General features: G+C 37.4%; 1 protein-coding gene across 1 annotated transcript; it reads left to right on the top strand.

Annotated features, from left to right (window-relative positions):
* The first annotated feature begins 6,287 nt into the window (after positions 1-6,287).
* On the top strand, positions 6,288-119,545 carry C4H6orf118 (chromosome 4 C6orf118 homolog). The gene is made up of 9 exons (XM_053709163.1): positions 6,288-7,034; positions 11,646-11,768; positions 18,095-18,154; positions 43,545-43,669; positions 62,045-62,106; positions 79,338-79,534; positions 82,335-82,388; positions 92,883-92,944; positions 119,345-119,545. Exons 1-9 carry the CDS (start codon positions 6,351-6,353, stop codon positions 119,385-119,387), a joined length of 1,410 nt encoding a protein of 469 aa, XP_053565138.1. The 5' UTR covers positions 6,288-6,350; the 3' UTR covers positions 119,388-119,545.
* Positions 119,546-144,179: the final 24,634 nt, after the last annotated feature.

Consider the following 144,179-nt stretch of genomic DNA (forward strand, 5'->3'; position numbering starts at 1 on the left):
ATTTAAAATTCACAAAGAAGCCGGATAGATCTTCAACTTTCTTACTCCACTGTAATCTTGATTTGTTATTTTATTATTTAAAATCTTACTGCTAAAATATAAATTTATACTCCTATTACCAATTTTCCTTTGTTCTCTTTGCATGAAATAGCAAAAATGTAATCTTAGGAGCCGGCCCATCTTTGGTTCAGCACCTGGGTAGCACTTGCTGATTGGTGGCTATATTTAGACGCTTCTAATTTTACATTCCTGCCTTTAAAATAAAGATACCAAGAGAACAAAGAAAAATGTATAATAGGAATATATTAGAAAGTTGTTTAAAATTGCTGCTCTATCTGAATCATGAACGTTTGATTTTGATTAGACTATCCCTTTAATGGAGCTTTGCATATTTATACTTGGTGCAACTATCTTGGAGTTTAAGGGGCCTATTTATCAACCCGTCAACTGTGCTGCATTCGCCGGCACCAATACGCTCGCCTGACATCGCCTAACATCGCTGCCGCGGACTTGAATACGTTCTCCATATTTAACAAAAAAGCTGTCAAAAATCCACGCACCAAGTACGGGGCGATGAGCAGCGGACTGTTGTTAACTAACAGTCATCGATCTCGCTGCTATTGGGCTTTTTCCCAGCTTTATTTGTACCCTGTCACTAAACACAGCCACTATACTAAACTGTTTAACCCCTATCCCATCTCTCCCGGACCCCGCCGCAACTAAATAAACGTATTAACCCCTAAACCGCCACTCCCGGAGTCCACCGCCACTCTAATATAGTTATTAATCCCTATCCCGCCGCTCCCGGAGCCCACCGCAACTAAATAAAATTATTAACCCCTAAACCACCAGCCCCCCACATCGCCATAAACTAAATTAAACTATTAACCCCTAAACCTAACAACATGCTAACTTTATATTAAATATTAACTCATCCCTATCTTATAATAAATGTAAACTTACCTTTAAAATTAAATTAAACTATATTAAACTATTAATTCACCTACCCTAACTATTATAATAAAATTACATTAAACTATATTAAATTACTAATTAATCTACCCTAACTATTATACTCAAATTACATTAAACTATATTAAACTATTAATTAATTTACCTTAACTGTTATACTAAAATTACATTAAACTACATTAAACTAATAATTAATCTATACTAACTTTTATGCTAAAATTACAATAAGCTACAAATTAAATTAACTATATTTAAATTAACTAAAATATTACTAAATTACAAAAAATAACAAACACTAAGTTACACAAAAAAATAAACACTAAGTTACAAAAAATAAAAAAGAAATCATCAATGATTTAAATGAATTACACCTACTTTAAGGTACCTAAGAAAATAAAAAATCCCCCCCCCAAAATACAATAAACTACAAATAGCCCTTAAATGGGCCTTTTGCGGCGCATTGCCCCAAAGAAATCAGCTCTTTTACCTGTAAATAAAAAATACAAACAACCCCCATACAGTAAAACCCACCACCCACACAACCAACCCCCCAAATCAAAAACTAACTAAAAAAACCTAAGCTCCCCATTGCCCTCAAAAGGACATTTGGATGGGCATTGCCCTTAAAAGAGCATTTAGCTCTATTGCAGCCCAAACCCTAATCTAAAACTAAAACCCACCCAATACACCCTTAAAAAATCCTAACACTAACCCTTGAAGATTGCCTTACAGTTTAGAAGATCCGACATCCATCCTCCAAGAAGCCGGCAGAAGTCTTCATCCAAGCGGCCAAAGTCCTCATCGAAGCCCGCAGAAGTCTTCACCCAGACGGCATCTTCAATCTTCATCCATCCAGCGCGGAGCGGCTCCATCTTCAAGACATGCGGTGCAGAGCATCCTCTTCTTACGACGTCTTCTTGCCGAATGAATGTTCCTTTAAATGAAGTCATCCAAGATGGCATCCATTAGATTCCGATTGGCTGATAGAATTCTATCAACCAATTGGAATTAAGGTTGAAAAAATCCTATTGGCTGTTGCAATCAGCCAATAGGATTGAGCTTTCATCCTATTGACTGATCCAATCAGCCAATAGAATGCAAGCTCAATCCTATTGGCTGATTGGATCAGCCAATAGTAAGAAAGCTCAATCCTATTGGCTGATTGCAACAGCCAATAGGATTTTTTTCAACCTTAATTCCGATTGGCTGATAGAATTATATCAGCCAATCGGAATCTAAGGGATGCCATCTTGGATGACGTCATTTAAAGGAACCTTCATTCGGGAAGAAGATGTCGTAAGAAGAGGATGCTCTGCTTCAGATGTCTTGAAGATGGAGCCGCTCATCTTAGGTTAGGTGGCGGCGGAGTCGGGCAGTAGATTAGGGGTTAATAAGTGTAATGTAGGTGGTGGCGTCGTCGGGCAGCAGATTAGTGGTTAATAACATAATGTAGGTGGAGGCGGTGAAGGGGGCGGCAGATTAGGGGTTAATAAGTATAATGTAGGTGGCGGCATTGTCGGGGCGGCAGATTAGGGGTTAATAAGTGTAATGTTGGTGTTGGCAGTGTCGGGCAGCAGATTAGGGGTTAATAAGTGTAATGTAGGTGGCGGCGGTGTTGGGGCGGCAGATTAGGGGCTAATAACATTATGTAGGTGGCGGCGGTGTAGGGGGCGGCAGATTAGGGGTGTGTAGACTCAGGACTTATGTTAGGGTGTTAAGTGTAAACATAACTTTTATTCTCCCATAGGAATCAATGGGATATCGGGCAGCAGCGAACATGAGCTTTCGCTGTTTTCAGACTCCCATTGATTCCTATGGCATCCGCCGCCTCGCTGGGCCGGAATAGGGGTGAGCGTACCTGGTAGATATTTGTTAACTAGCAAAAGTAGTCAGATAGTGCCGAATTTGCATTAGGAACATCCAGGGCCACCACTAGAAATTTTGGGGCCCCTGACTTAACCATTGATCAGGCCCCCCCCCCCCCTCCTTTGACATGTGCAATTTTTGACCAAGTGACTAAAACTTATATGCACTTTATTCTTAAGTGTCTATTTAAACTTGGAAATGTTGTAAGGGTAGTAAAATACACTGAAACACACACACACACACACACACACACACACTCACACATAAGGATTCACATAAAGACACTCTAGCAAACACGCAAAGAAACTCAGACACAGACACCCAAACAGACACTTAGCACTTGTTTACATTGACCTGACAAGTAATGAGGTAAACTACAGTTTTGTAAAAAAAAAAAAGGAGATTTAGAAAACAAAATATGGAGTTCTGATTATCTTTTTGTAAAGGAAGATGCCAACTAAATGATGACAACGGCATGCAGTGGCTGAAAGGAAAGGCCCTGAACTGCCTAAACAATCATTTAAAGGTTAAATGGTAGATTGAGACTAATGAGACAGAAGTCTCAAAGTCTGTAGAAAGATGTGAATAATCAGTAGTAAGGTCAAAATGTCCTAAAAAGGAACAGACAATGGACACACACACACAAACTCAAACTTGCACATACACCCAAGGAAACACCAACAGAGACAGCCTCAGAAAACACACACAGACATACACACACACACACACACAGACACCCACAGAAAACACAGACATACATACACACACACACACCCTCACAGAGACATCCACAGAAAACACAGACATACACATACACCCTCACAGAGGCATCCAGAGAAAATACACAAAGACAAACACACGCCCACCCTCACAGAGACACCCATAGAAAAAGCTCAAAGACATATGCACACACCCTCACAGACATCCACAGAAAATGCACAAAGACATACACACCCACCCTCACAGAGATACCAACAGAAAACAAATACATACACACTCATAGAGACACAAACCATAGACAGAAACACAGACACCCACAGAAACACTCACAGGAGGAAACATTTATGCACCTTGCATCCCCTAAATCAACAGTGTGTGACATGCATGATAAAAAAAATGCAGAAATTAAGAGATCACTTTTTAAAGAATCATATTTGTAAATGTGCAAACAAAAATAATTATGTGAATTCAAAATTGTACATTAATGATCTGGGTAGATGGCTAGATGAAGAAAAGTACTTTTAAAAGGTTGACATATTTTTGTTTGATATTTTTCCCAACCAAGAGCACCACTTCAAATTTAGTGTACAAATCTTCCCATATATCAGCTGTACTTGTGGATTTTTAAAATGCTGTACTCTATATGGTCTTGGTGGAACCATAAGCTGTGGTACTCATACTATTAGATCTGGTTAAATGCAGGATTTAAGCTTGTTGGTATGCATTTTAAAATTAAGTCAGCTGTAGAGTAAACTGAACAGTTTTAAGTTAACCTGTCTCATTTCCAACACTGAACAATCTTAGTTTGAGAGTATAACATGTTATGCAGATGTAAAAATCTTAGATAAAATGCCTCCTTGTATCTGGAAAGTCCTTGCATAAAAAGGCTGTAAACTGGAATGTAATATATATAATTTGTGTATTGAGGAGGAAACATTTCTGCATGGTTTTAAATATAGAATTTCTACAACATTGTCAAATAATCATAAATACACTGCTGCTAAAAATATGTGTTTTTATGGACCCCTGGCCCCACCATACAACTACTACCACACTGAAGTTACAATCTTAAATTGCACAAAGAAATAAAAAACATTTGCTAAGTAATTCCTATCTCCTCTGCAAATGAAAGTGGTCAGCCGTCTGACTCAGGCACACACTGTACAAACAAAGTGCCAAGTCTGTCTCACACTGTGCATAGTGGTTTAGTGCACACTCAGAAATCCTCTCAAATGCTAATACTTTACTCCTTGTAATAACATTTCCCATGCTCAATTAGCACTCTGCTGTAGTACCCACTGGTAGCTGCCAAAATTTAAAAAAAAATTTTTTTTTTTTTTTTTTTTTTAGTTCTTGCCTCATTGGGCCCCTGACAGGAGTCACCCCTGTCACCCCCTGATGGCGGCCCTGGGAACATCTGTAGTGACGTAAGCATCAATCTGTGTCGGACTGAGACCGGCGGATCGTATGTTACTTCACAAAATTCTACTTTTGCCGGTCTGTAGGGTTTGATAACTAAGGGGAATCAGGCTCGCCACAATTACGCTGCGGAATTCCAGCATATTTGTGGTTGACAGCTTGATAAATAGGCCCCTAAGTATTATCACTCCTTGAGGCAGTGTGAATGCACAGATCAGTGATTTTTTTTTGTCTTCTTGACAAGCAATATCATGCACTTCAGTATAGTGTGCACAATACAGAGCAGGAACTGTATTTTTTTTGCAGTGACTGCATTGCCCAATATTGGGCTAGATTACAAGTGGAGCGCTAATTTATCACATGCTCATAAATGGGCACATTCGCCAATTTATGGGCGCGCAATAAATAACCAGCCATTACATTAGTGCTCAGAAAGTTAACCAGAGGTCAGTACTCTGGTTAACTTTTAAAATAACCCACAATTGCCCCCCAAATAAAAAATATTTGTTATTTTTAAAAAAAAGTAGCATTTTTTTAAATTAAAAAAACTGCAAAATACAGTTATGAAGGTTTAAAGTTGGAGGGTGCAGGGTATTACAAAAATAATTCACTGAAAAGTGCCTTAACATTGCGGTCTATTTTTTCTTTTGAGATTCAGATAGAGAATACAATTTTAAGCAACTTTCCAATCTACTTCTATTATTTAATTTGCTTCCTTCTCATGGTTGCTCATGAGCAGCAGAGGACCTAGGTTCTAGCTGCTGATTGGTGGCTGCATATATATATCGATTGTGATTGGCTCACCCATGAGTTAGAAATCATTAGTGCATTGCTGCTCCTTCAACAAATGATGCCAAGAGAATGAAACAAATTAGATAATAGAAGTAAATTAGAAAGTTGTTTAAAATTGTATTCTCTATCTAAATCATAAAAGAAAAAAAATTGGGTTTCATGTCACTTTAACACATAAATATACAATCTGCTGCCCATTGCTGCGCTACTTACCCCCTTCGCTGAGCTAGTTCTCATGTCATGTCTCAAAATGTGTAACAGTTTCTTGGAAAAGGAATACACAAGTAATATATTTAAAAAGAATTGATGTGTAAGATTTGATCTTTGGGTGCCATGTGATTACTAAACAAATTATAATGCATGTGAAGTACAGTTGCATGCCAGAAATTCTATTGTACAAACAACAAGTAGCCACAAAAAAATGATTGCAATAAAATGTTTGTCAACACAGTCGTACTATGACTGATCTTAAATACAATTTGTTATTGTGTTTTTCTTTTTCAGGTCTGTTAATAGAAGACTAATTGCAACAATATCTCTAGACATTTTAAGGGGAAAAGGAAAAAAAATAGTTTTTTGTTATGTTTAAAAGAAAACAGCAAGAGGAAATAATAAACCTTAAGAAACTTTTAGATGGAATTGAAACAGCAAATAAAAATGAGGCTAAAGACTATACGTCTGGTCATTTGAACTATAAAAATCTGTTTAAACCACAACAAGTGAGTGAAAGGACGTTCTGGAAAAGTGTAACGAAACAAAACTCTTTGGCGCCTAATCATCATCAAGAACATATATTCCAAAGTATAACTGATAGAAAAGTCATGAAGATGAAAGATGCCTTAGCTGACTTTACCCTCAAGACACATCTGACACTTACTACACCTGCCAAATCGTCTATCCACTTTTCTCCACTTTTAAAAAGTCCTATGACACCAATAAATACACCATGTGCCGTCTCTCTTCATGAAATCCGATCACACGAGACTTTCATGGAAAAACAAGAACTTGAAAAATGTATGGAGTCACTAGCGAGTGAAGAGATAGACCTATCCCAGTTAAAACTTTTGAAGGTTAAACGTGAGAAAAATCAAACTTACCAAAGTGATGAATATCACTTTGTCCCATCTTATTTGACTGGCCTAACAAAAAAGGATCAGTTTGTAATATTTTCACAATTTTCTAAAGAGTACCTCAAGAAAGAAGATCTAGAGAAAGATTTCTTAAAGAAATCATCTATTGGGCATTATGAACGCCAATTAACTAAGGTATGAATATGTTAAAGCTGTACTTTTATGCAATTAATCATTATTCTGGGTTGAAAAAATGTTAAAGGGAAAGTCTAGTCAAAAGTAAAATGTTATCATTCAGATAGAGCATGCAATTTTAAAGGGACAGTAAACCTTAAAAATAATGTTATATAATTCTGCACATAGTGCAGAATTATATAACATTATTTAGGTGCTATAGCCATAAAACCCTTTTTTACCCTTTAAAATGTAAAAATGACAGCGCTTTTACAGACCCGCTCTCTGCTGAGCGGGTCTGTAATATTTAGTCAGCGCATCGGGCCAGCTGTATAGTCACAGCCCGGCCCGATCGCGCCATAAGACTAAGTGCAGCTCGCTCCTGTCACAGGAGCGAGCTTCACTTAGTGCTATGGCGCGGTCGGGCCGGGCTGTGACTATACAGCTGGCCCGATGCGCTGACTAAATATTACAGACCCGCTCAGCAGAGAGCAGAGAGCGGGTCTGTAAAAGCGCTGTCATTTTTACATTTTAAAAGGTAAAAAAGAGTTTTATGGCTATAGCACCTAAATAATGTTATATAATTCTGCACTATGTGCAGAATTATATAACATTATTTTTAAGGTTTACTGTCCCTTTAAGCAACTTTCTAATATACTCCTACTATCAATTTTTTTCGTTTACTTGGTATCTTTAGTTGAAAAAGCAAGAATGTAAGCTGAGGAGCTGACCCATTTTAGGTTTAGCACCTGGGTAACGCTTGCTGATTGGTGACTAAATGTAATCCACCAATCATCAAGATTGTGCTGGCTCCTAAGCTTACATTCTTGCTTTTTCAAATAAGATACCAAAAAAACCACGAAAATTTTATAGTATGAGTAAATTAGAAAGCTGCTTAAAATTTTAACACAACACAAATTGGCAGATTAGGGGTTAATAAGTGTAGGTAGGTGGCGGCAACGTTGGGGGGGCAGATTAGGGGTTAATAAATATAATGTAGGTGTCGGCGATGTTAGGGACAGCAGATTAGGGGTTCATAGCTATAATGTAGGTGGCGGCGGTGTCCGTAGCGGCAGATTAGGGTTTAATAATATAATGCAGGTGTCGGCGATGTCGGGGGCAACGGATTAGGGGTTAATAAGTGTAAGGTTAGGGGTGTTTAGACTGAGGGTTTATGTTAGGGTGTTAGGTGTAGACTTAGAAAGTGTTTCCCCATAGGAAACAATGGGGCTGCGTTAGGAGCTGAACGCTGCTTTTTTGCAGGTGTTAGGTTTTTTTTCAGCCAGCTCCGGCCCATTGTATCCTATGGGGATATCTTGCACGAGCACGTTTTTCCAGCTTACCGCTACCGTAAGCAACGCTGGTATTGAGGGTTGAAGTGGAGCTAAATTTGGCTCAACGCTCACTTTTCTGAGGCTAATGCAGCCATTCAGAAAACTCGTAATACCAGCGTTGGCTTAAGGGTGCGCTGGAAAAAAAAGGACCGTTAGCCCCGCAGGTTTTTACCGACAAAACTCTAAATCTAGGCGAATATATTTGAAGTATATTCCCATTGATATTTTTAGTACACCTTGGTGATTAGGAACAGGATATTGTTCAACCATGACTTCCTGTTTCACATGAGGTATAAATATGAGGTAACACACATGCCAAATTCCCTTAGCCATTAATCACAATGGGTAAGACCAAGGAATATAGCTGTGATGTGCTGCAAATGGTTGTTGAGTTTCACAAAATGGGAAGTGGCTATAAGAAAATAGCAAAAGCATTGAAAATTTCCACCGTCAGGGCAATAATTAAGAAGTTCCAGTCAACTGGAAATGTAATGAATCAACCTGGAAGAGGACGTGTGTCTATATTGTCTCAACGCACTGTAAAGAGGATGGTTGAGTGGCCAAAATATCTCCAAGGATGACAGCTGGATAATTGCAGAAGTCTCTACTCTCATCCGAAAGCAAACTCAAGCATCTTCAGTTTGCCAGGCACTACTGGATCTTCAAATGGGATCAGGTTTTATGGTGAGATAAAACAAAAAAAAATGCTTTTTGGCAATAAACACCAGAGGTGGGTTTGGCGCACACAAAGAGGTAACTTTTGCCCACAGTTAAATATGATGGTGGCTCCTTAATATTTTGGGGCTGTTTTTCTTTTAGGAGACCTGAACATTTTGTTAGGATACATGTGTTTGTAATTGTTTGATATCTATGAGAGGAGATTATTTGTGTGTATTTTTTGAACAAAGGATCAAAAAAGGTTAAACAATAAAGACAATTTTTCACAGCATTTTTTGCTCATATTTACCAAGGGTGCCAATATTAGTGGATGGCACTGTATCTTTCTCAGTGTAAATTTAGGAACAGTATCTATTTATCTGTCTACCCCAGTGTGAATTTGGGAAGTGTATCCAAGTTAATTGCTTGGAATAAGGGCAAAGTCTCCAGACTTTTTCATTTAAATTCATGCATCACGGATTGCCTGTCAATTGTTTATTGATTAGTAAAGATAAAGTGTCAGATTACTGCGCTAGAAGTAAGCTTTTTGCTTGCATCGGGTAGTGCTCGCATTACAAGTTGAAATGAAACTGTTTTTGCTCGTGCGTTAACCTGACAAGCGTAAAATGCCAAACTTAGAATAACCTACTCCTCCATAGAAGTCAATGGAGAAAAGTACTAGTACCTAATAACTAATACCCTACTTGCACTCAAACCCGGTCACATATTCTCAAGTGCGCTAACCTGACAAGAAAATATTAAAAAATGTCACATTCCAATCTTCTCCACATAGCAGAATATGTTATGTTTATTCATAAATACATATTTCTACATATATCTGATGATATTTTGGTACAATATATATATAAATGTAGCCACCAATCAGTATGTGCTACCCAGGTGCTGAACAAAAAAAATGGACTGGCTCCTAAGCTTACATTCCTGCTTTTTCAAATAAAGATACCAAGAGAACAAAGAAAAATTGATAACATCAATAAATTAGAACGTTGCTTAAAATTGCATGCTCTATCTGAATCATGAAAGAAAAAATGTTCATTTCATATCTCTTTTAGTTTATACTTGTGTGGGTATGTACAACTATTTTTTCTTGCATGCATTTTTTGTTTCTAAGATCAAATTCTTATTTTTACCAACTTTTAGCTTCACTAGGCTATTTTTTTGGGTTTCTTACATATAACATTAGAAGGACAACTCAGCCTTCCCCAAGTATGCCATAAATTCAGAACATCTGGATTTCCTGCATTCAGACTGGGTAAACATTGGTAAAGCTATAAGTAACAGGAGGTTCATGACATGGACAGTAATTCATTTCCTATAATTATGTTGTCATTTCTATTTTCTTTATAATGTACAAACTCTTAATTGTATTTATGAATAAACATTCTGATGATCATATTTTATTTATGAAAATGTAACAGTTTAAAATTGTGATTTGATCACTATTTTATCATTTTAATAAAGTTAGGAAGTGATCATGTGATCGATCACAATCTTTTATAAAAAAAACATTTAAGTATATGGTGATTTTTATAGATAAATAACTTGAAACATTTTTTTTTCTAAAGGATTGTGATCGACCCCTATGTTTGTTAAAATACGCACAGGAGAGACTGACAAGTTTAAATCAAGGTACATCAAAATAACCATAATGTCTATAACAAGTAAAAAAAGAGTTTTAAAGATATAAAAGGTCATGAACTGAATATTTTTTTACTTTTGAGCAAATTGGTGTGAAAAATGTAGTAAATTGGAATATCTCTGTTTAGAGTTTTCAACTCATAGGGGCCGATTTATTAAGCCCCGTATTGGCCCCAATGCAACTGTTTCCGCACAAGCCTTCAGGCTCGCCGGAAACTGGAATAAAGAAGCAGCAGTCTTAAGACCACTACTCCTTAACTCATCTGCCACCTCTGAGGTGGCGGACAGCAATCTGTCCGATCACATACGATCGGGTTGATTGACACCCCGTGCTAGCGGCCGATTGGCCGCGAATGTGCAGGGGTGACATTGCACAAGCATTTCTAGTGAAATGCTTGTGCAATGATATAGGCTGTCGGCATTTATCGATGTGCGGTGGACATGATCCGCTACAGTAGATCATGTTTATTCGCACATTGATCATTCGGCCCCAAAGTATATGATCATTTTAGCAGAGTGATTTTAAAACCATTAAAATTCTGTTTTTCATTATGGTTTAAAAAAGCTTTGACTATGAAAATAATTTATTAGGCTGAAAGCTCCTTCAAAGAAATATTTTATTTTACTGACATACAACACTTCCTTAGTCCAGATCTCCCAACCATCTTGGAGATCCGCCCACTTCCAGCTCCTGCAGCCAGGGCCATTTCCCAGTTTTTAGGGACTGTTCTGGCTCTGCCTGCTACATATACCAATCATGCCCCACAACATGACTATGACCCCACCCCTCCAATGGTGGCGCTGTCCACAAGCCCCATGACCTCCCTGTCCTAGAAAGACTCTCAAGAAATGTGGGAAGGTAAGCAAGTCTACCTTGTGACAATATTTTTTTTGTTTGTTTTTTAAGGAAGATAAATAATATGCATCATGAATATTTTATCTTGATTATAATAGTTTAATTTAAAATATTTGTTCCCTGCAGGAGCTTCTAAAAATTGGCCATGTCACTCCTCCACATGTTAACCGATTACAGATTTTCTGTGAAGCATTTGAAGATATTTGCAACAACTCTACTATTTTTGGAAATATATTACAGCATATTAAGGTATTTTTTCACTTTAATCAATTACTGAATAAGCAGTTGCAGTAGTTATATTATGTGGCCTCTTAAATAGTCAGAAAACAAATATTGTGCATATACTTTTTCAAACTACACGTAATATACCTCTTTTTGTAGACCAAGCATTTTTAGAACAAAAAAAAAATTACGTTCAGAAATATCTTAATATGGGAAAGTCCCACCATATGAAATAAAAAAAACTAAACCCTAAATTTTTGTGTAATTTTTAATGATGTACATGGTAAATAGCTGCACAGGTGTCATGATTTTATATATATATATATATATATATATATATATATATATATATATATATATATATATATATATATATAGGTAACAAGAACTTGCACTCACTGGTCTTTCCTTCAAAATCACACATTTATTGTAACATTTAGATATGTGCAGCGTCTGAAAATTCGGTTTGGTTCGGATCGATTCGAATTCGGAAGAAATCGAATGAATTAGTTTCGGATTCATTCGGATTCTTTCGGATTCGTGGGAAATTCGGTTCAATTCGGTTCGAATCGATTCGGAATTTCGGTCAGTGTTAAGTGGGATGTGCTGTGTATTACACTAGTATACTGTACAATACTAGTGTAATACACGGCCAATCCGAATCTACCGAATAAATTCGAATCGATTCGGATTTATTCGGTAGATTCGGCACTACCGCAATTCGGAAATTTGAATCGATCCGAATCTCCGAATTCGACAAATTTGTTCGAATTTCGATTCGGACCGAATCCAACCGCACATGTCTAGTAACGTTTCGGAGACAGAGTATCCCCTTTTTCTTCCTCCAAAACGTTAAATACAATAACAATAAATGTGTGTTTTTGAAGGAAAGACCAGTGAGTGCAAGTTCTTGTTACCTTTAGTCATTGTTCACTAGCACCCTGGCATTTTGACCTGGAAGTGAGAGTGCTCTTCTATGGGATTATATATATATATATATATATATATATATATATATATATATATATATATATATATATATATTGAATAGAGCAAGGAGTGTAATGAGAGCGCTGTAAACTTTGATAACAACTGGTTGAATTTAAAAATAAAAGTGGTATAACCGTTAATAGGTACTAGTAAGACTTGTTTACAATGGTTTTAAACACCTGCTGCCTCACCTATGCTTTAGCTGGTGAAATACCCAATTTCACCAGTTGAAGCTGAAAAAATTGTATAAAGAAAGAGAGTATGGAGAAACGCTTGAGCTAGAAAACAACAATCAAAATAGAATGGATATATATGAATAAATCAATAAATAAATGAATTAATGGAACCCTAACACAAGAATAAAATTGATTAGCAATTGCTGACCTAAATGGAACTTCTAAAAGTATTTAAATACCATGTGGATTAATCTAAACTTGTGTGTAAAACACTTGGTTCTATAAAGCCTAAACAAGTATACAGGACACTGGATGTATAAAATGAACTGGAAAACTCTAATAAACAGTCCAATACAGTTCCTATCAGTTTAAAGTGAATAATAGTCTATAAATACAATGTCCAAATATTTCAGTGGTCTTGGAAAACAGAAGTACTGCCTACTTACATGATTTAACCTCAATCAATATGAGGTAAGTGTGAGCCTGTTGAGATATTCCTGAGGTGGTTGTTATGGTTTCAAAATTCTGTATAAAGGGTCCCCCTGTCCGTCTTAGCAGGTGGAAGCTTTCTTCACATATATAGAGGGTCAACTCATTTATCTTGACAGGTAGAAACTTTTCCCTCTCATGTGATTGGTATCAACATAGAATAGAAAAAGACACAATAATAGTGTAATCTCGTTTGGACTCTTTCTGTTAGTCCCAATTTATATGTCCCAACACTGTAATACCAATGGTGTTTTAACCTATTCTAGTGATTTAAAATTGAAAAAATATATATAGAGAAAATATATAGAAAAAATGCCTACTTACAGGACATCACCTCAATCCTTATGAGGTAAGTATAAGGCACCACAGGGTAGCTGCGTATGAGTATTGTAATCCCTGATATCCGCAGCCAGAATCTAATGGATTTACAAGTCCACTCTTTACTTCCTTGCTCCCTGGAGTCTGGTGTGGGTTTTTAGAAAATTCAATACCCTCAACAATATGAGGTATGATAACAACAAATTTCTTCAATAAGAGATTGAGGGTACAGATCAAAGTCTGTTTCTCTTGTGGAGAACGTTTGGAAAAGACTTTTAAATATTTTTAATGGCCTCGCCGTACTGACAAGACGTCTTAGAATATTTCACCTGAGCAGCGAGGTTTTGAATATTTTTGTATGTATTTATACATACAGGTACAAATCCCCCAATCTTATCTGCCTGTGTCTTTAGTTTGTTGTTTGTGTTCTAAAATGCAAATAATAGTCTATATTTATTAAAACAACAAATATTACCTTTCTGATTACCTTTTTTTATTACAGTACTCCACTATCTTTCTAAGGCTTCTATGCATACAAAAGTATTATAAATTGTATAAAATTACCTTTAGGTTACATTAATAAGCTGTATTATGACATGTAAATATTGCCTAAATGACATAACATATTGTTGTTTACACTTGGTACCATCCCCTCTCCAAGCTGTCCCATTTTACAGATGTAAATATTACAAAATCCAAACCATTCCGAAATCCAAACCTTTTCATGTCCCAAGCAGTTTGGACCTGTGTGTGTGTATATATATATATACATATATATATATATATATATATATATATATAAAATAAAAGTCCATAGAGTGCACTCACCGTGAAACAAACAATCACCTAGATTTAGAGTTCTGCGTTAGCCGTCAAAAGCAGCGTTAAGGGGTCCTAACGCTGCTTTTTACCGCCCGCTGGTATTTAGAGTCAGGAAGGAAAGGGTCTAACGCTCACTTCCCTACCGCGATTCCAGGCTACCGCAGATCCCCTTACGCCAATTGCGTATCCTATCTTTTCAATGGGATCTGCCTAACGCCAGTATTTGGAGTCTTGGGAGAAGTGAGCGGTAGACCCTCTACTGACAAGACTCATACCGACAAAAAAGTCAGTAGTTAAGAGCTTTATGGGCTAACGCGTGAATATAAAGCTCTTAACTACTGTGCTCTAAAGTATACTAACACCCATAAACTACCTATGTACCCGTAAACCGAGCCCCCCCCCCCACATCGCCGCCACTCTAATAATTTTTTTAACCCCTAATCTGCCGACCGGACACCGCCGCCACCTACATTATTCCTATGAACCCCTAATCTTCTGCCCCTAACATCGCCGACCCCTATATTATATTTATTAACCCCTAATCTGCCCCCCCCAATGTCGCCGCTGCTACCTAACTACACTTATTAACCCCTAATCTGCCGACCGGACCTCGCTGCCACTATAATAAATGTATTAACCCCTAAACCGCCGCACTCCCGCCTCACAAATACTATAATAAATAGTATTAACCCCTAATCTGCCCTCCCTAACATCGCCGCCAACTACCTACAATTATTAACCCCTAATCTCCCGCCGCACCGTCGCCGCTGCTATCATAAATTTATTAACCCCTAAACCTAAGTCTAACCCTAACACCCCCCTAACATAAATATAATTTAAATTAAACGAAAAAATATTTCTAAAATTAACTAAATAAATCCTATTTAAAACTAAATACTTACCTATCAAATAAACCCTAATATAGCTACACTATAGCTAATAATTACATTGTAGCTATTTTAGGATTTATATTTATTTTACAGGCAACTTTGTATTTATTTTAACTAGGTACAATAGCTATTAAATAGTTAATAACTATTTAATAGCTACCTAGTTAAAATAAGTACAAAATTACCTGTAAAATAAATCCTAACCTAAGTTACAAATACACCTAACACTACACTATCATTAAATTAATTAAATAAATGACATACAATAAAATAAACTATACTATAATACAAAAAACAAACCAACACTAAATTACAAAAAATAAAAACAGAATTACAAGCAGTTTAAACTAATTACACCTAATCTAAGCCCCCTAATAAAATAAAAAAGCCCCCCAAAATTAAAAATTCCCTATCCTATTCTAAAATACAAAAGTAATCAGCTCTTTTACCAGCCCTTAAAAGGGCTTTTATGCGGGGCATTGCCCCAAAGTAATCAGCTCTTTTACCTGAAAATAAAAATACAATACCCCCCCAACATTACAACCCACCCCCCACATACCCCTACTCTAACCAACCCAAACCCCCCTTAAATACACCTATTGCTAACCCCATGAAAATCTCCATACCTTGAGTCGTCTTCACTCAGCCGAGCCGAATTCTTCATCCAAGGTGCGCAGAGGAGGTCCTTCATCCGGTAAAAGTCTTCATCCAAGCGGGGCAAGAAGAGGTCATCCAGGCGGCGTCTTCAATCTTCATCCATCCGGAGCGGAGCCGAGCCATCTTCAAAGGAGCCGACGCGGGGCCATCCTCTTCTACCGATGAACTAACGACGAATGAAGGTTCCTTTAAGGGACGTCATCCAAGATGGCGTCCCTTCAATTCCGATTGGCTGATAGAATTCTATCAGCCAATCGGAATTAAGGTAGAAAAAATCTGATTGGCTGATGCAATCAGCCAATCAGAGTGAAGTTCAATCCGATTGGCTGATCCAATCAGCCAATCAGATTGAAGTTCAATCCGATTGGCTGATCCAATCAGCCAATAGTATTGAGCTCGCATTCTATTGGCTCTTCCGATCAGCCAATAGAATGCGAGTTCAATATGATTGGCTGATTGGATCAGCCAATCGGATTGAAATTCAATCTGATTGGCTGGCGGGAGATTAGGGGTTAATAATTGTAGGTAGGTGGCGGCGATGTTAGGGAGGGCAGATTAGGGGTTAATAAAATGTATTATAGTGTTTGCGAGGCGGGAGGGCGGCGGTCTAGGGGTTAATACATTTATTATAGTGGCGGCGAGGTCCGGTCGGCAGATTAGGGGTTAATAAGTGTAGGTAAGGTAGCGGCGACATTGGGGGGGGGCAGATTAGGGGTTAATAAATATAATATAGGGGTCGGCGGTGTTAGGGGCAGCAGATTAGGTGTTCATAGGGATAATGTAGGTTGCGACGGTGTACGGAGCGGCAGATTAGGGGTTAATAGTATAATGCAGGTGTCAGCGATAGCGGGGGCGGCAGATTAGGGGTTAATAAGTGTAAGATTAGGGGTGTTTAGACTCGGGGTACATGTTAGGGTGTTAGGTGCAGACTTAGAGAGTGTTTCCCCATAGGAAACAATGGGGCTGCGTTAGGAGCTGAACGCTGCTTTTTTGCAGGTGTTAGGTTTTTTTCAGCCCAAACTGCCCCATTGTTTCCTATGGGGATATCGTGCACGAGCACGTTTTCCCATCTTACCGCTACCGTAAGCAACGCTGGTATTGAGGGTTGAAGTGGAGCTAAGTTAGGCTCAACGCAGCCCCTCAGACAACTCTAAATACCAGCGTTGTTGGAAGGGTGCGTTGGGAAAAAAAGCTGCGTTAGCTACGCGGGTTTTTACCGACAAAACTCTAAATTTAGCGGAATGTTAATTTGAGAGTTAACGTTTTCACAGTAGTCTGAGGACGGGGGTTACTCTCCAAAAACGTTAACTCTAAAATAAACATTGTTTGTTTCACGGCGAGTGCACTCTATGGACTTTTATTCTACATATTTCTGAGTAGCACCCCGACTTTACACCTTATGCTTTTCAACAGTGAGTGCTGGTATTTCCTACTTGATTATATATATATATAAGGACAAGAAAGATAGTAAAAAATGAATGTATATGTAAAAATATATTTAAAAAAATGTGGTTATTGCCAGGTGATCATTATTACTCTTCCGATCACTTGGTAGCTATGAGCACACAAAACCCCTTATTTAATTTGTAAGATATATATATATATATATATATATACTTTTTTTTAATGAGCGGTACAAAAATAAAGACCTTTTAAAAATTGCCGGAAGCCAATGACAAGAGACATATATGTGCAGTCACTAATCAGCAGCTAGCTCCCAGTAGTGCATTGTTACTTCTGAGCCTACCTTGGTATGCTTTTCAAAAAATGATACAAGAATAAACAAGCAAATTAGATAATGTAATAAACTGGCAAGTTGTTTACAATTACATGTTATAGCTGAATCTTGAAAGTTTAATATTGACTTTACTGTTCCTTTAAATGTGTAAACTAATTTTATTACCATTCTTAATAGAAATATAAACAATACATAAAAAAAGTTATTATAGCTGGTATATCTGTTATGTTTACTACTTGATTAATATGTCTATCTTCACTATTCTCTGCTTAGAGTGCCTATGAGTCATACATTGAACACTTATTGGATGCTCGACCTTCAACACAATATGAGGTAACTATATACATTTACATGTAGATTTTTTTAAGTGCCTTTGTGTATGTTATTCTTTCCTGCTTTAGTACAGATGTTATCTACCCTAGCTTTAGACACAACAGTTTTGTAGATGGTGATTTTTTTAAAATCTGTAGAAATAATAGACGGCTAGATTACAAGTTTTGCGGTATGAGTGAAAAAGCAGCGTTAAGGCTCTTTTTCATTACCACTGGTATTACTAGTCTTGCAGGTTTAGGGGCACTGCACACTTTTTTGGCCGTACTGCAACGTAACTACCGCAACTTTAAAAAAGTCCTTTTTCAATAGGACTTCCTTTGCGCCGGTATTACAAGTTTGCCTGGGAGGCCAAAAAGTGAGCGGTACAACCCATAACCACAAGATTCGTACCGCCACCTGAAAGTCAGTAGTTATGAGTTTTATGCTACAACGCCGTAACATAAAACTCATAACTAAAGTTCTAAAAAGTACACGAACACCCATAAACTACCTATTAACCCCTACACCGAGGCCCTCCCACATCGCAAACACTAAAATAAAATTATTAATCCCTAATCTACTGCTCCGGACATCACCACCACTAGAATAAACATATTAACCCCTAAACCGCCGCACTCCGCATCGTAAACACTAGTTAAATATGATTAACCCCTAATCTGCTGTACCTAACATCGCTGCAACCTACATTAATGTTATTAACACCTAATCTGCTGCCCCCAAAATCGCCGCCACTATACTAAAGTTGTTAACCCCTAAACCTAACCCTAAGTCTAACCCTAACACCCCTAACTTTAATATAATTAAAATCAATCTAAATAAAAATTAATATCATTAAATGATTCCTATTTAAAACTAAATAGGAATCATTTAATGATATTAATTTTAACTAAGACCTAAGCTAGCTACAATATAACTAATAGTTACATTGTATCTATCTTAGGTTTTATTTTTATTTCACAGACATTTATTTAACTAGGTAGAATAGTTACTAAATAGTTATTAACTATTAAGGGCTATTGGTAGTTTAGTTTAGGCTAGGGTTTTTTTTATTTTGGGGGGGCTTTTTTATTTTGATAGGGCTATTAGATTAGGTGTAATTAGTTTAAATATTTGATAATTTCTTTTTTATTTGGGGAATTTAGTGTTTGTTTTTTTGTAATTTAGTTAATTGTATTTAATTAATGTAATTTATTTAATTGTAGTGTAAGGTTAGGTGTTAGTGTAAGACAGGTTAGGTTTTATTTCACAGGTAAATTTGTATTTATTTTAACTAGATAGCTAGTTAATAGTTAATGACTATTTATTAACTAGTCTACCTAGTTAAAATAAATACAAACTTACCTGTGAAATAAAAATAAAACCTAAGATAGACTATTAGTTATATTGTAGCTAGCTTAGGTTTTATTTTATAGGTAAGTATTTAGTTTTAAATAGGAATTATTTAGTTAATGATACTAATTTTTAATTAGATTTATTTAAATTATTTTAAAGTTAGTGGGTGTTAGGGTTAGACTTAGGGTTAGGTTTAGGGGTTTATAACTTTAGTATAGTGGCAGCAACATTGGGGATGGCAGATTAGGGGTTAATAAGTGTAATGTAGGTGTCGGCGATGTCAGGGCGGCAGATTAGGGGTTAATACGTGTAATGTAGGTGGCGGCGACATTGGGAGCGGCAGATTAGGGATTAATAAGTGTAGGTAGGTGGGGGCGACATTGGGGGCGGCAGATTAGGGATTAATAAGTGTAGGTAGGTGGGGGCAACATTGGGGGCGGCAGATTAGGGGTTAATAAGTGTAGGTAGGTGGCGGCGATGTTAGGGGTGGCAGATTAGGGGTTAATAAGTGTAATGTAGGTGTCGCGATGTCGGGGGCAGCAGATTAGGGGTGTTTAGACTCAGGGTTTTTGTTAGGGTGTTAGGTGTAAACATACATTTTCTTTCACCAAGGGAATCAATGGGGCTGCGTTACGGAGCTTTACGCTCCTTTATTGCAGGTGTTAGGTATTTTTTCAGCCGGCTCTCCCCATTGATGTCTATGCGGAAATAGTGCACGAGCACGTAAAACCAGCTCAAAGCAGAGCTGGTTTTGGAGTGCGGTATGGAGCTCAATTTTGCTCAACGCTATAGCAGCGCTATAGGGAGGTGAGCAGTGGAAATAACTTACAAGTTAGCACCGAGCAGCTTTTACCGCAAAATTCGTAATCTAGCCGATAGATAGTCTGTTACAACATCTTTTGATAGACCTTACGAGTTCTCCATATTAAAAAAATATATCAGTATAAATACATTTTATTTTACTGTCAAATGCAAAAAAACGACTGACTTGTTTAATGGCTCCATCCATTAAAATAATGATGGTGTTATGTATGTCATGATATGTAATGTATTTGATTTTTATTGCATTGAAGGAACAGAAAAGAGCATTTGAGATGTTGATCACAATTGTTTAGAAAAATGTGTCTATTAATTGTTAACAGAAAACCACCATTAATGTCTATGGGATTTTTTGTGGCTAAATCATCATGTGATACGTTTTCTAAAAGATTGTGATCGTTCCCTCTGTTAGAAGTATTTTCAACTGGGTTATTTGTTCAAATGTTTTTCATAAGTTAAAGGGCCACTAAACCCAAAATCTTTCTTTCATGATTCAGATAGAGAATAGAAAATTAAACAACATTAAAATTTACTTCCATTATTTATTTTGCTTCATTTTTTAAAAATGCTTAGTTGAAGAAAAAGCAATGCCCATGGTGAGCCAATTACACAAGGCTTCTATGTGCAGCAACCAATCAGCAGCTAGTGAGCATATCTAGATATGCTTTTCATCAAAGAATATCAAGAGAATAAAACAAATTAGATAATATAAGTAAATTAGAAAGATGTTTAAAATTGCATTGTCTTTCTAAATCATAAAAGAAAAAATGAGGGTGGCATGTCCCTTTAAGGTAGGCAGGTTGAGTGCACAAGGAAGTGGTCACAAAAACCTTTTCAAATTCAATTGTAGAGGTAATATGGGGTTGGTCACAATCCTTTAGAAAAAACTTATATAATGATTTTTCTACAGTAATTTACCATTAAAGCCTATGAGGACTTTTTTTTCTTCTTCATGTTTTTATAGGTTTTAGTATAATAACAGCATACATAGCATCTCATGTTATTCAGTGTTCTACAAAAGCCCTACAAGTATAGGAAGTGATAACCATACTCTTCATTTTGGTGACACATACATAGATCTTAATACTTCTATTTGCAAGTACATAGACTATCACATTATCAGAATGAAACCAATACAAAATATTTCACATATTGTACAATAGTCAGGTTATCGTTTTCCATTTTAATCTCCCTACATTAGATGAGTGAATGGAGGCTAATAAATTATCTGATATGAAGGGGATTAGGGATGCCTAGAGAATTATATAGTTGACAAGTATTCTTCCGATATAAACATTATGGAACAATAATCATCCATTTTGTTTCCTACCTGTTACCCCTGATATCTACATTTATTTTTGTGGATAAATCATTTGATACGTTTTTCTACAGGATTGACCCCTAGGTGTGTAATTCGGGCATTCACTGTTTAGAATCAGAAATAACAGTAGAAATGACATGCATATGTTGTCACGTTCATGACACCTCACCAGATGCATTGGTTGTTGCAGGAAATGATTAGAGATGTGCAGGGAAGAAAACTTTATTTCTGAAGAAATTTTCATTCCTAATATTCGAGGAAATTTGTTTCCCTGAATATTCATTCTTTGAAAAGAAGGGAGAAAAAGAGAGGCGCTTGTGTGTACCAGTAGGAGCAGATTCAAAGAACTATATTCGCCCACACAGGGTACTCACATTTAGGTGAAGCACTCAGACAGTGCTATTAGACGCAGACTGGGTGATCAACAGCAACCCAGCTTGCTGTGCTTTTCAGCAGATGTACAGGAACGCCTTTGGTTCTATTCATATTCTATATTCATTCTTTGCATTATTCGGTTTTCATTTAGTTTAACAAAACGAAAATCAAATTTGCGTCAAACATTTATATTTGTTTTTGTTAAAACAAATGTAAATGTTTCAAAGCTACAGGTGAAAAGTTCAACTGTAGCTACATATTTACCCTTAACGCTCTGAAGAGCGCACTAACCCGATCCCTGAGCTAGCAGGAGGCTTAGCGTGCTCTCCAGAGCATGTTAAGGTAAGTATTAAGTCTTTTAAAATAATTTAAAGGAAACTAATAAATACTGACACATTTCCTCAGTTTTTTTCGTGTTTCAGTTCTGCTGGTGCATTCATACGGGTTTTTTGGTATACAAAACGAATGCACATTTCTAGAAATTATACACATTCATTCAAAGACCACATTGAATTCTTTTAGGCTCACAACTTTGTGACTAATCACGTTATAAAAGTTCTCAGCTTGATGATGAACTCAGTTACAACCAATAGGACAAACAGAGACAAGACAGTGCCAAACACAGAAGTGTCCAAATGGCTTCTTCACAGCACCCTGCAACAACAACTATATATAACGGTAACATAAAAGTTAACAAATTTCTATGCTACATAATGTTTCCTTAAAAACAAAAATTGATGAGAAATTACAAACTTTCATGTGGTTTCTACACACAAACACACACATATTTACATACACTAAAGCCTTCACATGCCTTCAGTCCATCACAGGTTTTTGCCATTTGAATTAGTTAAAGCAAAAAACGAAAAGAGAGTCACTGTCAGCTCAGAATGAACATGAACTGAAAAAACTTCCTTGATACTTCAACAGGCCAGTGTCATTTAGGGTTCAGTTTCTATTAGCTTTCACAAAAAGGTTTTCATCCATGAAAGCCATTTCTTAGGGATCAGCTTAAATAATCAGCGTTCTTCATTTTTTTTGAGGAGAGGAAAGAAAGATGCTGAGTCCCAAAGTATATCCATAGGTTTATTGGATACAGGCCTGCTCATGTATCAAGGTGTTTCCTTTGGCTGATGCGTACATGCGCTTCATCAGAGACCTTCTTCATTTTTTCATAAAAGTTTAATCTTTATCCATATTGCATTTGCATAGTTTCCATGTGTAGTAATGAATTTTCTTTTTGAGTATAATATGCATCCATTTCTTTTCAAATGAGCACGATAAAACATATGGCTTCAGCTGCATGGATTCATAGCAAAATAAATCTGTACTCACATAACAGATTTATTTTGTTTTTAATTTAGCTCATAGGAGTGGGGGCTTCCTTTAAAAAAACAGTACACATTTCTGTTATCGTTATTTGACTACAGTCACCGAGTTATAAAGAGTAAATTGCAACGCAATGAGGATCATAATTAAGCCATGTTTTGTTTAATATTAGTATGCCGTTTGTAGATAAAAATGTATTTATAACTCAAAAATACAAGACCGTTTTGTAGATCTAACGTAATAATGTATTAAAGGGACATAAAAGTGCAAACTAAAATGCATTTTATTATTGAGCTATTTCTTGCATCTAAGTATGTGTTAACCTCTAAAATGGAGTTAAACACATGGGCGTTGATGGTAATCCTGTAGAAAAATGTATTTGCAACAGAAAAACACCATTAAGTCCATGGGGATTTTTGTAGATAAATCATTAGATACCTTTTTCTAAAGGACTGTAATCAACTCCATTGTTAAAATCAACTGCTGAGCAACAATGCACTACTGGGAGCTAGCTGAACACATTGGGTGAGACAATGACAAGAAGCATAAGTGTGTTTAGCCACCAATCACCAGTTAGTTCCCAGTAGTTAATTGTTGCTTAGGAGCCTATCTAGATAAGGTTTTAAACAAAGGATACCAAAATAATTAAATACATTTGTCAACAGAAGTTATCTTCTTGTTTATCCATGAAACTATAAAGGGACATAAGGTGGTGAGAGTCTGTGAGCCATTACTACTGGAATTCAACTCCTGGCCACTAGGAGGAGGCAATTATACCCAACGTTCCAAAAGCTTTTAAACTTTCTCACTTCTCTGGTATCCTAGTGTTAACTTTGCCCCCACAGGAGGAAGGCGACGTATACCTATTTGAGACCCACTTTTCCCCTCACAGAGCCAGGGATAGAGGAGAGGGAAGTAAGGATTACTAGGTAGTGACAGAAAAACACCCTATGGGTGTTAGTCACAAGCCTGCCACAGGAGTCAGAGGGATTTGTCCCTAAGCCCCCTCCTGTTGGTAGAAGCTGCTACAGGTGTTGAAGGGACTGTCAGGTTCTTATTGTACTCCTTGGTAATATCCTCTGTTGTTGCTTGCACAGCACTGGATGGGCTCTCTACTGGAAGCAGTCTTTTCTACAGCTGCGTAAGCTCTGTAGAGTGGGCACATATCAGATAAGTACCTTAGGCACTCACAAAGCCCCCAGGCTATTAGTAGGTACATACACATGTATATCATAGCCAGTGGACACTTAAACAGTTACAGACAACACCATTTTATTATTTTAGTATCACCTACTATACATTTATATTATTTGTGTATTTAGGATATGTGTGCTTACAATGTGAGTGTGGTTCTTGTATGCCCTTCTGTGTTTGTATAACTTTTCTTGGCACAAGAGTTTTTATTAAAGAGAGAGTCAATACCAGAGTTGTTGTTGTTTAAAAATATAGATAATCCCTTTATTACCCATTCCCTAGTTTTGCATAACCAACACAGTTATAATAATACACTTTTTACCTCTGTAATTACCTTGTATCTAAGCTTCTGCAAACTGCCCCCTTATTTCAGTTATTTTATCAGACTTGCATTTTAGCCAATCAGTGCTGAATCCTAGGTAACTTTATGTGCATGAGCACAATGTTATCTATATGACACACATGAACTAACGTCCCCTCTAGTGGTGAAAAACTGTCAAAATGTATGCACATAAGAGGTGGCCTTCAAAGTCTAAGAAATTAGCATATGAACCTCCTAGGGTTAGCTTTCAACTAAGAATACCAAGAACAAAGCATAATTGGTGATGAAAGTAAATTGGAAAGTTTTTTAAAATTGCATGCTGTATTTGAATCCTGAAAGTTTATTTTGGACTTGACTGTCCCTTTAAAGGGGAATAAAATCCATTTTTTTACATTCATTATTTATAAAGAGCATGCAATTTTAATCAACTTTCTAATTTACTTCTATTATCTAATTAGCTTCATTCTCTTGATATTTTTTTGCGGGAAAGCATACCTAGATATGCTCAGTAGCTGCTGATTGGTAGATGCACATAGATGCCTCTTATTATTGGCTCACCCATGTGCATTGCTATTTCTTCAACAAAGGATATCTAAAAAATGAAGCAAATTAGATAATAAAGTAAATTGGAATGTTATTTTAAATGTTATTCTTTTCCTAAATCATGAAAGAAAATGTTTGGGTTTAGTGTCCCTTTAAGGGACTTAACTTTAGCCTTACATTTGTATTTTGGTGCAGCCTCATAGCACTTACGGTTCCTACTTCATGAAAGGGACGCTACAGGGTCATGCTTCTGTTTTATCAGATCAATTTCGAATAGTTTTCTAGCCGTCCTCGTTTTTTGGGATTTTTATATCCCCTCATTGCCGTAACATCTGCTTTATGCAGAAGCACGTCAGCGCCATGCTTCTCCATTTATAATATCTTTTAGCGTGGTTCAGTTTCCTATCAGTTCTAAATTTTGCAGTTGAGCTACTGAGCGTGCCCTTGTTTAATTTTTCATGCTCCAATTTCCTTTAGGGCACCCAAGGTTAGCATGGCAGGTTGGTAATGCTAGTGTTAATCCCTTTCTCTGATGCTCTATTTCTGTTCTTATCTAGCAGCCTTTTTCTATATAAGGTGGTTTGGAGGGGATATTTATATAATTTATTTATAACATCTATTCCCTATGTTTTATGGGACATGAACATTTTATTTCACAGAGGGAATCTCTATATTGTTTTTAAAGTATAAACAAATTACTTTTCCTCTCCTTTTACTCATGCACTATCCGTTAATGTTTTATAAGATATTGCAATATTTTTGGTGTGTATCAGTCTGTGTATGTCTAGAGAGCGAACTAGCTTTGTTCCCCGTTTATCTCATACTAATTCTTGGAAGAAAGAGATCTGCTTATTATTTATATGTTTTTCAACATGTGTTTATCAATCTTGTTCATGTGTATCTACAGGTCAACTTTGCAATGTTTACTTAGATAGCATTATGCTTACTCAGACTAATGTTATCTTTCCAAGAATGTATATTTACCTAATTATGTATCTCACAATTATTTCTACTTTAGGGTCCTTGTTCTCTCCCTCTTGTGAACTTCTCAAGGATCGAAGTAAAATTTTGCTCAAGGTTTCAAAGTCCTTTTATAAGTTTACCCTGTACTGAAGTTGTGGCGGCTAAGCCTCACCCAAGTACAGTAATACCTAAATTCTGAATCACTATATTTAGTAGACATGTCTAATTCTATGGTCTCTCACTCACCAAAGTAGACCATGCTTTATTTGTCCTCCAAATTGTTCTAAATTATGAGGATCCTGATCAAGATATGTAAGACATATACCTGTAGCTTAGGATCTACAATTCTGCAGATACAGAATCAATACCCATGTCAGATCGGAGATGTGGCAGTCGATGTCTTTAAGAAGAGCCCTAGAGGGTATCTTAATAGCCCTATTATTGTCAATTTGCTGTTTTTCTACTTCTGGTAATCCTCTAGACGCTGTTTATATTCCTGACACAATTTTGGAATTTATTTCCAAGGAATAAGCCATGCATGGACTTAAGTTATGCTTTGATTAATATTTTCCAAAGTGGAGGTGAAAATTACCACTTTATTCTTTTGATTTACCATTCCCTTTAAGGATAGTTCTTTTTTCAGGGACCCTATTGATAAGAAATATGTATTCTTTCCATAAAAAGGCCTTGTTTTCTACAAATGGGTTTCCAGTTTACAACAGTTTTGACCTCTCTGGGGTAATCGCTGTCTTTTCACTTTGATGTGAAAATCTGTCTAATTCCGCTTTTGAAGATTTTCAAAACCCTTTAAATCTGCTAAATTCAGCATGTCATTTTAGTCATTATTCATATTAATGCCAAGATATGACTTTAGCAGTCTACCCAGATAAGCTCTATAGCTCACTTCATGCTTCCTTAATATTCTTATACTCAAGGAACATCACTAGTACCTACATTTTATCCTTCTAGAAAAATGTTTTTTGTTTGTGGTTTTTCCATGGAACTTACTATAGCTTCCAGATTTTTGTATAGGCTCTGGGAACTACTTAGGCTGTTGGCACTTTTTAAAAAAAAAAAAATATTTTTAATAGATAGTATTATTATTAGTGACTGTAACTGTACTTTTAAATATAATTTTGATGCATTTTATGCAACTTTTTAGTCAAGAGTAACAGTTAAAATTCGCTGGAGAGAGAGATTTTTTTTGCAACCTTGGTTTGCTATTTCCTTAGTGCAGGGATTACAATCTGTTTTCTTAGTTCTCCTTTTGGACTCCTCTGTAAAACAGTCTCTGTTCTAATTGTTTATCTCCACTCCAGTTTTCTAGAGGCGTTTTTTATTTGTCCTTTGTGGACAAAAATTTCTGCCAGCCTCTTGAGTTGGGGTGCATTCTGGAAATTAAGGTGAGCGCAAGGAGTTGGTTTCCTCAGGATGTGAGGTTTCTGTTAAAGATCTTCATGTTTTGTGCAATCTTCTTACTTCTTAGACTTACCTTTTTATCCTCAAATGAGATACTTGTCTCTGTTTCAAGTCAATGTCAGCGTGACAGCAACAAATTTTGATCTTCAGAAGGGATATTCTAGTTTCTTTACCAATAAGGGAAGTTACTTGAATTTTACTTGAACTAAGTTCTGTGCTCTTTCTGCATCTCAGTTTCTTAAGGCTCCTTACAGCTATTTGGTATTTCATCTAGCTTACCTTTTTTTTTCTTCATTTGCTGTACCACTCATAGTATCATAGTTAAAATCAAATACTTTCGCTAATCAGTATTTCTGATTACTCCAGCTAGATCATGCAAATCTGTTGATGTAGACCTATATTGGATATTCCTATTCCGTCTTACTATATTTTGTTTTTTACAGTTGAGTCAATACCTTAGGGCCAGATTATGAGTTGAGCACAAAATATTGCTTACGCTAAAGTGATATTTGCGCTCAACTGAATAATACCAGCTCCTGCTAATGTGTGCTGGTATTACAAGTTAGGTGCAATGCAAGAGTGCACTTCCATAGGCTCCAATGGGAGCCTTGTTCTGATACTGTCATACACGGCACAGAACCTAAGCGCAGCAATTTTAAATATATACTTATTTCAATATATGAAATAACTCAGTTAAAGAACTACGTTCTTCACTGTAAATAGCTGCGCACACAAAAAAATATATATTTTAAAATTTATAATAAATAAATTAATAAAAAATCAATTTGATAAGATAATTAACTTATCTGTGATAAAATACATTTCATAGAGTATTTTCCTCTTGTTAAAATTGATGATCCACAAGAAGTACTGGCTGCTTGACAAAGAAGCCCTGAGGTTTAAATCCAAGTCCAACAGTAGTGATTATCTAAAAAAATCAAGCGCACAAAAGCACCTCTCATAGTGCAATACATTTTTATACAATCTAGATAGAAGTTCACAAAAACAAATATCCCATACAGGTGGGTACTCACAAAAGAGCCCTCAATCAAATGAGGTAAGATGCAGGCACAGGTATATAAATTAAAGATGTAACCCCTTTCGCTTGATGCAGTCAAAAGTTCTTTCTCATCAGGAGTACAAAACGTATCTCTATAAATGCTGTATCCAACGAACAGTAACAGCTTCAATTGCCAGTATAGCTCGAGTGACTGAATACAGAAACAAACAAGTGTTTGCAAAAAACGCCAGATGCCGAGCATCGACGTTGTGTGATGTAAGGTGGGTGTGGGCTAACGCGTTTCACTGGGAATCCGCTTCATCAGAGGCTTTTGACAGCCCACCTTACTACTGACATTAACATACAGGCAAGAGCACGCCCACTTATACATCACAATATGTTTAAACCAATCCTATTCGCCAGTTTACATGGCTTACCCGGGAATGATGTAATTTTAAAGGATACCTTACTGACAAGTATCCTATAGTGTTTAAATACTCATAATAATCTATTCTTGCTTCACACAATTATTGTAACATTTAAGCTGTAAATACATGGTAACAGTATGCAGCTTTTGCCATAATCCATAAAAGATGAAATATAAAAAAACTTCATATATATATTTATATAACAATTTCCAAAAAATGGGACATAATACACATTGAATCCTTTTCTTATATAAAACTATATAAATAAATAAATCTACCCAATGGATCATACAATAAATAAACTGTTTAAAACCCTAAACATGATCCTAGAAAACCAGGGGATGAGGAACATAAAAATATAAATAACAAAAATAGGGGATGAGCTCTTCATTTTCTGATATTTGTATGTAGCTATTTTAAAACCAAATCAACAATTCTGGAGTCAAAGAGATGATGAATCTCAGTATATAAGGTAACCAAAATAAAAGATAAGTCCCTAAAATTATAATTTTTGTTTATGAATTAATAATTAAATTAATTTCAATATGTTTAAAAAGTAAACCCCACAATTTTATTTGCATGTATATTTTTTATTGTATTTTCCAGAGGTTGAGTTTGTATATTAATTGTAACGTGTTAATTAATTCGACTAAGCACTGAAAACGGAATTAATCGGATAAAATTGTATTTATTTTATATTTAAACCTAATCCATAAGATATCCATTCGAATCTCATGGAACATAAAAATTGGAAAAATAAAAACTATAAAAATTAATTGAAATAAAATCTTCTCTACTCTCAAAATATAGATAAAGGGTTGATATAAAATATGATATAAGACCACATTTCTGTTTTTCCTATATAGTAAATGACTACACTAAGAAAGCCGGGATAGCCACTTCCTTGTTCATTCCCAGGGGTTCTAGAGTTTGTAGACGGTGGATTCAGAAGGTTTCCCTCTGTCTCAATAGGAGTAACCTATTTCCTCGTCTTTCATCAAGAACTACCTGTTCTATTGCTTTGAATCTAAGACCAGAATTGTCATTGTTGTGGAAATCACTAAAATGGCCAATTACACCATGTGTCACATTTCCCTTTTCGATATTCTTTAGATGTTCCATTGTTCAGATGTTTTTGTGAACTTCTATCTAGATTGTATTAAAATTTATTGCACTATGAGAGGTGCTTTTGTGCGCTTGATTTTTTAGATAATCACTTATATGAATATATACATACATATTTATGTGTTAATATGTGTATTTGGGCTGGGCTCTCTCTCCCACCCTCACTGTGAGGTTGACATCTGCTGCACCTCTTATTTACATAGGCCTAGATTTAGAGTTTTGTCGGTAACGACCCGCGTAGCTAACGCTGGCTTTTTTCTGGCCGCACCTTTTAAATACCTCTGGTATTGAGAGTTCACAGAATGGCTGCGTTAGGCTCCAAAAAGGGAGCGTACAGGCATATTTAACGCCACTGCAACTCTCGATACCAGAGTTGCTTACGGACGCGGCCAGCTTCAAAAACGTGCTCGTGCACGATTCCCCCATAGAAAACAATGGGGCTGTTTGAGCTGAAAAAAAACCTAACACCTGCAAAAAAGCCGCGTTCAGCTCCTAACGCAGCCCCATTGTTTCCTATGGGGAAACACTTCCTACGTCTGCACCTAACACTCTAACATGTACCCCAAATCTAAACATCCCTAACCTTACACTTATTAACCCCTATTCTGCCGCCCCCGCTATCGCTGACCCCTGCATATTATTATTAACCCCTAATCTGCCGCTCCGTAAACCGCCGCTACTTACATTATCCCTATGTACCCCTAATCTGCTGCCCCTAACACTGCCGACCCCTATATTATATTTATTAACCCCTAATCTGCCCCCCACAACGTCGCCTCCACCTAACTACACTTATTAACCCCTAATCTGCCGAGCGGACCGCACCGCTATTATAATAAAGTTATTAACCCCTAATCCGCCTCACTAACCCTATAATAAATAGTATTAACCCCTAATCTGCCCTCCCTAACATCGCCGACACCTAACTTCAAACATTAACCCCTAATCTGCCGACTGGAGCTCACCGCTATTCTAATAAATGTATTAACCCCTAAAGCTAAGTCTAACCCTAACACTAATACCACCCTAAATTAAATATAATTTACATCTAACGAAATTAATTAACTCTTATTAAATAAATTATTCCTATTTAAATCTAAATACTTACCTGTAAAATAAACCCTAATATAGCTACAACATAAATTATAATTATATTATAGCTATTTTAGGATTAATATTTATTTTACAGGCAACTTTGTATTTATTTTAACCAGGTACAATAGCTATTAAATAGTTAAGAACTATTTAATAGCTAAAATAGTTAAAATAATTACAAAATTACCTGTAAAATAAATCCTAACCTAAGTTACAATTAAACCTAACACTACACTATCAATAAATTAATTAAATAAACTACCTACAATTATCTACAATTAAACCTAACACTACACTATCAAGAAATTATTTAAATACAATATCTACAATTATCTACAATTAAACCTAACACTACACTATCAAGAAATTATTTAAATACAATATCTACAAATAAATACAATGAAATAAACTAACTAAAGTACAAAAAATAAAAAAGAACTAAGTTACAAAAAATAAAAAAATATTTACAAACATTAGAAAAATATTACAACAATTTTAAACTAATTACACCTACTCTAAGCCCCCTAATAAAATAACAAAGCCCCCCAAAATAAAAAAATGCCCTACCCTAGTCTAAATTAAAAAAAGTTCAAAGCTCTTTTACCTTACCAGCCCTGAACAGGGCCCTTTGCGGGGCATGCCCCAAGAAATTCAGCTCTTTTGCCTGTAAAAAAAAACATACAATACTCCCCCCAACATTACAACCCACCACCCACATACCCCTAATCTAACCCAAACCCCCCTTAAATAAACCTAACACTAAGCCCCTGAAGATCTTCCTACCTTATCTTCACCATACCAGGTTCACCGATCAGTCCTCGGAAGTGTTGATCCAAGCCCAAGCGGGGGGCTGAAGAGTGACGTCCATCCTCGGGCTGAAGTCTGGATCCAAGCAGCGGCTGAAGAAATCCATCATCGGGCTGAAGTCGGAAGTCCATCATCGGGATGAAGTCTTCTATCAAGCCGCATCTTTAATCTTCTTTCTTCTGGAACGGAGCGGAATCATCTTCTTCCAAGCCGACGCGGAACATCCTCTTCAAACGACGACTAGACGACGAATGACGGTTCCTTTAAATGACGTCATCCAAGATGGTGTCCCTCGAATTCCGATTGGCTGATAGGATTCTATCAGCCAATCGGAATTAAGGTAGGAATATTCTGATTGGCTGATGGAATCAGCCAATCAGAATCAAGTTCAATCCGATTGGCTGATCCAATCAGCCAATCAGATTGAGCTCGCATTCTATTGGCTGTTCCGATCAGCCAATAGAATGCGAGCTCAATCTGATTGGCTGATTGGATCAGCCAATCGGATTGAACTTGATTCTGATTGGCTGATTCCATCAGCCAATCAGAATATTCCTACCTTAATTCCGATTGGCTGATAGAATCCTATCAGCCAATCGGAATTCGAGGGACGCCATCTTGGATGATGTCATTTAAAGGAACCGTCATTCGTCGTCTAGTCGTCGGTTGAAGAGGATGTTCCGCGTCGGCTTGGAAGAAGATGGTTCCGCTCCGCTCCAGAAGAAAGAAGATTGAAGATGCGGCTTGATAGAAGACTTCATCCCGATGATGGACTTCCGACTTCAGCCTGATGATGGATTTCTTCAGCCGCTGCTTGGATCCAGACTTCAGCCCGAGGATGGACGTCACTCTTCAGCCCCCCGCTTGGGCTTGGATCAACACTTCCAAGGACCGATCGGTGAACCTGGTATGGTGAAGATAAGGTAGGAAGATCTTCAGGGGCTTAGTGTTAGGTTTATTTAAGGGGGGTTTGGGTTAGATTAGGGGTATGTGGGTGGTGGGTTGTAATGTTGGGGGGGGGTATTGTATGTTTTTTTTTTACAGGCAAAAGAGCTGAATTTCTTGGGGCATGCCCTGCAAAGGGCCCTGTTCAGGGCTGGTAAGGTAAAAGAGCTTTGAACTTATTTAATTTAGAATAGGGTAGGGCATTTTTTATTTTGGGGGGCTTTGTTATTTTATTAGGGGGCTTAGAGTAGGTGTAATTAGTTTAAAATTGTTGTAATATTTTTCTAATGTTTGTAAATATTTTTTTATTTTTTGTACTTTAGTTAGTTTATTTCATTGTAGTTATTTGTCGATATTTTATTTAAATAATTTATTGATAGTGTAGTGTTAGGTTTAATTGTAGATAATTGTAGGTATTGTATTTAATTAATTTATTGATAGTGTAGTGTTAGGTTTAATTGTAGATAATTGTAGGTAGTTTATTTAATTAATTTATTGATAGTGTAGTGTTAGGTTTAATTGTAACTTAGGTTAGGATTTATTTTACAGGTAATTTTGTAATTATTTTAACTATTTTAGCTATTAAATAGTTCTTAACTATTTAATAGCTATTGTACCTGGTTAAAATAAATAGAAAGTTACCTGTAAAATAAATATTAATCCTAAAATAGCTATAATATAATTATAATTTATGTTGTAGCTATATTAGGGTTTATTTTACAGGTAAGTATTTAGCTTTAAATAGGAATAATTTATTTAATAAGAGTTAATTTATTTTGTTAGAATAAAATTATATTTAATTTAGGGGGGTGTTAGGGTTAGGGTTAAAATTAGCTCTAGGGGTTAAAAAATTTATTAGAGTAGCGGTGAGCTCCGATCGGCAGATTAGGGGTTAATACTTGAAGTTAGGTGTCGGCAATGTTAGGGAGGGCAGATTAGGGGTTAATACTATTTATTATAGGGTTATTGAGGCGGGAGTGAGGCGGATTAGGGGTTAATAACTTTATTATAGTAGCAGTGAGATCCGCTCGGCAGATTAGGGGTTAATAAGTGTAGGCAGGTGGAGGCGACGTTGAGGGGGGCAGGTTAGGGGTTAATAAATATAATATAGGGGTCGGCGATGTTAGGGGCAGCAGATTAGGGGTACATAAGGATAACGTAAGTAGCGGCGCTTTGCGGTCGGCAGATTAGGGGTTAATTATTGTAGGTAGCTGTGGCGACGTTGTGGGGGGCAGGTTAGGGGTTAATAAATATAATATAGGGGTCGGCGGTGTTAGGGGCAGCAGATTAGGGGTACATAAGTATAACGTAGGTGGCGGTCGGCAGATTAGGGGTTAAAAAAATGTAATCGAGTGGCGGCGATGTGGGGGGACCTCGGTTTAGGGGTACATAGGTAGTTTATGGGTGTTAGTGTACTTTAGAGCACAGTAGTTAAGAGCTTTATGAACCGGCGTTAGCCCAGAAAGCTCTTAACTACTGAATTTTTTCTTCGGCTGGAGTTTTGTCGTTAGAATTCTAACGCTCACTTCAGACACGACTCTAAATACCGGAGTTAGAAAGATCCCATTGAAAAGATAGGATACGCAATTGACGTAAGAGGATCTGCGGTATGGAAAAGTCGCGGCTGAAAAGTGAGCGTTAGACCCTTTCCTGACTGACTCCAAATACCGGCGGTAGCCTAAAACCAGCGTTAGGAGCCTCTAACGCTGGTTTTCACGGCTACCGCCAAACTCTAAATCTAGGCCATAGCTTTTTAACACAACAGTATTGAAGTTTTCATTATAGTCAGTGGTTTCAACAGGTGAAAACAGCTATTCAAAATGACAAAATAAAGGTGACGACGGAGCTATGCATAAGCATTTTCATTCACTCCAGTGGATAAAGTGGATCATTGGGAACACATTCCATTTTACAGTGCAGTGAATACCATTTTAAAGGGACATGAAACCCAAAAAATGTATTTCATGATTCAGATAGAGAATACAATTTTAAACAACTTTCCAATTTACTTCTATTATTTAATTTGCTTGCTGCTCTTGTTATCCTTTGCTGAAAGGTTTATCTTGGCAAGCTCAGGAGCAGCAAAGAATCTAGGTTCTAGCTGCTGATTGGTCACTGCATATATATACTGATTGTCATTGGCTCACCCATATCTTCAGTTAGAAACCAGTAGTGCATTGCTGCTCCTTCAACAAATGATACCAAGAGAATTAAACAAATTAGATAATAGAAGTAAATTAGAAAGTTGTTTAAAATTGTATTCTCTATCTGAATCATGCAAGAAAAAAAAAAAAGGGTTTTATGTCCCTTTAATGTTATAGTTTAATTAATTTTAAGGGGGAAGTTTTAATGGTTTTTATATTTAATAAATGGGTTTAACAAACTAGGAAAACAGTTAGAAAATGAGGAATATTAGGGCATTTGAACTGAGTGGAAGCTGAAAAGATTTAGAAGTATCACATTGTAGTAAGTACAATAGAAGGGGGTAAGTTTCAAGAAACAGTATAGCTATTACAAGTATGTGTAATGTACATAGTTATATACTGAACATTACATACGCTTTCACATTTATATTTGCAGACTATTTTTAAATATTTGAATTAGACATGCAGGGATGGAGAACACATTTAAAAATACATACCATTGCATGTGTTAGTTTGACAGTTTTTCAACAAAGCAATAATTCACATGCTTGGAGAGTAGTAGAGTGTACAGCTAAATAGATCTGACTGCATTTTTGTAAAAAATGCTTTCAAATGTTGTGTAGCAGTCCTCTGCTGTCATCTTGTGGTAGTAAAGTATATTGCATTCCCATCAACAAAAAAAGGCATGCCATATTTGCTCAATGCTTTTGTGAAGAACTGGTATGAAAGTATAAAAAATTACTATTACAAGAAAATCCTTTTAAATAAACAGGATAATTGAAAAAGTGTTATTTGCAATTTGAATTGGGTGCATTGGATCATCCAAATGATACAATGCATGGTAAAATGTCACAAAATGTAGAAAGCATCTGGGTACATAATGGTATATTTTAAATTTAAATAAGATTGAGCACACATTTCAAAAGATAATTACTTAAGTAAATGGTTATTGCTTGAACACTAACCCGACTCGCTCAAAGTAGGGAACTAACATACTCTCTCATTGACATCAATAGAGAGAAAAATGGGAAAAAACACCCATACTTGTGCGCTAACTCGAATCGCCATAAGACCCCTACTCTAATAACCCCTAAACAACCACATAGCTCATCGCTGATTCTCCACTACACTATTAACAAAGGAACCTACATTATTAACCCCTAAACTGCCACTCCACACATTCCAAAGTAACCTACACTATTAACCCCTAAACTGTCACATGACACCCCCCACCACAAAATAACCCACTAACTTCTAAACTCCCTAACCTAACACCCCCTAAGTTACCCTAGAATAGATTAATCTTACCTTTAAAAAAAAAACAACCTTTACAAAAATAAAATCTTTCCTTTACAAAAAAAACAACCTACATTACTTTAAAAAAAAAATAACATTACAAAAAAATAAAAAACCTAGCATTGCAAAAAAAAAAAAGAAACCTAACATTTAAAACAATTTAAAATCTAAAATGATAAAAAAGGTAGTTTTTTTTTTTTTTAAAAGTAAGGTTAGTCTATTTTGGAGTAACTAAGAGGGTGTTAGGTCAGGGGTTTAGATTTTAGTGGGTTATTTTGCAGTGGGGTGTGTGGCGGTTTAGTGGTTAATGGTTGCTTTGCGATTTGGGGCGGTTTAGGGGTTAATAATATAGAAGGTTACTTTGTGATGTGGGGGTGGCGGTTTAGGGGTTAATGGCGTAGAAGTTACTTTGTGGTAGGGTGTGTGGTGGTTTAGAAAATATAGGGAGCATAAATTACTGTGAATTCAAACAAATGAATTTGTGGTAATTTTAATAGCGTGCCACTTGTAATATGGATTTGAGGGTTAAAAGCACTGTGATCTTGCGATCGTGTTTACGCTTCTCACGCTAATGATAGAGCTCCACTCGTAATCTAGCCCTTAGTATTTTAAGAGAGGGAGATGTCTTACATCATCAGCATTAGCTGATATTCTCTGATGCTTATTATCACAATAAAATTAATACCCGTTGGATATTTTTTTTTATTGCTCAATTTTTGGATTTTAACCATAACATGATCCACTAAGAATTTAAACAAACAAAAGGTTGTTCCAGCCACCAAAACTTTTAAAAAAGACCTTTATTATTTCACATAGGGTCCCCAGAAAAAATTACTACAGATTTTTGGAGTATCAGTGGGACGCGGCAGGTCCTGGGTTCCGTGCCCCACAAGCCAAAGGTATAAATGCGCTGTTTTCCAAACTACCTGTGAAGATTGCCACTAAGAATTTAACCATGTATAATCCACTAATAATTCAGCAAGAGATTTTTACCTTTCATACTAATTATATGAACCTAATGCCTACTCCACCTCCTATCTCAGTTACAGTCAAATAGTAAATAATTTACTAAATTCATACTGACTCTAAAATGGCCTAATGAATGTTATTTTGGCATTTGCATCAGATATGCACCTCTGCATCTTGCTTGGACAACAGTTCGAGTGGCCCAACTTTCCCTGTAAAAGTGTGTAAATTAATACATATCTGTAAATTTACATAAAGGGGATAGAAATATTACCTCTATCTTCTGAACAACGCAGATTACCCTATTTTGGGCTAGATTACAAGTGGCATGCAATCGATTGCGCTCAGGTTTTCACAACCGTTTGCGCACCGGTTAAATTGCACTCATGTTACAAGTTGAGCGCAATCGCGATTTATGCTAGAATTTCAGAGCTGTGGTTTAGTGTTTTGTGAAATTAAAAAGTGTCACAAAACACATAAAAAATATATTACAAAATACACAAAAGGGGGGGTAGTTATCAAGCCGTCTACTTTTCTGGCTTCGCCGGCCCAATACGCCCACCTAAGCTCGCCTACCTTTGCCGCCGCGGACCTGAAAAAATACGCCTAAGTTATCAAATAAAGCTGTCAAAAAGCCGCGGGGCGATGAGCAGCGGACTGTGACAGTTATCACTCATCCGATCTCGCTGCTCTTCGGCTTTTTCCCAGCTTTATTGCTAGCCTGTCACTAAGCACTCACACTAAACTACACTGTTCTATCCCTATACCGGCGCCCCCGGAGCCCCCCACAACTAAATAAAGTTACTAACCCCTAAACCGCCGCTCCTAGACCCTGCCACAACTCTTATAAATGTATTAACCCCTAAACCGCCGCTCCCGGACACCGCTGCCACCTACAGTATACCTAGTAACCCCTATCCTGCCCCCCCTACACCGTCGCCCTCTATTATAAAGTTATTAACCCCTATCCTGCTGATCCCGCACCTCTCCGCAACTAAATAAATAGTTTAACCCCTAAACCGCCGCTCCCTGAACCCGCCGCAACCTATATTAAACCTATTAACCCCTATCCTGCCCCCCCTACACCGTCGTCACTTATAATAAATTTATTAACCCCTAATCTGCCTCCCCTACACCGTCGCCCCCTATAATAAATTTATTAACCCCTATCCTGCCCCCCACTACGCCGCCGCCACTGTAATAAAATTATTAACCCCTAAACCTAAGTCTAACCCTAACGCACCCCTAACTTAAATATTAATTAAATAAATCTAAATAAATTAACTCTTATTAACTAAATGAATCCTATTTAAAACTAAATACTTACCTTTAAAATAAACCCTAATATAGCTACAATATAAATAATAATTATATTCTAGCTATTTTAGGATTTATTTTTATTTTACAGGTACCTTTCAATTTATTTTAACTAGGTACAATAGCTATTAAATAGTTATTAACTATTTAATAGCTTACCTAGCTAAAAGAAACTGAAATTTACCTGTAAAATAAATCCTAACCTAAGTTACAATGACACCTAACACTACACTATACTTTAATAAATTATTCCTATTTAAAAATAAATACTTACCTGTAAAAAAAACCCTAAGATAGCTACAATATAATTAATAATTATATTGTAGCTATCTTAGGATTTATATTTATTTTACAGGTAACTTTGTATTTATTTTAGCTAGTTAGAATAGTTATTAAATAGTTATTAACTATTTAATAACTACCTAGCTAAAAGAAATACAAAATTACCTGTAAAATAAATCCTAACCTAAGTTACAATTAAACCTAATACTACACTATCATTAAATTAATTAAATAAACTACCTACAAATAACTACAATTAAATACAATTACATAAACTAACTAAAGTACAAAAAATAAAAAAAGCTAAGTTACAAAAAATAAAAAAATAAGTTACAAACATGTTAAAAATATTACAACAATTTTAAGCTACTTACACCTAATCTAAGCCCCTTAATAAAATAACAAACCCCCCCAAAATAAAAAAATGCCCTACCCTATTCTAAATTAAATAAAGTTCAAAGCTCTTTTACCTTACCAGCCCTTAAAAGGGCCATTTGTGGGGGCATGCCCCAAAGAAAACAGCTCTTTTGCCTGTAAAAGAAAAATACAACCCCCCCAACATTAAAACCCACCACCCACATACCCCTAATCTAACCCAAACCCCCCTTACAAAAACCTAACACTAATCCCCTGAAGATCATCCTACCTTGTCTTCACTCAGCCGAGCAGCGATGGAACCGAAGTGGACATCCGGAGCGGAAGAAGTTAATCCTCCAAGCGGCGCTGAAGAAATCTTCCATCCGATGAAGTCATCATCCAGGCGGCGCTGAAGAAAAGTCTTCGATCCGGCCGATGTCATCTTCAAAGAGGCGATGAAGAGGTCTTCTATCCGGGCGATGTCATCTTCCAAGCCGGGTCTTGAATCTTCCTCCCGCCGACGCGGAACCTCCTTCTTCACCGACGGACTACGACGAATGAAGGCTCCTTTAAGGGACATCATCCAAGATGGCGTCCCCTCAATTCCGATTGGCTGATAGGATTCTATCAGCCAATCGGAATTAAGGTAGGAATATTCTGATTGGCTGATGGAGTCAGCCAATCAGAATCAAGTTCAATCCGATTGGCTGATCCGATCAGCCAATCAGATTGAGCTCGCATTCTATTGGCTGATCGGAACAGCCAATAGAATGCGAACTCAATCTGATTGGCTGATTCCATCAGCCAATCAGATTTTTCCTACCTTAATTCCGATTGGCTGATAGAATCCTATCAGCCAATCGGAATTGAGGGGACGCCATCTTGGATGACGTCCCTTAAAGGAGCCTTCATTCGTCGTAGTCTGTCGGTGAAGAAGGAGGTTCCGCGTCGGCGGGAGGAAGATTCAAGACCCGGCTTGGAAGATGACATCGCCCGGATAGAAGACCTCTTCAGCGCCTCTTTGAAGATGACATCGGCCGGATCGAAGACTTTTCTTCAGCGCCGCCTGGATGATGACTTCATCGGATGGAAGATTTCTTCAGCGCCGCTTGGAGGATTAACTTCTTCCGCTCCGGATGTCCACTTCGGTTCCATCGCTGCTCGGCTGAGTGAAGACAAGGTAAGATGATCTTCAGGGGATTAGTGTTAGGTTTTTGTAAGGGGTGTTTGGGTTAGATTAGGGGTATGTGGGTGGTGGGTTTTAATGTTGGGGGGGGGTTGTATTTTTCTTTTACAGGCAAAAGAGCTGTTTTCTTTGGGGCATGCCCCCACAAATGGCCCTTTTAAGGGCTGGTAAGGTAAAAGAGCTTTGAACTTTATTTAATTTAGAATAGGGTAGGGCATTTTTTTATTTTGGGGGGGTTTGTTATTTTATTAGGGGGCTTAGATTAGGTGTAAGTAGCTTAAAATTGTTGTAATATTTTTAACATGTTTGTAACTTATTTTTTTATTTTTAGTAACTTAGCTCTTTTTATTTTTTGTACTTTAGTTAGTTTATGTAATTGTATTTAATTGTAGTTATTTGTAGGTAGTTTATTTAATTAATTTAATGATAGTGTAGTATTAGGTTTAATTGTAACTTAGGTTAGGATTTATTTTACAGGTAATTTTGTATTTCTTTTAGCTAGGTAGTTATTAAATAGTTAATAACTATTTAATAACTATTCTAACTAGCTAAAATAAATACAAAGTTACCTGTAAAATAAATATAAATCCTAAGATAGCTACAATATAATTATTAATTATATTGTAGCTATCTTAGGGTTTATTTTACAGGTAAGTATTTATTTTTAAATAGGAATAATTTATTAAAGTATAGTGTAGTGTTAGGTGTAATTGTAACTTAGGTTAGGATTTATTTTACAGGTAAATTTCAGTTTCTTTTAGCTAGGTAAGCTATTAAATAGTTAATAACTATTTAATAGCTATTGTACCTAGTTAAAATAAATTGAAAGGTACCTGTAAAATAAAAATAAATCCTAAGATAGCTAGAATATAATTATTATTTATATTGTAGCTATATTAGGGTTTATTTTAAAGGTAAGTATTTAGTTTTAAATAGGATTCATTTAGTTAATAAGAGTTAATTTATTTAGATTTATTTAATTAATATTTAAGTTAGGGGGGCGTTAGGGTTAGACTTAGTTTTAGGGGTTAATAATTTTATTACAGTGGCGGCGGCGTAGTGGGGGGCAGGATAGGGGTTAATAAATTTATTATAGGTGGCGACGGTGTAGGGGGGGCAGAATAGGGGTTATTAAATTTATTATAGGTGGCGATGGTGTAGGGGGGGCAGGATAGGGGTTAATACATTTAATATAGGTTGCGGCGGGTTCAGGGAGCGGCGGTTTAGGGGTTAATACATTTATTATAGTTGCGGTGGGCTCCGGGAGCGGCGGTTTAGGGGTTAATATGTAGAGTAGCTTGCGGTGGGCTCTGGGAGCGGCGGTTTAGGGGGTAATAACTTTATTTAGTTGCGGCGGTGTAGGGGGGACAGATTAGTGGTGTTTAGACTCGGGGTACATGTTAGGGTGTTAGGTGTAGACAGCTCCCATAGGAATCAATGGGATGTCTGTCAGCAGCGAACTTGTACTTTTGATATGGTCAGACTCCCATTGATTCCTATGGGATCCGCCGCCTCCAGGGGTGGCGGTTTGAAAACCAGGTACGCTGGGCCGTAAAAGTGCCGAGCGTACCTGCTAGTTTTTTGATAACTAGCAAAAGTAGTGAGAATGTGCCGCACTTGTGTGCGGAACATCTGGAGTGACGTAAGAAGCGATCTGTGTCGGACTGAGTCCGGCTGATCGAAGCTTACGCCACAAAATTCTACTTTTGCCGGTCTTGAGCCTTTGATAACTAAGGCGTATCAGCCTCGCCACAAATACGCTGCGGAATTCCAGCGTATTTGAGGTTGACGGCTTGATAACTAGGCCCCAAGGGCTCAAAGATATGAGATCTCAGGTGTTAGAAAAAAAAGGCAGGCAAAAAACGATAACATTGAGATACACACATATACATGTCTGCATATGTTTATGTATGTATTTGTGTATGTATGTATTTACAGACATATATACACATATAAACACATAAATACATATGTACACATATATAGACATACATATAAGTGCATTGGAGCCCTTTGCTGTTAGATGAAAGCATGTTAAAGCATATTTATGCAATATTTATGTTTTCATGTCGGGCTTGTGCATATTAGTATATGCGATCGGGTACGCGAATATGAAAATATGCTATCATGTTTAAAAGCGTGTCAGACTTTTTTTACACTTTTTTTTCTCCATTGACTTCTAGGGGGGAATAGGTTATTGTTTGCACGACTAATTGCACTAGAAGTAAGTTGTTTGCACTCGTTGGGTTAGTGCGAGAGTCATAACTTTTAACTTTTAACTCATAATACCAGCGCAATCCGACGAGTGCCAAAAGTTTAATTCTAGCGCAATTAGCGCTCTAGTGGTAGCGCAAAAAACCTGCTCCACTTGTAATATGGCCCTTCGTGGTCAGTTGTTCAGCTATCAAACATAACACAGATATATAGATGGGGCAACATTCAGTAATGGATTTACTAATTTGACACATGCCATTAAAGTATGTTTAGATTATGTTATTTATGTGAAAACAAAATAATACAGGGGAACTATTAAGTGCATGTTTGGGTTAGTAGATTATTTGACAAGCAATTTATTGTAGCCCTCTGTGGAGGCCAAAGGGTTAACATAACGTATATCATTTTCATGCCACTCTTTTTATAGTAAATCAATAGTTGTCCGCATATCATATGACAGGAAAATTTCCACTTAGTGATACATCATTTTAGATGGACAGGATATAAGAAAAAAAATATTTCTTTTTTATGAGTACAGATTTTTACTTATTGCCTACATATTAAAATACATTTATAGATCTAAACATTTTTTTTATTCTGGTTTTGGACAGGTGTTTAGATCTGGATCAGGGGGCATTAGCAAAAGAGCTGTTAAAAAAGAAGATGTAGAAGCAGCTGTGATGACTGTACGTTTGCTTATACAGGAAGCAAAAGGAGCTCTAAATGAAAATGAACAGTGAGTATTATAATACTACAATAACTATATTTGATTAGTGTATACACAATATATATATATATTATTATTATTATTATACTTTATTTATAAAGCGCCAACATATTCCGCAGCGCTGTCCATGGGTACAATTCATTTAAATAAAACAATCTTATAAAACTTGTAAGAGACGAGCCAAAATTTTACAAACACATACAGGAGGAATTAAGGGCCCTATTTCTATGGGAATTTACAATCTACACACGTATTTTTTTATTTATTTTTTTCACTTCAACAAAAGTATCTTTTTGCTTCAACAAAAGGGTTTCATCCATGGAAACAATTGCCAAGGGATCGGCTTAAAAAATCAATGCTTTTCATTTTTTTCTCCCAGAAAAGTTCTTTTTCAATCTTTTTCCAGATTGTTAACAGATTCTTGAGCATAATGACTGAAAATGGATCAATAAGAATACACGTCTCCTAAACACATAGATCAAATGTGTATTTTTCCTTAAAGGGACATAAAACAAGTTGGAATAGAGACAAAATATAATAATATGTACATTAATTACTTCACCTGCAAATTTATACTGCAGTGCCTCACAATTAACCCTTTCTTTTAGTTTCTGAATTGTAAAGCTCTAACTCCCCCCACATAATTCCTTTTATGGCTGTATCTATTTCTTCTACGATACGACGAGTCCACTGATTTCATCTTTACTTGTGGGATATTATCCTCCTGCTAACAGGAAGCGGCAAAGAGCACCACAGCAGAGCTGTATATATAGCTCCTCCCTTCCCCTCCACCACCAGTCATTCTCTTTGCCTGTGTTATACTAGGAAGACATGGTGTTAGTTTTAGTTTCTTCAATCAAGAAGTTTTTTATTTTAAATGGTACCGGTGAGTACTATTTTCCTCAGGGGGATATGAAAGAAGATTTGTGCCCTGAGGTTGATGATCTTGGCAGTTGTAACTAAGATCCATGCTGGTTCCCACAAGACTTCTGAAGGTAACCATGAGACATCTTCAGGGTGGAGACCGGTTTCATGCTACAAGCAGCATTGAGGTATGTGCAGCCTTTTTATTCTGAGGAGACTTGGTATATCAGAACTGGCTGGCAGTCATTTCCCTGTATGGGAATGGGGTAAGCAGTAATCCTAATTTACAAGAGGGGTATTACTGGAGTCCCTAGCTTTTATTTATCATGGTTGACTTTATATGGGCATTGTGACATGGGAGAGACAAGAAAAACAATATTTTACGTTTTTATTTTTGGCATTAACATCCATTTGTTTGATGGTGTATTTGAGGGGTTATTTTGTGTTGCATCACTTAGGTGTAAAAACCGCTTTTCCATGCAGTTATGTTTGGTCCTACTCCGGCATTGACCTTAAGGGGCGGGGCTTATTTTCGCGCGCTCAGATGCGCACTTCATCCAGGCTAGGCAGCAGCAAGCAGTAACTCCGGTGGCTCCTGGCTGTGCAAGCTGTTCTGGAGTGTTGGAAAGTTGTTTCGAAGTACCCTGGGGGCAGGTAGGCGCCACAGAAGAGCTGTGGCAAGGTGCAGAGGGTATTTTTGACTGTAAATGACAAATTGTTGTTTTAAAGTACTTTAAGAGCCTTATTTCTGCCCTTACTTCTGGGTGCAGTAATTTTTGGATGAATCAACGATTTTAGGGTTAAATTGAGAGTAATTTAACGTTATTTGTGCATTTTGGAAAAATTGTTCACTTTTTCTTTTCTTAAAGGCGCAGTACACGTTTTTTCAAAAGTTTATTTTAAGCCATAAATAAGTGTTTAAACGACTTTTGTGGTTATTACTAGTCTGTTCAACATGTCTGACATTGAGGAATCTGAATCTCATTGTTCTATGTGTTTAGAAGCTATTGTGCAATCCCCTCTAACATTGTGTAACTCTTGTACTGAAAGAGCCTTACATTGTAAAGACCATATATTAGGTCAAGAAAGTGTGCCTAAGGATGATTCTCAGTCTGAAGAGAATCAGGATATGCCATCCAATTCTCCCCAAGTGTCACAAGCTTTAACGCCCACACAAGCGACGCCAAGTACTCCTAGTGCGTCTAACTCTTTTACTCTGCAGGAGATGGCTGCAGTTATATCAACTACCCTTACAGAGGTATTATCTAAATTACCAGTGTTGCAGGGTAAACACAGTAGGTCAGGTATTAATGTAAATACTGAATCCTCTGATGCTTTATTAGCTATTTCCGATGTACCCTCACAGTGTTCTGAGTTGGGGGTCAGGGAATTACTGCCTGAGGGTGAAATTTCAGATTCAGGGAATGTTTTACCTCAGACAGAGTCGGACGCTATGTCCTTTAAATTTAAGCTTGAACACCTCCGTCTGTTGCTTAGGGAGGTTTTAGCAACTCTGGATGATTGTGACCCTATTGTAATTCCTCCAGAGAAATTGTGTAAAATGGATAAATATCTAGAAGTACCTACTTACACTGATGTTTTTCCGGTTCCTAAGAGAATTTCGGAAATTATAAGAAAGGAATGGGATAGACCAGGTATACCGTTTTCTACCCCTCCTAATTTTAAGAAAATGTTTCCTATATCAGACACCATTCGGGACTCATGGCAAACGGTCCCTAAGGTAGAGGGAGCTATATCTACCCTAGCTAAGCGTACAACTATACCCATTGAGGACAGTTGTGCTTAAGACCCTATGGATAAGAAATTAGAGGGTTTACTAAAGAAATTATTTATTAATCAAGGGTTTCTTTTACAACCTACGGCTTGCATTGTTCCAGTAACTACTGCAGCAGCCTTTTGGTTTGAGGCTCTCGAAGAGTCTCTTAAGGTTGAGACACCATTAGATGACATCTTAGATAAAATTAAGGCTCTCAAGCTAGCTAATTCTTTTATTACTAATGCCGCTTTTCAAATTGCTAAATTAGCGGCAAAGAATGCAGGATTTGCTATTCTAGCACGTAGAGCATTGTGGCTCAAATCTTGGTCTGCTGATGTCTCATCAAAAACTAAGCTTTTAGCTAGTCCTTTTAAAGGTAAGACCCTTTCTGACATAACAGGAGGTAAAGGCCATGCCCTACCTCAGGATAAGTCTGTTAAAACGAAGCAGGAAGGGAATTTTGCCCAATCTAAGTCAGTCTGGAGACCCAACCAGAACTGGAATAAAGGTAAACAATCCAAAAAGCCTGCTGCTGCTCCTAAGACAGCATGAAGGGGTGGCCCCCGTTCCGGGACCGGATCTAGTAGGGGGCAGACTCTCTTTCTTTGCCCAGGCTTGGGCAAGAGATGTTCAGGACCCCTGGGCACTAGAAATAGTGACCCACGGTTATCAATTGGAATTCAAGGATTTTCTCCCAAGAGGGAGATTTCATCTTTCAAAATTATCTGCAAACCAGATAAAAAGAGAGGCGTTCTTATGCTGTGTAAAAGACCTTTTTACCATGGGAGTAATTTGTCCAGTTCCAAAATTGGAACAGGGACAGGGGTTTTACTCAAACCTATTTGTGGTTCCCAAAAAAGAGGGAACAGGCAGACCCATCTTAGACCTCAAGTGTCTAAACAGATTTCTAAGAGTTCCATCATTCATGATGGAGACAATACAAACAATTTTACCAATGTATATGACTACCGTGGACTTGAAGGATGCTTACCTTCATATTCCTATCCACAAGGATCATCATCAGTTTCTAAGGTTTGCCTTCTTGGACAAACATTATCAGTTCGTGGCTCTTCCCTTCGGGTTAGCCACAGCACCCAGAATCTTCACAAAGGTTCTAGGGTCTCTTTTGGTTGTTCTAAGACCGTGAGGTATAGCAGTGGTGCCGTATATGGACGATATTCTGATCCAGGTGTCAACATATCATCTGACAAAATCTCACACGGACACAGTGCTGTCTTTTCTGAGAACTCACGGCTGGAAGGTGAACATAGAGAAAAGTTCACTTGTTCCACAGACAAGGGTTCCTTTCTTGGGAACTCTGATAGACTCGGTAGCCATGAAAATATTTCTGACGGAGGTCAGAAAATCAAAGATTCTAAATTCTTGCCGAGCACTTCAGTCCATTCCTCAGCCATCAGTGGCTCAGTGTATGGAGGTAATCGGATTAATGGTAGCAGCAATGGACATCATTCCGTTTGCTTGCTTTCATCTCAGACCACTGCAGCTGTGCATGCTCGGACAGTGGAATGGGGATTATGCGGATTTATCTCCTCAGATAAATCTAGATCAAGAAACCAGAGACTCACATCTTTGGTGGTTGTCGCTGGATCATCTGTCCCAGGGGACTTGCTTCCGCAGACCCTCGTGGGTGATAGTACTTTGATACAGGCTAGAAAGCCTGTCACTAGAAAAATCTATCATAAGATATGGCGTAAATATCTTTATTGGTGTGAATCCAAGGGCTACTCATGGAGTAAATTTAGGATTCTTAGGATTCTGTATTTTCTCTAAGAAGGATTGGAGAAAGGCTTATCAGCATAGTTCCTTAAAGGGAGAAATCTCTGCATTGTCAATTTTGTTTCACAAATGTTTGGCAGATGTGCCAGATGTTCAGTCTTTTTGTCAGGCTCTAACCAGAATTAAGCCTGTATTTAGACCAGTTACGCCTCCCTGGAGTTTGAATTTAGTTCTTAGAGTTCTTCAAGGGCTTCCGTTTGAACCTTTACATTCCATAGATATAAAATTATTATCTTGGAAAGTTCTGTTTTTGGTTGCTATTTCTTCTGCTCGAAGAGTTTCTGAGCTTTCAGCATTGCAGTGTGATTCGCCTTATCTCATATTTCATTCTGATAAGGTGATTTTATGTACCAAACCTGGTTTTCTTCCTAAGGTTGTTTCGAATAAGAATATTAATCAGGAAATTATTGTTCCTTCATTGTGTCCTAATCCTTCTTCCAAGAAGGAGCATCTGTTACATAACTTGGACGTGGTGCGTGCCTTGAAGTTTTACTTACAGGCAACTAAGGATTTCCGTCAATCATCTTCATTGTTCATTGTTTATTCTGGAAAGCATAGGGGTCAGAAAGCTATGGCTACCTCTCTTTCTTTTTGGCTGAGAAGTATCATCCGCCTGGCGTATGAGACTGCTGGACAGCAGCCTTCTGAAAGAATTACGTCTCATTCTACTAGGGCTGTGGCTTCCACATGGGCTTTTAAAAACGATGCATCTGTTGAACAGATTTGTAAGGCTTGCGACTTGGTCGTCCCTTCATATTTTTTCCAATTTTTACAAATTTGATACTTTTGTTTCTTCTGAGGCTGTTTTGGGGAGGAAAGTTCTTCAAGCAGCGGTGCCTTCCGTTTAGGTCTCTGTCTTGTCCCTCCCTTTCATCCGTGTCCTGTTGCTTTGGTATTGTATCCCACAAGTAAGGATGAAATAGGTGGACTCGTCGTATCTTGTAGAAGAAAAGGAAATTTATGCTTACCTGATAAATTGATTTATTCTACGATACGACAAGTCCACGGCCCTCCCTGTCAATTTTAGACAGATAATGTTTTTTATTTTTTATAACTTCAGTCACCTCTGCACCTTTTAGCTTTTCCTTTCTCTTCCTATAACCTTCAGTCGAATGACTGGTGGTGGAGGGGCTATATACACAGCTCTGCTGCGGTGCTCTTTGCCACTTCCTGTTAGCAGAAGGATAATATCCCACAAGTAAGGATGAAATCCGTGGACTCGTCGTATCGTAGAAGAAATCAATTTATCAGGTAAGCATAAATTTCTTTATCTATTGTTCTTTTGGTAGAATGCAAAAGTGAACAGGGATTATCTGCTGGAGCATGCCTAGAAGCAGTGAACTCAGTAGAAATACAATGCCTGTGTCTAAACACTGATACGAGGGGTGGAGTTGGCTGCTCCAGGCAGATAAGCTATGTAATTTATTTTGCTTATTTTTAAAAATTATTTTAAAATACTTGCCTGCAATTTTTAAACAATTTTTTTAATGCAAACTATTTTTAATTTATTAGCCCTTTTAACATATGCACAGATCTCAACCTGTTTTATGTCCCTTTACTTTAACCCATGTCTGCCATAGCAACAAGTTTGCAATTTATCAAAGTCCTATACAAGCTTTAAATCCCCTGAATCCTCAGTAATTTATTTTGCTGGCTTGATGAAGTGAGGTGAAAGTTTTAAGTGCTGATCTAGTTGTTGTTGAGAGGGGTTCTCGAATTGAGCTGAGTTCCATTACCTACTCACAGTGCATTGTCAGACAGAGGGGTAGACAAGGAGATTTCAGTCAGACAGTGAAGGATCTTTTCTCAGTATTAAATATCACAGGCCTTCCAGGTGAAATGTGGATTCATTCACAAATCTCCTGGGGCGCGATTACATATATGGCGCAGGCTTCAGTGCAAGCGCTGCAACCCGCGCACCCGTAATTTCACCATGCACATTGGGCTATTACATATACAGCGCCGGCAGTTCATAAAGTGCAGTAAGTCGGATAAACTAGCGATGTCCAGAAATGATCTTAAATACAAATTTCTGGAGTCGCCAGTGACTTACGGCACTTTAGAAACAGCCGGTGCCTAAGAAAAGTAAAGAAAATAAAAGTCTAACACGCCTCCCAAAAATAAGCCTGACACATAAAAAACACCCACAACGCAATAAGCCTAATTAAACTATGAACCCCTATATCTGTCATCAAACCCACACCGCAAGTAATAACTAACGGCCAGATTACGAGTTTTGCTCGGTAATAACTTGCAAGTTATTTCCACTGCTCACCTTTAATATCGTTGCTATTACAGGTTTTCCAAAAACCTGCATTTGCGGGCAATATGGCAGCGTTGAGCTCCATACCGCACACAAATACCAGCGCTGCTTTGAGCTGGTTTTACGTACTCGTGCACGATTTCCCCATAGACATCAATGGGGAGAGCGGGCTAAAAAAAAAGCCTAACACCTGCAATAGCGGAGCGTAAAGCTCCGTAACGCAGCCCTATTGATACCTATGGGGAAAGAAAATGTAGGTTTAAACCTGACACCCTAACATAAACCCTGAGTCTTAACACCCCTAATTTGCTGCCCCTGACAGCGCCGACACCTACATTACACTTATTAACCCCTAATCTGCCCCCCCCCCCCAATGTCGCTGCCACCTACCTACACTTATTAACCCCTAATCTGCTGCCCCCGCCACTATACTAAAGCTATTAACCCCTAAACCTCTGGTCTCCCACATCAATAACAATAAATAAATATATTAACCCCTAAACCTAACCCTAAGTCTAACCCTAACACCCCTAACTTTAATATAATTAAAATAAATCTAAATACAAATTACTATTATTACTTAAATAATTCCTATTTAAGACTAAATACTTACCTGTAAAATAAACCCTAAGCTAGCTACAATATAACTAATAGTTACATTGTAGCTATCTTAGGTTTTATTTTTATTTCACAGCTAAGTTTGTATTTATGTTAACTAGGTAGACTAGTTAGTAAATAGTTATTAACTATTTACTAGCTCCCTAGTTAAAATAAATATAAAGTTACCTGTAAAATAAAACCTAACCTGTCTTACACTAAAACCTAACATTACACTAAAATTAAATAAATTAAATTAACAAAATACAGTTATCTAAATTACAAAAAATAATAAACACTAAATTACAAAAAATAAAAAAGAAATTATCAAATATTTAAACTAATTACACCTAATCTAATAGCCCTATCAAAATAAAAACGCCCCCCCCCCGGAATAAAAAACCCCCTAGCCTACACTAAACTGCCAATGGCCCTTAAAAAGGCCTTTTGCGGGGCATTGCCCCAAAGAAATCAGCTCTTTTACCTGTAAAAAAAATAATACAAACAACCCCCCAACAGTAAAACCCACCACCCACACAACCAACCCCCCCCAAAAAAAACCTACCTAAAAAATGTAAGCTCCCCATTGCCCTGAAGAGGGCATTTGGATAGGCATTGCCCTTAAAAGGGCATTTAGCTCTTTTACGTTGCCCAAAGTCCCTAATCTAAAAATAAAACCTACCCAATAAACCCTTAAAAAGAAACTAAAACTAACCCCTGAAGATCAACTTCCATCCTCATCCAGCCGGGAGAAGTCTTCATCCAAGCGGCAAGAAGTCGTCCTCCAGGCGGGTAGAAGTCTTCATCCAGACGGCATCTTCTATCTTTATCCTTCCGGCTCCATATTCAAGACATCCGGCACGGAGCATCCTCTTCTTTCGATGGCTCTTAAAGAATGAAGTTTCCTTTAAATGACGTCATCCAAGATGGCGTCCCTTGAATTCCGATTGGCTGATAAATGCAATCAGCCAATAGGATTGAGCTTGAATCCTATTGGCTGATCCAATCAGCCAATAGGATTGAGCTCACATTCTATTGGCTGTTTGGAACAGCTAATAGAATGTCAGTAGCTCTCATCCTATTGGCTGATTTGAACAGCCAATAGGATTTGAATAGCTTTCATCCTATTGGCTGATTTGAATTTGAAAAATCAAATCAGCCAATAGGAATTCAAGGGACGCCATTTCTAATCCCGTCCCTTGAATTCTCTATCCAGTATGCGGCAAAGATTGTACAAAGAGGATCCTCCACGCTCCATGGCTCTGCAGTCTTCAGTTCCAGAGTCGCCGGTCTTCAGCTATGCAGTATTCAGCTCCGCTCCGCAAATGATGTTCCAGGAAGAAAAAAGAAGAGGTTGTGGCTGTTCCAGGCAGACTTCACTGCCTAGAACAGGACCTTCTCCGCCGGACTTCAGGAACGGTAAGTAGCAACCTGGGGCTTAGACTTAGGGTTTTTTAAGGGGTTTTTGTTTTTTTTAATTTTATTTAGATAGGGTGGGCAGTAAAAGAGCTGAATGCCCTTTTAAGGGCAATGCCCAACAAATGCCCTTTTCAGGGCAATGGGTAGTTTAGGGTTTTTAGTGTTACGTTATTTTATTTGGGGGGTTTGGTGGGTGGGGGGTTTTACTGTTGGGGGGTCTGTGTATTTTCTTGTAAAAGAGCTGATTATCTTGGGGCAATGCCCTGCAAAAAGCCCTTTTAAGGGCTACTGGTAGTTTATAAGAGTAGGGGGGGTTTGGGGGCGCTTTTTTATTTTCATAGGTATAAGGTATAATTTTTGTACAATTTGGTAATTTTCGTTTTTTATTTTCTGTAATCTTAGATTTTTTATATTTTCTGTAATTGTAGCTTAAAGGGATAGTCTACTCCAGAATTTTTATTTGACTGTCCCTTTAATTTATACTTAGTTTATTTGTATTTTTAAAGTAGTGTTAGTTTTTTTTTTATTTTAATAGTAACTTTAGTATTTTGTAAATTAGGAAATTTGGGTTCATTTAGGGGGTGTTAGGTTAGGGGGGGATAGGTTTATTGCGTTGTGGGCTTTGGCGGTTTAGGGGTTAATAGTTTTAATAGGTTTATTGCGTTGTGGGCTTTGGCGGTTTAGGGGTTAATACTTTAATAGGTTTATTGTGTTGTGGGCTTTGGTGGTATAGGGGTTAATACTTTAATAGGTTTATTGCGTTGTGGGTTAATGGCGGATTAGGGGTTAATAGTTTTAATAGGTAGTTTGCGATGTTGGGGTTGGTGGATTTAGGGGTTAATAATTTAGTAACTTGCGGTGTGGGTTTGATGGCGGATATAGGGGTTAATACACTTTATTAGTTATTGTGGTGGGGCATTGCGGTTGACAGGTGGATAGACATTGCGCATGCTTTAGGTATAAGTTTAATTTTGCAATGCTCCCATACTCAGGGCAAGGCCTGCTACGGCTGTGTAACGTAACGTAAGTCCTTGCGCTGAATATTGGATACCGATTTGCGACAGTGGGAGTAAAAATTGCGTGCGACGGGTGAAATATACGTGCCGCATTTATATGTGGCGCTGTATATAGGATACCAAACCCGCGCAAAATCCGGCGTTGCCGGATTTTGCGGGCGACACTGCATATGTAATGGGGCCCCTGATCTACAGTTTGCTGATCCTTAAAGGGACATGAAAAAAGACAACATTTTTCTTTCATTATTCAGATAGAGCATACCATTTTATAAAACGTTCTAGTTTACTTCTATTGTCAGATTAGCTTCATTCTCATGTTGTTCTTTATTGAAGAGATATCTAGATAGGGTAGCGTGCACATGTCTAAAGCACTACATGACAGGAAATAGTGCTGCCATCTAGTGCTCTTTCTAATGTATAACATCCTTGCATACCTGCTACCAAATAGTACTGAAGAGACGTGCATGCTTCTGAGCGTTACTTCCTGCTTTCTAACAAAGAATAACAAGAAAATAAAGAAAATTTATAATAGATCTAAAGTAGAAAGTTGTTTAAAATTGTATGTTCTGTCTGATTCATGAATGAAAATTGTTGTTTTATGTCCTTTTAACCTCCTCAGGTTAAATGTGTTTTTATCCTCCAATCCCTTCGGTTGTTAAATGCTGTTAATAGCGATAGATTATTTGCGTCATGCTTGCAATACTGGGATGGGCTCATCTATTTGACTTTAAAGGGACACTAAACAGATTTTTTTACTTTCATGATTCAGATAGAGCATGCAATTTTAAACAACTTTCTAATTTACTCTTATTATCATTTTTTCTTCGTTCTCTTGGTATCTTTATTTGAAAAAGCAGGAATGTAAGCTTACGAGACGGCCCATCTTTGGTTCAGCACCTGCGTAGGGCTTGTTGATTGGTGGCTCGATGTAACCACCAATTAGCAAGCACTTAAGGACCAGCGACGTACCCTGTATGTCACTGGCCTTTTTTTGGGACTTGATTGTTTTATAGCGCGGTCTTGCCACCAGCGTTGAGACTGCTCTATTCCACAAAGCCTGCTGGAGGGAGGGTATTAATAGCGTGTTCTTGCTAGACTTGTGCTATTATGTCCTGAAAAAACCCTTAACGACCAGTGACATACAGGGTACATTGTGGTCATTAAGGGGTTAAACCTTCATTTTTGCTTTCCAAATAGAGATACCAAGAGAACGAAGAAAAAATGATAATAGGAGTAAATTAGAAAGTTGCTTAAAATGGCATGCTCTATCTGAAACATAAAAAAAAAAAAAATTTGGTTTTAGTATCCCTTTAAGAATGCCTGGGATAAGCATAAGGCTATCCTACGAACTAGATATGTTGGCACATTTAGGACATTTTGGGAAGACTTGTTGAGCCTATGGTTTTTATCTGCCGTCAAAATCTATGTTTCTATTTTTCTGTTACTGGAAGTAAGTTTCCACAGCTGAGGTAATGGCAGTGAACGAAGGTGCTGAGGGGCAAGTAATTTGTATTTTATAAGCAAAATTTGAGAGATGAGCAATGGCACCATTTGTCAAAAGCCAGTAGGCGAAACATGTTAAGGGAGGAATGACAGGATTGTTGGGTGTTCTGTAGTTTTAATTTTGCACTAGTCTAAGTGGTATTTCTTATGTATTAATCAACTATGGGGAAAATGGTATTTCCTTAGGAGATCTGTGGTTCGGGCTTATCCGATACTAGCTAATTTAAGGTACTTATGTAGCACATACCTGTAATTTCAGCACAGATTATTACTGCCCTAGGGCAAGCTTTGTGCTACTCATATTTCCTTTACTAACCTTTTGTGGTGGTTGCCCACCGTACAAATTACAAGCATATGATAAGATATTTAACAACTAACAATAAGTATTTTTAGTGGCAACACTTGACAAACCTGGGGTAAACTGTACTGTATAGTGCTTAGATACACAGCAGTGCACTGAGTACAATCCATATAAACAAGTTTCATTTACATATATACAGGTTAAACGTTGAGCTTAATTTACAGTGGCTTCTGTATTCCTTAACTTGTGGAACACTGCACAATCTAAGTGTGACCTTAGGGCATATAGACATTCCTTATTTATTTGCATGTTTAATACTAAGGGTATACAATTCATAGTGGGGGGTGAGAGGCCTCTCTATACGAGTCTTGCTGTTCGGGAGTTTCTGAAACTAGCTGATTTAGGTTACTGCTGTAATAAATAAATCACATATCCTGCACATACCTGCCTGGTGGCGAGCTTTAGTGTTAAGCCCACGGGCACTAAGTATTACACTCCTTTGTAGGTTTCTAAAAATCTTATTACAAAAGTATACGATAAGTAACTTTTTAATTAATCAATAGCAACCGATACAAAGTTAGTTGCGAGTCATTGGTTACACTGTAACTTAACGTTTGAATACACAGTAAGTCCTGGGGTTTCATTTATACACATACGTTCCATTTCAGATATTGGGCTTTACATATGACGGCGGAGATATTCCTCTAATCTGTGGAGCAATGAATATTCTAACTGTGACCCACGGGCACACTAACAAGTAATTTGTATAAGCCTCCTCGCTAAGTATTACACTCCTTTGGAGGTTGCGGAAAATCATATAATAAAAGTATACGATATGTAACTTTATAATTAATCAATAGCAACCGATACAAAGCTAGTTGCGAGTCATTGGTTACACTGTAACTTAACGTTTGAATACACGGTAATTCCTATGGCTTTATTTATATACACATGCTCCATTCTAGATATTAAGCTGTACAAATGACGGTGGAGATATTCCTCTAATCTGTGGAGCAACTAATATTTTAATTGTGACCCACGGGCACACTAACAAGTAATTTGTATATATAAGTGCAAACTACACATAACTTACAAGGTATTAATACCTAGCCATACTACTACTGTTGCAGTACTCTATCATAGAGTATATATGGGTACAATTTATTTTAGTATCCACATAACACTCAGTGAGGTATACAATTTATGAGTACACACTTTGACTGATTAGTGTCCCCTAACATGTTGGCCTCAATTTTGCAGGGATGTTAGCCCACATCAGATTATAAACATACCTTTACCATTAAGGTTTGCAACAAATCCTCTTTAGGTTGGAGTTACTATCCATGATATCAATTCAGGATAAAAATTTGTAACTATCCACTATTTTCACGACATTAGTTTGAAAACCACTTTTACTTGCTGCAACTGTTTTTATTGTGTGTAACCCTTTTTAAATAAAACTAATAAAGTTTATATATAGCCCACCCACTGTCATAGGAACATGTACACATGATTCGCATAGTCCAGGGACATAGTTATACACCTTATATTAGCAGTTTTTAGCCCATTTGGACATTTTTTAATTTTCTGTTTAATTAAGGTTACTGTCTATTTAAATTTAACGTGGTTGGCTTTCTCGGATTTAATGCTCACCGATTGCTCAGGCACACTAAGGGTTAACCTCTCTAGCTTGCTTTTTAGAATGCCTTCCTGTTATTATCCTTTCCTATGTGCTGCAGTAATCATCTCAATGTGTAGGGAGAAGCTCACAGGATCGGTAAAGGTGGTGAAATACTCTGATTATATCAGAGCTTTGTTTCAATTTAAATGTATATAACCCTTTGTTTTCATTATTTGTTATGTAACCTATTTTGGTTCTTAATTGACAGCACTTTATTATTTTGTCCCTGTTTTCCCTATCAGGGAGTAATCAGTTTTACATTGTGCCATTTATGCCAAGTGAGCACAGATTGTCATATTGTTACATACAGTGACATGGTCTGTGTCACTGTCTGTAACAATCTCCTTCAGTGCCAGTAGGATGTGTGGGAGGGAAGGAGAGCGTATTGCTCTCCGCATTTAGCAAGGTCTTGCAGACCTTTCTCTTCTGGTGCATTATGCATGGAAGTTGTGGGTCTCATGGTGGCTACCTCAGATGAAGCTCATTTTGCAAGACTTTACCTTCATTCCCTCCAAATAGCAGATGCTGCATCAGTAGAATGGAGACCACAAGGATCAGTCTCAGAGGACCCTTTTAGATGACAGGACAAGGCAGTCTCTAACCTGGTGGCAGAATTATCATTCTTTGATTCAGGGGGGCTCTTTTCTTTGGCCAATGTGGGTAATGATTTGCACAGATGCCAGACTGTTAGGTTGGGGTGCATTCTGTGAGTCTCGGACAGCACAGGAAGTGTGGTCTCCTCAGGAGGAGAGGTTACCCATAAACATTCTGGAACTCCCTGCAGTCTTCAGTGCTTTCCAGAGTTGGTCATTAGTGGTAAAATGACGTTCTAACAAATTGTTTTAAAGTTTATTTTTACAGGTACAAATCCTCAAATCTGGAATTCCAAATTCCAAAATGATTCTGAAATCCAAACTTTTTAATTAATAATTAAAAATTTTTTTTTTATCAAAACATACTATATTTTCCTACCAGTAAGTCACTATCTTCTCTGCCTGTTTCTTTTTTTGCGTTCTAAAATACAAATACTAGTCTATATTAATTTAAAAACAACAACTATTACCTTTCTGATTATAGTACTGTACTATCTTTTTGAGGGTACTATGAATACAAAAGTAGTAAACATGATAGAAAGCTACCTTTAGGGTACATGTATAAGCTATATTATGACATGTAAATATTGTCTAAATGACATAAGTGGTTATTTACACTTAATGGCACCCGTCTCCAAGCTGTCTAATTTTACAGATACAAATATTCTAAATTTCAAACTATTCCGAAATCCTTACCATTACCGCTCCCAAGCACTTTGGATAAAGATGTTTTCTATGTGTATTACCTTTAAACAATGCCTTAGACTAGGTTAAATAAATCAATTTTTCCGGGCTGTATATGCTAATTAGGCTTATTCTTAATCTTGCTTGGTTAGTCTAGTTTGTGGGCCTATCTATCAAGCTCCTAATGGAGCTTGACAGCCCGTGTTTCTGGCGAGTCTTCAGACTCGCCAGAAACACAAGTTATGGAGCAGCGGTCACAAAGACCGCTGCTCCTAACCCTGTCCGCCTGCTCTGAGCAGGCGGACAGGAATCGCCGGAATTCAACCCGATCGAGTACGATCTGGTTGATTAGCACCCCCTGCTGGCGGCCCAATGGCCGCGAGTCTGCAGGGGGCGGCATTGCACCAGCATCTCTTGTGAGCTGCTGGTGCAATGCTGAATACGGAGAGCGTATTGCTCTACGCATTTAGCGATGTCTTGCGGACCTGATCCGCACTGTCGGATCAGGTCCGCAAGACATTTGATAAATAGGCCCCTCTGCTTTGTCTGGTCAGACAGGGCTAATACCCAAAACTTTGCATTTGGAATATTCTAGAACTGAATGGGAAATACAAAAGCAGCATAACTTCCAAAACTGATAGAAGCACAAGATAATCATGAAATGTAAATTCAATACACAAAGTTATTTTGATCATGTAATGAAAATGAATTCAATATAAAAATGTCATCTGTTCATACTCACCATGCATGAACAAGCAACATAAAAATCCACTTTGAAGATTTATAGCCCATACCTGATGCACATTTTTTCATTAAATAATGCAGGAATGCATTACCTATTAAGCTCAATATCCATGTTAAATTTTAGGAAGATAGGCAGAATAGTTTATGCTATAGCTTTGGCTAAAATTCTCATATGGTTACATTTAGCAAACCAATCAGCAAGTGCTATCCAGTTTCTGAACCAAAAATGGGCCGGCTTTTAAGATTACATTCCTGTTTTTCAAATAAAAATACCAAGAGAACGAAGAAAAAAATGACACTAGAAGTACATTAGAAAGTCGCATAAAATTGCATACTATGGCCTCTAGTTATCAAGCCGTCAACCGCAAATACGCTGGAATTCCGCAGCGTATTTGTGGCGAGGCTGATTCGCCTTAGTTATCAAAGGCTAGAGACCGGCAAAAGTAGAATATAGTGACGTAAGCTACGATCCGCCGGTCTCAGTCCGACACAGATCGATTCTTACGTCACTCCAGATGTTCCGAATGCAAGTTCGGCACAATCTGACTACTTTTGCTAGTTATCAAATAACTAGCAGGTACGCTCGGCACTATTCCGGCCCAGCGTACCTGGTTTTCAATCAGAATCAATGGGAGTCTGACAGCAGCGAAAGCTCATGTTCGCTGCTGCCCGATATCCCATTGATTTCTATGGGAGATGTCTGCACCTAACACCCTAAAATGTACCCCGAGTCTAAACACACCTAATCTGCCCCCCCTGCACTGCCGCCACCTAAATAAAGTTATTACCCCCTAAACCGCCGCTCCTGGACCCCGCCGCAACTATAATAAATATATTAATCCCTAAACCGCTGCTCCCGGACCCCGCCGCCACCTACATTATACCTATTAACCCCTAATCTGCCGCCCCCTATACCGCCGCCACCTATATTAAAGTTATTAACCCCTATCCTGCGGATCCCGGACCCCGCCGCAACTAAATTAAATGTTTAACCCCAAAACCGCCACTCCCGGACCCCGCCACCACCTATATTAAACTTATTAACCCCTAAACCTAAGTCTAACACTAACACCCCCCTAACTTAAAGATTATTTAAATAAATCTAAATACATATTACAATTATTAACTAAATTATTCCTATTTAAAACTAAATACTTACCTTTAAAATAAACCCTAAAATAGCTACAATATAACTAATAATTATATTGTAGCTATTTTAGGATTTATTTTTATTTTACAGGTAACTTTGTATTTATTTTAATTAGATATAATAGCTATTAAATAGTTAATAACTATTTAATAGCTACCTAGTTAAAATAACTACAAAATTACCTGTAAAATAAATCCTAACCTAAGTTACAAATACACCTAACACTACACTATCATTCAATTAATGAAAAAAAATTAACTACAATTACCTAAAATTAAATACAATTAAATAAACTAAACTATAGTACAAAAACAAACAATAAATTACAGAAAATAAAAACAAATTACAATAACTTTAAACTAATTACACCTAATCTAACCCCCTAATAAAATAAAAAAGCCCCCCAAAATAATAAAATGCCCTACCCTATACTAAATTACAAAGTAATCAGCTCTTTTACCAGCCCTTAAAAGGACCTCACATTCTATTGGCTGATCCAATCCGATTGGCTGATAGCATCAACCAATCAGATTTTTCCTACTTTAATTCCTATTGGCTGATAAAATCCTATCAGCCAATCGGAATTCGAGGGACGCCATCTTGGATGATGTCATTTAAAGGACCAGGCATTCGGTGTTAGGACGTCGTTGGAAGAAGATGGATCTGCATCGGCTGGATGGAAGATGGCTCCGCTCCGGATGATTGAAGATAGAAGGCGCCGCTTGGATGAAGACTTTGGCCAGATGGAGGACCTCTTCTGCCCCGCTTGGATGAAGAATTCAGCCCGGCTGGGTGAACACGGCTCAAGGTAGGGGGATCTTCAGGGGGTTAGTGCTAGGTTTTTTTAAGGGGGGTTTGGGTGGGTTTTAGAGTAGGGGTGTGTGGGTGGTGGGTTGTAATGTTGGGGGGGTTGTATTTTTTTTACAGGTAAAAGAGCTGATTACTTTGGGGCAATGCCCCGCAAAAATCCCTTTTAAGGGCTGGTAAAAGAGCTGTTTACTTTGTAATTTAGTATAGGGTAGGGCATTTTATTATTTTGGGGGGGCTTTTTTATTTTATTAGGGGGCTTAGATTAGGTGTAATTAGTTTAAGGTTCTTGTAAAAAAAAAATTATTTTCTGTAATTTAGTGTTTGTTTTTGTACTATAATTTAGTTTATTTAATTGTATTTAATTTTAGGTAATAGTAGTTAATTTTTTAAATTAATTTAATGATAGTGTAGTGTTAGGTGTATTTGTAACTTAGGTTAGGATTTATTTTACAGGTAATTTTGTAGTTATTTTAACTAGGTAGCTATTAAATAGTTATGAACTATTTAATAGCTATTGTACCTATTTAAAATAAATACAACGTTGCCTGTAAAATAAAAATAAATCCTAAAATAGCTACAATATAATTATTAGTTATATTATAGCTATTTTAGGGTTTAGTTTACAGGTAAGTATTTAGTTTTAAATAGGAATAATTTAGTTAATAATTGTAATATGTATTTAGATTTATTTAAATAATCTTTAAGTTAGGGGGGTGTTAGTGTTAGACTTAGGTTTAGGGGTTAATAAGTTTAATATAGGTGGCGGCGGGGTCCGGGAGCAGCGGTTTAGGGGTTAAACATTTAATTTAGTTGCGGCGGAGTCCGGGAGTGGCGGTTTAGGGGTTAAACATTTAATTTTGTTGCGGCAGGGTCCGGGAGCGCTGGTTTAGGGGTTAAACATTTAATTTAGTTGCGGCGGGGTCTGGGATGACCACCCATGACATGTGTCCTTACCTGTGTGCCCTTCGGGTTTCACACTCACTGATATGAACTTAGGGAGTTTTCATTAATTTTTGGTGATTCTCATACATGAGCACCGATCAGCTAAGTTGTGGGCGGGGCATCCGTTCAGCACATCAAAAATATGTTATTATTTTTCTGTTTACAATTACTTTAATATTAAATAGTAATTATATATTATTCACACATTAACACATTTATTTTATACTCTCTCATTTTTTATAGATTAAGGAATCAACTGAAAGAAGCGTTAAAAATATATTCCACTAAGGACACTGTAGAAAAAGGTATGATCATGTTTACAATCTGTGATTCACAATCAGGTTATTTTGGTTTATTTAAGACATGAGATCATCACATTGATTTTATGTGGTAGTTTATTATAATTTCTTGTGATACTATTCTATATATTGAATATGGAATCCATAATGGACTTTAGTGCCATTAGGATGGTATGGAACGTCCTACCATATATGGCATCCTATGCCTGCTGAGAAACTTGTCTGTACCATACCAGTGACAGCCTTCTCAGATCAACTGTGCCTGCTGTACCTAATAGAAATTAGTGTTACTCTAACCTTTTACTACTCTAACCAAACACCAGTGTTTAATGGACTTTGTTTCTATTAAAAGGCTTTAATGATTTGCAATAAGGTCTCTTCAATGATCTTCAGTTTTCACCATCTACTGCTCTTTTATTTTTCAATCAGTAAAGATTTCAGAAATACTTTAATTTGTTCTTTGTATCTGTTTCTTCATTTTGAGTTCCACACACACCCTTAACCCTCACAATAAGTATGAATATTTTATGAATGCTACCCAATTTGATGCATTTGTTTTTCAATAGCCAAATTCCCCCTACCAAATTCCTTTTTCGAAGGAGCCAATCTGAACTTGTTTACTGGAGTATACAAGATTTGCCACTGTCAATTTGTTAGGAAAATCACCATCATCATCTTATCGTCTCTGCTAAAACCATTTAGGGACAGATATTTAACAGGCTTAGGCTTGTGAAGTCTGTAGTGTGTACCTCTAATTCTCAGAACTGAAGAAACACAATTTTAAATTACAGGAAAGGGAGGCAAACTAATTAAAGTATATATAAAGTTTGTGTTAATTTTTTATTTTTTTCTATTCTATGTATAATTAAACATGTTATATTACAGTTTCATTATAGGACTAAAAAGAATTAGGCAGCTAAGGGGTTACTATAGCACTCACTCTCACTCATATCGGTCAAAAGAATATAATAAAATACATACTTTATTATTTATGTTTAAAATCTGGGATACTAATCCCTAAGAACCTTTAATTTACCCACAACCATGTATTAAACTAAAATTAAAATATGGCCGCCAAACACTCTTCTGTTTCCTGGCCGAGAACTGGATACATCGGCTTCAGGTGGCTGGAGTGAGTGGTCGACCTATAGTCAAAAGTGCGGAACAAACGCGTTTCGGCTCTAATATCGCCTTTCTCAATGTTACACTTTCTTTAGAAAAATGAGTAAGCAGAGGCTTCGGAGTGCAGGACTTAAATATTCATAGAACAATTGCTCTCTACCAATCCGGTACACTTCCGGGACCTCCGCCTCCGCAACAACCAATCAGCTTGTTTTTCGGCACACGCCTATCGAAAGTAGTGTTGTGATTGGAGGAATATCGAGTGGTATTGAGCTTATCCATGAAATGCCTGCACTTTGAATTGAATAGTATAATGTAAGCTATTAGAAACATAAAGGATTCTACACTGATGTGATAACATATATTTATGCTCAAATACTGTAAACGTAGTAAGTACAAATATCGTATGGAAAATATTTTTAGAAGACTTACACACGCTATAGTAAATATACAATTAGATTATTATGGAGCGCAAAATAACTATAAGGTGCTTTTTATGGTACTATAAGGTGCTGGTTTAGTGGTATATAGTTTTGTCCTCATTATGTTTGTGTACGTAATAATGATTCCAAATCCAAACTTGTACATATTTTCAATTTACAGAACAGGACTTTCCACCACTTTTTGCCATTAAATACAACATCAGGGAATAATTATCTACCTATCTACCTAAGGCAGTGATCAATCTCCCTGATGTCAAATCACGGGTACACGGTGGGCTATTTATGTTAATTCAGTTCATGGATTATGTTTCAATGCTCACAAATTATTTAGATATACACCCAATAATTGTTAAATTCATTCATACCATTGGGTATAACCGAGTTCAGATTGAAAATCCATTTGGTTTCCATTTTTAACAATCTTTGCTCGGTGTCCCCACCTCTTATCCCAGGTTTAAGTTTTTCAAGCCCCCAACATTTCATTGCATTGGTGTTCCCCTTATGAGACATTAGGAAATGTTTGGCTACACTAGTGATTTGTTTCTTCTTTTCTATATCTTTCTGGGCTGTCCTGATATTGCTAAGATGTTCAGTCATACGTGTGCCCAGGCATCGTGTGGTCATGCCAACGTAGAGTAAATCACAGCTGCAGGATATGCAATAAATCACATTAGTGCTTTGACAATTAATATGTTCTTTTATTGCCCATTTTTTACCAAACCTATCCATTGTATATTCTTTTTTAACCATATGTTGGCACACTTTGCAGTGTCCACATGCGACTGAGCCTTTGTGTATAGGATCCCTTTTAGCATTCCTATCGTAATGACTAGTTACTAACTTGTCATTAAGGTTGCTAGCTCTCCTATAAGTCACCAGTGGTCTATCTGTTAACAATGGTTTCAATAATGTATCCTGGGTCAGAACATGCCAGTGTGTTTTCAGAATGTTGGTGATCTTATCACTCTGGGGTGAGTATGTCGTTATGAACCTGATAGGGTTATTACTTTCTCTTGATCTTGGAGTGAGTAACTCCTTTCTATCTTTCAGCAATGCATTATTATATGCCTTAGCTAGTATCTTTCTTGAATAGCCTCGTTCTAGTAATCTTTGTCTCAGATCCCTAGCTGATTCTTTATACTTCTCAATAGTGCTGCAGTTTCGTCTTAGGCGAATATATTCCCCCATTGGTAACCCTTTAATAGTATTGGGGTGGTGGTAGCTGCTTGCATGTAGGATATTGTTGGTAGATGTAAGTTTCCTATATGCATTTGTTGCAATGGAGTTATCGACCTTCTCAATATAGAGGTCTAAAAATTCAACCTTAGACTTTTCTACAGTAGATGTGAGATGTAATCCAAAGGGATTATTGTTGAGACTGCTGATGAATTCAGACAAAAGGTGTTCAGGTCCATCCCATACAAAGAATATATCATCTATATACCTGGACCAGTGGGATACATGTTGGGTAAGATGTTTAAGATCCTCGTGGAAAACCACGGTTTCCTCCCACCAGCCCAGGTATATATTCGCGTATGTAGGGGCACACGACGTGCCCATGGCCGTACCACATACTTGCAAGAAGAACTTGTCGTCAAAAACAAAAAAGTTATGTGTCAAAACAAATTCCAACAAATTGAGCAGAAACTCTTTCACCTCTTGACTTATATTGGTGTTTTTGGATAAGTAATAAGAAATCGCTCTACATCCCCACTGGGTCTTAATGCTTGTGTAGAGCGATTCTACATCACAAGTAACCAATAACGACGAATTCATATCAAGCTTCAGATCATTCACTTTATTTAATAGGTGCATGGTGTCCCTGGTATAAGATGGAAGAGATTCCACAATATATCTCAGCCTTGCATCTATATATTTACTTGCCTTCTCGGTCAAAGATCCAATCCCAGAGACTATAGGTCTCCCGGGTGGTTTTGACATGTTTTTATGGACCTTAGGCAATAAATAAAGTGTGGCTATTTTGGGTGATTTTACTTCAAGAAAGTTATACTCCTTTTGGTCAATTATGCCATTAGTGAAAGCTGATTTAATTAGTTTGTTGTAACTGTTCAAAAACATATCCATAGGGTTACACAATAGTGGTTTGTAATTTGTTGGATTGTTTAATTGGCGAAATGCCTCTTCACGATACATATTGTCTGGCCAGATAACTATGTTCCCACCCTTATCACTACATTTAATCTGAATATTCTTCATTTCAGATAATTGTTTCAACGCTACATTCTCTTCCTTACTCAGATTATGGTTAGATGTTCCAATATGACCTTGGATATCGAGGACATCCTGGCACACTAAGTTTAGGAAAGTTAATGCATTGAATGATGTGTTGTTAGGGGGAACAAATTTCGATTTTACTTTTAAAATCTGGCGCCAACTATTGTTATCTTCAGTTTCAACATTACTAATAGATTCCTCTAGTAGAGAAATTAGATCACTGATGGCCGCCTGATCAGAGGCATTTAGCTGGTCCTGATCAGGATTGCTGAAATATTTTTTCAAAAGGATTTTACGAATGAATAAATGTATATCTTTAATCGCCTCAAACTTATTGAATTGTGGTGTGGGTATGAATGATAGGCCTTTTTTCAGGACAGATATTTGGTCAAGTGTCAGAATTATATTGGAGAGATTAATAATGTTTAACTCAGTGGTGTTTACTTCTTGTGATGTAGGGATTTCTGTGTGAATCTCACTTGTCGCCTGGTTCTGGGTTTTGCTTTTGCGCCCCCTTCTGGTTCTCCGCCTAAAGGGATGTTAGCGTTATTGACTTTATGAGGCTGAATTCTATTTTTATTTTTAAGTATAGTTTTTGGTATAGACTCCCCATCAGATGCATCCGCATCAGTACTGTCTCCTTCTCTGTCTGAGGTGTCTATATCTGAATTAGCACTCATATTTTTTCCCCATGCGTATATGGTATCAGAGGAATAATCTTTAAGGTCTCTGTCGATTTTACGTTCTTTTTTCTCAGATATGAAACGTGCAAACTTCTCGACTTCTCCCTTAATCTTTTTGTATGATTTCTGAAATTCCTCATTAATTTCATATTGTTTAAGTTCATCACAGATTATAGCAATATCTGCATTAATATCTGTAAGCTTGTCTAGTTCATACTCAGTTAAATATCCCATTAATTTTATTGAGCACTCAGTTAGTGCACTTTCCCACTTTAATTTGAATTCAGGTTTAAAATCTTTGAAGGAAGGAAACAATTTCAAGCGCAAACCTCTGGGAATGACATTATTTTCTTTATAGAAATTGTACATGCCAATATTCCATTGCTTTTTAATTTGTTTCCTTCTTATCTTTTTTAGTTGTTTCAGAGATTCAAACCATTCCAAAGTATTATTAATTTCCACAGTATTTTTGTTTTTTAATTCTGCTGTTAGACTAGTTATATCATTAGTCCACTGGAGCATTTCTGCTCCTAAATCAAAAACGGCCATTATATAAACAAACCAGGTTATATAGAGTGTGTGCTCAAGTTTAAAGGAAAAATGCGAGTACAATTCTCACATTAAATGTAACAGTATTAGAACAAAAAAAGAAAAACTGGCACTACACCATAGACTAGGTGAGACTGGAATATAGAATAAATTCCGGTGCTACCCCTTGTAATATAACTATAGGACTAAAAAGAATTAGGCAGCTAAGGGGTTACTATAGCACTCACTCTCACTCATATCGGTCAAAAGAATATAATAAAATACATACTTTATTATTTATGTTTAAAATCTGGGATACAAATCCCTAAGAACCTTTAATTTACCCACAACCATGTATTAAACTAAAATTAAAATATGGCCGCCAAACACTCTTCTGTTTCCTGGCCGAGAACTGGATACATCGGCTTCAGGTGGCTGGAGTGAGTGGTCGACCTATAGTCAAAAGTGCGGAACAAACGCGTTTCGGCTCTAATATCGCCTTTCTCAATGTTACACTTTCTTTAGAAAAATGAGTAAGCAGAGGCTTCGGAGTGCAGGACTTAAATATTCATAGAACAATTGCTCTCTACCAATCCGGTACACTTCCGGGACCTCCGCCTCCGCAACAACCAATCAGCTTGTTTTTCGGCACACGCCTATCGAAAGTAGTGTTGTGATTGGAGGAATATCGAGTGGTATTGAGCTTATCCATGAAATGCCTGCACTTTGAATTGAATAGTATAATGTAAGCTATTAGAAACATAAAGGATTCTACACTGATGTGATAACATATATTTATGCTCAAATAAACATAAATAATAAAGTATGTATTTTATTATATTCTTTTGACCGATATGAGTGAGAGTGAGTGCTATAGTAACCCCTTAGCTGCCTAATTCTTTTTAGTCCTATAGTTATATTACAAGGGGTAGCACCGGAATTTATTCTATATTCCAGTCTCACCTAGTCTATGGTGTAGTGCCAGTTTTTCTTTTTTTGTTCTAATAATATTACAGTTTCAAACAGCTAGATTTGAAGTTTTGTCGGTAACGACCCGAAAAACTAATGCCGGCTTTTTTCTGGCCGTACCATAAAAATAACTCTGGTATTGAGAGTCCACATAAAGGCTGCGTTAGGCTCCAAAAAAGGAGCGTAGAGCATTTTTAACGCAGCTTCAACTCTCGATACCAGAGTTGCTTACGGACGCGGCCAGCCTCAAAAACGTGCTCGTGCACGATTCCCCCATAGGAAACAATGGGGCTGTTTGAGCTGAAAAAAAACCAAACACCTGCAAAAAAGCCGCGTTCAGCTCCTAACGCAGCCCCATTGTTTGCTAGGCGGTAACCCTTCCTACGTCTGCACTTAACACTCTAACATGTACCCCGAGTCTAAACACCCCTAACCTTACACTTATTAACCCCTAATCTGCCGCCCCCGCTATCGCTGACCCCTGCATATTATTATTAACCCCTAATCTGCCGCTCCGTAAACCGCCGCTACTTACATTATCCTTATGTACCCCTAATCTGCTGCCCTAACATCGCCGACCCCTATATTATATTTATTAACCCCTAATCTGCCCCCCACAACGTCGCCTCCACCTGCCTACACTTATTAACCCCTAATCTGCCGACCGGACCTGAGCGCTACTATAATAAAGTTATTAACCCCTAATCCGCCTCACTAACCCTATCATAAATAGTATTAACCCCTAATCTGCCCTCCCTAACATCGCCGACACCTAACTTCAAACATTAACCCCTAATCTGCTGACTGGAGCTCACCGCTATTCTAATAAATGTATTAACCCCTAAAGCTAAGTCTAACCCTAACACTAACACCCCCCTAAGTTAAATATAATTTAAATCTAACGAAATTAATTAACTCTTATTAAATAAATTATTCCTATTTAAAGCTAAATACTTACCTGTAAAATAAATCCTAATATAGCTACAATATAAATTATAATTATTGCTACAAATAAATACAATTAAATAAACTAGCTAAAGTACAAAAAAATAAAAAAAAACTAAGTTACAAAAAATAAAAAAATATTTACAAACATAAGAAAAATATTACAACAATTTTAAACTAATTACACCTACTCTAAGCCCCCTAATAAAATAACAAAGCCCCCCAAAATAAAAAAATGCCCTACCCTATTCTAAATTACTAAAGTTCAAAGCTCTTTTACCTTACCAGCCCTGAACAGGGCCCTTTGCGGGGCATGCCCCAAGAAATACAGCTCTTTTGCCTGTAAAAAAAAACATACAATACCCAAGCCCCCCAACATTACAACCCACCACCCACATACCCCTAATCTAACCCAAACCCCCCTTAAATAAACCTAACACTAAGCCCCTGAAGATCATCCTACCTTGTCTTCACCTCACCGGGTATCACACCGATCCGTCCAGAAGAGCTCCTCCGATGTCCTGATCCAAGCCCAAGCGGGGGGCTGAAGAGGTCCATGATCCAGCTGAAGTCTTCATCCAAGCGGGGCAGAAGAGGTCTTCCATCCGATTGAAGTCTTCATCCAAGCGGCATCCATCCGGAGCGAAGCGGCAGCATCCTGAAGACCTCCACCGCGGAACATCCATCCTGGCCGACGACTGAACGACGAATGACGGTTCCTTTAAATGACGTCATCCAAGATGGCGTCCCTCGAATTCCGATTGGCTGATAGGATTCTATCAGCCAATCGGAATTAAGGTAGGAATATTCTGATTGGCTGATGGAATCAGCCAATCAGAATCAAGTTCAATCCGATTGGCTGATCCAATTAGCCAATCAGTTTGAGCTTGCATTCTATTGGCTGATCGGAACAGCCAATAGAATGCGAGCTCAATCTGATTGGCTGATCCCTTTATCCCTTTATTACCTATTCCCTAGTTTTACATAAACAACACTGTTATATTAATACACGTTTTACCTCTGTGACTACCTTGTATCTAAGCCTCTGCAAACTGCCCCCTTTTTTCAGTTCTTTTGACAGACTTTCATTTTAGCCAATCAGTGCTGACTCCTAGGTAACGCCACATGCGAGAGCACAGAGTTATCTATATGACACACATGAACTAATTCTCTCTAGTGGTGAAAAACTGTCAAAACGCTTTCAACTAAGAATACCAAGAGAACAAAGTGATAAAAGTAAATGGGAAAGTTGTTTAATATTAAATGCCCTATCTGAATCATGAACTTTTATTTTGGACTAGACTGTCCCTTTAAGGTGATTTTCGGGAAATGGTAAAACACGTGTTTCTTTATTTTTAAAGGAGAATCTAAATACCAATTTTTACGTCTGTAACATCTTCAGTTTTTGATATATAGGTATCCTCATAAATCCCCCCCCCCCCCCTTTTGCCCCCCTTAAGTGGATTTTTGGGAAATGGTAAAACATCTGTTTCTTTATTTTTAAAGGAGAATGTAAATACCCATTTTCACATCTGTAACATTTTTGTTTTTTGAGTATAGGTATCCTCAGAAAAAAAATCACCACCCCTTTTTCACCCCCTTAGGGACGTCGTCATTTCCAAAAAAATCCTTCTTTAATGGGTGCCTACGTTATAAAAACAACGTAACTTCTAAATTTCACGTTCCTAGGTTAAATGGTTTGAGCTGGGCATTGATGAGTCGGATAAGACTTCTTCTTTTATATATGTAGATTGTTAGTATTACCATCTCTCTACGTTTTGTAATTTTTTTTTAACTACAAAACAATTTACAAAAATGATAAAGGGTTAAAAGGCGCTTCCCTTTCAATTGTCATCTGACCGAGATCACCATGTGGTGTATAAGAAAGGTGGGCTTGTAAGCTTACATGCCATAGGGGTACAACATGTTAATTTTACTTATATTCTATATGCTTTTGGTAAAAAAAAAAACAAGACCTAAACTAACAGGGTAGTAATATTTACAATAGTATAATAATACATTTTTTTTAAAGACAGATCTAATTTTGCAGATAATGATAATTACTCTTATACACTATTCTATATTACTCTATTCAGTAATATTAAAGGGATATTATATACTTTCTTGAAATACAAATTAGTGCATCATAAAATGAAACAGTTTTACAATGCACATTTTCCTTTTAAACAATAGTACTACATAGAGGGTAACATTTATAAAAGACCCAAAGGAACAGTACACTATACATTCACAATATCTATTGCTTATTCACAATTGGTTATTCATAAATTGCCTGTTCACAAAAGATTTATTATCATTATATAGTTCTTGCATCTCCATAAAGTTCACAACTCACATTTAATTTTTTTTACAGGTTTTATTGCCTATTTATTCATTTGAAACAAGCTGCTCAGAAATGTGTTAATTCCCACATTTCTGAAATTGAAAAAAGATGATAATCATAATTTCCAGACACCGAGCAGGCAAACACCCTACGCCCTAGAGGCTAATCAGAAAGACCTTCTGAAAGACTTTCCTAAGGAAATACTATATTATTTTACCGCAGTTATCAGTATTACAGAAATTTAAATTATTTCAACTCAGCAGAGATTGCAGATTACATTTTAAAACGTAACACAAATAAGATCTGTGTTTATGTGCCATCTGATATTACATTTTAAGACACAGAAGACTTTTTCTCAGCAAACTTAAAGGGGCACAGTACAATGATTTCTATTCATTTAAAGTGTTGGAATACAATACAATTAAACTGAAGCTTTGGGGTCAATTTATTATATGTCGAGCGGACATGATTCGCTGTAACGTATCATGTCCGCCTGGCATCGCTAAATGCCAACAGCAAACGCTGTTGGCATTTAACATTGCACAAGCAATTCTTGTGAAATGCTTGTACAATGCTGTTCCCTGCACATTTGCAGCCAATCAGCCACTAGCAGGGGGTGTGAATCATCACTATCGTATCGGAATGATTGTAGTCCCCCACCTAAAAGATGGCGGACAAAATTAAGGAGCAGCGGTCTTACAACTCTGCTTCTTAACTTATATTTCTGGCGAGCTGGAAACTACGAGCGTAGAAAGAAGCATCCGCTGCTTATTAAATCTACCCCTTTATCTTTATCCTTGCTAATAGAATAGCTGTTTTTTACTTTTTGAGACCACCACCCATAATGAGAAAAGTAAGCTATGCAACTCAAGATGAGTTCCAATTTTTTGCAAAGCAACAGTAACAGATCATATTGGGGCTAGTCACAATATGAATCAAGCCTGCTCTTTAGTGAGGAAGAGAGGAGGCACCAGGCCCCACTTTTTGAGGAACCCCACACTCTTAGTGTTAAAACTATTTGTAGGGCACAATACAGTATTTACTCTGCTCCAACTTGCACCAATATTATTAGATTCGCCCCTTAGTTATATATAGGCACAAATCATAGGCCTCTTAGGTTCTGATTGCCTACTTTTTGGTGCCCAACAGCCGGCAAGAACCGTTTCTTTATTAGACGCTCCCGCTTTTACATAGGCCAATCACATTTCATTGGTGTCTAAGCTCTAATTTTGCCCTCTATTCTCTTGCCTCTTCTTATCGACTGAAGGAACAAGCTTCTACTTCTCTGTGTGGCTGCTGATGTGATTGGTCAGTTGTCTCTGGAGGCTTTTGTGGATTTCAGCTATGGCCACTGTGCGTAAACATCTAAAGTGAACAGTTATTTTTTTTTTTTTTACATTTTATACTGCATGCTTAGTTTTGCTTTGCTTTTCTGTAGCTCTCAGAGGAAGGGGTTGAGTTGCAAGAACAGTATGAACAAGTTGGCTTTATATTGCTCCATATTATAACCATCCATTAATTACATGTAACATAGTGCCACAGTATCTTTGTCTCTTAACCTTATACTTAAAATAGTAACCAAAGCAAGATTTGCAAGATTAATAGTAAATTGTTTTAGAAAATGTAACAAATTTGCTTTGTCCAGGATCCTGCAAATGCTATGAGTAGCCCTGATATGGTTATGTTGTTTTTTTAAAAACTTACATCAACTTTTATGTGAGATTGGTAATTTTTTAAAATAAATAAATCCTTAAATCGAGTTTTCTCCTGTTAAGTGTAGTCAGTCCACGGGTCATCCATTACTTATGGGATTATATCTCCTCCCTAACAGGAAGTGCAAGAGGATCACCCAAGCAGAGCTGCTATATAGCTCCTCCCCTCTACGTCATACCCAGTCATTCTCTTGCACCTAACTAATAGATAGGACGTGTGAGAGGACTGTGGTGTGTTAAACTTAGTTTTTTATTTCTTCAATCAAAAGTTTGTTATTTTAAACGGCACCGGAGTGTGTTGTTTCTTCTCAGGCAGCATTAGAAGAAGAATCTACCTGAGTTTGTCTATGATCTTAGCGGTCGTAACTAAGATCCACTTGCTGTTCTCGGCCATTCTGAGGAGTGAGGTAACTTCAGAACAGGGGATAGCATGCAGGGCCCACCTGCAAGGAGGTATGTGCAGTATATTATTTTCTAAGGAATGGAATTGACTGAGAAAATACTGCTAATACCGATGTAATGTAAGTGCAGCCTTAAATGCAGTAGTAGCGACTGGTATCAGGCTGATATGTATGTATGTATACTCTGAGGTATTTCTGGGGAATGGAATTTCACTAAGAAAATACTGTCTATATTAAAGTAATATTTGAGCCTGCACTGCAGTGAAAGTGACTAGCAGCAGGCTTATTAATAACACTTCATAATTTTCATTTTTAAAAAACGTTTACTGGCATGTTAATCGTTTTTTCTGAGGTACTTGGTGATAAAACTTTATGGGGTCGTTTGTTTCTGAATAAAAACAGTTTACTGAGCTTCCCCACTTTTGTAATATGAGTGGGAGGGGCCTATTTTAGCGCTTTATTGCGCAGTAAAAATTTAGTCACAGTCTTCCTGTTTCTTCCTCCATGATCCAGGACGTCTCTACAGAGCCCAGGGGTCTCCAAAACTAGTTTTGAGGGAGGTAATCAGTCACAGCAGATCTGTGACAGTGTGTTTGACTGTGATAAAAAACGTTTATTATTTCAACTGTTATCCGTTTTGGGTATTAAGGGGTTAATCATCCTTTTGCTTGTGGGTGCAATTCTCTGCTAACTTTATACATTTTCTGTTAAAATTTGGTTGTTTTAACATATTTGGTTCATCGTTAATTCAACTGTGTCACATTTTTATGTTTCTTAAAGGCGCAGTAGCGTTGTTTATATAGCTTGTAAATTTATTTAAACGTTTTTTTCCAAGCTTGCTAGTGTTATTGCTAGTCTGTTTAAACATGTCTGACACAGATGAAGCTGTTTGTTCAATATGTTTAAAGGCCAATGTGGAGCCCAATAGAAATTTGTGCACTCAATGTATAGATGTTACTTTGAATAAAAGTCAAACTTTATATGTGAAAAATATATCACCAGACAACGAGGGGGAAGTTATGCCGACTAACTCTCCTCACGTGTCAGTACCTTCGCCTCCCGCTCAGGAGGTGCGTGATATTGTGGCGCCAAGTACATCAGGGCGGCCCATACAAATCACTTTACAAGACATGGCTAATGTTATGACTGAAGTACTATCTAAACTGCCAGAATTTAGAGGTAAACGAGATCACTCTGGAATAAGAACAGAGTGCGCTGATAATAATAGAGCCATGTCTGATACTGTGTCACAATTTGCAGAACATGAGGACGGAGAGCTTCATTCTGTGGGTGACGGATCTGATCCAAGTAAACTGGATTCAGACATTTCAAATTTTAAATTTAAGCTTGAGAACCTCTGTGTATTACTAGGGGAGGTTTTAGCGGCTCTGAATGATTGTAACACGGTTGCAATTCCAGAGAAAGTATGTAGGCTGGATAAATATTTTGCGGTACCGGCGTGTACTGACGTTTTTCCTATACCTAAAAGGCTTACAGAAATTGTTAACAAGGAGTGGGATAGACCCGGTGTGCCTTTTTCACCCCCTCCTATATTTAGAAAAATGTTTCCAATAGACGCCACCACACGGGACTTATGGCAGACGGTTCCAAAGGTGGAGGGAGCAGTTTCTACTCTGGCTAAGCGCACCACTATCCCGGTGGAGGATAGCTGTGCTTTTTCAGATCCAATGGATAAAAAGTTAGAGGGTTACCTTAAGAAAATGTTTGTTCAACAAGGTTTTATATTACAACCCCTTGCATGCATTGCGCCTGTCACTGCTGCGGCGGCATTCTGGTTTGAGTCTCTGGAAGAGACCCTTGACACAGCTCCATTGGATGAGATTATAAACAAGCTTAAATCCCTTAAACTAGCTAATTCATTTATTTCTGATGCCGTAGTACACTTAACCAAACTTACGGCTAAGAACTCCGGATTCGCCATTCAAGCGCGTAGAGCGCTGTGGCTTAAATCCTGGTCAGCTGATGTGACTTCTAAATCTAAATTGCTTAATATTCCTTTCAAAGGGCAGACATTATTCGGGCCCGGTTTGAAAGAAATTATCGCTGACATTACTGGAGGTAAGGGCCATGCCCTGCCTCAAGACAGGGCCAAACCAAGGGCTAAACAGTTTAATTTTCGTGCCTTTCGTAACTTCAAGGCAGGAGCAGCATCAACTTCCTCCGCGCCAAGACAGGAAGGAACTGTTGCTCGCTACAGACAGGGCTGGAAACCTAACCAGTCCTGGAACAAGGGCAAGCAGGCCAGAAAACCTGCTGCTGCCCCTAAGACAGCATGAAGTGAGGGCCCCCGATCCGGAAACGGATCTAGTGGGGGGCAGACTTTCTCTCTTCGCCCAGGCTTGGGCAAGAGATGTCCAGGATCCCTGGGCGTTGGAGATCATATCTCAGGGATATCTTCTGGACTTCAAAGCTTCTCCTCCACAAGGGAGATTTCATCTTTCAAGGTTATCAGCAAACCAGATAAAGAAAGAGGCGTTTCTACGCTGTGTACAAGACCTCTTACTAATGGGCGTGATCCACCCAGTTCCGCGGTCGGAACACGGACAAGGGTTCTATTCAAATCTGTTTGTGGTTCCCAAAAAAGAGGGAACATTCAGACCAATCTTGGACTTAAAGATCCTAAACAAATTCCTAAGAGTTCCATCGTTCAAAATGGAAACTATTCGAACCATCTTACCCATGATCCAAGAGGGTCAGTACATGACCACAGTGGATCTAAAGGATGCCTACCTTCACATACCGATTCACAAGGATCATTACTGGTATCTAAGATTTGCCTTCCTAAACAGGCATTACCAGTTTGTAGCTCTTCCCTTCGGGTTAGCTACGGCTCCAAGAATCTTTACAAAGGTTCTGGGCTCTCTTCTGGCGGTACTAAGACCGCGAGGCATAGCGGTAGCTCCGTACCTAGACGACATTCTGATACAAGCGTCAAGTTTCCAAACTGCCAAGTCTCATACAGAGTTAGTTCTGGCATTTCTAAGGTCGCATGGGTGGAAGGTGAACGTAGAAAAGAGTTCTCTATTGCCACTCACAAGAGTTCCCTTCTTAGGGACTCTTATAGATTCTGTAGAAATGAAAATTTACCTGACGGAGGACAGGTTATCAAAACTTCTAAATGTTTGCCGTGTCCTTCATTCCATTCAACACCCGTCAGTGGCTCAGTGCATGGAGGTAATCGGCTTAATGGTAGCGGCAATGGACATAGTACCTTTTGCGCGCCTGCATCTCAGACCGCTGCAATTGTGCATGCTAAGTCAGTGGAATGGGGATTACTCAGATTTGTCCCCTCTGCTAAATCTGGATCAAGAGACCAGAGATTCTCTTCTATGGTGGCTTTCTCGGCCACATCTGTCCAAGGGGATGCCCTTCCGCAGGCCAGATTGGACGATTGTAACAACAGACGCCAGCCTTCTAGGTTGGGGCGCAGTCTGGAATTCCCTGAAGGCTCAGGGATCATGGACTCAGGAGGAGAGACTCCTTCCAATAAACATTCTGGAATTAAGAGCAATTTTCAATGCTCTTCTGGCTTGGCCTCAGTTAGCAACTCTGAGGTTCATCAGGTTTCAGTCGGACAACATCACGACTGTGGCTTACATCAACCATCAAGGAGGAACAAGGAGTTCCCTAGCGATGATGGAGGTCTCAAAGATAATTCGCTGGGCAGAGTCTCACTCTTGCCACCTGTCAGCGATCCACATCCCAGGCGTGGAGAACTGGGAGGCGGATTTTCTAAGTTGCCAGACCTTTCATCCGGGGGAGTGGGAACTTCATCCGGAGGTGTTTGCCCAACTGCTTCATCATTGGGGCAAACCAGATCTGGATCTCATGGCGTCTCGCCAGAACGCCAAGCTTCCTTGTTACGGATACAGGTCCAGGGACCCGGGAGCGGTACTGATAGATGCTCTGACAGCACCTTGGGTCTTCAACATGGCTTATGTGTTTCCACCCTTCCAGATGCTTCCTCGATTGATTGCCAGGATCAAACAGGAGAGAGCATTGATGATTCTAATAGCGCCTGCGTGGCCACGCAGGACCTGGTATGCAGATCTAGTGGACATGTCGTCCTGTCCACCATGGTCTCTGCCTCTGAGACAGGACCTTCTGATTCAGGGTCCTTTCAAACATCCAAATCTAATTTCTCTGAGGCTGACTGCATGGAGATTGAACGCTTGATTCTATCAAAGCGGGGATTCTCGGAGTCAGTGATTGATAGGAAACCTGTTACCAGGAAAATTTACCATAAAATATGGTGTAAATACTTATATTGGTGCGAATCCAAGAGTTACTCATGGAGTAAGGTTAGGATTCCTAGGATATTGTCTTTTCTACAAGAAGGTTTAGAAAAGGGTTTATCTGCTAGTTCGTTAAAGGGACAGATTTCAGCTCTATCTATCCTTTTACACAAACGTCTGGCAGAAGTTCCAGACGTTCAGGCTTTTTGTCAGGCTTTGGCTAGGATTAAGCCTGTGTTTAAGACTGTTGCTCCGCCGTGGAGCTTAAACTTAGTTCTTAACGTTCTGCAAGGTGTTCCGTTTGAACCCCTTCATTCCATTGATATCAAACTGTTATCTTGGAAAGTTCTGTTTTTAATGGCTATTTCCTCGGCTGGAAGAGTCTCTGAGTTATCGGCCTTACATTGTGATTCTCCTTATCTGATATTTCATTCAGACAAGGTAGTTCTGCGTACTAAACCTGGGTTCTTACCTAAGGTAGTCACTAACAAGAATATCAATCAAGAGATTGTTGTTCCATCATTGTGCCCTAACCCTTCTTCAAAGAAGGAACGACTTCTGCACAATCTGGACGTCGTCCGTGCCCTGAAATTTTATTTGCAGGCAACTAAAGATTTTCGTCAAACTTCTTCCCTGTTTGTCGTTTATTCTGGACAGAGGAGAGGTCAAAAAGCTTCGGCTACCTCTCTCTCTTTTTGGCTTCGTAGCATAATACGTTTAGCCTATGAGACTGCTGGACAGCAGCCTCCTGAAAGGATTACGGCTCATTCTACTAGAGCTGTGGCTTCCACTTGGGCCTTTAAGAATGAGGCCTCTGTTGAACAGATTTGCAAGGCTGCAACTTGGTCTTCACTTCACACTTTTTCAAAATTTTACAAATTTGACACTTTTGCTTCTTCGGAGGCTGTTTTTGGGAGAAAGGTTCTACAGGCAGTGGTTCCTTCCGTGTAAAGATCCTGCCTGTCCCTCCCGTCATCCGTGTACTTTTAGCTTTGGTATTGGTATCCCATAAGTAATGGATGACCCGTGGACTGACTACACTTAACAGGAGAAAATATAATTTATGCTTACCTGATAAATTCATTTCTCCTGTAGTGTAGTCAGTCCACGGCCCGCCCTGTTTTTTACGGCAGGTCTAAATTTTAAATTAAACTCCAGTCACCACTGCACCCTATAGTTTTCTCCTTTCTCGTTTGGTTTCGGTCGAATGACTGGGTATGACGTAGAGGGGAGGAGCTATATAGCAGCTCTGCTTGGGTGATCCTCTTGCACTTCCTGTTAGGGAGGAGATATAATCCCATAAGTAATGGATGACCCGTGGACTGACTACACTACAGGAGAAATGAATTTATCAGGTAAGCATAAATTATATTTTTATCCATCTACACAAAACTATTTTATTCTGTAAATGTTGTCATGGTTTGTGAATCAGTTTGGTTAAATAATGACAATTAGAATACTATTAGTTTCTTTTGTGTAACCAGGGTGGAGAATTGTATAACTTTTAGGGTTATAAGGGCATTATTGAAGTGGATTCATTTGCTAGATATGTTACCAAATTCTCAATATATATATTAACAAAAACACATTTATTTGTAGATCTGCCAGTAGAATTAGAAGTGGAAGACTCATGTGAAAAGTGTAACTCTCCAAGCTTGGTAGATTTATTTGAATTAAAAAGATGTGAAGTTCTGGAATTATGTACCACAGTACAGAATATGGAACAAGGAATTAAGAAGAATATGACACATGCTGTTAATACTAATGCAAGGGAGCAACATATAAAAGAAATACAGGTGTGTTGTCATATATTTAACCGAAACCTAAATAAAATGCTTGTGATTTACACTAAAGAAGACACAATATTGATCTATCTATCTGTCATCTATCAATCTATCTATCTGCTAAGTAACAAGTTGCCATCATGTTTTAGTGCCCCTCATTTAAAAGAGGTGAATCTGCCCTTTTAAATGAGGGTTCACTTGTCCATCTATCACAAACGGGTGAGGATAGGGGCTCTGTTATGAGCCCCCCAGGTTAAATATTACTTTAAGTTATTTTGCAACTTATTGCTTTTTTCTTTAATCACGTGCATTTTGCATGGACAATGGACTTCTCATTTGAAAAGATAGACTCTGCCCTTTCAAAGGGTCACATCTCCATGTAAAATCAGATCATTGCCCTTAAAATGACAATAACCTATAGCAGCACTTAAGAGTGCTGTTTCCCATCAGGTGAGTAAGGCTCTAACAAAACCCTTATCCCTCTGCCTGTACTAGAGTTACAAATTTGAAAGGTCAGACTACCCTCTTTCAAAGGGTCACTTCTTCATCTAGCACAAAGTGGGGGTGGAGGTTAGAACCCCTCCTTGTCAGAGTAACATCATTTTCAAGTGTCAAATCATGGTAATGGTGATCACCTGCCCTTAGTACACACCCGTATAATGTTTGAAAAGAGAAGGGGACACTTTTATAGCACATATCCCTCCCATAAACACAAAGGAGTAAAAGGCCCCTAGTTTTGCAATGGATAAACCCCTCTATCCAATATGAGGCCTCATACTCTTGTCATTAGTAGGTGATTTTGATGTGTATGTTTTTACTGTATGAGTGCCCCCTATCCCCTACAGACAACATACAACACACCTACACACAATACCCCTCACATGAACGAGGGGATTAACCATTTTAAATTCAAGGGTTTAATGCCCCTTTAGGTAGCAAGTAAATTGTCATAGGAATAACAATCACCTGTATATTAGGTGCCTTTTATTGTGATCTTGGTCTAAAAGGGACCCTAGAACCTCAAACTACAACATTAAATAAGTGACCCCTCTTTTAAGTGAGGGGGTCACATGCCCAGATGGTTATCAGCTGTACATTATGGCAACAATGATCATCTGACAGAACCTTATGTATACATAACAATATAAGGAGGGTAGAGGGTAGACCCTGTCATGCAAACTTTAACTACAGACTACTAGCTGCTATCTAGCTGCACCAAAGTAAAGACTGTGTCATTTCACATTGGCCATTTTTTATAGTATAGCAAACAGCAAGTGGCAGACTTGAGATAAGAAGTGTGTTTACATCCAGTCTGTGCTGGAGTCACTGAACAATAACTAACCCAGACAGTGCTCCCGCTTGAGCGATAACATCACTAGACAGAGACATTTTGTGTGCAAAAAAAAATATATCACGACGCATTAACTTTTTCTCCCATAGACTTTAATGGAGCCCAAAAACTGCAAAAAACCTAACCCCGATACTCGTGCGCTAACCCAACTGCATATATTCAAGAGCGTTAATCCTGACATTAAATATTAATATATCACATTCCAATGTTCTTCACATGGCAGAATATGTTATATTTATTCTAAAATACATATTTATTGGGGGCCAATTGCTCCCAAAATAAAGTGTGTAGTGGCTTTTTAAAAATAAAAAAATGTAGCATCCTTTTTAAAAAAATAAATGAATAACTGCACTTGGCAGTATTTTGGGGCTAAAGTTTGCGGCTGTGGGCTGAATAGTTCCTTTACATTGCAGTCTATGGGAACTGTGTGTTCCCTGTAAAGGTATATGTAAATGCTTATATACATATATATTTATGTGTTAATATATGACAGGGGGTTTAGTTAAGCACATCTAACAAGGTATAGTACTACAGTGTTGGAATCCTATTTTGGTATATTAGAATTGTGTGTTTCAGCCCAATAAGGCTCATTTTATAGTGTTAGGACAGCTTGTAAGTGGTGACTGGCTGAGCAGAATATGGCCATATTGTGTGACTAAGATCCCAACTTTATTAAAAAAATGTATGAATATTAAGCAGGCAATTTTTTGAAGCATTTAAACATTTTAAAAATATGTAAAAAAAAAAAATGTGTTTGGATGTGCACCAATACCTGTTTTTGTCTTATGTGTTAATAGATGTACAGTATATACACATATTAACACATAAATATATGTATATAAGCATACATAAACATTTATATTTGCTGCCCATCGCTGCGCGTCTGACGGCAGAGAACGAGGCTTACATTGGAGCCTATGGAAGCGCGCTCTTGTGAGCACAATGCTTCTGTGCAATGCAAACCCAAGGTCGCATTCGCATTGCACTTCACTTGTAATACCAGTACACATTTGCGTGCCCTGGTATTACTAAGTTGAGCGCAAATATGGCTTTTGCGGAAGCGATAATTTGTGCTCAATTTGTAATCTGGCCCTATATTATTCTGAATACTGAAATTATTTTCTGAAAATGCTTGATGTGCTGAAAAAGATGAGGTATAATTTCTGTGGGTACCTTACATACTTTTTTTTTTTTAATTTATGTGTAAATGTAATGGGCAAATAACTAAAAACAACTCTAACACCGAGGTGTAAAAATGGTTCAGCTGGTAAAGGATGATGATAGCACATTGAGTGAATGCTATGCAGGTATCCATGCTGTGATAAAGCCAATTCAGAATGCATATTTTGCAGTTACACTTCTTTAATAATGTGCCTATAAAACTAACAATTCAACTATGTTAATTAAATTGATGTTAGTGATATAAGTTTACAGTTCTAAATGTTTATTTATTAATTACAGGCAGAAGCTGTGAAACTTCAATCATCAAATAAGTTTCTCATGAGTGCCAGTAAGGTATGAAGGTTCTTTTACCATTATTTATTATATGAAATTTGAATAGGGGTTCCATGGCAAATAGTCCAAGAAACAAAGACGTCACAAACTTTGCTCAGGCTACCTTTGATCATGCATTATTGCTCCGTGTGTGGTTGGTGTGGACTGGATTGTATAACGAACCTCAAGATACTGTTTCATTGGTCCGCCTTCTTGTTTTTATATGTTACAGTCTCACTCAAAATGACTTTTACAAAACACCATAAAGTCTATGGAGATTTTTGCAGATAAATCATTTGATAAGTTTTTCTTATGGGTTGGGATTGACCCCTCAGTAAGGAAAATATTGTTAATCATTTTAGCAGTATAACATTTCTTCCCCTCTCACTAGAGAGGCTTGGCACTGCCTGACATATACTCAACAACAACAATAAGCTGTGCACGGATCTAGACCTTATAATTCAGATTATATTCAATTCAAATAATCTATTCATACACTCTAATATACTGTAATGCTCATAACACTTCGTATTCCTAGGGGAACACTTGTAACAAAATTAAAATTCACTGAATGTTAATTGTATCTGAGGTATTTAAGTTCTCAGAACTTGAAATATAAAATATAATTTATATAGTTATATAATTCACCACTTTATTAACTCACATTCATGTCTCTGGGAGTAATGGTAGAAACTCTATGTTAAATTCAAAATTCTTCTTTCTCTTTGATTCTCTCCCTTGGTGACGAATCTTTTGTGCTGCTCCTTATTTCACTGACCACAAAGGGGCGCTCAGGTTTCAAAAACACTAGAACGATAAGAACACAGAGCGCATCCCAGATTCAAGGTAAAATCATTTGCAACTTTATTAGTGCCCACAATCTAATTCACTTACAAGAATTTAAAACATTAAAAGCCTTATACACGATCATGGTATACTTCACAGTTCTTACTCCACAGGAATCTGCAGGTAGCGACCTCTGCTGCTCCCGAATGTCTCAGTTTACCAATAGTCCAATAGTTTAAACTTTAAAAACAGATTTTTCAATAGTCACTTGTAAAAATACAAATAAAACAAACTCTTGTAGTGTGCAGAGTCTTTGTAGTCAAAGGTAGACTAGATGAAAATATTACTATTTCCCATAGAAGAATGTTATATTCATAAACTAAAGTAAAATATTTTTACATATACCTGTATCTATACTTACTGTATATACATGATTATATATAGGTATAGATATATACAGATATATATATATAGGAATATTTATTTATAAATACATAGAACATATTCAGCTATGTGCAGAACATTGGAATGTGAAATATTTACAGTAAATACACAGTATAACACTTTATTAAATATGAATATTGCATAAATATGCTTTAACATGTTTTCAGCTACTTAACTGCAAGGGCTCCAATACACTTATATATGTCTACATATGTGGAAATATGTATTTATATATGTCTTAAATACATTTACACATATAAATACATATGTACCCACATATAAACTTATATTAAAACATAAATATCCATATTTAGATATGTATATGTATGTATCTTTATGTTAAAGCCCTTTGTCTGCATTTTTTTTTACTAACACATGAGACCTCATATGTGTGATCCCTTATAACTTTTTTGTGCAGTTATTTTTTTTTAATATTTTTTATTAGATGATGATATTATTAATGGGACTGTACTTTGTAAATTATTTTAATGCGTTTTGTGACACTTTTTTGTTTCATGTTAACCATAGCTCTGAGGACGCGGTATCTCGACGAGCGTTAAATTCAATTGTGATCAAGCAATTTACATTCAAATGCGCAAACCCTGGCAATAAACCTATTTTAGCTCACACATAACTGTTAGCGCCTCACTCTGGCTTAGTATTGTTGAGAGGGACAAGAAGCACTCTGGTTAGAAGAGGGGAGCACTTTATTTTGAAATGTGGGTTCCATATCCCCCTAGAATGCAGGAGGTCACTGTTAGTGAAAAGAGTTGCGTCTAGAGACCTTTTCTATGTAACTATTTTGATTGGAACAGCAAGCAAAATAGTGCTAATTTGAAAGAGGGGAAACACATGAACCACTAGATAAAATAACCTATTTGTTTACCTTCTTTAAAGTCAACATTTTAAAACAGCAAGTGTGTGCTGTTCTGGGTTTTAAAATAACATGGGACACATCATCATAGCATTGAAATTGGGCAAGTGACCCCCCCTTTTAAAATAGTATCCTCTTTAAAGGCACAGTTAAGTCAAAATTAAATTTCAGGATTCAGATAGAGCATGTAATTATAAACAGCTTTCCAATTTACTTCTACTTTCCTTCATTTCTGCGCTACTGTGAGCTAGTTGCTAATTGGTGACTACATATATATACCTCTAGTAATTAGCCAACCCAATATGTTCAGCTAGCTCCTTCAACAAAAGATTCAGATAGAATGAAGCAAAGTAGATAATGGAAGAAAATGGTTTAACATTGTATGCTCTATCTGTATCATAACATACAATTTGGGGATTTAAGTCGCTTTAAGTTTTTGTTTCATATGTGAGATTTCATGTATTGGGTACTTAATGCAACTATACAGTATATGTTAATGGAAGAAATGACTGCTAATAATATTCTCTGAATGATAGACAACACAAACTTGATGAATTTACAACAAGGGTCCCTCTGCAACTTCATGAGTGTCTGTGAATCTTGCCCAATTATTTAGTGATTTATTTATAAAGGTTTGACCAATCAGAACCTCTTTTATGCAAAGAAAAATTAAAATGATTAATTGTTAATGAGACAAAGAAGTTAGTAGTGATTTCAGGTATATGTATGAAAGCTTTAAAAAAACAAACACATTACTGAAAAATGGGTATAATTTTCAAAAGTAAAGGGGCCAATTTATAATGTGTCGGGCGGACATCAATAATGTGTCAGGATATCTGTGAGTGTTCATTTATATATGAAGCTGTTGTATCAGTTGTATTACTGTAAGTTACAGTTCTCTCTATCAAATGGTCTGAGCTGGGTAACATCCCCCCCTTCTTGTTGACAAGGACGCATTGCAAACCTTTGTCCCAATTCATCAAAGAAATTGCCTTCAAAGTAATTTTATCACATGGCACCCTCAGGTCTGAACGCCCATATATAGAGTTTCCTGCCTACAAAGATCCAAATAGATAATGACCCCATGCAAGGACAACAGTCGCTCAGTCTCTAGTGACCTTTTGAAGCTAGCTGAATCTCAGAGGATGGAGAAATTAACACTTGTATGGTATACAAGGGAGGATTCATTTGAAGGCCTAATACACATTATGCTGGCTAGCAGAAACATATGTTAAAGTACACTTACAAACACATGTTTATATTGTAACTTTGAAATTCATTTTTTAAGTACAAATCGCCTGCAATCTGCAGAAATATTTAATATGCCAGGGTTTTACAAAAGAGTTCCAACATATGAGATTGCATTTGGTAATATATTATATTGGATAAGTATCTGTGGTGAATTTGGAATGTTTTGACATTTCAAAATAAATAAGTTTTTCGTTGTTTTCCAGGAATCTAATAAGCCTTACAGGGAAGAACCTGGTGTAAAAATGAGATTCCTAAATAAGTACAGATACTATAAATTAGCATATAAATGTATCATAAATTTGAGCCCTTATTTTAAACGTTGTTCAGACATATGCTAGTACAGAATGCTATAGTAGATACTGATATATGAATGCCTATATAATGTGTGCCCTGAATCATATCATATAGTGTATACACTAAATATTTAAATAATATTCACAGATATGCAATATTTATATTGATATGGGATAATAATCAAATGTAAATATAGCTATATGAAATTACATCAGTCTGCCACTCACAAGGTATATATGTGATATTAAGATGGCAATTGTAAACTGAAAAAAATAGTTGGATCCATGCTGAAATTATTGTAATCCTTTTAAATCCTTTCATAGGAAATGCGATTTTTAAATGCAAGCTTCTTCAAATAACTCATATTTAGTCTTGAAATACTCAAATTAAATAATATTAAATGGTCCCATACATATTGGACATATTTGTTTGCTGATGTAGGAATTAGTGAGTATATTAAATATATGTTTTAAAATATATAAGAATATTTTTGTAGTGGTGTTTGCAAACATAGCTGCACTCCAGTTTACTTGTTGCCCTCCGGTTTTTAAAGTGAATGTAAATTTTGATGCTTAAGTGCCCGGTTTTTAAAAATTCGATTAAAAACAGGGGCACTTTAATTCATCAAAATTTACATTTCACTCCTGTTGTGAAAAAAAACTTAATCTTGACAGCAGCTCCAGCTTCCTCCACCCGTCGCAAAGCCTCTTCCTGGGTCTAAAATGAGGAATCCGGCTTCCTCCAATCACGGCATTGAATCAGACACTGATTCCCCCGGGGGGGAAGCCATGATTGGAGGATGACCTATCCATCATTTCTGACATCAGAAATGGCTTGCGACGACTGGAGGAAGCTGGAGATGCTGTTAAGTTTAAAAGGTAAGTTTTTTTCACAACACAAGTGAAATGTAAATTTTGATGAATTAAAGTGCCCCTGTTTTTAATCAAATATTTTAAAAAAAGGGCACTTTAGCATCAAAACTTACATTCCCTTTAATATGGGAATTACAGCCAGAGAAATTCAATTTGAGGAAATTGAATGGCAGTATCAGAGCCAATGAGGGACAAGCTCTGAAAAGAGCATATCCAAGCTTATTGAGTGATTAAGAAATGGGGAGGAGTTTGGTCTCTGACAAAAACTCATTGCACAAAGAGAATGGGCCTTTTTGCTGGAAATTTTCTTGGTGACTGTTGCAATCCTGCTTGCTGCCATTTTGCTTACAGAGAGACACGAGTGTGCGAACACAGTTTTCTGTAAGACAAACCTGTTGGGACACTCTTTGTGGATAAGAGATTATCAGGATTAATTCTCTTCCAATTTTGCATAATTCCCCTAAAAATTATGACAATAGACATATTTGGATATTGAACCCTCACCTAGAGCTGGCTGGTAAAGTACACGCGATTGTTAAGTATATTTAATATTTAAATCAAAGGTATTCTATAGCTATAATTAAATTGAAGCTGTGATTTAAAAGGGTATTTTGTACTTTAAATTTATGTCCCATTGGCCTGTGTAGCTTAGAAATAATTATATTGATGCTGTTATTTTATTGCTAGGAAAAATAATTTGTATTTTGGTATTTATAAGTCAGTCTTACTTATTGTGAAATCTCTTAGAAATTGGATATACATTGGTTATTGTGTTAATAATATACAATTTCTCTGATTGTTATAAGTTCAGCATTATAACTTGTAGGCTTATGTAGTGGCAGTAAATTAGAATTGTTTGCTAATTATAGACTGTTCTTGTATTCTCATTTGTGGTAATTTAATAAGCGATTCATTGTGAGTAAGGTTAATTTTTAGAGATATATTTTATGATCTGTTTTGTATAGAAAATTGTAACAGAATAAGCATGTATAATTGATTCATAATCTAGTTTTTACATAAATATAATTCAAGGGGTCTATAAAGATAACTGATCAGAACAAAGGATTGAATATTTTTTTAAAATATAATATTGTTGTCAAATGTATAGATATCTCAGTAGCAATATTTTGGAGTACACTACAGATTTAATATCTTAAGGAAGTGTTTTGACCAAGTTCTGCTATATCAATTGTAGATATTGCTGACAATAGTTTTATACTGCTATTAATTATTAATATTCATAATTACAAGACATATCAACATAATTGGAGGTTACTTGCTGAGATAATAATAAATAATATTGTAACCTAGTATATACAACAAATGCATTATGTACGCTGTCCGCATTTATCATTGCACAAGTATCTTAACTTATGTTTCAGGGGAACCTGCAACTACGGGGATAGATTGCAGTATCCGCTGCATGATAAATCTACCCATTATAGTTAATGTTGACTCCCATTACAGTCAACAGAATTTCCATACAATTTATCACAAGGGTTTTTGTGGTGTTTTCAAACTTAAAGCAATTCAAGTCAATTTGAAAACCCCACAATTACCTATTTATAACACAGTTTTAGAAATGTATATTTGGCACAGTAATATTCCATATAGCTTGCATAGGGTCAATATGACACCTGTCTTCCAGTCAAAAAGAAAACAAACTCACTAGAGCCTTTCACAGGTTTTTTTTTCTTAATTCAAATTATTTGTATTGGAACTGGTGAAAAACATTTTTTGCAGTTAAAAAAATATATATTTCTTGGCTGATTGTCACCTGATGCAACACTATTCTTAATAACATTATTAAACGTTATGTTTTACTTTTTAATAAAGAAAGAAAAAAAAAAACATTTACAATTAATTTTTGTTTCTTTTTACATATGGTTGCAATTTTTTTAAACTGTAAAACATTTACATCTTTTACATAATAGAACAAATATCAAAATGCCTATTTACAAAATGCAGTGAAGTGTTTCTAAAAATGATATAAAATTTATGACTATGAATTTATATGATTAATTAAGTTAAAAAATGCATTCAGAAAGATTATGTTGCAATTATCAATTATGTGATACCACTGATATAAAAGATGGTGCTTCTTATGATTTGGATTTGCTTAGAAATCAAAGCAAAAAAATACCTTAGCAGCTGTATGATATTTTCCATAAGGATTTTAATTTGACACTGTAGAATCTGTTATTATCTATTTAAAGGGACATTGTATTCAAACATGTTCTATTATGCATGAGAAAGAGAAGCATTTACACTACAAAATATTTTTTGCCTGAAAAATATTTAAGTGAAACCTGTTTATTTTAAAATGAAGCTGTTTCAGCTGTTTCTGTGCAAGTCTTTAGGCTCGCCGGAAACAAGATCATTAACTCATCCGCCACAGCAATCAGCCCGATCACATATGATCGGGTTGATTGACACCCTCTTGCTAGCGGCCGATTGGCCGCTAATCTGCAGAGGGTGGCATTGCACAAGCAGTTCACCAGAACTGCTTATGCAATGATAAATGCTGACAGCTTATGCTGTCAGCATTTATCGATGTGCGGCGGACGTGATCCACTACAGCCGATCATGTCCGCTCGCACTTTCATAAATCGTCCCCTTTGTCTATTTAATTGTACTTATATCAATAGTCTTTTAGATTCTGAACTAGTTTGCGCAGAGCTCAATTCACTAGTAATTTCCTACACATTTTTTGGCAATAGAAAAACATATAGTGCTAAAAATAAACCAATTTCAACTTAGTGGTGAAAATATACTGTAAAAACCTAATCACTGAAGGGGGCGCTCAAGATGCAGTATAATCAATAATCTAGAACAAAAGTATATATGATGGGGAAATGTTAAGCTATCATAGATGAGTATATACACAATAACGGCAGAAAACAGTAAATTCTTAGATACTGTAGTGAAAATACACTTGCAATTGTGAAAAATTAGAAAGTCCTTTATACGTTCTTCAAAGGATAACGATTGCTGTAGCGGCTGCCTCTCCTCACTGGATAGTCCAGGTGGTACTATATAAGATAAAACAGAATGGAGGGGCGCCTCATGTGTGGTATCATCTATTAATTAACAATGAGTCACAGAACTATTGCCAAATGGGTACTCACAAATTTGGAGAGCACACTTATGTGCTGGTAGGGGCGGGCTTCAGAATTAGAAAGGTGTGACAGCTCACCCACTTGAAGGCGCTCTTGGCGTAAGATGGTGGTGCTATAAGGGAGACAAGAAATACGGGCACCACATGTGCAGACTATTAATGGTACAACCACAACAGATTCCTTAATGTGGAGGGTACTCACATATTCCCAGAGCACACCAATGTGTTTGTAGAAGCAGGCTGCAGATTGGTAGAGGTGTGGCAGATCACCCAAACTCTAGGTATCTTGATATTTGTATGATAATGTGTTCCCTCAGGTGCTGGGCTGGTCTCTCATAGGTGAACAATGGCAGATGGTGGGTAGAAATGAATCCACTCAAAGGATAAAAGATATATCCAAATTTATTTAAAAAAGCATAAAAGTTTAAAAACAACAGCACAATGATTGCTGATGAGAGTGGATAACAGGGTGTCCAATAATCACCCAATCATGCAACGCATTTCACGGTTCACAGATCGTTTCATCAGGCATAAAAAATCATAATAAATCATGCTACCCTTCACTGCCTTATATACCTCACTAATGAACAGAACAAAACACCTCTTTTTGCTGGAGAATGATTGATGTGGTACACCTGTGTGGGTTAGTCCAAATCACTGGCCTAGAGGTGAAAAATCCCTCTTGACTCTGTAAACACTCACCTATGTTTGCATTTATTAATCTATTCTCTGCAGTACAATTATCTGGTGGAATAAACTTCATAACTAATCATTGCTATTAGAAAGCTCCAAACTGGTGAACATGTAAATAGGTTCCTTTACTGGGATAGATGATCCCTCTCACCCCTTTTATTTTACACATTTGAGGTGGTATAACCCTTCCAAAGATATTTTGGGAGTCTGTATTTGACAGCACTATGATTGATGTGGTACACCTGTGTGGGTTAGTCCAAATCACTGGCCTAGAGGTGAAAAATCCCTCTTGACTCTGTAAACACTCACCTATGTTTGCATTTATTAATCTATTCTCTGCAGTACAATTATCTGGTGGAATAAACTTCATAACTAATCATTGTTATTAAAAAGCTTCAAACTGGTGAACATGTAAATAGGTTCCCTTACTGGGATAGATGATCCCTCCCACCCCTTTTATTTTACACATTTGAGGTGGTATAACCCTTCCAAAGATATTTTGGGAGTCTGTATTTGACAACACTATGTAATGAAAAGTTATATCGAAATTCGTGTCAATTTAAATGTTTACTTCAATTTGTCTAGTTTAAACTACTAGTAGCAACTAAAACTGTATAATTCCTACTTTGTTATGAACACATACAGATCGTGTAGCGGTTCTATGTTGTTATTTACTAGCCTGAACACTCTTATTCTATTGGTCAAAGCTGCTATGTGGGCAGTGGCCGCGTGACGTGGAGGCCGACCGCCACCACCCACTTGTTACCCAGAACCAGTAATTGTTCATATTATCATTTGACAGGGTGCCGTCTATGATAGACGCCCCCTGAGTCTCTAAGATTTGACAGTCTGCTTTGAAGCCGTCTCAGCGGTCCACTAACCGAACATGACGGCTGAAGTTCCGTTTACAATCCCCAATCGCAACAGCCAAAAAGCCCTTCTTATAGAAGTATAGAGATTGTCAGCCTCGCAACCGTAGTTGCGGAAATATCTGATTTGTATGCAATGATAACCCAACCGAGGACCTGCTTACAGTTTTCCTCAAAAGTGGGTGTGTGTGTAGGCTGACCAATCACTTTCTTAATCCGGATTGCAGTTTTCCTCAAAAGTGGGTGTGTGTAAACTAGCCAATCACTCTCTTAGTGCAAATTAGTTTGTGATTGGCTGACATGTCAGTATGTGCATAGCGATTGTTGCGATACTCGCAACAGTGTCACTCAAGTTCTTTATTGTAGAGTGTATTATATTGTTTGTATGGATCGGGAGTAAGTGATTTTCCTTTTTTACTACGTGTGTTACAATTTTGTTCTGTTCATTAGTGAGGTATATAAGGCAGTGAAGGGTAGCATGATTTATTATGATTTTTTATGCCTGATGAAACGATCTGTGAACCGTGAAATGCGTTGCATGATTGGGTGATTATTGGACACCCTGTTATCCACTCTCATCAGCAATCATTGTGCTGTTGTTTTTAAACTTTTATGCTTTTTTAAATAAATTTGGATATATCTTTTATCCTTTGAGTGGATTCATTTCTACCCACCATCTGCCATTGTTCACCTATGAGAGACCAGCCCAGCACCTGAGGGAACACATTATCATACAAATATCAAGATACCTAGAGTTTGGGTGAGCTGCCACACCTCTACCAATCTGCAGCCTGCTTCTACAAGCACATTGTGTGCTCTGGGAATATGGGAGTACCCTCCACATTAAGGAATCTGTTGTGGTTGTACCATTAATAGTTTGCACATGTGGTGCCCGTATTTCTTGTCTCCCTTATAGCACCACCATCTTACGCCAAGAGCGCCTTCAAGGGGGTGAGCTGTCGCACCTTTCTAATTCTGCAGCCCGCCCCTACCAGCACATAAGTGTGCTCTCCAAATTTGTGAGTACCCATTTGGCAATAGTTCTGTGACTCGTTGTTAATTAATAGATTATACCACACATGAGGCGCCCCTCCATTCTGTTTTATCTTATATAGTGGTGAAAATAGACACTACTATGTTTTTGTGACTCTTCACATTCTTCAAGTTTTCTACCCAAATTACATGAACAAGGACCATATCTGCACCAAAACATACATATATACTTTCAATAATGATTATTCAAGTGAGTAACGATTATGTAACTTACTGAAAACAGAAGGGTTATATATTAATTATATTTTGTCTGCATTACAGGATTTAGATACTGAAATAAAGAGGGCACTAAATAAACAGAAGTTAACTTTGGAAAAACAGATGTGAGTATATAATGGCTATTTAACAATATACAATTAAAGGGACAGTAAACACCTTGAGAATTCTATACAGATTGTTTAGTTATACGTAATGAAAAAATTTAGAAATTGGTTTTTGGTATTTATTTTGCCCCCGTTTCATGTAAATTAGCTTTTACAAATGAGCAATTTCTAATTCTCAGAATTTGAAATGCAACCTGCAGCATATCTGCCCCTAATTGGCTTTATCAGATGATAACTGCAAAACAATGTACCTTATACAAAATTTATGACAGTGGCTCGCCTTATTGTCTGCGCACTCAAGCCTAGACTGGCTCCTCAAAATAGGGCAAATGGTGGGTAGTGTGTGGCTATTGATAAATAATTTCAGTCAATAGGATGTTAATTTTTTTTTAAAGTTTAAGATGTTTCTGATATGTTATTCTATAGCAACACAACAGAAATATTTTGTAATTACAAGGTGTTAAATTAGCCTATTTTCTAAGATAGTTTTGATATAGATAGTCAAAGGCTTACATTTATGGTGTAAGAGGCTTTTGAGCCATCTTTGTGAGCTTAGAACTGAAAGTTAAAGAGATAGGAAAGTAAAATTAAACCTGCATGATCCAGATATAATTTTAAGACACTTTTAAATTCACTCTATTGTCAAATGTGCTTCCTTCTCTTTATATCCTTTGTTGAAAAGGAATATGCACATATCCTACACTAGTGGGAGCTAGCTGCTGATTGGTGATTGCACACATTTTTCTCTTGTGATTGGCTAACTAGAGGTGTTCATCTAGCTGCCAGTAGTGCAATGCTGTTCCTTCAGCAAAGAATAACAAGAGAATGAAGTAAATTTGATAAAATAAGTAAATTGTAAAGTTGTTTAAAATTGTAAGTTCTATCCAAATCATCAAAGAAAATTTTGGGGTTTCCTATCCCTTTAAGAAGCATCAGTCTTACAACCACTGTGTCTTAACAAGTCCACAACTCATTCAGCAAGGATGGCTGACTGGCTCTGCCCTTGTATAATTGGTTGCACAAAAGTACACAATTCTGGCAGCAGATGCTGCATTGGAGGCCATGAAATATGGTCAGGTTCCCTTTTTTGGAATCTTGTCCACACAAACATTAATTAATTATATGAATTATTATTATCGGTTATTTGTAGAGCGCCAACAGATTCCGCAGCGCTATAAACAAAGGGGGAGTACAACAACAGGGGTAGAGGGCCCTGCCAAGAGTTGCACTGTTGTAGTCTGCTCTTAAGAAGGTGATCTACAAACAGCTGGACTCTTAGGCTTACATGCTAAGGGGATTGCAGTGGAGGAGAGGAACTGGTATTAGGAAAGGTTAGCGTAGGTTGTATGCGTCCCTGAACAGTAGAGTCTTTAGGGAGCACTTGAAGCTTTTAAAACTAGAAGAGAGTCTTGTGGAGCGAGGCAGAGAGTTCCACAAGATAGGAGCCAGTCTGGAGAAGTCCTGTAAACGGGAGTGTGATGAGGTGACAAGAGAGGAGGAGAGTAGGAGGTCATGAGCAGAGCGAAGGGGACGGGAGGGAGAGTATCTGGAGACAAGGTCTGAGATGTAGGGGGGAGCAGTGCAGTTGAGGGCTTTGTATGTAAGAGTTTTGTGTTTGATCCTAGAGGCATGTGTGTGCATGAATGTGTAAATATGTTATGCTGTGAAGAGATGCAGTACTCCCTAGTTGTAAGAATATTATATTATACTTTGTATCATTTGTCACTAGTGCTGTTAGAGACAGACTGGACTATACTGACCAGTAAGCAATATATGGAACCTCCACAGTCATGTAAATTTCCATAGGTTTTGCTTTTGGGGATGCTCATATGCTAACACAACCAATGACATACACTATACAGTGCAGAGGGTAGGTATCACATCATCTTTAAAAGGATGCACATCCATTCATCCAACATAGGTTTTTATATGTCTATATAAAATAGCAGAAACAAGAAGGCCCCAACATTGTACATTTGTAGCTACTCTTCTAATGAATTATAAGATGATATTTGCAACATTATGTTGAACCTCAGACCAGATTCATCCAAAAAAATCCTTTTAACTTCTTAGCTGTTAGAGAGGACTGCACTGTATTGCAAAGTAATACATTTTAGATCTCTTTTCCACTGGAATAATGCCAGCAACACAATACATGCATCCCAGTAACTATTTGTTTACACCTTGCATGCTAGATAAGGATGCAGTATGCTGCCCATTTTGGCAGTCAAGAGATTAATGCTAGAAATATCCCCACATTAGATATTAGATCAGATGGTTGTATTTTACCTCCTTAGAAGCTCTTCTGCCTCTGTCACATGACTATGACCAAATGTGCACTGTGGAGATGGCAGCAACACAGGATGTAGGCAGGAAAGTGTAGAAGCTGTGCACTCTAGACATGTGTAATTCGTTTCAGACGAATTTTGTTTTCGGCCGAATTTTGGCCCATTCGGAGATTCGGATGAAACTGAATTTCTAAATAGGCACCATAACGAAAATTCTGAAAACTAATAAATCAGTTAACGAATTTTGGGATCCATTCTTTATTCAGAATTTTTCATTGTTTTTTTTTTTCCAAATTATTTTTATTGAAGAGAGTCCAGGCATACAACAGGTAAACAATTACATACATATGACCTAACGCTTTGTAATAGTACAATGAGAGTTTGCAAGAGATACATGATTTACAGCCAATAAAAACAAAAGATGTAAATTTCAAGGTTTTGACATCCTGAGCAGAGTTGGATCAGGTTATAGAACAAGTATGTATGGGTATATATTTAATGTAGGTATAGCATGTTATCATGACTCATTTGGACCAAGATTCATGTAGTATCTGTTACCTGGGCTCCCTCATTTTGTAACTAATTTAACTAAGCTAAACAAAACAAAAAACTAAACTAAACACACCAGTGTCCTCATAGATCTAAAAGTGAGTGTGCTAGTGCTATGGTGAGGTAAGATGATAGCTACACAGTTCTTAGTCAGATATAAGTGATATGGTCAGGTGGGTATATTGCGTAGCACATTAGGACTGCAGTATAATTTACAGTTTGATCTAGACTAAGTCTTCATGAGCACAATATTTGAACTCTTCTTTGTCTAACAACAACACACTAGAAAAGGGTAAATAGTGCTTTGGTCTTAGTACTCTTAGTAAAAGCATGCACTACGATCGTGGGCTGGCAGTTACAGAAAGGTTGTTTACAGAAGGATCAGCTGGCCTTTTGCTTTAAGTTATGGATGGTAAAGTCTAACCAAACAGAAATGAGATTGATCTCTATACATTGTCAGAGGCATGTTACGTGAAAAATGAATTAAAGGTAATCTGGGCAGTCTCATAAGATATATCTAATAAAAGCACAATGAACATGATTTCAACTGCCATAACACATTCATTAAAGGTGAACCCCAAAGGAATAATAGGATATAAGAACAAAACGTGATAGATATAGGGTGTATAGAATTAACTCTAAACCCGAGCTAAGTTGCTGTGTAAACACTTTGTCCCTTGTTGCTGTGTAAACACTTTGTCCCTTGTTGAAGTTAGTGTAATTAAATAGAGTCATGCCCTAAATTCTGAAAGCAACAAATTATCATACTTGGACTGTTCCTCAACATGTCAGTGAACAAGTATTAGCAAAGTGACACCATTACACTTGAACTGTGTCTGCAAATGGATTTCCATAAGTTGAGAAAGAAAAAAACAAAAAAGAAACCAAACACATGTTATGCATCAAATGCAGCCAAAATTTAACATATCTACGATATCCCAGTATATCAAACATATAGAGATTTGGCTGAAAATGACTATTATCTTTGAGTTTGATAAAAGACCCAATCAGAGTTTAACATAAATAAATTAGGATTATAAAAAGCAAGAAAAAAGAGGACATCAACAACATAAACTGTCTAACCTATTTACAAAGACAGTTGTTCCATGTGGGTGCCGACGTTAAACACACCTAACACTATGTATTCTCCAGCGTGATATAGCCGGATAACCTGTTAGTCCCATCAATCTAACCGACACCTACTTTACCCAAGTCCAGTGATCGACCATACAGGTCTGACAATCCTCTAGGATGAAACACAAGGCAGTGTGGAAAAGGCAGCTCCCCTGACAGAAAGGGCTGTGAGCGCTGAAGGGAGTGTTCAAATGTGTTCTCCCCTGTTGTATTTGCAGGCAGACATAGTGAAAGTAGCTTGTTGTGCCTCGGTTCCCAGTGATGATCTTGCGGCGGATCAGCAAGACAGGCTTGTAGTGAGACAAGACCGCTCCCTCTCTTATACCCGTTTAGAATGCAGGCATTGTCGGGAGCTGTTCTGCAGGAGGGCTCAGTCGTCGTCGGCACCTTCACACAGCCTGATGACACATTAACGTTATTTGGACTCTTGTCCTCCAAGATGAGGTTCCCTGCTTGTATTAGAAGTGGCGTCACAGTGGGTAAGTTTAGGGGAGTCAAACCCTCCATTATATAGTGTGGCTGAGGTGCTGCAGCCGGATCGGAATCATCAGTCACAGTGAGCCTTTGCGAGTCATTGGGTAATGAGTGTCCCAGGTTGCGTGCAGAAGAGCCGATTTGCAGAATTTCTGTTATTTTGGTAGGGCAGGACCTTCCAGTGGCTCTGACCATTTTATACAGTCTCTCATAACTCTGGGATAAACGGTCAAATGCGGGCATAAAAGCTGCAAGTAACTGTGTGGTAATACAGTCTGATTCCATAGTTTGAAGATCAGTAGGCGGGAGGTCAAGATATACAAAGTCCCTCGCGGGTTCTATTTTAGAAAAATGCCTTCCGGGGTAGAAGAGAATTGTTTTCTTCTATCTGCTTAAGGGTCCCGGACACTTTAAATGTCAAGGGAGATACAGATGGCTTAGAATGATGGCGCTCTGGTAAAGGTTAGAAGAGGATTTCTTCAGAGCCATAGAAGTTTGCAGCCATCTTCTAGATCCACCCACCGGAAGTCCCTCAAATTTTTCATTGTTTTAATCTAAACCGGCATTCCCCAACATCGCCGACACTAACTAAACGTATTAACCTCTAAACCACTGCACCCACACATCCCCAATACTAACTAAACCTATTAACTTATAAACTGCTGCCGCCCCACATCGCCAACACTAAATAAAGCTATTAACTCCTAAACCGCCACCCCTCACATCGCCCACACTAACTAATCCTATTAAACTCTAAACCGCCGCCCCCACATTGCCAACACTAACTAAACCTATTAACCTCTAAACTGCCACCCCCACATTGCAACTACCTAAATTAAACCTAACACACCCTAACTTTAACATAATTAAAATACACCTAAATTAAAGTTACAATTATTTACTAACTACCTATTTAAAAAAAAATACAAACTTACCAGTGAAATAAAAATAAAACCTAAGATAGTTAAAATATTACTATTTACTAACTACCTAGTAAAAATAAATACAAACTTACCTGTGAAATAAAAATAAAACCTAAGCTTAAACTAAAAAAAAACTAACATTACTAATAATAATAAAACCTAACGGCTAGATTACGAGTTTTTCGTTTTGACTACTACTGTTCCAATCAGCCAATAGAATGCAAGCTCAATCCTATTGGCTGATTGGATCAACCAATAGGATTGAACTTCAATCATATTGGCTGATTGCATCAGCCAATAGGATTTTTTTACCTTAATTCCGATTGGCTGATAGAATTCTATCAGCCAATCGGAATCTAAGGGATGCCATCTTGGATGACGTCACTTAAAGGAACCCTCATTCGTTGGGTAGTCCTCAGATGAAGAGGATGCTCCGCATCGGATGTCTTGAAGATGGACCTGCTCCGCATCGGATGGATGAAGATAGAAGATGCCGTCTGGATGAAGACTTCTGGCTGTCTGGAGGACCACTTCACTCGGCTTGGATGAAGACTTCTCCCGGCTTCGTTGAGGACTTTGGCCTGGTTGGATGAAGACTTCTGCCGCTTCCTTGAGGATGGATGCCTGGTCTTCAGAACTGTAAGTCGATCTTCAGGGGGTTAGTGTTAGGATTTTTAAGGGTGTATTGGGTGGGTTTTATTTTTAGGTTAGGGTTTGGGCCGCAAAAGAGCTAACTGCCCTTTTAAGGGCAATGCCCATCCAAATGCCCTTTTCAGGGCAATGGGGAGCTTAGGTTTTTTTAGATAGTATTTTATTAGGGGGGTTGGTTGTGTGGGTGGTGGGTGTTACTGTTGGGGGGTTGTTTGTATTTTTTTTTTACAGGTAAAAGAGCTGATTACTTTGGGGCAATGCCCTGCAAAAGGCCCTTTTAAGGTCTATTGGTAGTTTAGTTTAGGCTAGGGTTTTTTTTTATTTTGGGGGGGGCTTTTTTATTTTGATAGGGCTATTAGATTAGGTGTAATTAGTTTAAATATCTTGTAATTTGTTTATTATTTTCTGTAATTTAGTGGGGCTTTTTTGTACTTTAGCTAATTTAATTTATTTAATTGTTGTTAATTTTTTTTTTTTTTTTATCTTTTTGTTGAGGTTTTTCATATCGATACAGACAGAAATAAATACCATATTTCGCATAGAACATAATACAACACAGTAAGAAAATGGCAAAATATACAGAATTTCAAGTAAATAATATTGAATGAGCCTCTGAAACCTCAGTTTTATATTTTATAGTCAATAAATGAAAACACCTCTATAATGCTCAACAGGCCACTCATGGACCCATGAAAGCTAAATGGTTTGTTTGAGGTGCTCTAATGTAACGCACAGTCTCTTTTGGACCTTGAAATAAACATACCAAGATAAGCCAATGACATTAATGAATCTTAAAATAACAATAACTGTGAAACAGAAATATATATGTTAATCAGTGAAACCAACCCAACATAGAGAACAAATGCTGTTTTCTGAGTCTAAAGGAGTAAAATTATAAACAACTATATAGATTTAGTACGTGCCCTACAAAATTCAGAATTGGAAATATACTAGGCTTTTCTACAAATATAATTGAGCTCAATATAGCACATATGCCATTAAACAAACCACTGTCCGCATAGTTATGTAGTCTTAGGAGAGTGTATAATATAAGCCCAGTAAGGCATATCTTATTAAAAATTGACACCTGTAGGCTTCCCAGTCACCTAATAGTGAAATGTAGTAGATAATGTAATAGTGGCTATAGTTCTGTGGTGAAAAACTACCACTGAATGGAAAAGTCTGAGTTCTCCATTTAGCTTATTGGATTATTAGAAAGAAGATACTATAATAGTTTAGTCCATTATATATTAGGGATATAGTATGCTATAAACCTATCATTAAGTGTAAGACAACATAGTAAATTGTGTAGGGCAGGAGGTCAAAATTTTGCAAGAGGTAAAACTTCTCTACCATCCTAAAAGCTAGAGTACATTATATAGGAGATCTAGATTTTTCTATTAGAGGATGGTCATTAAATCTCTGATAAATTAAAGTAATGTCAATTTACAATCCATGCTGGAAATATGAGTGCACCTGGGGCGTGATATTATGGGCATATGGGGCTAAAGTAAATGGAAAAATATGGTCATAGGTTGCCTGTTCAGCACTTCATGATATGTACAGATAAATGTAAATGTAATGTGGATATTAGTAACACACCTCCCCTCGGCCATCAAACATGGTGTAATAAATACCTAAACATATATAAATGTTAAAAAAACAGCAATAATCCTAAACAGTAATAACCAGCATCCAAAAGAAAGCATATGGACAACAGCAACCACCATAACTGTCTATAATAATATAACATAGAGTCTGAATGAATAATGTCGCTGTTCTTCAGTGTCAACATCAACAGTTTTGCATTACAAGAATGGTGACAGATTAGCCTAAAAGAGAGCATATGGACAACAGCAACCACCATAACTGTCCATAATAATATAACATAGAGTCTGAATGAATAATGTCGCTGTTCTTCAGTGTCAACATCAACAGTTTTGCATTACAAGAATGGTGACAGATTAGCCTAAAAGAGAGCATATGGACAACAGCAACCACCATAACTGTCCATAATAATATAACAAAGAGTCTGAATTAGTAGTGTCGCTGTTCTTCAGTGTCAGCATCAACAGTTTTGCCTTACCAGTATGGTGGCAGATTAGCCTATTCCAGATTTACCAGCTGATGTTCCGTCACCCAGCTTCACCACCTTCAAAGTGGGGGAATGCCATGCAGATATGAGGGGAAGTGAGGGCAAATCCTCAGCTATGGTGCCTCCAGTATAGAGCAGAGTCAGGGGCCAAAGAAAATAATGTACCTGGTGCTGCTGCAGGGCTAATGTCAGTGTGAGTTTTCCAGGCAGGGGGTATTGCTGTGTCTTAGGGAGAAGTTCCGTTACTGCTTGTGTGTACCCTGGAGAGGCAATCTCCTCCGGTCTACCTGATAGCGCCTCCACCTCTACTACGTGAGAAAATTCGGCCCCAGCGCATATAATTTGTTTTTATAAAATATTATGAAAAAATTGAAAAAAACACACTTTTTCTAACTTTGACCCCCAAAATCTGTTACACATCTTCAACCACCAAAAACACCAATGCTAAATAGTTTCTAACATTTGTCCTGAGTTTAAAATTATCCAATGTTTTGTTTACATGTTCTTTGCTTTTTTTGAAAGTTATAGGGCAATAAATACCAGTAGCACCTTGCTATTTCCATACAATTTTTTTTTCAAAATTAGTGATAGTTACATTTCTGTGAGGAATCCCTAAATATCCCTTGACATGTATATGTTTTTTTTAGTAGACAACCCAAAGTATTTTTCACAAACTTTTTCACAAACTTTAGGTCTCTCACTGAAATTATTTATAAACAGCTTCTGCATTTATCGCACAAATGGTTGTAAATGCTTCTCTGGGATCCCCTTTGTTCAAAAATAGCAGACATATATGGCTTTGACGTCGTTTTTGGTAATTAAAAGGTTGCTAAATGCCCCTTGCGCACCACATGTGTATTATGCCCTGTAGTGAAGGGGTTAATTAGGGAGCTTGTAGGGTTAATTTTAGCTTTAGTGTAGTGTAGTAGACAACCTAAAGTATTGATCTAGGCCTATTTTGGTATATGTCATGCCCCCATTTCACCGCCAATTGCCATCAAATTAAAAAAATTGTACACTTTTTCCCAAACTTTAGGTTTCTCACTGAAATTATTTACAAATAGCTTGTGCAATCATGAGAAAAATGGTTGTAAATGCTTCTCTGAGATCCCCTTAGTTGAGAAATAGCAGACATATATGGCTTTAGCATTGCTTTTTGGTAATGAGAAAGCCACTACACACTTGTATTATGTCCAGCAGTGACAGGGTTAATTAGGTAGCTTGTAGGGAGCTTGAAGGGTTAATTGTAGCTTTAGTGTAGAGATCAGCCTCCCACCTGACACATCCCACACCCTGATCCTTCCCAAACAGCTCTCTTCCCTCCCCCACTCCACAATTGTCCCACCATCTTAAGAAAGTCTGCCAGTATATAAAAAAAAGTTTGTGTTTCTTTTTTTTTTAAATTATATATTTTCTGCAGTGTAGGATCTTCCCTTACCACCCAACCTCCCTGAGCCCCCCAAACAGATCTCTAACCCTCCCCCCTCTCACTATTTGGTGCCATTTTGGGTACTGGCAGCTGTCTGCACACACGCACGCGAAAACACCCCCCCTGCCCCCGTGCGCACTCTCGCATGCACCGGGGACTGATCTGACACTGCTGGCCAGAAGCTAGTCACTGATGGGCTGCCTACCCGCCTCCCTGCAGCTGCTCCCACCCACCAACAATCTACACCATCGCTGGCCGATGCAGAGAGGGCCACAGAGAGGCTCTCTCTGCATCGGTGTGCCAAAAAAGGTATTGCAGTGATGCCTCAATATCGAGGCATCACAGCAATACCTTGAAAGCGGCTGGAAGTGATCAGGATCGCTAACAGCCGCTTAAAACCCCTGAGGACGTGCCAGGAACGTCCTTGGTTGTTAAGGGTATTTCTTTCATGTAATTGGCAAGAGTCCATGAGCTAGTGACATATGGGATATACAATCCTACCAGGAGGGGCAAAGTTTCCCAAACCTCAAAATGCCTATAAATACACCCCTCACCACACCCACAATTCAGTTTTACAAACTTTGCCTCCTATGGAGGTGGTGAAGTAAGTTTGTGCTAAGATTTCTACGTTGATATGCGCTTCTCAGCATTGTTGAAGCCCGATTCCTCTCAGAGTACAGCGAATGTTAGAGGGACGTGAAGGGAGTATCACTTATTTGAATACAATGATTTCCCTAACGGGGTACTATTTCATAGGTTCTCTGTTATCGGTCGTAGAGATTCATCTCCTACCTTCCTTTTCAGATCGACGATATACTCTCAATTTACCATTACCTCTACTAATAACTGTTTTAGTACTGGTTTGGCTATCTGCTATATGTGGATGGGTGTCTTTTGGTAAGTATGTTTTTTATTACTTAAGACACCTCAGCTATGGTTTGGCACTTTATGCATTTATATAAAGTTCTAAATATATGTATTATACTTATATTTGCCATGAGTCAGGTTCATGTATTTCCTTCAGCAGTCTGTCAGTTTCATATTTGGGGAATTTAAACATTTTAAGAAATGTATTTCTTACCTGGGGTTTAGTCTTTTTTCAATTGACTACTTTTTGCTATTGCGGGTATTAGGCCAGCGGGTGCGTCAAATGCTAAACTTTATTGCGTCATTCTTGGTGCGAAAATATTTTTGGCGTGAAAAAATACGTTTTTGACTCAACTTCGTCATTTCCGGTGTCATACGTGACGCCGAGACCTTTTACACGGCGGCGTCATCAGTGACACGAGTGTGTCATTTCCGGTTATTTTTGGCGCCAAAAAAGTTTAGGTTACGTTGTGCATCATACTTGGCGCCAAATTTTTTTCATTATTTCAATACCCCATTGATGTTTGCCTCTTGCTTTTTTCTCTATCAGAGGCCTATGCTTTTGCATTTTTTCCCATTCCTGAAACTGTCATATAAGGAAATAGATAATTTTGATTTATATGTTGTTTTTTCTCTTACATTGAGCAAGATGTCCCAATCGGATCCTGTCAGAAGTATCTGCTGGAACATTGCTGCCTGACATCGGGTCTACCAAAGCTAAGTGCATTTGTTGTAAAAGTGTAGAAATTATTCCACCAAATGTCATTTGTAATAGTTGTCATGATAAACCTTTACATGCAGATAGTGTTTCCATCAGTAATAGTACATTGCCAGTTGCAGTTCCTTCAACTTCTAATGTACATGCTATACCTGTAAATTTTAAAGAATTTGTTTCTGATTCTATTCTGAAGGCTTTGTCTGCATTTCCACCTTCTAATAAACGTAAAAGGTCTTTTAAAACTTCTCATTTAGCTGATGAAATTTCAAATGACCAGCAACATAATAATTTATCCTCTTCTGATGAGGATCTATCTGATTCAGAAGATCCTTCCTCAGATATTGACACTGACAAATCTACTTATTTATTTAAAATAGAGTTTATGCGTTCTTTATTAAAAGAAGTGTTAATTACTTTGGATATTGAGGTAACCAGTCCTATTGACGTTCAGTCTAATAAACGTTTAAATGCTGTTTTTAAACCTCCTGTGGTTTCCCCAGGGGTTTTTCCTATTCCTGATATGATTTCTAGGGAATGGAATAAGACAGGTACTTCTTTTATTCCTTCTTCAAGGTTTAAAAAATTGTATCCTTTACCAGCAAAATCTAAAGAGTTTTGGGAAAAAATCCCCAAAGTTGATGGGGCTATTTCTACTCTTGCTAAACATACCACTATTCCTATGGAAGATAGTACTTCCTTTAAGGATCCTTTAGATAGGAAGCTAGGCCTATTTATATTCAGGTCATCTTCTCAGACCTGCTATTTCTTTGGCTGAGGTTGCGGCTGCCTCAACTTTTTGGTTGGAGAATTTAGCGCAACGAGAATTGGATCCTGACATATCTAGCATTACTCGCTTACTGCAATATGCTAATCATTTTATTTGTGATGCCATTTTTGATATTATCAAAATTGATGTTAGATCCATGTCTTTAGCTGTATTAGCTAGAAGAGCTTTGTGGCTTAAATCTTGGAATGCTGATATGACATCTAAATCTAGATTACTATCTCTTTCTTTCCAAGGTAATAATTTATTTGGTTCTCAGTTGGATTCTATTATTTCAACTTCACTGGAGGAAAAGGAGTTTTTCTGCCTCAGGATAAAAAACCTAAGGGTAAATCTAAGGCTTCTAACCGTTTTCATTCCTTTCGTCAGAATAAGGAACAAAAACTCAATCTTCCTCCCAAGGAATCTGTTTCCAATTGGAAGCCTTCCTCAAATTGGAATAAATCCAAGCCATTTAGGAAACCAAAGTCTGCCCCTAATTCCGCATGAAGGTGCGGCCCTCATTCCAGCTCAGCTGGTAGTGGGCAGATTAAGGTTTTTCAAGGATTTTTGGATAAAAACTGTCCAAAATCATTGGATTCAGAGCATTGTCTCTCAAGGATATCGAATAGGATTCAAAGTAAGACCTCCTGTGAGAAGATTTTTTCTCTCACGCATCCCTGTAAATCCAGTAAAAGCTCAGGCTTTTCTGAAGTGTGTTTCAGACCTGGAGTCTTCAGGGGTAATCATGCCAGTTCCTCCTCAGGAACAAGGTTTGGGTTTTTTTTCAAACCTATTCATTGTACCAAAGAAAGAAAATTTATTCAGACCAGTTCTGGATCTGAAAATTTTGAATCGTTATGTAAGAGTACCAACTTTCAAGATGGTGACTATAAGGACTATTCTGCTTTTTGTTAAGCGAGGACATTATATGTCCACAATAGACTTGCAGGATGCATACCTTCATATTCCGATTCATCCAGAACACTATCAGTTTCTGAGATTCTCTTTTCTAGACAAGCATTACCAATTTGTTGCGCTTCCATTTGGCCTAGCAAAGAGCTCCAAGGATCTTTTCAAAGGTTCTGGGTGCCCTATTATCTGTAATCAGAGAACAGGGTATTGCGGTGTTTCCTTATTTGGACGATATCTTGGTACTAGCTCAGTCTTTACATACTGCAGAATCTCACACGGAAACATGGTTGGAGGATCAATTTACCAAAATGTTTCTTGATTCCTCAGACAAGGGTCACCTTTTTAGGCTTCCAGATAGATTCAGTGTCCATGACTCTGTCTCTAACAGACAAGAGACGTTTAAAATTGGTCGCAGCATGCCGGCTCCTTCAGTCTCAGTCATTCCCTTCAGTGGCTATGTGCATGGAAGTTTTAGGTCTCATGACTGCAGCATCGGACGCGATCCCCTTTGCTCGTTTTCACATGAGATTTCTACAGCTTTGCATGCTGAATCAATGGTGCAGGGATTATACAAAGATATCACAATTAATATCCTTGAATCCCAATGTACGACACTCTCTGACATGGTGGATAGATCACCATTGTTTGGTTCAAGGGGCTTCTTTTGTTCGGCCAACCTGGACTGTAATCTCAACAGATGCGAGTCTTTCAGGTTGGGGAGCTGTTTGGGGATCTCTGACAGCACAAGGGGTTTGGAAATCTCAAGAGGCGAGATTACCAATAAATATTTTGGAACTCCGTGGAATTCTCAGGGCTCTTCAGTTTTGGCCTCTGCTAAAGAGAGAACCATTCATTTGTTTTCTGACAGACAATATCACAACTGTGGCTTATGTCAATCATCAGGGTGGGACTCACAGTCCCCAAGCTATGAAAGAAGTATCTCGGATACTTGCTTGGGCAGAATCCAGCTCCTGTCTAATCTCTGTGGTGCATATCCCAGGTGTAGACAATTGGGAGGCGGATTATCTCAGCCGCCAGACTTTACATCCAGGGGAGTGGTCTCTCCATCCAGATGTGTTTTCTCAGATTGTTCAGATGTGGGGTCTTCCAGAGATAGATCTCATGGCCTCTCATCTAAACAAGAAACTTCCCAGATACCTGTCCAGGTCTAGGGATGTTCAGGCGGAAGCAGTGGATGCACTGACACTTCCTTGGTGTTATCATCCTGCTTACATCTTCCCGCCTCTAGTTCTCTTTCCAAGAGTTATCTCCAAAATCATCATGGAACAGTCTTTTGTGTTGCTGGTGGCTCCAGCATGGCCACACAGGTTTTGGTATGCAGATCTGGTTTGGATGTCCAGTTGCCCGCCTTGGCCACTTCCGTTACGGCCAGACCTACTATCTCAAGGTCCGTTTTTCCATCAGGATCTCAAATCATTAAATTTGAAGGTATGGAAATTGAACGGTTAGTTCTAAGTCATAGAGGTTTCTCTGAGTCAGTGATTAATACTATGTTACAAGCTCGTAAATCTGTCTCTAGAAAGATTTCTTATAGAGTTTGGAAGACTTACATTTCATGGTGTTCTTCTCATAAATTCTCCTGGCATTCTTTAAGAATTCCTAGAATTTTACAGTTCCTTCAGGATGGTTTGGATAAGGGTTTGTCTGCAAGTTCCTTGAAAGGTCAAATCTCCGCTCTTTCTGTTTTGTTTCACAGAAAGATTGCTATACTTCCTGATATTCACTGTTTTGTACAGGCTTTAGTTCATATTAAGCCTGTCATTAAATCAATTTCTCCTCCTTGGAGTCTTAATTTGGTTCTGAAGGCTTTACTGGCTCCTCCATTTGAGCCTATGCATTCTTTGGACATTAAACTACTTTCTTGGAAAGTGTTGTTCCTTTTGGCTATCTCTTCTGCTAGAAGAGTTTCTGAGCTATCTGCTCTTTCTTGTGAGTCTCCTTTTCTGATTTTTCATCAGGATAAGGCAGTTTTGCGGACTTCTTTTTAATTTTTACCTAAGGTTGTGAATTCTAACAACATTAGTAGAGAAATTGTTGTCCCTTCCTTATGTCCTAATCCTAAGAATTCTTTGGAGAGATCCTTACATTCTTTGGATGTGGTAAGAGCTTTGAAATATTATGTGGAAGCTACTAAAGATTTTAGGAAGACTTCCAGTCTATTTGTTTTATTTTCTGGTCCTAGGAAAGGTCAGAAGGCTTCTGCTATTCCCTTGGCTTCTTGGTTGAAACTTTTGATTCATCAAGCTTATTTGGAGCCGGGTCAGGCCCCGCCTCAGAGAATTACAGCTCATTCTACTAGATCAGTCTCCACTTCGTGGGCTTTTAAGAATGAAGCTTCAGTTGATCAGATTTGCAAAGCGGCGACTTGGTCCTCTTTGCATACATTTACTAAATTCTACCGTTTGGATGTATTTGCTTCTTCAGAAGCAGTTTTTGGTAGAAAAGTTCTTCAGGCAGCTGTTTCAGTTTGATTCTTCTGCTTTCGTTTTAAGTTTTTTCCTTTAAAAAATGAAATAAACTTATTTTTTGGGTTGTGGATTAATTTTTTCAGCGGAATATGGCTGTTTTTATTTTTATTCCCTCCCTCTCTAGTGACTCTTGAGTGGAAGACTCCACATCTTGGGTATTGATATCCCATATGTCACTAGCTCATGGACTCTTGCCAATTACATGAAAGAAAACATAATTTATGTAAGAACTTACCTGATAAATTATTTTCTTTCTTATTGGCAAGAGTCCATGAAGCCCACCCTTTTTATGGTGGTTATGATTTTTTTGTATAAAGCACAATTATTTCCAAATTTCCTTTGTTGATGCTTTTTACTCCTTTCTTTATCACCCCACTGCTTGGCAATTCATTAAACTGAATTGTGGGTGTGGTGAGGGGTGTATTTATAGGCATTTTGAGGTTTGGGAAACTTTGCCCCTCCTGGTAGGATTGTATATCCCATATGTCACTAGCTCATGGACTCTGGATAATATGAAAGAAATTAATTTATCAGTTAAGTTCTTACATAAATTATGTTTTTTTTGTGGAACGTTCCTGGCACGTCCTCGGTCGCGAAGGGGTTAACTAAAACAAAATTATTTATTTAACTAATGAAAACAAAACAAAACAAAATTTTTCGTGTTGCACATGTCTAGTTTACGCCATACAAGAAGAGCTGGAGGGGGCATACAAGGCTGCTCTTTTTTCCTCCTTGCAAGAGGATGGTTGGATATAAAAGCTCTCAGTAATTTTCAAAACATCTCAATCCTGTTCTCTCACCCACCTAGGCTTGCCTCTGCTTACTACAACCCCTAACTTGACAAAACTATACCTGCAACCTTCTACTGCTACATGTGTGATAAGCCTCAGACTTGCCATTTTAAATGTACTAAATGCTTATTTCTTCATGTTTGAAGCAACAGAATATATGGACTAATCTGTATTCTGTCAATTCTGTGACAAGTCCTTACTTTTTTCCTGAATGTGCTACTGGTAAAAAAAAGATATTGGAAGAAGGAGATGATTCTAATAGAGAAAAAAAATATGCCTGAAAACTTTAGGATTGTTTTTTTACCTGCACCAGTTGCTATGAGGCAAAGAACACAATATTGGAGAATATGTTATTACTTTGATTACAAAGAAATTAATTTATGCTAAGAATACAAGTTAAACACATTAATAATTCTCCATATATCTTCTACCCCCAGTGTGTTACTTATATTGTTTATGATTTTTTCCTCATACTTATCTTCTTTATTAATAGAATTACTTTTTGGCCTTCTGTTGGTTCTGTCTAGCATTGGTTTTGGAGTCAAGTTGAAGTCACCTGCTATTATAATATCATAATTAATGTATTTTATTAATTCTTTTTGGATATCATCCCAGAATTTTCTGTCTTTTTTATTCGGCCCATATATGTTGCAGATTAATAGCTCTTTTCCCTCTGCTATCATTAACATATTGCCCTTGCTTATCTATTTTGACTTTGTTAATCTTATATGCTAACTTTTTATTAAATTATATCGCTACTCCTCTAGCTGATTTTTTAAAGGAGGAGTAGTACACTTCTTTCACCCAATTACATTTTAGTTTTTCATGTTCAGTGTCTATTAAATGTGTTTCTTGGAGACACGCAATGTCAATATTACGTTTTTTCAAATGAGTTATAATTGCCTTTCTTTTAACTGGGGAGTTAATACTCCCAACATTCCATGTTGCTAATTTAATCATCTTTATCCCTTCTATTGATTTTCTATTAGCCTATTCAGAAAAAGGGATATATATACTGTATATATATATATATATATATATATATATATATATATATATATATATATATATATATATAAGAAAAACAAAAACAAAAAAAAACAGATACACATATATATAGTATATCTGCATACTTCACATTTATATATGTGTGCCAAGCACGATTTCCTATATATCATATAACTCTTAGCCTTATTTCTAAAAACAAATCTCTATTAATCAAGTAACCCTTGTGATACTTATGTGAAAGTCTGTGAAGACACTTCTAGCATACCATACAACTCTAAAGATAATTATAATATGCATTATATGGCTAACTTCTAGTGTAATAGCACGCACTCTTCTAGTGTAATAGCATAAACTCACTAGCCATACCCTCTTTTTCTAGCGCAAATCTATCACCTCTTTCTCCTAACTTCTAGTGTAAGCATTGTGGTAACATTGGTATTCACAGCACATTTCTATGTATTCTTCTAAAACATATGACACCATATTCATTGTGCCTTATAAGGAAAAGCAAACGCAAAAATATAACAAAAAACAAAAAAACAAAAAAAAGAGAAATATTAACACCTAGCAATTACACATTTATAACGTGTGCAATCATAAAACTCTTAGATAACCATCTTTAAAAAACAGAAAAAAAGAAAACAAATCTATATCAATCAAATAACCCTTGTGATACTTTGTGGGAATCTGTGAAAAAAATAATAATAATATTTACACCTATCAATTGCATATGTATGATGTGCACAATTTCCTATATATCATATAACTCTTGGATAGCCATCTTTTTTTTTTTTTATAAAAGTTTTTTATTGAGACAAATTAAAGCGTAACAAGTAAGAACCTAAGAAGATAGGTTCACATTGCAATGCAAAACAATATAGGTAGACAAAACTATTGTAAATATGTACAGTGTAGAAAAAAAGAAAATATAATGACTTTTAGAGCAAATTATACATACATTGCAACATGAGGACATGTGAGATTGGGGTTCTAAGTGAGTGTCTCAATGTCTCATTTTCTTTTCATGAGATGGGATGTTATAAACCTTGGGTAGCTATATCCCTTATATGTGAAGGTCTGACACGTCCCTTTATGGGACAAGTGTCAATTGCAAAGGTTATGTAAGTTTCAGGTTTGAAGGAGTGGCCCAGGGAGGTAGGAGGGGGAAGAAAAAAAAAGCCACAAGGACCAAGTTGCAACAAAAAAGTCTACTTTGTTTAAGACCCTGTGGGAGTCTTGTTCCATTAGTCTAATAAATTGTATAATGGATAGGACCTGCGAGAAAGGGGGGGTTCTCTATTATTCCAGGATCTAGCTATGGCTAGCTTAGTAGCCATGAAGAGATAAATCGTCAGGGCCTCAGCTGCTGGGGTCTAATTTGGTGGCTGCATATGGAGTAAAGATACCTCCGGGAGGAAGGGGGGTTTACATCAAGTTTGTGGAGGCTCTCATATAGTTTCTTCCAGAGTGGTTGTATTTTGGGGCAGGACCACCACACATGCAGTGCTTTACCTGTGCCGTTGCATTGCCTCCAGCACTTGGGGGAATGTGTACTGTAGATTTTGTGTAAAGTAGCTGGGACCAGATGCCATCTGACCACTATTTTGTAATATAGCTCCCAAAGAGTGGCGCAATGCAGGAGATTTTTGGTTACAGAGATTCGTCCTTGCCAGATACTACCGTATTTTTCGCTCCATAAGATGCACTTTTTTCCCCCTCAAAAGGAAGGGGAAATGTCTGTGCGTCTTATGGAGCGAATGTGTGGACCGCCAGGCTGTGATGTTGTGAATACTTTTTAATTAGAATGTAGATAAACTGAATTTAATGAAGCACTGCAATTGGCAAAAGTATTTTTCTGTATGTTTAGTTTTTACCTTCTACTGAGAAATGGTTCAGCTGGAATGTGCGCTCTGCACGCTTGAAAAACTAGACCGCCTGGGTTTAATATACGTGGGTGCGAGCGTTAATCCCCTGGACAGAATAGTAAAATATGCTGACACTTACCGGTACTATTTGGAGAGCTGCAGCTACTGTAGTAAGCGTTGCGGGATAATAAAGCATCAATCCCATGTTGGATGAGTGACGTAAACGGAGGTGTTTGCTCAATAGCCAATCGTGAGTGAGGATTCGCTGACAGGCTAAACACAGTGAAGGGAGTGCCATGAAACGGCGAAGATATAGCGGGTAAATCCTTTTTCCAGTTACCGTATGTGACAGTCCTCTGTATAAAAGTACAGATTAATGAGGAGGAGGTTATCCGTTCCTGCTGACAGCTGACAAAAGTTTGACCGCAGTTGCAAAGTACCGGTAATCAAGAGATTAGTCCGTATATGCAGCAAACAACACTGGTTGCAGCAGAGTTGATAAAGTATGCTTCCTTTATTACCAGTGTATAACTTGGAAGAAAATTAGTAACAGCAATTGAAGGCAGTTTGCAGAGAGGATTGTGGGATTTAAGAAGGGAGGCCTTAAAGGGATACAGACCAACGTAATATCCATGACAGAGGCACACATTTCTCAAAGTTTGGTGACAGAGTCAGAACAGACATAATAAGCTGCTGGCGCTTACCATGCTGCTGCTATTTGTTTTCCTGTGGTCCTAATAAGTTATGCCCTGTGTGAGCAGGATGTGGGATAGGGACTACCAGTATATATTGTAAGAGACAGAACAGTCATAATAAGCTGCTAGCGCTTATCATGCTGCTGCTATTTGTTTTCCTCTAAGTTATGGTCTCAGTGACTGGAGTTCTGCTAACATTCTACATTCAAAATGAACAGAGGATCTTAGCAGAACTCCAGTGGCAGAGACTATAACTTATCAGCACCGGAGGAAAACAAACATCAGCAACATGGTAAGCACTAGCAGCTTAGTATGTCTGTTCTATCTCTTCTGTCTTCTATGTGCACAGCACAAGTGTAAGGGACGGTAAAGGCATATTATGTATTTTTTACTTATGGGGTCTGATGATATAACTAATATGACTGCCCTATGCTGTATACTTACTGTAAGGCTGTAATACACCATTTGAGTCAGAATATTTTTTTTCTTCTTTTCCTCCTCTAAAAACTAGGTGCGTCTTATGGTCAGGTGCCTCTTATGGAGCGAAAAATACGGTAATGTCAACCGTGAAACCTATCTCCCTCTCCCATGCTTGGTGTTGCGAGATTTTGTGTTGTGAGTGAGAGTTAACAAGCAAGCTATAATGAAAGGATAGCGAGTGTTTAAGGTTATGAACATGAGACCATTTTGTTTCCCATTGAGAGAGCGATCTAAGTGCTTGTTTAGGGTATCTCCAAGAGCGCAACCAGGAGCTTAATTGGAATGCTTCTAATCATAGACGGGGGGAGTTGGGATTTAGTGCAGAACTGAGGATGGGATATCCATGTGTGGTGTTCATAGAGGTCAGTTACCGAATATATTTGTAGGTTCTGCCAGTATTCGGGGTGGGTGAGGGGCTATATCTGGGATATGTCTAATTTGGTCCCAGAATGAAAAGGCGTCTTGTAGAATAGGGTGAAATTTGCTTAGGTCCTGTCTATGGTGGGAAGGTATCCAAAGGAGATCAGAGGGAGAGAGGTGGGATGGCAGCAAGGAGGACTCAATGAGGTACCAACCAGGGGAGCATTCCCTGTTGTTCCAACTGAGAAGGTGTGATAATCTGGCAGCATTGTAGTAGCAAATAAGGTTATTAAGAGCTAGGCCTCCTTGAGCTATAGGCCTCTCTAGTGTATGTCTGGATGTCCTGGGCCATTTATCTTTCCAGACGTATATAGTTATTAGACTCTGTAACTTATTAAGAATAGGCCTGGGTATATGATATGGAATGCACCTAAATAGATAGGTTATCTTGGGAAGGAAGGACATCTTGATTGATGCTATTCTTCCCGTCCAAGATATCTCTTTGAATTCCCATGTGTTAAGCAATTTGCGGAGATCTGGTATCCTGTCTGTATAGTTTTTGGCGATAACGATTGAGGGGTCCGGGCCTAAGTATACGCCCAAGACTTTGAGTCCCGATTGGATAGCCATCTTTAAAAAAACAAACAATCTCTATTAATCAAATAACACTTGTGATATTTTGTGAGAATCAGTGAAGGAAAAAAGAAATATATAAAAAAATAAAATAATAATATTTACACCTATCAATTGCATATGTATGACGTGCATAATTTCTTATATATCATATAACTAGCCATCTTTTAAAAAAACAAGTCTCTATTAATCAAAGAACCCTTGTGATACTTGTGATAAATATTTGATATTAATCAAATAACCCTTGTGATACATATGTATAACATGCATACTTTCCTGTATATCATATGGCTCTAAGATATCTGAAAAGACAAATATTCTGGACAGGCTATAAAAAATAAATTAGTAAATTTAAAAAGAAAAGAAACAGATTATCATTTTGATCCTAATTTTTTTGATTCCTCTGGGTTAGTGAAAGTAATAGTAGTAGTTCCTGTAAAAATTTTCAGTTTAGCTGGGTACATCAGTGAGACAGGTTTCTTCTCTTCTACCAATTTAGAACATATTGGGGAGAATTGTTTCCGTTTCGTCGCCACTTCAACTGTAAAGTCCTGGAATAATAGGATTTTACTATTTTGGAATTGAAGGCCCTCTAGCCTTCTATACGCTCTCAGTATCTCCATCTTGGATGAGGCTAAGAGTACGGCGTATAAGCCGAAACACGTCAGCCTGTTTATTTCACTGCTATTTCTACCTCAGTTTTACCCCGGGGGTCATGTCATGCCCCATTGTTTTATTGTAAACAAATAAACAGTTTTTTAATGAAACCCGGTGCTCCTGGAACGTTCTCACTTTCTAATTTTTTAGTGCACCCTATACTTTCAATGGATAGTGCGTCAGCGCCAGCATTGCTCACATTACAAGTTGTGAGTTATATAATAGTGCTAAAAAGGTTGGTGTGCCAGGAGGCCTGAAGTAAAGTGTTAAGACTTGAATTAAAAGTATGTAAATAAATTGAAAATAAATCCTATGGTAAGTGGGATATTACTCACGTAAGTGAGAACTAAGACTGAACCCCTCTGCAGGTATAACTCCGGACTTCAAGTGGATTAACAAATGTAGTTTTCAAAACAATGAAACAGGTCCCTAACACATCAAGGCTGCAAAAGACAAGTCTATTGTGCATTAGTTTCTACGGCAGCAGAATGCTTACTATTGTTTGGCGTTTTCTGCTGAAAATGGAACTGCTACAGTCAGACTGCTTCCACGTGTTGTTCCCATTTTTATGTAGTGTCCGCCTTGCATCCTGTATTTCTCCAATGCACGCTTCTCTGATTATATTTGGCTTTTGAATGTAATCTGAGAAATATGTGTTGGAGAAATGCAGGATACTACACTACATTTTTTCTCAAAATGTCTTCAACTCACAATAGTAAGTACTCTGTGAACAGTTATACATTAGCTGATTTAAGCTGCATGTTGAAAAAAAAACAAAACAGCCAACTAACGTCATCAGTGCTGATATCATGCTTTACTGTGACCTTGTGGGATTTCATTAAGATCTCAAAAGATTTCATAGTAAACTTCCATAAAGGGATATTAAACAATCAATTTTATTGACAATGGTAAAGGACCGTACTCACACACTTGAGAACTAATGACTGAGCTCTCAGTATAAATGCTCACAATCAATCCTCCTCCTCCACTTGTAAATACAGGAACAAGAGACCGCATGATCCACGGATATAAATTTATTTTAAAATATTTAAAATCAAATAAAGGACAACATCAAGCACATAGGAGAAAATCAAGACAAGCAACAGTACAATTATGATCTACAGCTTATGAACGCCGTGTGCATTCAGCATTCTCAGCTAATCTTGGATCAAATTAGTCTTTTTCACTTTTTTGAAAGTCCCGCCTCTAGTGCTGTGTCCAGTTAAGTGTGTAAGCATGGTCCTTTACCATTGTCAATACACTGCCTATTTATCACAGAATTTATCTATTGATAATTCCTTTCTTTGAGGTTACCAGTTGAAAGTTTGCAAATCGGAAGAACGGTAAAGAAAATACATACTTACCAAGGACTATATCCTTGTTCACTGTTTGTGTTATTAAGAGTGGACAGTGTTGTATATTATTATTATTATTTCTTAATAAAAGAGCTTTATTGTGTAAGACACAATACAGAAAAACAATAAGCGCATTATTAAATACAAACTTTTTAAATTTAATTTGTGCAGTGTCAATTACTTCCTGTCACAGCCCTAAAAGAAGGCTGAGGCCACTACAGGAATCTTATCTAGCATGTCATAAAACTTCTATAGTTGGTTTAGTATTAAATGAGTAGACTAGATAAACAGGGAGTCAGATTTGCTCATGCTCAGAACTGCTACAATGAAACTTAACTTTTAAAACTGTTTCACTCTTATTAAACTGGGGGCAGAGGCTACAGTGAGACATTCTAAGTTGTTTGCTATTTTTATGAAATCTGTTTCTTTTTATGTTAACTTTGATTCATCATATTTGCTTTTACCAAAGTAACACTGTTTAATATTCCTTTAAAATAAGGAGGGAAATAACATTACCATGCCTGCACATGCCAGAAACACGCTCCATAGTGAGTCCCAGGACTAGCATCCTGATTGACTGCTTAAAGGGAAACTGTTGTCACAAAACAAAGTACAATAGTTGGGGGCAAGGAAATAATTCATAATTAAAAAAAATTCAATATACTGTATATGCATTAAAAATGTTGCTACTAAAGTTGTTAAAATTGAGTGTGAACCTGCTTGTGTTGTCATTTCCTGTTATGAACAGTGTGATACTATAGTATTGTTCATTTCTCACACAGCACACATTTTTCCTATGCTCCCTAACCATCTGTATTACATGTACAGAACTACCAGACAGTACTGGCTGAAATAGTACTAGCTTTGCAGAGTATATTGCACATAGCAATGAAGAAAACAGTTTTTGGTTTATATGAGCAGAAATAAAGTCTAGAGCAGGGGTCAGCAACCTTCGGCTCCCAGATGTTTTGGAACTACATTTTCCATGATGCTGAGACACTCTTTAGGCTATCTGAGCATCATGGGAAATGTAGTTACAAAACATCTGGGAGCCGAAGGTTGTAGAGAAACAAAAAATTAACAGAAGCTGTTTCCCTGCCCTGATTAGGGTTGCCACCTTTTGCCCAGAAGATTCCTGGACACTTTCTAAATGGGCGTGGCTTGGGGGCGTGGCTTCTCGCGGCCTCAAATTCAATATGAAATCAAATTTATATATATAATATATATATATATATATAATATATATATATATATATATATATATATAATATATATATATATAATATATATATTAAAATATATATATAATATATATATATTAAAATATATATATATATTATAATATATATATTATAATATATATATATTACAATATATATTATAATATATATATATTATAATATATATATTATAATATATATATATATTATAATATATATATATATATATATATAATATATATAATATATATATATAATATATATATATATATTTATATATATATATATATATATATATAAATATATATATATATATATATATATAAATATATATATATATATATATATATATATATATATATATATATATATATAAAGCCACAGCCAGTACATTGCATAAGAACACCCTTCCTGACTTAGAGCACAGTGTACATTGTGAAAAATTAAAATAAATCTTATTACTAACCTTTCTGCAGCTTCCAAAGAGATTTTATTATACTGAGTTTGTTATAGGAGGGTGGGCTTACACCTGCATCATTTCCTAAGAGACAGAAAACTATGTCTGTGGCTCTTAGGAAACGATAATGTAGCTGTAAGTCCATCCTCCTGTTTAACAAACACAGTATAGTAAATTCTACTTGGAAGCTGCAGAGAGGTTAGCGTTAGTGCCGGGGTTAGTAAATTACAGGACCGGTCACTGGCTGCACGCACCTCTGCTAACTCACTGTCTTCTAGTCTCCCAGTCCTTACAACATGGCACAATCTGCTCAGTGCAGGCTCAGCGCAGTGAATGTGATGGAAGTGACGTCACGTAACCCTCCTCCTCCCTCCCACATACTCAGAGTCCAGGCAGCACCTCCCACATACTCAAGGCAGCACAGGTTCCGTCTCTCCTCCCGCCGGGCTATGAGCTCCTCTGGCCAGCTGTTTGTTTTTTTTAATCTGCGGTCAGTCAGTGCCCAGGGGAGTTCTTAGCCCGGGGCATTTGATGGTATTTCCGGGGCACTGGACATACAGTCCCAGACCGGGACTGTCCCGGTGAAACCGGGGCAGGTGGCAACCCTAGCCCTGATAGATGTGCTCTGTAGTTGATTATAATTCCTGCACAACCTGGGTTACCTTGGCAACAAACTAGTCTTCAGTAAGGGCAGCTGAAACTTATATTACTTACACTGCTCTATTACAAGTTGTTTTAGCTGCCTAAACTAACTTTACTTAAGAAGTGGCCTTATTTCTGCTAAATTAAGACTTTTAACTGTTGCCTTCTATGGTGTTCACTTATAGAGTACAAAGCTAGTAATTTCACAGCCGCTGGAGCCTGGTAGCAGCTGAGTAGGTGGCTCAATACATGTAATACAGCTAGTTAGGGAGTGTAGAAAAATAGTGAGCTGTGTGGAGAAGAAGCCATAGTATAGTATCACACAGCTCATAACAGGAAATGACATCACAGGCAAGTTTACTCTCAATTTTAACAACTTTAGCTGCAAAATATGCTGCAAAGCTGTGCTAAAACTGCAGGCCTCACTTCTGGATATCAGCAAGACCTTCACTATTTCCGGTGCATGTATGTGCGCGTCTGAATGACCGCCAACGTACAGCATATCAGTAGTCTTTAAGGTGTTAAAGTCCCTTTACAATGGGATGTGGCTACTGAGGAAAATTTTGAGGCAAAATATCTTCCTTTTTTACCTAGAGATGTTCAGGTGATATTTTCTAGTCAGCTTTTTACATATATGCTGCATCACTTTCAAGTGTTTCAACATGTGGGTATCATGTCCCTTTAATACAGCGTAAATTTGACCTTTTTAAAGCTTGATATTTTGCTTACATGCAACAGAAAACATGTCATGTTTCTGGTATTTTCTTTCAGTCCTTTACTTGTTACTTTAAATATTGGAGCTGGAGGAAAGCCTGTAGATGGTTATGCACATTGTGGTAATGTAACTATGTATTGTCTTATTAAATGTGCATTGAACATGTTATTTATTATTTGTTTATGGAATAAATTTAATATAATGTTAAAATTTCTTCTTTTTTTTAGGGAACTAAAAAGCATGATAGAGTGCTTCCTGACCCAAGATTAACACATTATTTAAACCGCACAACTGTTTTGTTTATCATATGATTTCTATACTCTTGTTATTAGGACTTTAAGGATATTTTTTCATTATTTTTTCCTTTCCTGTAATATCACCGTAATAATGTAAATGTTCTTCTAAATAAAGCATGTCATTTGTAACTAGACTACTTGTACCAAAATCTTTTGGATTCAGTTTTATTTGATTTTAACAAACAACATGTTTTACCTATAGATTATAGCTTATAAATGTATTCCTGTTGTTATGTCCTTTAGAACAGACTCCTTTATGGCCTGGATTACAAATGGAACAATACAGTTTTATCCCTCATGAGTGCTACATATATATAGAAAGAGAAGCGCTCTCTCAAGGATGAACAGCTCAGTAACTTGTTTTATGTGATTTGCCACCTGGGAGCAGCCTCTTTTAGTCCAGTTGTGCTTTTCACAGTGAAGAACTTTCCTGAAGTATATCGGTCTGATCCTGCCTAACAAGGTCAGTCCAGACCTGAAATACCAGGAACATGACAAAACCAAACGATCAATTCGGCCTTCTTTGGACCTCGTTGGTAAGGTGCAGCCAAATCTCTCTAAGTAAGTGGTTCTCAAACCAAATGACCTCAAGGTCTGGAAAATTAGCCAGGCATGTCCAGGGCTCTGTAGAACCCAGGCTCTAAGCACATTGGGCACAGGTACCGTCTGGTTTCTCCCATCTTCCTTAGGGAGACTTCCTTAGGGTCATATTACAAATACATACAGAAAGACACCCTCTCAGGAACGAACAATGGCTCAGTTGCTTGTTCTATGGTGATTTACCCCATGGTAGCAGCATCTTTAGCCCAATTGTGCTTTTCACAGAAAAGATCTTCCCTGAAGTATAGCAGTCTGATTCTTCTCTGAACAAGGAAAGTGGCAACCCAAAATGATTGTTTCTGCCTTCTTTGGGCCTTCTCAGTGAGGTGCAGTGAATATTATTTGTAAATATAAATATATCCCCTTAACGACTGAGGACGTGCAGGGTACGTCCTCAGAAAAAAGGCAGTTAATGCCTGAGAACGTACCCTGCACGTCCTCAGTGTGGAAAGCAGCTGGAAGCGAACCTGCTCGCTTCCAGATGCTTTCCGGTTATTGCAGTGATGCCTCGATATGGAGGCATCCTGCAATAACCTTTTTAAGTCATCCGGTGCAGAGAGAGCCACTCTGTGGCCCTCTCTGCACCGGAGATCGGTGGCTACCTGCGTTGGTGGGTGGGAGCCGGACCGGGAGGCGGGGTGGCGGCCATCGATGGCCATGTGGATGTGAAGGGGGGCGGGATCGTGGGCGGGGGTGGCTGGGGGCGCGCACGGGCGCGCGCGCGCGCGTGCACGGGAGGGTGGGGGCGGGCGCGTGCACGGGGAGGGAGCGGGTGGGAACCGCTACACTGCAGAAAATGGGGAAATAAAAAATATATAAAAAAATAAAATTGAAACAATCAGCAAGGTGGTGGGGGTTTGTCTGTGGGGGGTGGGGGGGGGGGGAAGCTACACTACAGAAAAAAACAAAAAAACAAAAAAAAAAAGCACTTTTTATTGTAAACTGGGTACTGGCAGACAGCTGCCAGTACCCAAGATGGCCCCCAATAAGGCAGAGGGGAGGGTTAGAGAGCGGTTTGGGGGGGGATCAGGGAGGTTGGGGGCTAAGGGGGGGATCCTACACAGTAGCATATGTAAATATGCTAAAACAAAATTTCATTTTTTTTTTAAAACCCTTTTATTTTAGTACTGGCAGACTTTCTGCCAGTACTTAAGATGGCGGGGACAATTGTGGGGTGGGGGAGGGAAGGGAGCTGTTTGGGAGGGATCAGGGGGTGGGATGTGTCAGATGGGAGGCTGATCTCTACACTAAAGCTAAAATTAACCCTGCAAGCTCACTACAAACTCCCTAATTAACCCTTTCACTGCTAGCCATAATACACGTGTGAGGCGCAACAGGATTTAGTGGCCTTCTAATTACCAGAAAGCAACGCCAAAGTCATATATGTCTGCTATTTCTGAACAAAGGGGATCCCAGACAAGCATTTACAACCATTTGTGCCATAATTGCACAAGCTGTTTGTAAATGATTTCAGTGAGAAACCTAAAATTGTGAAAAATTTTACGTTTTTTTTAATTTGATCGCATTTGGCGGTGAAATGGTGGCATGAAATATACCAAAATGTGCCTAGATCAATACTTGGGGTTGTCTACTACACTACACTAAAGCTAAAATTAACCCTACAAGCTCCCTAAAAGCTCCCTAATTAACCCCTTAACTGCTGGGCATGATACACTTGTGGTGCGCAGTGGCATTTAGCGGCCTTCTAATTACCAAAAAGCAACGCCAAAGCCATATATGTGTGCTATTTCTGAACAAAGGGGATCCCAGAGAAGAATTTACAACCATTTATGCCATAATTGCACAAGCTTTTTGTAAATGATTTCAGTGAGAAACCTAAAGTTTGTGAAAAAATTTGTGAAAAAGTGAACAATTTTTTGTATTTGATCGCATTTGGCGGTGAAATGGTGGTATGAAATATACCAAAATTGGCCTAGATCAATACTTTGGGATGTCTACTAAAAAAAAATATATACATGTCAAGGGATATTCAGGGATTCCTGAAAGATATCAGTGTTCTAATGTAACTAGCGCTAATTTTGGAAAAAAATGGTTTGGAAATAGCAAAGTGCTACTTGTATTTATGGCCCTATAACTTGCAAAAAAAGCAAAGAACATGTAAACATTGGGTATTTCTAAACTCAGGACAAAATTTAGAAACTATTTAGCATGGGTGTTTTTTGGTGGTTTTAGATATGTAACAGATTTTGGGGGTCAAAGTTAGAAAAAGTGTGTTTTTTTCCATTTTTCCTCATATTTTATCATTTTTTTTATAGTAAATTATAAGATATGATGAAAATAATGGTATCTTTAGAAAGTCCATTTAATGGCGAGAAAAACGGTATATAATATGTGTGGGTACAGTAAATGAGTAAGAAGAAAATTACAGCTAAACACAAACACCGCAAAAATGTAAAAATAGCCTTGGTCCCAAACGGACAGAAAATGGAAAAGTGCTCTGGTCACTAAGGGGATATACACATCTTTATATCTATATGAATATATACAGATAAATAGATATAGATGTATTATAAATACAGATATATATATATATATATATATATATATATATATATATATATATACAGTATATATATATATTAAAATAAAGATAGGAAATTCAAGTATTTCTATTAAAAAACATCAATACATATTAAAATTGATTAAAAATGAAAAAACATCTTTCAAGGTATTTGACTGGAAAGGGCCCAAAAGTGTATGCAAAATATATATATTGTGTGTGCACATACATATTTACACACATAAAAACATAAAAACACACACACACACACATATATATATATCCGATGGGGGTGCAGGTAGACCATGAGCATATCTGTGTAGACAGTAGGAATGGCTCAGGCAGTCCCATAAAACCACGACACCAAAAGGCTCTGGGAAGAATGCAGCCAGACCTCCCAACCTGTGATAATTCTCCATTACCAGGGACGTATAAAAGGTATGTTGAGAAATGAATACAACCCATGGCCTCTGCTACTTTTGCTGCAAGGATGATAATGTTGTTTTGCTTTTTAATTCTTGCCATTCTCTGAATATTTAATGGTATCCTTTATCTTATCTATTCTATTATTTTGGCATAAACAACATTACTTAATATTTATTATATTACATAAAAGACAAAACAAGGTCTGATGGGAGAAAAACTTATTTATTGATGTTAAATATACAAGCATGATGTTAAGTTACTTGTTACAGCAAGAAAAAACTCCTGTACACCTGTTCCAAAATCGACGCCATCTGCTGACTCTTCTTTTTTCACCGGAGGATTTTGGTGAGATGCTGTTATTGTCGTCCTCTATAGGGGGGGAGGACTGTGAAGGCTTGTGTTCTTCCTTTACAGATGCGTCTTTGGCATCAGAGGAGATGAGGCTGAGGGTAATGGAAATTTATTATTTAATATATATCTAAAATATGTTACTTTGTTTATATTAATGTTCTTAAAGGGACAGTCAAGTCCAAAAAAAACCTTTCATGATTCAAATAGGGCATGTAATTTTAAACAACTTTCCAATTTACTTTTATCACCAACTTTGCTTTGTTATCTTGGTATTCTCAGTTGAAAGCTAAAACTAGGAGGTTTATATGCTAATTTCTTAGACCTTGAAGGCCGCCTCTAATCTGAAAGCATTTTGCCTGTTTGTCACCACTAGAGGGCATTAGTTAATGTGGTTCACTTAGATAACATTGTGCTCAAATACATGAATTTACCTAGGAGTCTGTCAAATGAACTGAAATGAGGGGGCAGTCTGCAGAAGCTTAGATACAAGATAATCACAGAGGTAAAATGTGTATTATTATAGCTGTGTTGGTTATGCAAAACTAGGGAATGGGTAATAAAGGGATTATCTATCTTTTTAAACAACAACAATTCTGGTGTTGACTTTCTCTTTAAGGTCAGGACTTAATTGAGTTTACCCCCCCCTCCCCCAAACGAAACTACAAAAACCTTCTGTGGAGACTCATCTCTGCCTTGTTCATTGTTCTACCGTAGAAAACTGAGTGTTACGTAGTATTAGGAGGTATTAAACATCTTACCTGTTCTCACTCTGGGGTAGCTCAAACAACAATTTAAAGGCTTCATCGAGGTCACTGACCTGTTGTGTGCAAATAAAACAATGTTAAAGAGAGTGAAAACAATCCATAAGGTAACTGTGTTTTTGGTTTTTTAAAGAGGACTCCTTAAAGCACAAAAATATACTTGCCCTGCATTTGTGGAGTGTGAACTATGTATTAAAATGCACTAATGCTTACCATTGATGAGATAGATTCAGCCCTCTCTCTGGCGCATTCCGGTTCAGAACCATTACTAGATGGATCCGGCTCTTCATTAGTTGTTACTATATCATCCAAATACCCTTTGTTGAACCATGGATGCTTCATGATTGGCTGCAAAATAAGGCAAAATTAATTGCATTAAAATGACTAAAAACATCATTGTTATAAGACCTTTATTAAAACTTAAAGGGGTTAATAATAATTCATTAGAAAAAGCTTTCCAAATGACTCATCTACAAAAAGTTCCATAGATCTTATGATAAATTATGTAGATAAATCATTAGATAAACATTTCTAAAGGATTGTGGTTGACCTCAAAATGATTGTTTTTGGATTTTCTAATTTCTACAGTTTGTACCTGCTCCACATACAACGATGCTAGTGAGCATTAACAGGGGCCTATTTATTAAAGTGCAAGCGGACATGATACGATGTAGCGTATCATGTCCGCTGCACATCGATAAAAGCTGACAGCATACGCTGTCGGCATTTATCATTGCACAAGCAGTTCTACATTTTTATTTTAAAAATAATCAGCAACATTGAGTAAAATGTCCCTTTAAGTGTTGGTGCATAGAGAATATGTGTATTTATATGAAGCTAGGCTGTATCTTACCGCCAGAGAGACTCTCCGGGTTGGGTTTAGAGTCATGAGAACATTCAGAAGGTGGATGCAGTCAACAGTCATAGAGCATGGAATATCAAAATTAGCCTGAAGCACTCGATGTCTCTGGTACTATAAAAATCAAAATGTAACAAGTGTCAGCAAGTTTTATGTTACTTAACACAGTCCTCATATAAAATATTTCACATACAGGTCTGTATCTAGTAAGGAAAAGTACATATCTCCTGTGTCATTTTCTTATTTGTCCCTATGCAATACATTTACATGCAAACTGTACTATTATTGGTCACTTACCTCCTGGAATAGCTCATTAAATGGCAGGGTGCCAGTGACCATTTGGTAGAGAACCACTCCTAGGCACCACACATCCACCTCTGGCCCATAGTACATCAATCGTAGGTAGTATTCTGGAGGGAAGTGAGTTGGCGTACCAGAATAGCTGGCCATCTTCTTCTCTGGATTGAATATTTTACTGATACCAAAATCAGAGATTTTGATGTTGCCCTCTGAATCTACCAAGATGTTTGGAGACTGAAAACAAGAAAATGTGCTGTTATTTACAACAGATAATATGTAGCATTTAATAGATAATAAAAATGCGTCTAGTAAAACATTCTCATTTGTGCAATTAGCTTAACTGTGCATGCAATCTTCTAGGCTTATTACTACATAGTATTGTACAAATCTGTATAGATTCTATGAAAATGAATAAAGTTTATATTTTATCATATTACTGAGGATACTGTATGATTGCTGCAACCCATGAACCATAGAGATTATTAATAGATTATAACTAGCTTTTAATTTGCTATTTTCTCTTACCTTCACGTCTCGGTGTGCAACGCATTTCTGATGGCAGTAATGTAATGCAGACACCATCTGAAAAGAAAGTCAGTTGGGTTATGTTCAGGTCTTGTATATTACAAGTCAGTTACACAATTATATATATATATATATATATATATATATTATATAGTATTTTATTAAGTAAAAATCATTTTTTCTTTGTTACATGTAGTATATTATCACTCTTTTATTTCATATTATTGAAATACTATCCTAATTATTTTTAAACACCTACCTGACGGAACAGGAGACGGGCTTTCTCCTCGTCCATTGGGCCATGATTCAACACATGCTGTTGGAGATTTCCTATGTCAAAAATAAAGTAAAGATAGAACAATAATTCTAAAAAATATTTATGGTTTTAAAGATGAGAAGGGAAGATCGATACAGAAGGTATGAGAGGAATCATAATTAACATAGCAATGGGTTAACTAAAGAAATACGTTTAAAGACAGAATAAAGAGTAGAATAAGAAAAATGAAAGCAAATAAAGTAAATAGAAAATAATGAGGTAGTAGAAAAAAAAGGAAATGCAATTCCGATTCCTTTAAAAATGGGAGGATGCATGAAAAATAAAAGAGCAAGGAGGGAAACAGAATATAAATGAATAACATCAAAGTAAAATAAAATATTTTCAGACTGGTTACCTCCTCTTACAAACTCCATCACAATATAAAGTTTGTCACTGGACTCAATAACTTCGTAAAATTTTACTGTAAAAGAGAGAGAAGGTATTGTTGAGAGATACATGGATATAAATACAGGGGGATTTATAATAAGCTATACAGGGAGTGCAGAATTATTATGCAAGTTGTATTTTTGAGGATTAATTTTATTATTGAACAACAACCATGTTCTCAATGAACCCAAAAAACTCATTAATATCAAAGCTGAATAGTTTTGGAAGTAGTTTTTAGTTTGTTTTTAGTTATATCTATTTTAGGGGGATATCTGTGTGTGCAGGTGACTATTACTGTGCATAATTATTAGGCAACTGAACAAAAAACAAATATATACCCATTTCAATTATTTATTTTTACCAGTGAAACCAATATAACATCTCAACATTCACAAATATACATTTCTGACATTCAAAAACAAAACAAAAACAAATCAGTGACCAATATAGCCACCTTTCTTTGCAAGGACACTCAAAAGCCTGCCATCCATGGATTCTGTCAGTGTTTTGATCTGTTCACCATCAACATTGCATGCAGCAGCAACCACAGCCTCCCAGACACTGTTCAGAGAGGTGTACTGTTTTCCCTCCTTGTAAATCTCACATTTGATGATGGACCACAGGTTCTCAATGGGGTTCAGATCAGGTGAACAAGGAGGCCATGTCATTAGATTTTCTTCTTTTATACCCTTTCTTGCCAGCCACGCTGTGGAGTACTTGGACGCGTGTGATGGAGCATTGTCCTGCATGAAAATCATGTTTTTCTTGAAGGATGCAGACTTCTTCCTGTACCACTGCTTGAAGAAGGTGTCTTCCAGAAACTGGCAGTAGGACTGGGAGTTGAGCTTGTCTCCATCCTCAACCCGAAAAGGCCCCACAAGCTCATCTTTGATGATACCAGCCCAAACCAGTACTCCACCTCCACCTTGCTGGCGTCTGAGTCAGACTGGAGCTCTCTGCCCTTTACCAATCCAGCCACGGGCCCATCCATCTGGCCCATCAAGGCTCACTCTCATTTCATCAGTCCATAAAACCTTAGAAAAATCAGTCTTGAGATATTTCTTGGCCCAGTCTTGACGTTTCAGCTTGTGTGTCTTGTTCAGTGGTGGTCGTCTTTCAGCCTTTCTTACCTTGGCCATGTCTCTGAGTATTGCACACCTTGTGCTTTTGGGCATTCCAGTGATGTTGCAGCTCTGAAATATGGCCAAACTGGTGGCAAGTGGCATCTTGGCAGCTGCACGCTTGACTTTTCTCAGTTCATGGGCAGTTATTTTGCGCCTTGGTTTTTCCACACGCTTCTTGCGACCCTGTTGACTATTTTGAATGAAACGCTTGATTGTTCGATGATCACGCTTCAGAAGTTTGCAATTTTAAGAGTGCTGCATCCCTCTGCAAGATATCTCACTATTTTTGACTTTTCTGAGCCTGTCAAGTCCTTCTTTTGACCCATTTTGCCAAAGGAAAGGAAGTTGCCTAATAATTATGCACACCTGATATAGGGTGTTGATGTCATTAGACCACACCCCTTCTCATTACAGAGATGCACATCAGCTAATATGCTTAAGGCTTTCGAGCCTATACAGCTTGGAGTAAGACAACATGCATAAAGAGGATGATGTGGTCAAAATACTCATTTGCCTAATAATTCTGCACTCCCTGTATATAAGGAAGGCGGAACATCTCAAATGGGTCATAACTTCTGACTTACCGATATTAGGATGGTCCAACATCTGCATGATGGTCACTTCTCGGTACAACTGAAAAGGAGATGTCAAATTACTATCAAAAGAAAGGATCAAATGATGACAATAATACAAACTGAAGTCCCCTTAAATAAAATAGTTTAGCAACAAAAGCTTAACAGAGTCTGCAATCCCAGACTACACTGTTTCAATCAACTTGTCAATCTCTATTTATAAACACTCAGTGTGCTGAGGTCTTAAAGTCCCAGGTGCCACCCAGATCTATTGTGTATGGTAGTATTGTAAATCCCTATAATGTCTGCTGAAATAAAAGTAGTGTATAGCAGTAAATTAAATGTTATAGTAATGATGCACATTGATTTCTATTTCTCTAGGGAGCTTCACTAAATTCCTTACCTTTTGCAGACAAGCAGAGTCCCTATTTGCTTTCTTAATGATTTTAATAGCAACCTGGGAATATAAAATATGTGTCAGTTATATAGTGCAAGGTTTATTCTCAGAATACAATTTCTATATTAAAAATGACAGATTTACTAACATATACTGACATATAAGGCACGATACCTGTTCACTCTTTGCTTTCAGTGATAAAAAAGATCACGTGACTCATAAGGACCTCCCATATACTTACCTCTCTGCCAGACTGCATGTGCCGAGCCCGCTTTACAACACCAAAGCCACCTTTTCCAAGAGTGTCAAGGAGAAGGTAGCTTCCAACAATTGAATCAAATGAAATCACTGAGGCACAGCTAGCTAACAAGCTCTGGCATATGCCGAAGCAGTTATTGTTTGCCATTGCGTCTGCAGGAAAAAGAGAACATAGATGGGTTATTAAGGATCTTGGTAACTGGGGCATTATAGCCCCAGCTATTTTGCTAACAGTAACAGTATATCAGAAATAACAACCATGGAAATGATATTATCATTTGACTGCATTGGAGATTATATAAAGTTTAGGTACCAACAGCATTCCAGATAATATATTGCCAATGTTCCCTAAAGTTCAACAGATATACTAGATCAGTCTTGAAATGCAAGAAAAGAGTCAGCACATGTAAATGTATATCTGCATATACATATATAGTAGCATTGCTATATCATATATATGTGCCCTATCAACACCACACCCACCAACTTTTTTAAGCCCTTACAATTAAATCAAGAAATGTCTTTTAGTATCCTCTTTCAATGGTCAAATACATTAACTAAACTGCCTGTAAACAGCAGTTCCCTGAATCTATATATATATGGCCTCCAGACCATACATGAAATATGTAATTAGCATTAATGTTAGCTTATAAAATTACCAAGAATGTAAAGGCGTTGCCATTGCTAACTATAAATTCTAAAAAAATCTTGTTTATTTCTATAATATTGTAAAGAGATCTCATACTAAACCTGAATTAAAAGTTCTGATCTGATTTTAAAAACAAGTAATAAGGAAATTTACTATACCTATTAATTCCTTGTGCATACAAGAACAACATTATAAACTATTAGTCTGAGCCTTTACATCCGTGCATCTAATGAGCTAGATATTGTAAAACAAAGCTAGAACAATAATTTGCCATATGATCATATGTTTTACTATTTACATAAAACATGGTGCTATTGGTTTAGATGTAGCATTGAATTCTCAATGTCTTATTTCTGAAATGTAAATATGGATTGATTTCAGATTTTTAGGATTTATAGTGACTGCTAATCAAAGGTGAACAACCACATTTCCCCTAGAGTTGCTCCTATCATTGAGTAAAACTTGGATTTATGGTAAAACATAAAAGACAAATAAAACTAAGGCTGTGCAGTAAAAAGTTGCATAAAACAATTAGATCAGTTAGAGCTGTATAATTATTGTATGGACCACTGTTTTTTAAACCTGTCCTCAGGCCTCCACAACAGGCCAGATTTTGAGGATATCTGATCTGGAGCACAGGTGAAATAATTAGCTTTTAAATTAATATTGTAGATCAGTTATAAATACCTCTCAGTATTCCTTGAAGTTCTTCAGAATTTGTAGTCAGTATTCACTAAAACTCAATAGTAATTGTAGCTTATCAGCAACTCAAGTAAAGATATGTAGCAGGAGTGAGAAGTATTCTTTATATGTACATAGGGTGGTTTTGTGATGTCATAGTAATGACTGTGACCTCATTGTTATCACATAACACACCCAAGCCAAACTTGTCATCAAACCCTTACTACTATGCAGCACTTATATAACACAAACCACCCAAATACACTACATATATAACAGATTACACACTTGGTATACAACATACACATATATAGTAGCATTGCTATATCATATCATATCATATATATGTGCCCTATCAACAACACACCCATCAACTTTTTTAAGCCCTTACAATTAAGTCAAGAAATGTCTTTTAATATCTTCTTTCAATGGTCAAATACACTAACTAAACTGCCTGTATACAGCAGTTCCCTGAATCTATGTATATATGGCCTCCAGACCATACATGAAATATGTAATTAACAATTATGTTAGCTTCCAAAATCATCAAGAATGTAAAGGTGTTGCCATTGCTAACTATAATTTCTAAAAAAATATATATATTCCAGTATAGATAATTATAACTAACAATCTTGTTTATTTCTATAATATTGTAAAGAGATCTCATACTAAATCTGAATTAAAAGTTCTGATCTGATTTTAAAAACAAGTAATAAGGAAATTTACTATACCTATTAATACCTTGTGCATACAAGAACAACATTATAAAGTATTTGTCTGAGCCTTTACATCTGTGCATCTAATGAGCTAGATATTGTAAAACAAAGCTAGAACAATAATTTGCCATATGATCATATTTTTTACTATTTACATAAAACATGGTGCTGTTGGTTTGGATGTAGCTTTGAATTCTCAATGTCTAATTTAGATCAGTTAGAGCCGTATAATTACTGTATGGACCACTGTTTTTTAAACCTGTCCTCATGCCTCCACAACAGGCCAAATTTTGAGGATATCTGATCTGGAGCACAGGTGAAATAATTAGCTTTTAAATTAATATTGTAGATCAGTTATAAATACCTCTCAGTATTCCTTGAAGTTCTTCAGAAATTGTAGTCAGTATTCACTAAACTCAATAGTAATTGAAGTCAGTATTCACTGTAGCTTATCAGCAACTCAAGTAAAGATATGTAGCAGGAGTGAGAAGTATTCTTTTTATGTACATATGATGGTTTTGTGATGTCATAGTAATGACTGTGACCTCATTGTTATCAGATAACACACCCAAGCCAAACTAGTCATCAAGCCCTTACTACTGTGCAGCACGTATATAACAGAAACCACCCAAATACACTACACAAATCAAATATATAACAGATTACACACTTGGTACACAATAGACACAGTCTCTGCACAAAACACTACACACACAGCAAAGCGTTCACCACACAAAAGCAAACCAGGTATTTGGTAGTGACATTCTTATGAAAATGTACAGATTACTAGTTAGGCCTCATATTTAAAGACTAGTGCAGTGGGCCGCCAGTTGACCATCCCTGTTTAAAACTAACTGTTGAAAACAATGGATGGGGACTGACTGGAGGTAAACTCCTGACTGGTCTGGCTAAAAGCCTTGAGTTGTTGTAGGCAGTATATTTTTGGAAGTGTGGGGGATTTTTTTTTAATATTGGTGCTCCTGGCTGTAGCCTGTAGAAGTGTTGCGATAACTGGTGCCAAATTATTTTTTTGGCAGTGAATCTTTCAGTGTAAACCCCATTTTCCTGACTCTTTACTTTTCATGTGAGGTGGGAAACATATCTCTGTGCAATTAGCCACTCTGCAGAGAACTCAGAGTAGACAGACCCTCATCAGGCCAGTACTAGAGTGTCTCTGTCTGTTTGAGAAGGTTTGTACTGAACATAATGGGTTTAATATGTGGCACACTTTATTAGAGTTCTACTTAATATGGCACACATGAGCTCTGGCGAGCACTGGTCATTCATTTTGTGTAATGTACCACACACTGAGCATGGACTGTGTGTAACGTGAAATGCACTAGACATGACTGCTGTTTAGCACTGCATGTACTGTGCTGTCTATTACACAATTCCCTGAATCTGATAGCTTGTTAATATGTTATACAAGAAAAGTCTGCCATACAATGAGCATAAAAAAATGTATTATTGCATGCACTGAGTGTGATCATTGTTTCAACAAGACATTTAATACAGTATGCTCTCAAATGAATTTGTTTAATGTGGAATGCACACAAGATGCTCAGTTTAATATGTCACAAAATAAGCCAGATTACAAGTGGATCGATATTTATCTCTCTCACTTACATGCTAACTCCGCTCATAGCGTTTGTTACAATTTGTAAATATTTTTTTTTTCGCTTTTGTGCTAACCTGACACATGCAAAAAGCCGAAGTTAGAATATTGAGGCCACGTTAAAGGGACAGTCTAGTCCAAAATAAACTTTGATGATTCAGATAGAGAGGCCCATTTATCAAGTTCCGTATGGAGCTTGTGGGCCCGTGTTTCTGGCGAGTCTTCAGTTTCACCAGAAACACCAGTTATGAAGCAGCAGTCTAAAGACCGCTGCTCCATAACCCTGTCCGCCTGCTTTGAGCAGGCGGACAGGAATCACCACAATTCAACCCGATCGAGTACAATCGGGTTGATTGACACCCCCCTGCTGGCGGACCATTGGCTGCGAGTCTGCAGTGGGTGGTGTTGCACCAGCAGCTCTTGTGAGCTGCTGGTGCAATGCTGAATACGGAGAGTGTATTGCTCTCCGCATTCAGCGATGTCTTGAGAACCTGATCCGCACTGTTGGATCAGGTCCGCAAGACCTTTGATAAATAGGCCCCAGAGAATGTAATTTTAAACAATTTTCCATTTTACTTTTATCATCAATTTTGCTTTGTTCTCTTGGTATTCTTAGTTGAAAGCTAAACCTAGGAGGTTCATATGCTAATTTCTAAGCCCTTGAAGGCCGCCTCTTCTCTCAGGGCATTTTGACAGTTTTTCATCACTAGAGGGTGTTAGTTCATGTGTGTCATATAGATAACACTGTGCTCATGCACATGGAGTTCCAGGGAGCCAGCTCTTATTGGCTAAAAGTGATGTCTGTCAAAAGAACTGAAATAAGGGGGCAGTTTGCAGAGGCTTAGATACAAGGTAATCCCAGAGGTAAAAAGTATATTTATATAACTGTGTTGGTTATGCAAAACTGGGGAATGGGTGATAAAGGGATTATCTATCTTTTAAAACAATAAAAATTCTGTGGTAGACTGTCCCTTTAACATATTCCCCTATAGACTTCAATGAAGCAAGAAAAGGGGAAAACGTGTTTCCCGTCATTTTTTCAGCTCCCGAATCCTTTGTATTACCCTGGGGATACCTTCCCCTCCACACTGTGTGTTATATTTATATTCTCTCACTCGTTCAAGCGCCACAGCGCTACTTTTGAAAATAAATCTGTATACTGCAAAACACCGATCTGTGCTCCTCTATTTTGTTCTTATTCATGCAACCTTGGCCACCGAGTGAGCACAGGCTAATGGTGTATGCGTGACTGCAGGGTGATCACATAATATTTCGGTCAGCAGCAGGAACCAGGAAAACTTGCCTCGCCGCCATTGGAGGCGGCTCTACAGGCACTACCCAGATCAGAAAGCAGGACCGAGTAGTAACGGAACTGCCGGGGAAGAGCAAACTTCATATGCCACTTCAGGGGAACACTCCAGGGTCCAGGAAGGATCGGCAGGTACGTGCCTGAGTGTATACTGTGTCCTGAGATGTTACATTACAATATGCCTCTAGAGCACTTGTTTTGAAGCGGTTTCACCTTATTTTACCCCGTGTGAGCAAGGGGAATCTTCACAGGGTACATAGATCCTGCACTGTTGTAATGAGCCATATAGAAGGCTACATTTGAAGTCTGTTTTCACAAACAGGTTAGGTTTTATTTTCCTTAAAGGCATCATACATGGTTACCCGCCTATAATCTTCTCCCCTACCCTGTTTTGCGTATTTAATAACTACCTAGCTAAAATAAATACAAAAGTATGTGTAAAATAAACCCTAACCTAAGTTACAATAACACCTAACACTACACTATAATTAAATAAATTAACTAAATTAACAACAATTAAATCAATTAAATTAAATTAGCTACAAAAAAAACAAAACACTAAAATACAGAAAATAATAAACAAATTACTAGATATTTAAACTAATTACACCTAATCTAATAGCCCTATCAAAATAAAAAAGCCCCCCCCCCCAAAAAAAACCCCTAGCCTAAACTAAACTACCAATAGACCTTAAAAGGGTCTTTTGCGGGGCATTGCCCCAAAGTAATCAGCTCTTTTACCTGAAAAAAATATATATAAACAACCCCCCAACAGTAAAACCCACCACCCACACAACCAACCCCCCAAATAAAATACTAACTAAAAAAACCTAAACTCCCCATTGCCCTGAAAAGGGCATTTGGATGGGCATTGCCCTTAAAAGGGCAGTTAGCTCTTTTGCAAGCCCAAAGTCCCTTACCTAAAAATAAAACCCACCCAATAAACCCTTAAAAAAAAAACCTAACACTAACCCCCTGAAGATCGACTTACCGGGAGAAGTCTTCATGCAAGCCGGGCCGAAGTCCTCAACGAAGCCAGAAAAAGTCTTCATCCAAGCCGGGCAAAGTGGTCCTCCAGATGGGCAGAAGTCTTCATCCAGACGGCATCTTCTATCTTCATCCATTCGACGTGGAACGTGTCCATCTTCAAGACATCCGGTGCGGAACATCCTCTTCAATCGACGTCTTCTTACTAAATGACCGTTCCTTTAAGTGACGTCATTCAAGATGGTGTCCCTTAGATTCCGATTGGCTGATAGAATTCTATCAGCCAATCGGAATTAAGGTAGAAAAAATCCTATTGACTGATGCAATCAGCCAAAAGGATTGAGCTCGCATTCTATTGGCTGTTCCAATCAGCCAATAGAATGCAAGCTCAATCCTATTGGCTAATTGGATCAGCCAATAGGATTTTTCTACCTTAATTCCGATTGACTGATAGAATTCTATCAGCCAATCGGAATCTAAGGGACACCATCTTGGATGACGTCACTTAAAGGAAACAATATTTAATAAGAAGACGTCAATTTAAGAGGATGCTCCGCGCTGGATGTCTTGAAGATGGACCCGCTCCGCGCCGGATGGATGAAGATAGAAGATGCCATCTGGATGAAGACTTCTGCCCGTCTGGAGGACCACTTCGCCCGGCTTGGATGAAGACTTCTCCCTGCTTTGTTGAGGACTTCGGCCTGGCTTTGATGAAGACTTCTCATGGTAAGTCGATCTTCAGGGGGTTAGTGTTAGGTATTTTTAAGGGTGCATTGGGTGGGTTTTATTTTTAGGTTAGGGACTTTGGGCTTGCAAAAGAGCTAACTGCCCTTTTAAGGGCAATGTCCATCCAAATGCCCTTTTCAGGGCAATGGGGAGCATAGTTTTTTTTAGTTAGTATTTTATTTGGGGGGTTGGTTGTGTGGGTGGTGGGTTTTACTGTTGGGGGGGTTGTTTGTATTTTTTTTACAGGTAAAAGAGCTGATTACTTTGGGGCAATGCCCCGCAAAAGGCCCTTTTAAGGGCTATTGGTAGTTTAGTTTAGGCTAGGGTTTTTTCATTTTGGGGGGGCTTTTTTATTTTGATAGGGCTATTAGATTAGGTATAATTAGTTTAAATATCTTGTAATTTGTTTATTATTTTCTGTAATTTAGTGGTTTTTTTTTTTTGTACTTTAGCTAATTTAATTGATTTAATTGTTGTTAATTTAGTTAATTTATTTAATTAAAGTGTAGTGTTAGGTGTTATTGTAACTTAGGTTAGGTTTTATTTTACAGGTAATTTTGTATTTATTTTAGCTAGGTAGTTATTAAATAGTTAATAACTATTTAATAACTATTGTACCTAGTTAAACTAAATACAAACTTGCCTGTAAAATGAAAATAAACCCAAATATAGCTACAATGTAACTATTAGTTATATTGTAGCTAGCTTAGGGTTTATTTTATAGGTAAGTATTTAGTTTTAAATAGGAATAATTTAGTTAATGATAGGAATTTTATTTAGACTTATTTAAATTATATTTCAGTTAGGGGATGTTAGGGTTAGACTTAGATTTAGGGGTTAATACATTTAGTATAGTGGCGGCAACGTTGGGGGCGGTAGATTAGGGGTTAATAAATGTAGGTAGGTGGCGTCAATGTTAGGGATGGCATATTAGGGGTTAATAATATTTAACTAATTTTGCGAGGCGGTAGTGCGGTGGTTTAGGGGTTAATATGTTTATTATAGTGGCGGCGATGTTGGGGCGGCAGATTAGGGGTTAATAAGTGTAGGTAAGGGGCAGCGACATTGGGGGCAGCAGATTAGGGGTTAATAAATATAATGTAGGTGGCGGCGATATTGAGGGCAGCAGATTAGGGGTTCATAAGTATAATGTAGGTGGCGGCGGTGTCTGGGGTGGCAGATTAGGGGTTAATAAAAATAATCTGGGTGTCAGTGATGTCGGGGGTGGCAGATTAGGGGTTAATAAGTGTAAGATTAGAGGTGTTTAGACTCGGGGTTCATGTTAGGGTGTTAGGTGTAGACATAAATTTTATTTCCCCATAGGAATCAATGGGGCTGCGTTACTGAGTTTTACGCTGCTTTTTTGCAGGTGTTAGACTTTTTTTCAGCCGGCTCTCCCCGTTGATTCCTATGGTGAAATTGTGCATGAGCACGTACGACCAGCTCACCGCTGACTTAAGCAGCTCTAGTATTGGAGTGCAGTAATGAGCAAAATTTTGCTCAACGCTCACTTATTGCCTTTTAACGACGGGTTTCTGAAAACTCGTAATACCAGCGCTGCAGGTAAGTGAGCGGTGAGGGAAAACTGCTCGTTAGCACCGCACAGCTTCTAACGCAAAACTCGTAATCTAGGTGAAAGAAATTTATAAAGCCCATAAGCCCTGCCCAGAGTGCATATTGCACCCAAATGTATCCCATGACAACCATGTATACAACATCCTGTGTAACTCTCCATACCATTCACACAGTACAAATTGTGGCATATAACACAAAATCAATTGCATACAGTATCTGTTCTCATAAACAACACATTTTATTAATCGTCCTATAATCATCACTAACAATAAATCTATACATTTATCACATCACAATCAAATGGCCAGATTTCCACATATGGATCACATAAACTTTCAGGATTTAAACAGATCACATACCTCCCAAAGTATCGTCCAAACATTATTCTGCTATACAGGGAGTGCAGAATTATTAGGCAAGTTGTATTTTTGAGGATTAATTTTATTATTGAACAACAACCATGTTCTCAATGAACCCAAAAAATTCATTAATATCAAAGCTGAATTGTTTTGGAAGTAGTTTTTAGTTTGTTTTTAGTTATAGCTATTTTAGGGGGATATCTGTGTGTGCAGGTGACTATTACTGTGCATAATTATTAGGCAACTGAACAAAAAACAAATATATACCCATTTCAATTATTTATTTTTACCAGTGAAACCAATATAACATCTCAACATTCACAAATATACATTTCTGACATTCAAAAACAAAACAAAAACAAATCAGTGACCAATATAGCCACCTTTCTTTGCAAGGACACTCAAAAGCCTGCAATCCATGGATTCTGTCAGTGTTTTGATCTGTTCACCATCAACATTGCGTGCAGCAGCAACCACAGCCTCCCAGACACTATTCAGAGAGGTGTACTGTTTTCCCTCCTTGTAAATGTCACATTTGATGATGGACCACAGGTTCTCAATGGGGTTCAGATCAGGTGAACAAGGAGGCCATGTCATTAGATTTTCTTCTTTTATAACCTTTCTTGCCAGCCACGCTGTGGAGTACTTGGACGCGTGTGATGGAGCATTGTCCTGCATGAAAATCATGTTTTTCTTGAAGGATGCAGACTTCTTCCTGTACCACTGCTTGAAGAAGGTGTCTTCCAGAAACTGGCAATAGGACTGGGAGTTGAGCTTGACTCCATCCTCAACCCGAAAAGTCCCCACAAGCTCATCTTTGATGATACCAGCCCAAACCAGTACTCAACCTCCACCTTGCTGGAGTCTGAGTCGGACTGGAGCTCTCTGACCTTTACCAATCCAGCAATGGGCCCATCCATCTGGCCCATCAAGACTCACTCTCATTTCATCAGTCCATAAAACCTTAGAAAAATCAGTCTTGAGATATTTCTTGGCCCAGTCTTGACGTTTCAGCTTGTGTGTCTTGTTCAGTGGTGGTTGTCTTTCAGCCTTTCTTACCTTGGCAATGTCTCTGAGTATTGCACACCTTCTGCTTTTGGGCACTCCAGTGATGTTGCAGCTCTGAAATATGGCCAAACCCATATGGTCTAGCGGTTAGGATTCCTGGTTTTCACCCAGGCGGCCCTGGTTCGACTCCCGGTATGGGAAGCAAAGCTCATTTTTCTGTAGTCAATGACTTGTTATACCAGCTGCAGAGTATAAAATGTATGAGAAATTGCATTTTTCGGTTTATTTGTGTATATGAAGTAGCTGGTTTTGTGCTTTTAAACCATAGCCTATTACAATGGGTTGAGCTTCAGGTAATATCAGATCTCATTATGTTATCACTTTTATGTAAACAGACTTGCTTTCTTATCTTATATTTGTCTGGAACACCAAAGCTCAATACATAGAGAGAACAATGGAAAATTATCATTTTATTACTTAACTATCATGCCCCTCACTGAGAGTGTAATCTCTTCTGCTGGCTGTGTTTACTATTCAATAGAATATACTCCAGTATAGAAACTTTCAGTATACTTTGGGATACCACAGGCTAAATCAGCTATTTCAAATGCCAAAATAGGGGTAAAGGAGCTACTTGTAAACAATTTAAAACACTCCAGCAGGTAAAATGACTCATTGGGAACAATTTAAAGGGGAGAACATTTTTTGGTGAATTGTCCCTTTAACCTCAGATCACTGACCATGTGATTTATCTGTGCAAAGTGTCTTACCACCATATGCTCACTTTTCTATTCCCTTATGAATTATGGAAATTCAAATCAGCCAATAGGATGAGAGCTACTGGCTCTCATCCTATTGGCTGAATCCAATTTCTAAAATCAAATTAGCCAATAGAAATGCAAGGGATGCCATTTTGAAAAGGCCCCCTTGCATTGAAGATTCAGTATATGGCGGCAACTGTATGAGAGGATGCCCTGCGCCGGATGTCTTAAGGATGGACCCACCTCGCTGCCGGGATGAAGATAGAAGACGCCACCGGGAGGAAGATAGAAGATGCCACCAGGATGAAGATGGAGCCGCCTGGATGAAGATGGAGCCCCCGGGATGAAGATCCTTCAAGCGAGACTTCAGCAACTGTGAGTACCTAAAGAGGGGTTAGTGTTAGATTTTTTTGGGTGTTTTTTTTTAGATTAAGGGTTGGGCATTTCTTAAAAGAGCTAAATGCCCTTTTAAGAGCAACAAAAAGAGCTAAATGCCCTTTTAAAGGGAATGCCCATACAAATGCCCTTTTCATGGTAATGGGTAGATTAGATTTTTTTAGATAGTTTTTTTTTTATTTTGTGGGTTTAGGGGTGGGGGTTTGTAATGTTAGTGGGTCTTTGTATTTTTGTTTCGAAAAAGAGCTGATTTCTTTAGGGCAATGCCCTACAAAAGGCCCTTTTAAGGTCTATTGGTACTTTATTATAGAATAGGTTTCTTTTATTTTGGGGTGTTTTTTTTAAAATGGGTATTAGAATAGGAATAATTGTTATTATTTTGGATAATTTATTTGTTATTTTGTGTAATTTTTTTTGTTTTGGGGTGGGTTTTTCTTTTTAGAATAGCCATTTTTTATTTTTATTGGGCAGCAAAAGAGCTGAATGCCCTTTTAAGGGCAACGTCCATACAAATGCCCTTTTCAGGGCAATGGGTAGATTAGGTTTTACTTTATTTTTATTTTGTGAGTTTGGGGGGTGGGGGTTTGTATACTGTTAGGGGGTGTTTGTTTTTCTTTTGTAGAAAACAAGCTGAATTTTTTTTTAAAGGGTATTAGAATAGGAATATTTTTTATTGTTTTGGATAATTTCGTTATTTTTTGTAATGGTAGGTTTTTTAATTTTAGTGTTTTTCATTTTTTTGTAATGTTAGGTTTTAGTGTAAGGCAGCTTAGGTTTTATTTCACAGGTAAGTTTGTATTTATTTTAACTAGGTAGTTAGTAAATAGTTAATAACTATTTACTAACTAGTCTACCTAATTAAAATAAATACAAACTTACCTGTGAAATAAAAATAAAACCTAAGCTAGCTACAATATAACTATATATATATTAGTTATATTGTAGCTAGTTTAGGTTTTATTTCACAGGTAAGTTTGTATTTAGTTTTAAATAGGTATTTTTTAGTTAATAATTGTAACTTTGATTTAGCTCTATTTTAATTATGTTAAAGTTAGGGGTGTTAGGGTTACAGTTAGGGTTACAGGTTAGGTTTAGGGTTTAATATAGTTTAATTTAGGTTGTTGCGATGTGGGGGACTGGCAGTTTAGGGGTTAATAGGTTTATTTAGTGGTAGTGATGCGGGAGGCCAGAAGTTTAGGGTTAATAACTTTATTTAGTGGCGGTGATGTCGGGGAGCGGTGGAATAGGGGTTAATAGATTTATTATAGTGTGGGCGATGTTGGGGTGCAGGGGAATAGGGGTTAATAACTTCAGTAAAGTGGCAACGGGACTGGCAGATTAAGGGTTAATAGATTTATTTAGATTGCGGCGATATCGGGAGCGGCAGATTAGGGGTTATTAACATTATGTAGGCGTCAGCGATGTCGGGGTGTTTAGACGTGGGGTTTATGTTAGGATGTTAAATGTTTTAAACGGTTTAAACATAACTTTTTTTCCCCATAGACATCAATGGGGCTGCGTTACGGAGCTTTTCATGTGCGGTATGGAGCTCAACACAACCATATTGCATGTACAAGGCGGCTGTTTCAAAACTTATAATGGTAGCGCTATAGAGGGTGAAATAACACAACTTTTGTTGCGTTCGTTAAATACCCTCTATCGTGCATAACTTGTAATTTACCTGAAATTTAGTTGTGCAGGTCAAAAAGTAATTGATCTTAAATTGTTTATTCATATGTGGATGCCAAAATGTATTACCCTGGATGATGTTATTGCATGTAGTACAACTTGGGCATTTATAACAGCCTGTTGTGGTTGACTTAGAGAGCCTTGTTCTCATTTCACAACAGTGTGTTGGATCCAATATCATGATTATATCTCTGATACTTTTCCCTCTTCCGTAACCGACCCTCAGCAGTTCGAGTCCAAAATGGAACCACATTCTAGAAGAATGTACTAAAAAACTGATGAATTTAATCATAAATGAAAGAAAGAAACTATTGGATGAAGTAAATGAAGAAATAAATATGTTAGAGCAAAAAATTATTCCTCATATGAATAATAAAAATTATGAGGATCTGTCACAGAAAATAGCCGAAAAAAATCTAGACTCTTTGAAGAAAGAAATAAAAAATACCAAGAGAAAGAAATACTTCAGGGATCATGACGACTATAAAGAGAGAAAAGAAAGAAATTTTAAAACTAGGAACTCTAGAGTTAATAACTATAACAACAGCAATAGAAATAACATAGATAGCCGACACAGTGAGAATAGATCAGGGCACAATAATAGAGTCATGTACAATAATGGTAATAAGAACAGATATTATCAGAACACTTTGGCAAATAGGGAGAGAGAGAATTATTACTCGCACAACAATGAGAGAGACTCAAGACAGGGTCATAAAGGGAATGATTACCAGTATGAGTCAGGTAGCAGTAACCATATGCAACACAAAGGGAACTATTACCGCACAGAACAACAGAGGAAGGAAGATTATGACTGGCAACAACCCAGAAATCCCTTTAAAAAACAGAGGGTATATTATCAGGAAGACATCTCTACACACAATAGATTTGACACTTTAAATAGATATAGCTCAGAAGATGATGAGGAGGTTTTTTTAGAGGCAGGCAAAAGAAAATACAATCGAACAGATTCAGACCTGTTCAACAAAAGGAGAAGACATATGGACAGGGTAGAACATTGACAAACAAAAAAATCATTAAACCAAAACCTGCAATAGAAAATGAAAATAAGGAAAAGCCAGGCAAAGGTATCTTTAATTTATCTAAAGTAATATTAACAGAAGCACAGACTTCAGTCCTAAATAGGGGACTAAATTTTGCCCCCAGTTATAGGATTAATAAATTCGATACATATATAGGAGTGCAAAAATTTATACGTAACTTATGCATTAAAAAGTATTTTTTGAATAGTCCAATTGTAAAAAATAGTATCCCGGAACCTAACAAATACAGACATACAGAAGTGAAAAACACATCTGTATTCAATCCCACTCAATACAAATCAGCCCCAATGGAAACCTTCCTGGAATTAGTGCATAGGGACATTAAACATCTCAAAACAAATTATACATCCAATTTGACTAAGGAGGAACAGGTAGCACTAAAAGAATTACAAAATAATGAGATAGTGGTGAAGCCGGCCGATAAGGGCGGAGGCACAGTCATAATGGACAGAAATAAATATAATGAAGAATGCCTCAGACAGTTGAACGACACAAGTACATATAAAAAATTAGATTCGAATCCTACATTTACCTTCAAGAAAAGAAATGAAAAATATCTAAATGAAGGGTTAAAAGAAAGTATTCTAAATAAGAAAGAATATCAATATATATACAATAAATTCCCTAAAACTGCTAATTTCTATGTACTTCCCAAGATCCATAAAGATCTAAAAAAACCCCCAGGGAGACCGATCGTGTCTGGGGTTAATTCACATACTAGCAATTTGTCAGCCTATATAGACACATTTTTGCAAACATATGTCAAAAATACCAAATCATACTTAAAAGACACGATTAGCATACTGAATGATTTGGAAAACATCAAATGGAATAAAGACTGGCTATTAGTAACTGGAGATGTAACATCTCTCTACACTATTATAGATAAGGAGTTGGGCATCACTTCAGTGCAAAATATTTTAAAAGAAGATACCACCCTTGACCCTAAACAATTACACTTTATCCTGGATGGGATTAGGATTATTCTTGAGACCAATTATTTTTGGTTTAATAAAGACTATTATCTTCAGATAAGTGGAACGGCGATGGGCACCAGATTTGCGCCCAGCTATGCCAATCTGTACATGGCTAATTGGGAAAACCTCTACATCTATAATTCCCCCTGGGCGCAATATCTGGTGTCCTATCATCGTTACATAGACGACCTGTTCCTGATTTGGTCAGGAACTGAGTGTCAATTGGACGAATTTAAAAAATATCTGGCAAACAATGAGTTTAACATAGCATTAACATGGACTCATAGTAGTACTAGGGTAGAATTTCTTGATTTAGAAATCTATATAGAAGACAATATGCTAAAAACAAAAAACTTTTTCAAGAGTATTGATGTGAACAACTATATTAGTCTCAATAGTTGTCACCAGAAACATTGGTTAAAAAATATACCAAAGGGGCAATTTGTTCGTCTAAGACGCAACTGTAGGGACGAGACCGTTTTCCAAACCCAAGCTAAAATACTAAAAGATAGATTTAAAGAAAAAAACTATCCTAATGCCTTCTTAGAGGAAAAAATAGAGGAAGTTGCGAAATTAGATAGGAACGAGTTATTACAGTACAAACAAAAAAATAAAGGGATACCGATAATGGATAACACCAAAACAGCAAGCAGACTTATTCTACAACACAGCACTCAAAGTAATGAAGTCAGAGATATTATACAGAAACACTGGGGTATTCTATTCAGAGACCCAAGTTTAATGGAAGTCATAGAGGACAGACCAAATATAATTTTTAAAAAGGTACCTAATTTAAAATTACAACTCTCACACAATATAACAAAAGTGGAAAAAATAAGTTCAAATAACAACTGGTT

Source organism: Bombina bombina, chromosome 4 (genome assembly GCF_027579735.1).
Source record: "Bombina bombina isolate aBomBom1 chromosome 4, aBomBom1.pri, whole genome shotgun sequence".
Classification (NCBI taxonomy): Eukaryota; Metazoa; Chordata; class Amphibia; order Anura; family Bombinatoridae; genus Bombina; species Bombina bombina.

Bases quoted from the DNA above. Each gene is read 5' to 3' on its own strand.
- C4H6orf118 (XM_053709163.1), top strand. From the start codon at position 6,351: ATGTTTAAAAGAAAACAGCAAGAGGAAATAATAAACCTTAAGAAACTT. The intron at 43,670-62,044 runs GTGAGTATTATA...CATTTTTTATAG, and splicing joins GCTCTAAATGAAAATGAACA to ATTAAGGAATCAACTGAAAG. The intron at 82,389-92,882 runs GTATGAAGGTTC...TCTGCATTACAG, and splicing joins TTCTCATGAGTGCCAGTAAG to GATTTAGATACTGAAATAAA.